The 144,179-nt window shown below is 47.0% G+C and overlaps 1 protein-coding gene across 1 annotated transcript; it reads left to right on the plus strand.

Annotated features, from left to right (window-relative positions):
- The first annotated feature begins 6,330 nt into the window (after positions 1-6,330).
- Positions 6,331-92,505, plus strand: SERTM2 (serine rich and transmembrane domain containing 2). The gene is made up of 2 exons (XM_063937322.1): positions 6,331-6,677; positions 87,926-92,505. The coding sequence occupies exon 2, from the start codon at positions 88,321-88,323 to the stop codon at positions 88,600-88,602; it is 282 nt and encodes a 93-aa protein (XP_063793392.1). The 5' UTR covers positions 6,331-6,677; positions 87,926-88,320; the 3' UTR covers positions 88,603-92,505.
- The last annotated feature ends 51,674 nt before the right edge of the window (positions 92,506-144,179 follow it).

Genomic DNA, 144,179 nt, shown 5'->3' on the forward strand with positions numbered 1-144,179 from the left:
TCCAGGGTCTGTGGTCAAGCCAGGAGGCTTGCCTACACATCAACGTACTGGAATTGAGGGCCATATACAACGGCCTACGTCAAGCAGAGAATTTTCTTCGCGACCTACCGGTTCTGATTCAGTCAGACAATGTCACGGCTGTGACTCATGTAAACCGCCAACGCGGAACAAGGAGCAGAGTGGCAATGGCGGAAGCCACCAGAATTTTTCGCTGGGCGGAAAATCATGTAGGCGCTCTGACAGCAGTCTTCATTCCGGGAGTGGACAACTGGAAAGCAGACTTCCTCAGCAGACACGATCTCCATCCAGGAGAGTGGGGACTTCATCAAGAAGTCTTTGCAGAGATTGCAAGTCAGTGGGGACTGCCTCAAATAGACATGATGGCGTCACGCCTCAACAAAAAGCTCCCGAGGTATTGTGCCAGGTCAAGGGACCCTCAGGCGGCAGAGGTGGACGCCCTGGTGACTCCGTGGGTGTTCCAGTCGGTCTATGTGTTCCCTCCTCTTCCTCTCATCTCAAAAATATTGAGAATCATAAGACGAAAAGGAGTACAGGCAATTCTCATTGTTCCAGATTGGCCTCGAAGGGCCTGATATCTGGAGCTGCAGGAAATGCTCACAGAAGATCCGTGGCCTCTTCCTCTCAGAGAGGACCTGTTGCAACAGGGGCCCTGTCTGTTCCAAGACTTACCGCGGCTGAGTTTGACAGCATGGCGGCTGAACGCCGGATCCTAGCTGAAAAAGGCATTCCGGATGAGGTCATTCCTACTCTGATAAGGGCTAGGAAGGAGGTGACAGCGAAACATTATCACCGTATCTAGAGGAAGTATGTGTCTTGGTGTGAGCCCAAGAATGCTCCTTCGGAAGAATTCAATCTCGGCCGTTTTCTCCACTTCCTACAGACTGGAGTGAATTTAGGCCTAAAATTAGGTTCCATTAAGGTACAGATTTCGGCCCTGTCTATTTTCTTTCAGAAGGAATTGGCTTCTCTACCAGAAGTCCAGACTTTTGTGAAGGGAGTGCTGCATATCAAGCCTCCTTTTGTGCCCCCAGTGGCACCATGGGTCCTTAACGTGGTGTTACGGTTCCTTAAGTTTAATTGGTTTGAGCCTCTTCAATCCGTGGAATTAAAATATCTCACTTGGAAAGTGGTTATGTTGTTGGCCTTGGCGTCTGCACGGCGAGTGTCTGAGTTGGCGGCTTTATCTCACAAAAGCCCCTATCTGATTTTCCATGTGGACAGAGCGGAGTTGCGAACTCGTCCTCAATTTTTGCCTAAGGTGGTTTCCTCTTTTCATATGAACCAACCTATTGTGGTGCCTGTGGCTACGGTAGATTTGGAGGATTCCAAATCTCTTGATGTAGTCAGGACCTTAAAAATTTACGTAGCCAGGACGGCTCGAATTAGGAAAACAGAAGCTCTGTTTGTCCTGTATGCAGCCAACAAGGTTGGCGCTCCTGCTTCTAAGCAGACTATTGCTCGCTGGATCTGTAACACGATTCAGCAGGCTCATTCTACGGCTGGATTGCCGTTCCCTACTTCGGTGAAGGCCCATTCCACTAGGAAGGTGGGATCTTCTTGGGCGGCTGATCGAGGCGTCTCGGCATTACAGCTTTGCCGAGCGGCGACTTGGTCGGGTTCAAACACTTTTGCTAAATTCTACAAGTTTGATACCCTGGCTGAGGAGGATCTCATGTTTGCTCAATCGGTGCTGCAGAGTCATCCGCACTCTCCCGCCTGTTTGGGAGCTTTGGTATAATCCCCATGGTCCTTACGGAGTCCCCAGCATCCCCTAGGACGTAAGAGAAAATAAGATTTTAAACCTACCGGTAAATCTTTTTCTCCTAGTCCGTAGAGGATGCTGTGCGCCCGTCCCAGTGCGGACAACATTCTGCAAGACTTGTATATAGTTATTTGCTTGCATAAGGGTTATGTTACAGTTTTGTTCAGTCTTTGACTGATGCTGTTCTGTTTCATACTGTTGACTGGTTCGTATATTCCAGGTTATACGGTGTGGATGGTGTGGGCTGGTGTGACTCTTGCCCTTGGATTAACAAAATCCTTTCCTCGTACTGTCTGTCTCCTCTGGGCACAGTTTCTCTAACTGAGGTCTGGAGGAGGGGCATAGAGGGAGGAGCCAGTGCACACCCATTCTAAAGTTTCTTTATTGTGCCCATGTCTCCTGCGGCGCCCGTCTATTCCCCATGGTCCTTACGGAGTCCTCAGCATCCTCTACGGACTAGGAGAAAAAGATTTACCAATAGGTTTAAAATCTTATTTTTAGCACAAATCCACAAAACTAGGGGTAGTGCTCACTAGTTACCAAACTACTGCCTGGCTACAGGGCACAAATGGGGTATCACTGTACATCAGTAAAGGGGTGGTCTTCAGTTTGCCGGCTGTCGGGATCCCGGCGCACAGTATACCGGCGCCGGAATCCCGACAACCAGCATACCGACCCCTTATCTCCCTCTTGGGGGTCCACGACCCCCCTAGAGGAAGAATAGATAGCGTGGCGCGCTACCGTGCCCGCAGTGTGGCGAATGCAACGAGCCCGCAAGGGGCTTATTTGCGCTCGCCCAGCTGTCGATAAGCAGGCGGTCGGGATTCCGGCGCCGGTATGCTGGCCACTGGGAGCCCGGCCGCCGGCATACCCTACTACACCCCAGTGATGTGCTGTGAGGTACAGTAAATGGCTCAGGAGGCACTGGCTAGTAGCAGAGCCAGATTTACACACAATATATGAGCTCAAGGGGTCATGTGGGCATTATACACAGGTGCAGCAGTATATACTTGTGGGCATTTTATACAGGTGCAGCAGTATATACATGTGGGCATTATACACAGGTTCAGCAGTTTATACATGTGGGCCTTATACACAGGTGCAGCAGTATATACATGTGGGCCTTATACACAGGTGCAGCAGTATATACTGCTGTAAATTTGGTGAGTTTTGATCAGTGATGTGAGGTAAAGGAAGGCAGAGGAGGCACTGCCTCATCTTCCATAGACTTTTAACTCTATGGTTATTATAATATATCATTTATATAGTCATATATATACTGAAGTATGACAGGAAAGGCTCTGCCTCACCTCACCACACGTCACTGCTGTACATGTGCTAGAAAGCTTAGAAGAGCTTGACCCCCCTGAAGGGGTGGATTGGAATTGCCAGGCCCTCTCCTAAATTTGGGTATGAGGCTTGACCATGGCAGGTACCACCCAGGTCCTCCTTTTCAGCCATTGCAAAAGCCTGCACCTTGGATTCTGATTCAGATCCGGGCGCAGTGGTGCAAAGTATGCAATTTACCGATGTTCATAACACTGCGCATGCGCCAGACCTGTACTGCGCACGTGCAGTACTGCACACATGCAGTACGGGTCCTGTGTTGTCTATTGTGGTAAGGCTGTAGACGTCAGTTGACATTCTGCAGCTGTTTGAGGACAGGGATGCGGGGGCGATGTCCTTCATTTTACAAAGCGTGTGGGAGTGGCACGGCCTCAGTGACAGAGCAGTAGTGGCCATTCTGAGCAATCTCGTGGGTTACTCAAGCGGCCGATAGTGTCGCAGGTGATCCTATGCTGCGTCCTCGGATGCAGCACTGGATCACACATGCATGCAGGAGGCGTCTACTTATACCAGACACCTCCTGCTGCATTACCATATCTTAGCTTCGCTGCTACTTCCAAGTAAGCTGCAGCGATGCACTTTCTGTCCACATCTGAATCACCCCCCACTTCTAAAGCCTGTGCACTTTAATGGGAAGTAGAAGCAGCAGAGTAGACCAGTAATTTTGCACTGTACCTTGCCAATAATTAAATACTAAGATTTCAAGTCAACATATATCAAGAAGGTTTTGCTATGAAATTAAATAAATCTGTCCAAAACAATGGGTGGAAAATGAGAAGAGTAGGCTCAATTTCACTACTTGTTGTCTTCCTTTTTTTTTTTTTTTTGTGGGGTGGGGGAATGGGGGAGGGAATTATGTATTCTTCTTCCCAGTCTGTTATAGTCTCCAAAAACAATGAAATCTATTTTTTTACTTTCTCAAGCAAATAAGCTTGCATTTCTACTTTATTGAGGGGGCTGGTTCATATAACACAGACTGGACCCATAAAGCAGTAAGTAGCCCTTATCGCTCCCTGTATATTCCATCAGCAGAATATCGCTCAGATGGTACGTTTACATTTTTTGTCACAAAATGTTTAAAAAAAAGAACTTCCTTATTGCTGCCAATTGATAAATGGAAATAGAATTTGATTGCAGAACCACTTGGCCCATCTAGTCTGCCCTAAGGACACAGAGGGGCCGGGGTTATTCAGAGATGAACGCAGGTGGTTACATACGCAGCCAGATCTGCATTCATCTCTGCACATGCTGGGGGCCACCCATGTTTGAGCCACCCCCCCCCCCCCCCCCCCCCATGTATCTGCAATTAGATTGCGGACGCATCAGATCTAAGGTTGACCCCTGGCAGCGCAGCCCGGCTGTGCTGTGAGGCGGTCAACTGGCATCTTTTTTGTTCGGAGCAGCTGCGTATGATGTCAGGTAGCCGCCCCGAAAATGGTCCCGGACCACTCCCGTTCACCTCACCTCGCCCCCCCAGCACCGCATCGCCACCCTGCCAACACCTGCCACTGTCAATCACATTTTGGCCATATCCTTCACGCATACATAGTTTGCTGCCATCTGCAAACTATGCTGCGTGCCGCAACAGTGGTCGGGTTTGCAGAGCTTGATCTGTGTGCTTTGTTAACTTGGGTTAACATATGCTGTCATAGATAGAGTACTGTGGATATCATTTAAATTTACAAATGCTGCGTGTTGCTTCTTCGGAGTGTTATTATTACAGTATGACAGGGCACAGTGTTCTCTACAAACTTCCATGTTACCGTGGTTGAGCTCAGGCTCACAAATCGCTGAGTTGTAAAACAGCCATGTGACATGCCCCTTAGGTTGTGTTCTAACAACCAATAGCATAGGCAGCACCCTACAGTGTATATGGATAAGGTAATATGATATTGCACATTACAAATGAGTTGCAGTGGGATGCTCTGTGCAGCGTGTTACACAATGTTGTACTGTCACGGAAAGGGTTAAGATTATAATGATCTATTTGAAAACAGATGGCTGAGAAATGATAAATAAATTGCCAGTGTCAAAAGACAGTGTGCAACTGCCACTGAATTACCCGATTATGTTTATTCATACAAGCAAGCTGAATGCCTGCAGAACTCATTGCTATGGATTTAGGGATTGCAGGTGGGGCACACAAAGATCTGAGGATGTGAGATAAGCAGGTAATCAAGGGAAAACTCACAAAATATTATCGCCTTTTGGTGTGGCATTTAGAAGCCCAGATTTCTCATTTCCTATCATTGATGTGTTTGAGTCCTTTAAGCTGCACCTGCTACAAGCTACAGGAGAGGGAGAGGGACACAATAACAGAGACTTACACAGACCACAGGAGGGAGGGTTATTGTTTGACAGCCCCTAAGCGACTGCTTTGATAAGGAACTGCAATGCATTCTTAGGATATGAGAGTTATTTTATTTATTGCGTGGCTTTATTTGTCTGCTGCTCGTATTAATGCAACAGATGTAACTCTAGCTAATTGAGAAATACGTATTAAATTATGTTGCAATGACATATGAAAATCTCCATGTTTTCTGGTGCTAATAAGCTTAATAATTGAAGTTTAATTTTTTTCTATGTACAGGGAGGTTGTTAGTATGTAAGGATATAGGGCCTTCCTTCCACATGCACTGTATTACTCCTGCAGGTTGCAGATTATTTTTTTATTATTATTATTATTATTATTATTTCACATATGCAGCAAGGATAGTAAAAACCTATTGATTAGTAAAATAAAAGCTTGATTGATTAACACAGGAACTGAGCAGTTTCCTTGCCCCAGAATAACCCCCAGCTCTCCTTACTTGGAAAGCAAAAGAGATTGCTAAAATGAGAACAATTGTAAAAGTGCAATAGTTTTGAGGGTAACTAACAAGAGCTGACATTCATTAACCTTAAAAAAATTGCAATGACCTTCAGCATCTGTAACCCTTTTCTGGCAGACACCGTGTGCAGATTGCTCTGATTTCAGGATGTTCTCACATACAATGAACACTGTCACTGATCCACAGATATCTGCTTAAAACAATAAAAGGTTAATATAAAAAAATAAAATAAAACTATTTGTGCTTGTAATTTGCAAGATCATCTGTTTTTCTGCCTCCTCCGCGCCTGCCTCCACCTCCTCCCCTCTGTTCTCCCAATGCTCCTCAGCATCCCTTTCTCCTAATGAGGTGGAGCTAATGCTGACAGATTTCTTTCCTGACTAGGAGCACAGAACAAGTGAACTTATGCAGAGCATTCACCACTTCAGCATCCAGTTCAGCAGACAGCAGCCTATACACATCTCCAGTCTACTGGAAGCAGATTCCTCAGGAATAATCACAGCAAGCCATCATGACAAGGGGACAACCTGGCAGGACTGGGAGGTGGCTTGTACAAGAAGACTGATATTGGATTCATCATTTCAGTATAAAAAGGATCCTGTTATCAAAGAGTAAAAGTTCTCTTCCGTCATGAGATTGGAGATAATTACTGCACAACTGGGAATCTACAACAATGCAATGCATAGGCGGCAGGTGAATAGCTCTAATGCTACAAGGTAAATAATACATATACTCCTGTTTACCATGTTTCCCTTTTACTGTGTTTTAACAAGTGAAATGGTATCTGAGACTATTAAAGATGGGATATACTGTACTGACCCAGCTTCAGTGGGAAGGAACAGTCACTTACAGTATGCAGCTACACCTGTGCGAGCATCAGGTGTCTGTTCTGTGGGCCATACTGCATAGCTTACCCAGACACTAAATACAGAGGTCGCTTTAAATGGGGTTTTTTCGAAGTAGTTTATATTACCCATGTACTTTGTCAATGCTTAAATATATTTCTGAATGGTAAAGCCATGCATAATTAATATGACTGTAATGCATGATGCCGTATGTTCAATATATGTGATAAAGAATCTGAATTTCCCTCCATGATGTTTAACCAAAGAGTACTACTGTAAATACGTAAACAGGATACAGGTATAGTCATTACAGATAATAATAATTATATATATATATATATATATATATATATATATATATACAGTATAGCACAGTGGTTCCCAAACTTTTTTGAATCACGGCACCCTAGAGTATCAGAATTTTTTCACGGCACCCTAAGCCAATCGTTTCCTATTGAAAAATTTAGAAAGATATTAAATTAAGTAAATTGTCTTTATATGTCATCCTTAGGGTAACTTATGTGGTGAGGGACAAGATTTGCTTCTGATTGTCAATATATTTTATAATTGGCAGCCATTAACACTGGTTTTGCTTTTACATTGACCATGCAGAATTTTAATTGGTTCTGGATCACCAACACAAGGCACCCCTGCAAGTGTCCCGAGGCACCCTAGGGTGCCACGGCACACAGTTTGGGAACCACTGGTATAGCATATAGACAATATTAGGGTATAATACTATTGGCCACATGCTGTAACACTCCTGCCATCTAGTCAGACTTTAATAATAAGGTGCATATATATATATATATATATATATATATATTTTACTGCAGTGCTTTACGTTACACATGCGTGCATGCTTTCACAGATGACTCTATTGTTAATACTGTCCCACTGTGAGATTCCAAATCGTTCAGTAATTCATTCATACTGTTGAATAAGGAAACTTGATAAAAAAAAGTTGAAAACTTTATTATTAATAGTAAAGCGATATCATTTATTCAGAATCCTAAAGTGTAAATATGTTCCTGCTATCTACAATATAGGCTGGATTGATATTTTATACGGCAGGCACTTGTGTAACTGAGCATTGTTTAATGCCATGGTAATATGCACTAGAAAGATCGCGGGTGCTCAATCATCATCTAAATCTGACAGCAAAAAATTCTAGAGGGCATGCAGAACAGAGAAACTCATAGCTCAGAAGTAGCTGGAACAAGCAACCTGATTTATGGGTAAAAGCTTTTGTAAGGCATGCAAACACTTCCTCTGAATATGCCAGCTTGTCAAATTCTTTATTAGGGTTTAGCAGTTTATTATATTTTGTTGGAATATTCAGCAGACAGCTGTGTTCAGCTGGGGCTTTGTATCCAAAGGCATAACATAACAAGACTAGCAGACTATAGTAATTGAGATGTAGACTGCAATATAATTCTACATATAGTTTTAAGAACACGAAGGTAGTAGGTCTTTTGAATACTGAGTGTGGGTATATTAAAGGACAGCAGAACTACAGCGCTCCACTTACTACCTCATCACTTATAAATGAAAATAGAGAAATGAATCAGTCATTTATACAGTATACAATCAATGTATACAATCAATCAGAGTAGTATGGGCTGAATGACCGTAGCATTGCACTTTATAGAAAATATTTCACAAGATGAGAGATTCAGACCTCATACCATTGGTTTATAATTAATGTATTACTAATTGTGTCAATGCTGCAATTTTTAATAGTCTGTATTGTGACTGTCTTTTTAATATTAAACAGAATTTCCCCTTCTATGTACTAAAGAAAACTTACAGGGACATTAGTAGCGATAAACGCTGTCCTTGCAAGTTAATAATAATAATAATCATTTTATTTATATAGCGCTCTTTCCCCAATAGGACTTAAAAGATAGAATGAACAACAATGAAGTACAGAAAAGCTTTTCCTAAAATACAGAGAGCATGGAGATACTAAAGTGACATTATGGGAATGCTTGAGTAAACAGAAAAGTCTTGAGTCTGTTTTGAAGGATTCTACAGTGGGGGCCTCTTGAATTGTGCAGGGAAGTGAGTTCCATAGAGTTAGAGCCACATGGCTAAAAGCTCAACCTCAAAATGAATTACGGGAGATTCTAAGACTCTAGTCCTTCATCTACAGATCGCAGTGATTGAGTGGGAAGTATGTAATCAGAAGCTGCTTCAGTTACCTTGTGCCCTGGTCATGTAGTGCTTTGAAACTCAGTAAGCCAATCTTGAACATGATTCGCCATCTTACAGGCTGCCAGTGAAGGGAGTAGAGGTTGGGTGTTATGTGGTTAGAACGGGGCTGGTTGGTTAATAGCCTGGCAGCTGTGTTATGTATCAACTGTAAGCGGTGCAATTCTTTTGCTGGGAGACCAAGGTAGAGGGCATTATAGTAGTCTAGTCAAGATGATACAAATGCATTTGTGAATTTTGGCAGGTCTTCAGAGGGAATTAAGTGTTTGATTCTGTCTACGTTACTCAGATGAAAGAATGAGCATATGATTGTGGCTGATATCTGTTGTTTAAGTGTCAAGCCACCATCCAGGACAATGCCAAGATTGTCTTTTGATGGTGAGGTCCTATCATAAGGACGTCTGTTTTATAAGGATTCTGTCTCAGCCAACTGGCACTCATCCACTCCTGAAGCGGAGCTAGACAGTCCCTTAGGGTTGTTATTGGGTTCTCTGTGCCCGGAGCAAAGGACATGTACAGTTGTGTATCATTTGCATAGCAGGCCGTGGCGTCGGATTGTTTCACCCAGTGGTAGCATGTATAGTGTAAAAAGCATGGAGGAAAGTATAGGACCTTGTTGGATACCACATGGCAATGGCACTGATGGTGACGAGTATACTTCAGACAAAACTCTCTGTGACCTGTCGATGAGAAATGAACCAGCTTAGGACTGTGCGATCCAGTCCACAGAAATTTTTCAGACACACAATCAGAAGCCCATGGTCCGCGGTAACAAATGCTGCAGAGAGATCCAGAAGGATTAAGATTGAACAGTCACCTCTTTTTTTTTGCCATCAGCAGATCATTTAACACACACCCCAGGGCTGTTTCAGTGCTATGTCTTCTCCTGAATCCTGAGTGGAATGGATCATAAATATCATGGGTTGTCAGGCGGATTTCCAGTGATTTGAACCACTTTCTCAATAACCTTTCCTAGAAAAGGAAGGTTTGATAGTGGCCTGTAGTTGGTCATGCAGTTGGGATCTAAATTACGTTTTCAAAGAATAGGTCTAACAATTGCATCCTTTAGGGGTTCAGGAAAAATGCCTGTCTGCAAAGAGCATTGAACAATTTTTGCAAAGACAGTTATACTCATACACAATATTAGAAGCTTGGTTGAGGCAGGCTCCAGATCACAGGTAGTGGGTTGCAAAATCCAGGCAATTTCTGCAATGTCCTTTACATCCAAAGCTGGTCCATGATGATAGGTGGCTTACATTGGCAGGCTTGGTAGTTTGGCACTCCTTTGATGGCACTGTGGAGATTTCCGCCCAGATGGCAGATATTTCATGTGCAAAGAAGTTTGCAAACTTGTTGCATTTTGAATGGGAGAATGTTTCATCAGGCTGCAGGTACTTTATGCTGGCTGGCAAATCATCTCCTCTGTGCAGAAAAGTTGAGCTGGCCTATTGTTAGATTGTGGCCACTTCAGATGAGTCTTTCACAGCTATGAAAAACTCCTCAAGGGGAATCTGACACTGAGTATGTAGACATTGTCCGTTTCCTAAGCCAGACTGAGGTGGCTTAGGAAAGCAAATTATGCCATCTGAAGATGGTGTGAACCAACAGGGCCAAACATTAGCGCCTGCAGCGCTAATGAGCCTTCTGTATTAGGCTGTTAGCACATAGCGCTGATACATGCAATTATGCAGAAACTGCTGTTTTACAAAATTTCATGAAAACAAAGCCTTGATAATTAGGCCTCTAAGTAATAATTTTCTACTAATATGTGAATAGCTAGGCATTTTAAATGAAAATAACAATTGTTTAAGAGTAATAGCTGTAATAATGCTATATTTAGGAAATCACTGGATGCTTCCAAATTACTGAGATACCTTTGTAAACCAGGAAATGTAGCCCTAATATTGGGGGTAATTCCAAGTTGATCGCAGCAGATTTTTTGATAGCAATTGGGCAAAACCATGTGCACTGCAGGGGAGGCAGATATAACATGTGCAGAAAGAGTTAGATTTGGGTGGGTTATTTTATTTTTGTGCAGGGTAAATACTGGCTGCTTTATTTTTACACTGCAAATTAGATTGCAGATTGAACACACCCCACCCAAATCTAACTCTCTCTGCACATGTTATATCTGCCTCCCCTGCAGTGCACATGGTTTTGCCCAATTGCTAACAAAAATCCTGCTGCGATCAACTTGGAATTACCCCCATAGTAAATAAGTGCCTTGATATCGTCAGCATTTTATTAGTAAATTAGGGGGCCTATGTCCTACTACGGAAGTACAGTAGCCGTGTTTCTGATAGCGGGGACAATTGTCCCCCACACCTAAGCAGTGCTGAATCGCTCCAGTAATTAATGGAGACCCTCAGAATAGTAGGGCCCCTCAAAACAACTAGGAAATTTATTAAATCTCACTTTTATTAATACAAAACTGTTTTACATTCTCACAACATTCACTTTGCACCAAATGCTTATGTCCCACAGTAAAACATAGAAGCACCAATTTACTATTGACCACTTGTGACTCTAATAAACTATGCATTTCAAAACCGCCATGTGTTCACCAGTTTCAGACGCTGGATTCAAAGAAACAATTTTAAATACAAAACCAGGAATATTATATTTTAAATGCTATTTATACCACAAATCCAGCTGCCTACACTGCCAAAGACAAAGTGGCTTTTTTTTTTTTTTTTTTAAATATATTTATTGGGTTTTTTCCACAAAAGACATAGAAAAACAATGCAGTACAGTACAATACAAAGTGCAGATGAAATATATGCCTGGTACAGGTAGGCAACAGAGGGTAAGACTAAGCATTGAGAACCACCACTGACGCCGTGGGTAAATTTAAACAGCGTGGGAAACCGTGTCAATGCAGCTTCACACCAACAGTAGTATATATTGTCAAAAGTCCAGACCCAAAGTGCAATATACAGTATAAAATCTGCACACTAATACATACTAACGAAATTAATAATACAGCAACAGAGAAAGAAAGAAAAAGAGCAGAACAACAGAGACATGGATATGAATTAATAGGGAGGAGGAGGGGGTTGCAGATGCTAAAACCTGTGAAGCACGGCACACACATAAGTAGCGAAGGGACCATCCCGCTCCGTGCCAATGGGAAGGGAACGAGTGTCACCTAGGGGCCAGAAGGGGATTATCACCAACAGAAATACATAATTTGCGATAAGAATCCCAACTAAGTGAGTCAAATATTTTTAGAACGTGCAGTTTTTGGGGAGATGGCAGAAATCAATATACGGTCCCCACTTCTTGTAGAAACGCAGAGCATTGGGGTCAAGGTCTGGGAGAGTAGATTGACGCTCAAAATATAACGTAGTAGTAAGAAGGGACTTGAGGTTAGCAAGAGAGGGAGAAGTTCTATATATCCAATGATTTAAAATCAATTTCTTTCCCAAAGTCAGCGAAACATACAGAAAAGGGACATAATGAGCTTGAGAGGAGGGTAAACACCAGGCTGTAGTGTTAAGGCCAAGGAGCGCTGCTGGGTCCAGAGGGAGCACAATCTGGAAAGTAGATCTTACATACCACAGTATCTTATTCCAGAACCTTTTAATCTTTGGACAGTGCCAGAAATTGTGCATAAAAAGGGCATTCGGTGCTTTACACTTGAGACAGTGTCCAGAGTCTGTAGAGACTAGAGATGAGCGCCTGAAATTTTTCGGGTTTTGTGTTTTGGTTTTGGGTTCGGTTCCGCGGCCGTGTTTTGGGTTCGAACGCGTTTTGGCAAAACCTCACCGAATTTTTTTTGTCGGATTCGGGTGTGTTTTGGATTCGGGTGTTTTTTTCAAAAAACCCTAAAAAACAGCTTAAATCATAGAATTTGGGGGTCATTTTGATCCCAAAGTATTATTAACCTCAAAAACCATAATTTACACTCATATTCAGTCTATTCTGAATACCTCACACCTCACAATATTATTTTTAGTCCTAAAATTTGCACCGAGGTCGCTGTGTGAGTAAGATAAGCGACCCTAGTGGCCGACACAAACACCGGGCCCATCTAGGAGTGGCACTGCAGTGTCACGCAGGATGTCCCTTCCAAAAAACCCTCCCCAAACAGCACATGACGCAAAGAAAAAAAGAGGCGCAATGAGGTAGCTGTGTGAGTAAGATTAGCGACCCTAGTGGCCGACACAAACACCGGGCCCATCTAGGAGTGGCACTGCAGTGTCACGCAGGATGTCCCTTCCAAAAAACCCTCCCCAAACAGCACATGACGCAAAGAAAAAAAGAGGCGCAATGAGGTAGCTGACTGTGTGAGTAAGATTAGCGACCCTAGTGGCCGACACAAACACCGGGCCCATCTAGGAGTGGCACTGCAGTGTCACGCAGGATGTCCCTTCCAAAAAACCCTCCCCAATCAGCACATGATGCAAAGAAAAAGAAAAGAAAAAAGAGGTGCAAGATGGAATTGTCCTTGGGCCCTCCCACCCACCCTTATGTTGTATAAACAAAACAGGACATGCACACTTTAACCAACCCATCATTTCAGTGACAGGGTCTGCCACACGACTGTGACTGATATGACGGGTTGGTTTGGACCCCCCCCAAAAAAGAAGCAATTAATCTCTCCTTGCACAAACTGGCTCTACAGAGGCAAGATGTCCACCTCATCTTCACCCTCCGATATATCACCGTGTACATCCCCCTCCTCACAGATTATCAATTCGTCCCCACTGGAATCCACCATCTCAGCTCCCTGTGTACTTTGTGGAGGCAATTGCTGCTGGTCAATGTCTCCGCGGAGGAATTGATTATAATTCATTTTAATGAACATCATCTTCTCCACATTTTCTGGATGTAACCTCGTACGCCGATTGCTGACAAGGTGAGCGGCGGCACTAAACACTCTTTCGGAGTACACACTTGTGGGAGGGCAACTTAGGTAGAATAAAGCCAGTTTGTGCAAGGGCCTCCAAATTGCCTCTTTTTCCTGCCAGTATAAGTACGGACTGTGTGACGTGCCTACTTGGATGCGGTCACTCATATAATCCTCCACCATTCTATCAATGTTGAGAGAATCATATGCAGTGACAGTAGACGACATGTCCGTAATCGTTGTCAGGTCCTTCAGTCCGGACCAGATGTCAGCATCAGCAGTCGCTCCAGACTGCCCTGCATCACCGCCAGCGGGTGGGCTCGGAATTCTGAGCCTTTTCCTCGCACCCCCAGTTGCGGGAGAATGTGAAGGAGGAGATGTTGACAGGTCGCGTTCCGCTTGACTTGACAATTTTGTCACCAGCAGGTCTTTCAACCCCAGCAGACCTGTGTCTGCCGGAAAGAGAGATCCAAGGTAGGCTTTAAATCTAGGATCGAGCACGGTGGCCAAAATGTAGTGCTCTGATTTCAACAGATTGACCACCCGTGAATCCTTGTTAAGCGAATTAAGGGCTGCATCCACAAGTCCCACATGCCTAGCGGAATCGCTCCCTTTAGCTCCTTCTTCAATGCCTCCAGCTTCTTCTGCAAAAGCCTGATGAGGGGAATGACCTGACTCAGGCTGGCAGTGTCTGAACTGACTTCACGTGTGGCAAGTTCAAAGGGCATCAGAACCTTGCACAACGTTGAAATCATTCTCCACTGCACTTGAGACAGGTGCATTCCACCTACTATATCGTGCTCAATTGTATAGGCTTGAATGGCCTTTTGCTGCTCCTCCAACCTCTGAAGCATATAGAGGGTTGAATTCCACCTCGTTACCACTTCTTGCTTCAGATGATGGCAGGGCAGGTTCAGTAGTTTTTGGTGGTGCTCCAGTCTTCTGTACGTGGTGCCTGTACGCCGAAAGTGTCCCGCAATTTTTCTGGCCACCGACAGCATCTCTTGCACGCCCCTGTCGTTTTTTAAAAAATTCTGCACCACCAAATTCAAGGTATGTGCAAAACATGGGACGTGCTGGAATTTGCCCATATTTAATGCACACACAATATTGCTGGCGTTGTCCGATGCCACAAATCCACAGGAGAGTCCAATTGGGGTAAGCCATTCCGCGATGATCTTCCTCAGTTGCCGTAAGAGGTTTTCAGCTGTGTGCGTATTCTGGAAAGCGGTGATACAAAGCGTAGCCTGCCTAGGAAAGAGTTGGCGTTTGCGAGATGCTGCTACTGGTGCCGCCGCTGCTGTTCTTGCGGCGGGAGTCCATACATCTATCCAGTGGGCTGTCACAGTCATATAGTCCTGACCCTGCCCTGCTCCACTTGTCCACATGTCCGTGGTTAAGTGGACATTGGGTACAACTGCATTTTTTAGGACACTGGTGAGTCTTTTTCTGACGTCCGTGTACATTCTCGGTATCGCCTGCCTAGAGAAGTGGAACCTAGATGGTATTTGGTAACGGGGGCACACTGCCTCAATAAATTGTCTAGTTCCCTGTGAACTAACGGCGGATACCGGACGCACGTCTAACACCAACATAGTTGTCAAGGACTCAGTTATCCGCTTTGCAGTAGGATGACTGCTGTGATATTTCATCTTCCTCGCAAAGGACTGTTGAACAGTCAATTGCTTACTGGAAGTAGTACAAGTGGGCTTACGACTTCCCCTCTGGGATGACCATCGACTCCCAGCGGCAACAACAGCAGCGCCAGCAGCAGTAGGCGTTACACGCAAGGATGCATCGGAGGAATCCCAGGCAGGAGAGGACTCGTCAGAATTGCCAGTGACATGGCCTGCAGGACTATTGGCATTCCTGGGGAAGGAGGAAATTGACACTGAGGGAGTTGGTGGGGTGGTTTGCGTGAGCTTGGTTACAAGAGGAAGGGATTTACTGGTCAGTGGACTGCTTCCGCTGTCACCCAAAGTTTTTGAACTTGTCACTGACTTATTATGAATGCGCTGCAGGTGACGTATAAGGGAGGATGTTCCGAGGTGGTTAACGTCCTTACCCCTACTTATTACAGCTTGACAAAGGGAACACACGGCTTGACACCTGTTGTCCGCATTTCTGGTGAAATACCTCCACACCGAAGAGCTGATTTTTTTGGTATTTTCACCTGGCATGTCAACGGCCATATTCCTCCCACGGACAACAGGTGTCTCCCCGGGTGCCTGACTTAAACAAACCACCTCACCATCAGAATCCTCCTGGTCAATTTCCTCCCCAGCGCCAGCAACACCCATATCCTCCTCATCCTGGTGTACTTCAACACTGACATCTTCAATCTGACTATCAGGAACTGGACTGCGGGTGCTCCTTCCAGCACTTGCAGGGGGCGTGCAAATGGTGGAAGGCGCATGCTCTTCACGTCCAGTGTTGGGAAGGTCAGGCATCGCAACCGACACAATTGGACTCTCCTTGTGGATTTGGGATTTCGAAGAATGCACAGTTCTTTGCTGTGCTGCTTTTGCCAGCTTGAGTCTTTTCATTTTTCTAGCGAGAGGCTGAGTGCTTCCATCCTCATGTGAAGCTGAACCACTAGCCATGAACATAGGCCAGGGCCTCAGCCGTTCCTTGCCACTCCGTGTGGTAAATGGCATATTGGCAAGTTTACGCTTCTCCTCCGACAATTTTATTTTAGGTTTTGGAGTCCTTTTTTTACTGATATTTGGTGTTTTGGATTTGACATGCTCTGTACTATGACATTGGGCATCGGCCTTGGCAGACGACGTTGCTGGCATTTCATCGTCTCGGCCATGACTAGTGGCAGCAGCTTCAGCACGAGGTGGAAGTGGATCTTGATCTTTCCCTAATTTTGGAACCTCAACATTTTTGTTCTCCATATTTTAATAGGCACAACTAAAAGGCACCTCAGGTAAACAATGGAGATGGATGGATTGGATACTAGTATACAATTATGGACGGGCTGCCGAGTGCCGACACAGAGGTAGCCACAGCCGTGAACTACCGCACTGTACTGTGTCTGCTGCTAATATATAGACTGGTTGATAAAGAGATAGTATACTCGTAACTAGTATGTATGTATAAAGAAAGAAAAAAAAACCACGGTTAGGTGGTATATACAATTATGGATGGGCTGCCGAGTGCCGACACAGAGGTAGCCACAGCCGTGAACTACCGCACTGTACTGTGTCTGCTGCTAATATATAGACTGGTTGATAAAGAGATAGTATACTCGTAACTAGTATGTATGTATAAAGAAAGAAAAAAAAACCACGGTTAGGTGGTATATACAATTATGGACGGGCTGCCGAGTGCCGACACAGAGGTAGCCACAGCCGTGAACTACCGCACTGTACTGTGTCTGCTGCTAATATAGACTGGTTGATAAAGAGATAGTATACTCGTAACTAGTATGTATGTATAAAGAAAGAAAAAAAAAACACGGTTAGGTGGTATATACAATTATGGACGGGCTGCCGAGTGCCGACACAGAGGTAGCCACAGCCGTGAACTACCGCACTGTACTGTGTCTGCTGCTAATATATAGACTGGTTGATAAAGAGATAGTATACTCGTAACTAGTATGTATGTATAAAGAAAGAAAAAAAAAACACGGTTAGGTGGTATATACAATTATGGACGGGCTGCCGAGTGCCGACACAGAGGTAGCCACAGCCGTGAACTACCGCACTGTACTGTGTCTGCTGCTAATATATAGACTGGTTGATAAAGAGATAGTATACTCGTAACTAGTATGTATGTATAAAGAATGAAAAAAAAACCACGGTTAGGTGGTATATACAATTATGGACGGGCTGCCGAGTGCCGACACAGAGGTAGCCACAGCCGTGAACTACCGCACTGTACTGTGTCTGCTGCTAATATATAGACTGGTTGATAAAGAGATAGTATACTCGTAACTAGTATGTATGTATAAAGAAAGAAAAAAAAACCACGGTTAGGTGGTATATACAATTATGGACGGGCTGCCGAGTGCCGACACAGAGGTAGCCACAGCCGTGAACTACCGCACTGTACTGTGTCTGCTGCTAATATAGACTGGTTGATAAAGAGATAGTATACTCGTAACTAGTATGTATGTATAAAGAAAGAAAAAAAAACCACGGTTAGGTGGTATATACAATTATGGACGGGCTGCCGAGTGCCGACACAGAGGTAGCCACAGCCGTGAACTACCGCACTGTACTGTGTCTGCTGCTAATATAGACTGGTTGATAAAGAGATAGTATACTACTAATATTATATATACTGGTGGTCAGGTCACTGGTCACTAGTCACACTGGCAGTGGCACTCCTGCAGCAAAAGTGTGCACTGTTTAATTTTAATATAATATTATGTACTCCTGGCTCCTGCTATAACCTATAACTGGCACTGCAGTAGTGCTCCCCAGTCTCCCCCACAATTATAAGCTGTGTGAGCTGAGCAGTCAGACAGATATATAATATATATAGATGATGCAGCACACTGGCCTGAGCCTGAGCAGTGCACACAGATATGGTATGTGACTGACTGAGTCACTGTGTGTATCGCTTTTTTCAGGCAGAGAACGGATATATTAAATAAACTGCACTGTGTGTCTGGTGGTCACTCACTATATAATATATTATGTACTCCTGGCTCCTGCTATAACCTATAACTGGCACTGCAGTAGTGCTCCCCAGTCTCCCCCACAATTATAAGCTGTGTGAGCTGAGCAGTCAGACAGATATATATAATATTATATATAGATAATAGATGATGCAGCACACTGGCCTGAGCCTGAGCAGTGCACACAGATATGGTATGTGACTGAGTCACTGTGTGCTGTGTATCGCTTTTTTCAGGCAGAGAACGGATTATAAATAAAACTGGTGGTCACTATCAGCAAAACTCTGCACTGTACTGAGTACTCCTAATGCTCCCCAAAATTAGTAAATCAAGTGTCTCTCTAATCTATTCTAAACGGAGAGGACGCCAGCCACGTCCTCTCCCTATCAATCTCAATGCACGTGTGAAAATGGCGGCGACGCGCGGCTCCTTATATAGAATCCGAGTCTCGCGATAGAATCCGAGCCTCGCGAGAATCCGACAGCGTCATGATGACGTTCGGGCGCGCTCGGGTTAACCGAGCAAGGCGGGAAGATCCGAGTCGCTCGGACCCGTGAAAAAAAACATGAAGTTCTGGCGGGTTCGGATTCAGAGAAACCGAACCCGCTCATCTCTAGTAGAGACCATATATTTATGCTGTCCTGGGGCAATATAAGCCCGATGTAAGAATTTAAAGTGGATTTCCTGAAGCTGAGCAGAATGCAGGGCTTTCAGGATAGAGGGGAGGGGGTGAAGGAAGCAGTTCACCTCCGGATCCCAGGACCACTCACTTGACCATTTAGATAACATAGGGGGCCAGAGAACATCAGGCTTGCTAGGTAACAAATCCTGGTACAACCAGCTGACTTTGTATGAAAGAGTCGGTAACGTGACCAATAAGGGGGACAGAGGGTCCATCCTCCGCTCGTGCACAGGAGGGATGGGGAGAGATTGTACAAAATGACGAACTTGGAGAAACATAAAGAAATCAGATGAGGGCACACCGTGTCTCTCGGCTAATTCCGCAAATGACAGCACAAGTCCACCCGGGTCAAATACGTCACGAATAAGGGCAATGCCCCTAGACTTCCACGCAAGGAATTTGGTATTGTCAAAAGGTGGAGTGAAAGAGGGGTTTCCGCAGAAAGGAATAAAAGGGGAATATTCTGGGTTTCGGTGTTTTAAATGTTTGATAGCAGCCTCCACCTCCCGAGCAGTAATTGGGGAGCAGAAGCCCTCAGCAACCAAAGGCGGGATTTGGGGTAGGGAGACAGAATGCCAGAAAGAAGTTTTAGTGGGGACATCAACAGGGGAATGGGCATAAATGTCCGTGTAAAATTCTGAGAGGAGTTGCGCCATGTCTACAGACTTAGTAGCCAACGAGCCATCACCGCGTTTAAGCGACTGGATCACCGAGGAAGGCACAGATCCCCGCAGAAGATTAGAAAAGAGAGGGCCTGTTTTATTGCCAAATCTGTAAAAACGGTGGTTTTTGTGATAGGTATGACGATCTCCCACTAGTGCTAATACAGTGTTAAATTGGGATTTACATTCTAAGTATGTTTTCTTTGAGGCAGGAGAGGGAGACTGTTTAAATTGTTGGTAAGCATCCGTTAAGCATCGTTGAGATGTTTTAAATTCAGAAAGAAACTGCTTCTTTCTCGAGGAAACATATTCCACAAGCCTACCCCGGAGAACTGCCTTGGAGGTCTGCCAAAACAGTAAAGGATCAGTCTCAAAAGTGCTTGCATTATCCAGTCTGAACTCCTCCCAAAATGCCTCCAACCTATTCCGAAACTGCAATGAGGAGGTAAAGGAAGTCGGGAAATGCCAACACTTAAAAGAGCCGCGATCTAGCGAAGTAGTTAAGCAAACCCAGACCAAGGCATGATCAGAAAGGGATATCGTTTCCATCTGAGCCTCACTACTTTGAGGGATCAGAGAATCTGACAGCAATAAAAAATCAATTCTGGACAAGGTGCCATGGGCAGCCGAGAGACACGAGTACTCCCTATCAGTAGGGTGAAGGAATCTCCAAGCATCAGTCAGATGTAATTGCTGAGCAAAGAAGGGGACACCTAGGGCAGGGGGAGGGCGTGCACGAGCGGAGGAATTCGAGTCCATATAAGCGGAGACCACAACATTGAAGTCTCCGCCCACAATCATTGGGAGAGACATAAATGGGCACAATTTAGTAATGAGACTCTTGAAAAATACCTTCGAATAAGAATTTGGGGCATAAACCGTACATAAAACATATTTGGTGTTATGAAGTAAAATCTCAAGAATAAGGAATCTACCAGCAGGATCACACAAAGAGGTGAGAACCTCTATATGCAGGTTGCGTTTAGCAAGGATAAGTACACCCCTCGCCTTAGAGGAGTAAGGAGCATCAGAAAGCACCTGCCAACCGATGACACCCAGCTTTTGGGCCTCCGGGGAAAGAAGGTGCGTTTCCTGCAAAAACATTAGATCCATATGCATTTTATTTAAATAAAGCAGTATTTCCTTCCGTTTGATGGGAGAGTGAATACCCCCCACGTTCCACGTACCCACTTTAATGGCATACATAAGACAAATGACTGGGGCAATCACAAATGAAAACATACTACAATCCCACAGGTAATGGAGAGGAGAGAGAGACACAAGAGGGAGGGAGGGAAGGGGTAGACAAAAAGGCAATATAGACATAGAAACGAGAAAAAGAAACAAGACCCACCGGGGGGTCCCGCAATAACAATGAGAATGTGACTTCACGGTAAGTCAACTGGGGTAGTAACCGTATACAGCGAGGAGGACATTGCTCCTAGCCAATACCACTATATCGAGCAGCATAGGGGAGGGGGGGGGGGAGGGGAGGAGAAGGGAGGGGGGAGATGGGGGCATGGAGGTGAGGGCCAAGATAATATCAAACAGGTGGAGGTTGAACACAAAACAGGTAGCATGGACATATAACTTCACAAGAACAAACATGTATACATGGGAACGCATAACAGAGAATGCACTTATGTTACTCCAGAGGTACATATACATCCCCTATAGGACCAGCGTGGATGTGGTGAACAAGTCCAAATAGACCAACAGAGGATTACATAGTCCACAAGTTTAGGGAAAGAAAAATATGCGGCAACAGAGCAACAAGGGGAGAGGAGAGTTCAAGATCAGACTCAGGAGAGCACATCTATTTCAGCGATGGGTCAGAGGTGGCGGCTTCTGAAAGATAAGCAGCAGCATCCTCCGGGGTATGAAAGTCCTTAAAGGATGTGCCGTCAAAGATCCTCAGGCGCGCAGGGTAGAGCAGTGCGAATTTTCGGCCCTCCTGGACTAATTTAGAGCATACAGGTGAGAATGCCTTGCGGAGTCTGGTGAGCTCCGGAGAAAAATCCTGGAAGAGTAACAATTTGGCATCTTCCCAAACAAGATCCCGTACACGACGAGAAGCCAACCAGAGAGCCTCTTTATGGAGAAAGTTGAGACACCGGAACAATACAGCACGCGGTCGTGTTGAAGTGGAGGAGGGGCGGGTGGGGCCCGTTCTATGTGCACGTTCCACCACTAGGTCCGAGCAGACATCTGGTATTCCAAGAAGATCAGGAAGAGTATGTCGGAGGAAATGATAAAGAGCCTGTCCCTTAACCGACTCTGGAAGCCCGATAAGCCGAAGGTTGTTGCGAATCGACCTATTTTCGAGGTCGTCGATCTTTGACCATACCAGGTTCTCAGATTTCTGCAGTTTAGCAGAGATATCAGAAAGTTCGGCGATTTGTTGGAAATTCTCACCAGCAGTATGTTCCACTTGCAAAACACGTTTAGACAGCTGTTTGTATTGGCTTTTGATATCCAGGACAGCCTGCTGTAATGCAGCAGCATGCAACTGTGTTTGTTCCTGGAATAAAGGCTGGACAGTTTCTTTTACCGCCCTGACAATGTCAGCATAGGATAACGGGTGCCCAGGTACATCTAAGGGCGATGGGGTCCCCGCAGCCGTGGAGCCCACCAGGGCAGGAGAGCTGGAGGGGGGAAGGGCTGCAGGAGCAGCGGGCGCAGCCGCTGAGCGGGCTCCGGCGTCTATGGAGGCCGCGGCGGCCATTTTAGAAGCTGAGCCGCGGACCTCAGGCCTGGCGCGGGAGTTCTTTCCCTGCATCACGGGGGCCACAAAACGGTCCATACAGGGTGGCCGGAGCTGCAGGGGGTGAGCGGGTATGGCAGGCCACTCAATGGACGCCCAGAACGGGCGGTATGAGGTTGTTAGTGGTGGCAGGCACCGGAGCTACACGAGCTGCGTGTCACTCCATGCAACGCCGGAACCGGAAAGACAAAGTGGCTTTAAAAAGTGCTGCAAAGTAAACGTACCTCATCATGCTCCCAAACATCGCATTTTTTCCAACGGTTGTCCTTGCTCTTCCCCTTTGAAATGTCCAACTTCTAATGGCTATTTTCTTAGAATCCTGCCAAGTGATTAAATAAATCCATTATTTAAAAAATATATTTTCATATTATTTTTAAAAAAATCTACAATCCCCGTCTAGTTCATGTGTTTGTGACATGCTTAAAATTGCACTCACACTGTGAATATATTTGTGGATGCCTTTATGCTTACAGTATGTATTGTACAATTATGATTTCAAATAAACATTGATTATACAAAAAAAAAACTAACAAATAACCTACGTTAAGGCCCAATAACCATTATAGGGATATAAATGACGCAATGCAAAATGTAAATTCTTATTCAAATATAGATTTAGTGTGTGGCTGCATATGTAGCTCAGCAAACAGTACTGGACTGCTCACCCTTATTTCAAACATAGTAAGAGGTGCTGTCATGCTGAGACTTCTAGTTTTTAGAATTTTGGCCAAAAATAATGCTAAACACCTCAAGGGTGCTGTTAGATTGCAGAGGTTATTATAATTATTCTGATTAGCAGTGCTTTATACTATAGAGTGCATATGGAATTTCTATTTCCTGTCTTTAAAAATGACAGGCACTGATTGGTTAGTACTTTGGGGGAGATGTACTAAGCGTTAATGGCCCCATACACTACAGCGACATATCGGAGGCTAAAGTCGGATGCAATTTCCCTTGAACCGCTTGGCAGCTTCCCGGGCGGCAGGATCGCATACGATACATCGTATGTGGTCTTTTTGCATACGATGTATTGTATGCGATCCCAGCCATGCCTGTGGGATCCGGCATATAACGAGTGCAGCACTAACGACCTAGGGGCTCTGATCCGATGCTCACGGGACCATGCATCGGATTGGATGTAAAACACATCCGATTTGCCACTTTTCATCCGATTTATCGGCCCGAAAAGCCGAAATCGGATGAAATCGGGCATTATCGCTCTAGTGTATGGCGGCCTTTAGAGAGTGATAGAGTGGAGAGAGATAAAGTACCAGCCAATCAGCTGAAGTTGGGGATAACTGTTATGGACAGGACACAGTTATTGATAGTTTCCATGTGGCTTTTTACGGTCTGTAATAATAATCCCACAACTGCAGTTTTCTTACGTAGACCAGCAGCTATTCATTGGTAGCTTTATTCTTAAATAGAAGTAGGTACCGTTTGGAACTACACATCTCAGAATTCCCTGCTACAGTTTGCTGTTTATGGTCATGATAAAACTGTAAGGGCATGCTGAGATATGTTGTCCCACAGCAGCTGGAATGTCACAGGTTGCCTATATCTGTTCTAGAACACAAAGCCACATTATCCATTAGGGAACCTAAGTTCCGTTTAGGGGCCTGTGAGCATAGGCAAATGCAGGGGGGTTTTCTGGTTGCCTGGAAACTCCCCTCCTCTTGGCAAATGGCTCAAATTATGACAACAATAGCAATGGTGTATAACACGATCACTAGAGCTGCCACTACATCATCATGCAGTTTAAGGGACAGAGCAGAGCTACTACACATGCCCAATGGTAGCAGCTTCTTCTACCAAGTTTGCTGTCTGACTGGATCTCAGGATCTGAGGGGGTAATTCAGATCTGATTATCTCAGACATGCGGGGACGATGTTTTTTTGTAAATGTGACCAACGCTCTACTTATATAAGTAATACTGTGGTGGCAGCAGTACGTGTGAGAGGTTAAACCCAGAAACCTCCAGTATTTAAAGTTCAAACAGGATTTACACAACTGCGCCTACTTGCAAAATAAATTGTCAGTATAAGTGAAAGAACCACGGAATAATATGTAGTATGAAAAATACTGACGTTTATTTGTATATAAATAATATAGGGTCAAAATTTGCTTTTACCCAAATGTATGAAAAAAATGATAGTGATAATCATGAAGTTGGGCAAAGAATGATGATAAAGAAAAAAAAAAAAATAATAATAAAAAAAAAAAAAATATATATATATATATAATATAAAAAAAGAAAATGAAAAATATAAAGTGGAAATGAAAAAATTAGAAAAAATATGTCTAAGTCCCAAAATGTCTGGTGTGAGCAGAGTGTGGCGTCCCACCTCTTTTCCACCTTATTGTCGTTTGCGGGGACGATGACCAGCACAGGGCTAGTCCGCCCCGCATGTCTGGCCCTCCCCCCGCAAAGGTGCAAAAGCATCGCACAGCAGCAATGCTTCTGCACCCTCTGAGTAGCTCCCTGCTGGCACAGCTCCTGCGCGCTGGCAGGCTGCTACTTGCCACGTCCTAGGTCACAGTGGCTGCCCCTGCATCAGTCCGGACACGCCTTCGTTGTCCGGACCGCACCCCGCCAACGGCATTCTAACACAGTTGGCACGCCCCCTCCTGCCCCTTTGCCTGTCAATCAGGCAGAGGCGATCGCAGCCCAGAGATGCTGTTAGCATCTCACTGGGCTTCCGGGGTGTGCAAGCGCAGCAATCCAGTCTGAATTAGGCCCTGAGTCCTCAATCAGTGCACTGGACCAGAGAGTAACTGCAAGGAAGAAGAGACAGGAGCCTTACTATGAGGTGGGAGAATGTGTGCTTAGAAAGTGCAGTACTGGTTCTAGTGTGTGTGTGTGTGTATGTGTGTGTGTGTGTGTGTGTGTGTGTGTGTGTGTGTGTGTGTGTGTGTTTATTTACTATGGCATGTTTAACCTTTTCCTGACCAATTATTTATAATATTTAAATGTTTGATACAGCCTATACTATTGCCCAACAATAGTGTTAGATATTAATACTGTATTCCATATACAATAGTATCCAGGGTATAAAAAAAAAACAATGTTTACATAAATGTCCAGGGTCTTTACTAGGTTCTTCTACTGCACCCCCAGATTCCTGCACTTGGTGCAATTTTCCACAGAGTGGGAGACTACGTATTACATTTGGAAACCCCTCTCTAGAATTCCTGTGTTTGCGACTGCAGTGGGTACAGAGGGGACAGATTATTCTAACACATTTATGTGTTGTTTTTTGGAAAATGAAGATGGGGGTTGGGTGGTTGGTGTCAGTATGTTGCCTGGGGCCCCATGGGGTCTCAATCAGGTTCTAAAAAGAGCTACTCCTGGGATGAGTCTGTATGCTGGGGATAATTACACTCTCGTCGCCAGAAGGTATGAATTTGTTTATAGGTTATAATTCCTATCATCATGCAGATGAGTATACTATATTACTATGTAAGAGTGTAAAGTCTTTGTTTTACTTCTGCATTCTGCAAACCTGATGGGTCTCACATTCACCTAGCAAAATCTATACAAATTGAAGATTTTTAATACCCCTTTCACACATGCTGCTGGGAATTTGCAGAGTCTAGCAAGCCAGGACATTCCCGTGTCTCAGCCCCGTACCAAGTAGTTTGCTTTCACACACAGCCAAATCCTGGGTTGTTGCGCATTAACATGCAATAACCCAGGATTCTGCGTTTAGTGTGAAAGGGATATAACACTGTACAAAATAGATGAGTGATATTGTTAAAAAATATATCAAACTTGTTAAAAATTAGATATCGTATATCAAAAGTATGGATAGTTTCTACTTTGCCATGATGTACACATTCTATCTACAGCACATCTGTCACAAGTATTCCTTCCAGTGAATATGCTAAAACATGATCAATATATCATCATATACATTACAAGCTACAACAAGTCGAGTCAGCCTCTACAGAGCCTGATCATCTCAGCCACTCCACCCCCTCCTTTCCAGTTACACTAGCTTCCTATTCCCAGTCCACTTGATCCATCACGCCTAATGTTCATGACGCGTGCAGTGGGAGCTGGGGCGTGTGATTAGGTCATCGAGCAAATGTGTAAGAATTGTTATCATGCTCCAAGTTTATGATAACAGATGTGGTGCAGCCTCCTGTTTAACAACACTTGCTCCGGCCTTTGCTTCTACAAAAGCAGACATCTGTAGGGCCCAATACAGAGGTGGAGCAGAAGCACCCATAGCTCCCACTACTGAAAGTCACCTGTCTGCACCTTGCAGCTGCAGCTACAAAATCCTTCCTTTGTGTATAGCCATGTGTCAGAATTTGCAAGGACTGAGATGCCCACTGTCCGCATCCATACACGCAGTAAATAAGATTTTACTTACCGGTAAATCTATTTCTCGTAGTCCGTAGTGGATGCTGGGGACTCCGTAAGGACCATGGGGAATAGACGGGCTCCGCAGGAGAAAGGGCACTTTAAGAAAGAATTTGGATACTGGTGTGCACTGGCTCCTCCCTCTATGCCCCTCCTCCAGACCTCAGTTAGAGAAACTGTGCCCGGAAGAGCTGACAGTACAAGGAAAGGATTTTGGAATCCAGGGCAAGACTCATACCAGCCACACCAATCACACCGTATAACTCGTGATAAACTTACCCAGTTAACAGTATGAACAACAACAGAGCATCAGATCAACCCTGATGCACCATAACATAACCCTTATGCAAGCAATAACTATATACAAGTATTGCAGAAGAAGTCCGCACTTGGGACGGGCGCCCAGCATCCACTACGGACTACGAGAAATAGATTTACCGGTAAGTAAAATCTTATTTTCTCTAACGTCCTAGTGGATGCTGGGGACTCCATAAGGACCATGGGGATTATACCAAAGCTCCCAAACGGGCGGGAGAGTGCGGATGACTCTACAGCACCGAATGAGCAAACACAAGGTCCTCCTCAGCCAGGGTATCAAACTTGTAGAACTTTGCAAAAGTGTTTGAACCTGACCAAGTAGCTGCTCGGCAAAGCTGTAATGCCGAGACCCCTCGGGCAGCCGCCCAAGAAGAGCCCACCTTCCTTGTGGAGTGGGCCTTTACTGATTTTGGCAGCGGCAATCCTGCCGCAGAATGAGCCCGCTGAATCGTGTTACAGATCCAGCGAGCAATAGTCTGCTTTGAAGCAGGAGCACCCAGCTTGTTGGATGCATACAGGATAAACAGCGACTCAGTTTTCCTGACTCTAGCCGTTCTGGCTATATAAACCTTCAAAGCCCTGACCACATCTAGTAACTCGGAATCCTCCAAGTCACGAGTAGCCACAGGCACCACAATAGGTTGGTTCATATGAAAAGATGACACCACCTTAGGCAGAAATTGTGGATGGGTCCTCAATTCTGCTCTGTCCATATGGAAAACCAGATAGGGGCTTTTATGTGATAAAGCCGCTAATTCTGACACACGCCTAGCCGAAGCCAAGGCATGACCACCTTCCACGTGAGATATTTTAACTCCACGGTTTTAAGTGGTTCAAACCAGTGTGACTTCAGGAAACTCAACACCACGTTCAGATCCCAAGGTGCCACTGGAGGCACAAAAGGGGGCTTAATATGCAGCACTCCCTTTACAAACGTCTGCACTTCAGGCAGATAAGCCAGTTCTTTTTGAAAGAAAATAGACAGGGCCGAAATCTGGACCTTACTGGAACCCAATTTTAGGCCCAAAGTCACTCCCGCCTGTAGGAAGTGAAGGAAACGGCCCAGCTGGAATTCCTCCGTGGGTGCATTCCTGGCCTCACACCAAGCAACATATTTTCGCCATATACGGTGATAATGTTTAGCCGTCACGTCCTTCCTAGCCTTTATCAGCGTAGGAATAACTTCATCCGGAATGCCTTTTTCTGCTAGGATCAGGCGTTCAACCGCCATGCCGTCAAACGCAGCCACGGTAAGTCTTGCAACAGACAGGGCCCCTGCTGCAACAAGTCCTGTCTTAGAGGCAGAGGCCATGGGTCCTCTGTGAGCATTTCTTGCAGATCTGGATACCAAGTCCTTCTTGGCCAATCCGGAACAATGAGTATTGTTCTCACTCCTCTTTTTCTTATGATTCTCAGCACCTTGGGTATGAGAGGAAGAGGAGGAAATACATAAACCGACTGGAACACCCACGGTGTCACTAGTGCGTCTACAGCTATCGCCTGAGGGTCTCTTGACCTGGCGCAATACCTCTGTAGCTTTTTGTTGAGGCGGGATGCCATCATGTCCACCTGTAGCAGTTCCCACCGACTTGCAATCTGCGTGAAGACTTCTTGATGAAGTCCCCACTCTCCCGGGTGGATGTCGTGCCTGTTGAGGAAGTCTGCTTCCCAGTTGTCCACTCCCGGAATGAACACTGCTGATAGTGCGCTTAAGTGATTCTCCGCCCAGCGAAGAATTCTGGTGGCTTCCGCCATCGCCACCCTGCTACTTGTGCCGCCTTGGCGGTTTACATGAGCCACTGCGGTGATGTTGTCTGACTGAATCAGAACTGATTGGTCGCGAAGCAGGGTCTCCGCTTAACGTAGGGCGTTGTATATGGCCCTTAGTTCCAGGATATTGATGTGAAGGCAAGTCTCCTGACTTGACCATAGACCTTGGAAATTTCTTCCCAGTGTGACTGCCCCCCACCCTCGGAGGCTTGCATCCGTGGTCACCAGGACCCAGTCCTGAATGCCAAATCTGCGGCCCTCGAGAAGGTGAGCACTCTGCAGCCACCACAGGAGAGACACCCTGGCCCTGGGGGATAGGGTGATCAGCCGGTGCATCTGAAGATGTGATCCGGACCACTTGTCCAACCGATCCCATTGAAAGGTCCTCGCATGGAACCTGCCGAAGGGAATGGCCTCGTATGATGCCACCATCTTTCCCAGGACTCGCGTGCAGTGATGCACCGACACCTGTTTTGGTTTTAATAGGTCTCTGACCAGTGTCATGAGCTCCTGAGCCTTCTCCATCGGGAGATAAACCCTCTTCTGGTCTGTGTCCAGAACCATGCCCAGGAAGTGCAGACGAGTCGTAGGAATCAACTGCGACTTCGGAATATTTAGAATCCAGCCGTGCTGTTGTAACACTTCCCGAGAGCGTGCTACGCTGATCAGCAACTGCTCTCTGGACCTCGCCTTTATGAGGAGATCGTCCAAGTATGGGATAATTGTGACCCCCTGCTTTCGCAGGAGCACCATCATTTCCGCCATTACCTTGGTAAATATTCTTGGTGCCGTGGAGAGACCAAACGGCAACGTCTGGAATTGGTAATGACAATCCTGTACCACAAATCTGAGGTACGCCTGATGAGGTGGATAAATGGGGACATGAAGGTATGCATCCTTTATGTCCAGAGACACCATAAAATCCCCCCCTTCCAGGCTTGCGATGACCGCTCTGAGCGATTCCATCTTGAACTTGAACCTTTTCAGGTATATGTTCAGGGATTTTAAATTCAATATGGGTCTGACCGAACCGTCCGGTTTCGGTACCACAAACATGGTCGAATAATAACCCTTTCCTTGTTGAAGGAGGGGAACCTTGACCACCACCTGCTGAAGATACAATTTGTGAATTGCAGCTAACACTATTTCCCTCTCTAAGGGGGAAGCTGGCAGGGCCGATTTGAGGTATCGGTGAGGGGGCATCTCCTCGAATTCCAGCTTGTATCCCTGAGACACAATCTCTATTGCCCAGGGATCCACCTGGGAGTGAACCCACTTGTGGCTGAAATTTCGGAGACGCGCCCCCACCGGGCCTAGCTCCGCCTGTGGAGCCCCAGCATCATGCGGTGGATTTAGTGGAAGCTGGGGAGGACTTCTGTTCCTGGGAACTAGCTGTGCTGTGCAGCTTCTTTCCTCTGCCCCTGCCTCTGGCAAGAAAGGACGCACCTCGGACTTTCTTGCCTTTTTGTGAACGAAAGGACTGCATTTGGTAATACAGTGCTTTCTTAGGTTGTGAGGGAACATATGGCAAAAAATTTGACTTTCCAGCAGTAGCTGTGGAGACCAGGTCCGAGAGACCCTCCCCAAACAATTCCTCACCCTTGTAAGGTAAAACCTCCATGTGCCTCTTTGAGTCGGCATCGCCTGTCCATTGCAGAGTCCACAGGACCCTTCTGGCAGAAATCGACATTGCATTTATTCTAGAGCCCAGTAGGCTAATGTCTCTTTGAGCATCTCTCATATACAGGACAGCGTCTTTTATATGCCCCAGGGTCATTAATATAGTATCCTTGTCTAAGGTATCCAGATCCTCAGACAAGGTATCCGTCCATGCTGCTACAGCACTACACACCCAGGCCGACGCAATTGCCAGCCTTAGTAAGGTACCTGAATGTGTATAAATGGACTTCAGGGTACCCTCTTGCTTTCTATCCGCAGCATCTTTTAGGGTGGCCGTATCCTGTGACGATAGGGCCACCTTCTTGGATAAGCGTGTTAGAGCTTTGTCCACCCTAGGGGAGGATTCCCAGCGTAGCCTGTTCGTTGGCGGGAAAGGATACGCCATAAGCATCCGTTTGGAAATCTGCAGTTTTTTATCTGGAGATTCCCAAGCTTTTTCACATAACTCATTTAGCTCATGTGAAGGGGGAAAGGTCACCACCTGCCTTTTTTCCCCATACATATGAACCCTCTTGTCAGGGACTGGGGTTTCCTCTGTGATGTGCAACACCTCCTTCATTGCTATAACCATATAGTGTATAGCTTTAGCCAATTTAGGCTGTAACTTTGCATCATCAAAGTCGACACTGGAGTCAGAATCCGTGTCGGTATCTGTGTCAACAATTTGGGATAGTGGGCGCTTCTGAGACCCTGATGGCCTCTGCGACATAGGATCAGGCATGGGCTGAGACCCCGACTGTCCTAAGGTTTCAGCTTTATCCAACCTTTTATGCAAGGAATTAACATTATCATTTAAAACCTTCCACATATCCATCCAATCAGGTGTTGGCGCCGTCGGCGGAGACACCTCATTAATTTGCTCCCGCTCTGCTTCCACATAGCCTTCCTCGTCAAACATGTCCACAGAAGCGTACCGACACACCACACACACAGGGGATGCTCTTTTTGAAGACAGTTCCCCCACAAGGCCCTTTGGAGAGACAGAGAGAGAGTATGCCAGCACACACCCCAGCGCTATATGTCCCAGGAATCACACAGTAACTTAGTATTAACCCAGTAGCTGCTGTATATAATGTTTTTGCGACTAATTTATGTGCCCCCCCTCTCTTTTTACCCTCTTCTACCGTGAATCTGCAGGGGAGAGCCTGGGGAGCTTCCTCTCAGCGGAGCTGTGGAGAGAAAATGGCGCTGGTGAGTGCTGAGGAAGAAGCCCCGCCCCCTCAGTGGCGGGCTTCTGTCCCGCGTTTCTGTGTAAAATTATGGCGGGGGCTCATGCATATATACAGTGCCCAACTTATATATGCCCAACGTTTGCCAAGAGGTCCTAATTGCTGCCCAGGGCGCCCCCCCCTGCGCTCTGCACCCTACAGTGACCGGAGTATGTGGGTTTAGTGTGGGAGCAATGGCGCACAGCTGCAGTGCTGTGCGCTACCTCAGTTTGAAGACTGGAGTCTTCTGCCGCCGATTTTGAAGTCTTCTTGCTTCTTACACCCGGCTTCTGTCTTCCGGCTCTGCGAGGGGGACGGCGGCACGGCTTCGGGATCGGACGAAAAAGGGTGAGATCCTGTGTACGATCCCTATGGAGCTAATGGTGTCCTGTAGCCTAAGAAGCAGGACCTATCTTCAGAGAGTAGGGCTGCTTCTCTCCCCTCAGTCCCACGCTGCAGGGAGTCTGTTGCCAGCAGATCTCCCTGAAAATAAAAAATCCTAACAAAAAACTTTCTTATAGCAAGCTCAGGAGAGCTCACTAAACAGCACCCAGCTCGTCCGGGCACAGATTCAAACTGAGGTCTGGAGGAGGGACATAGAGAGAGGAGCCAGAGCACACCAGTATCCAAGTTCTTTCTTAAAGTGCCCTGTCTCCTGCGGAGCCCGTCTATTCCCCATGGTCCTTACGGAGTCCCCAGCATCCACTAGGACGTTAGAGAAATACTGATTGGTCCACCCTTAGACTCCACTATCAGTCGCACTACTGATACTTGCGCCAGCTTTATGGCAGGTGCAGATTCTCCATCATTGCATGGCTTCAAGCGTCTAAGTACGCAACCACAGCAGCGTTGCAGGAATTACCTGTAAAGTGGCTAGTGGCCATTTTACCGGCGTTTCATGCATGCACAGTATGTAAATCAATGGGTAAATGGACAATGCACTATATTTTCTTGGAGACTTTTGCATGCGCACTAGACTCTGGGACAGAGCTAGGGTTTCCTAGTGACCCCAGTGCCTAGAGTCTGTTTCTCTGCCGGCTAGAAAGGAGGGGGCCCGGAAGAAGACTGCACACAGGCCTCCTACTCTCTTGATGTGCCCCTGGTGGGATGACCTCACCGTAGACTCCAGAATCTTTGTACTACTTTGATACTCTTACATACCTCCCAACATTGTCCATCCAGTTATGGGATGTCTCCCTGTTGTGTATGATGTGATAATGTCGATATTATCTTAAACCATAAAGCTATACCTTTAAACACACTTTTACCATGGAGCCGCTACGGCCGCTAGACTGAATATACACGCTACGCACTTTGTACGCTATTTGCGTACAGAGTCCCGTATGTTGTACGTACTTAGCGTACACACGCCGCGCTGGGTGTACAGAGTACGCACAGCGTGCGCACACACTTAATAAACTTTAAACCTTATTCGTAATGCAATGCAATGTTATTCTTACACTCTAAACCTTGTGCCGCAAAGCACTGTAATGATGATACACCTTAACCCTTACGCAGCGCTGAAGGTATAAAGTACCCGCTATGCGTACACACCTTATCAATACACTTTAAAACCTTATACAGTTAAATACACTTTAAACCCTAGCAGGGAAATGAGGACACAACACCAATTTGTAGTTAACCGCTGGGTTCTAAGGCCACAGTGGATTATTTGAAAGGGGATAACAATACAAATTATACACTACAAGGCTAATAAGATAAATCTACAACAGAATAATGGCTACAGTCAATGTACATACGTGAGAATGTTCGCTTGCGCAACCTGGACCAGTCCTCCGCATATCAGGTAGATAGCGTTTAGAGTCTTCTGACCAGCCAGGCAGCAACAGGCTTTTTATACACAACTTCCATATACAATACAATCATCACTGTAATTCCTTTGTCTATTGGACACAGAGATGCATCTTTACATTACAGGTGAGGTCATAGGTTGATTGAAAAGGTGGGCGATGTCTTTCTCAACTGCTCTTGTGGGTGGTATCCTCTGGATTCCCGCCGCATACATAATATACAGTAAATACAGTTTATATCTATATTCTACTTCTGCACATAACTATACGCAGGAACATGCAATCTTTCTCTAACCAACACCGGATTGTTACCCTTAAAATACCCTACATCTGGATACTAGACATCACCTTATAACCTTTCTCTGTCCCATTCCTATCATGCAAAGGTGAATCCCTTAGTCCTGGAATCATTTAAACTGTTAATACTTGCTGATGTGGTGTAGGGGAGCTATAGAAACATAGAAACATAGAATTTGACGGCAGATAAGAACCACTTGGCCCATCTAGTCTGCCCCTTTTTTATTTTATCCTTTAGGCAATCTCAACCCTTTTTTAACCTTAATTCTTTGTAAGGATATTCATATGCCTGTCCCAAGCATGTTTAAATTGCCCTACAGTCTTAGCCTCTTCCACCTCTGATGGGAGGCTATTCCACTTATCCACTACCCTTTCTGTGAAGTAATTTTTCCTTAAATTTCCCCTGAACCTCCCCCCCTCCAGTCTCAATGTATGCCCTCGAGTTCTAATACTTCTTTTCCTTTGAAGAATGTTTCCCTCCTGAACTTTGTTAAGACCCTTGATATATTTGAAAGTTTCTATCATGTCCCCCCTTTCCCTTCTCTCCTCCAAACTATACATGTTAAGATCTTTTAGCCTTTCCGGGTAAGTTTTGTGATGTAGGCCATGCACCATTTTAGTTGCCCTTCTTTGTACACTCTCTAATGTATTTATATCCTTCTGGAGATAGGGTCTCCAGAACTGGACACAGTATTCCAGATGGGGCCGTACCAATGACCTATACAGTGGCATTATCACTTCTTTTTTCCTGCTACTGATTCCTCTCCCTATGCAACCAAGCATCTGACTTGCCTTTCTCATTGCTTTGTTGCATTGCTTTCCTGCCTTCAAGTCACTTGAAATAGTGACTCCTAAATCTCTTTCCTCCTCAGTAGTTTCCATTATAGTACCCTTGATACTATACTTAGCCTTTGGGTTTTTGAGACCCAAGTGCATGATTTTGCATTTTTTAGCATTAAACTGTAGTTGCCACGTTCTTGACCATTTCTCAAGCCTACCTAGGTCATTAATCATTTGTTTGACCCCTCCCGGTGTGTCTACCCTGTTGCATATCTTTGTATCATCTGCAAAAAGGCATATCTTCCCTTCAATACCATCTGCAATGTCACCAACAAAGATATTAAAGAGAACTGGACCAAGTACAGATCCCTGGGGTACTCCACTGGTAACATTTCCCTCCATAGATTGCACTCCATTAACTATGACTGTCTGTTTCCTATCCTGCAACCAGGTTCTTATCCATTTAACTGATTTATAATCCACCCCCAGGCTTTCAAGTTTATTTAGCAGTCTGCGATGTGGGACAGTGTCAAATGCCTTACTAAAGTCTAGATATGCTACATCTACAGCTCCCCCTTGATCTATTATTTTCATCACAGCGTCAAAAAAGTCAATAAGATTTGTTTGGCATGATCTCCCACCAGTAAATCCATGCTGTTTTGGATCCTGTAAGTTGTTTGATTTAAGATATTCCACTACTCTTTCTTTTAATAGTTTTTCCATTACTTTCCCTACTACTGATGTAAGGCTTACTGGTCTGTAGTTACTTGCTTCTTCCTTGCTTCCACTTTTGTGCAGTGGAACTACATTTGCTCTTTTTCAGTCCTCTGGAATAGCACCTGTATTTAGTGACTGGTTAAGTAATTCTGTTAAAGGTGTAACCAGCACATCTTTTAGCTCTTTGAGTATCATTGGGTGTATCCCATCTGGTCCCATTGATTTATCCACTTTTAGTTTTGAAAGTTCTGTTAGGACCTTCTCCTCTGTAAATGTATTTTCATCTACCTTATTTTTCTGAATGTCCTTGCAACTTAACTGTGGCCCCATCCCTTCATCTGTAGTAAATACTGAGCAAAAATAATTATTTAGGTGATCTGCTATTGCCTTGTCTCCCTCCACCAAATGCCCACTCTCTGTCTTAAGTCTTATTATTCCTCCATTTGATTTTCTCCTTTCACTTATATACTTAAAAAAAGTTTTGCTCCCTTTATCTACTGACTGGGCCATTTTCTCCTCAGCTTCTGCCTTTGCACGTCTGATCACTTTCTTAGCATCCTTCCGTCTGTCCAGATACACCTCTTTGTTGTTATTATTGTTTGTATTTCCTAAAAGCCATCTTTTTTGCTTTCACACTAGTTGATACTTCTTTTGTGAACCACACTGGCTTCCTTTTCCTGGTGCTTTTCCTAACCATTTTGATACAAAGGTCTGTTGCACTTAGCATTGCACTTTTCAGTTTTTTCCACCTCTCCTGCACTCCTTCCAAGTTCCTCCAGTCTGCCAATGAATCACTTAAACATCTCCCCATTTTTGCAAAGTCAGCATTTCTAAAATCCAACACCTTTGTTTTTGTGTGACAGGAGTTGGATCCTGTCTTTATACTAAACCATACTGCTTGATGATCACTGGATCCCAGGTGCTCACCAACATATATATCAGATATCCTATCACCATTTGTAAGAATTAGATCTAATATTGAGTCTTTGCGAGTAGTGTGTACAAAGTGCACTATTTGGCTTAAATATGTAATGTTCTGATAACCCTCTATGCGCTCTCAAACCCCTCCGTAAATACCCATACCACGCGCATGATCGCAGGAGCGATCCTACGCAAATTGCGGATATGTGCACGCACGGCGGAATAAGTGCACGCGCAGCGGGCATGTGTGTGTGGTTAGTACATGATGTATGCGTTACAATATTTTTCAACTTTGACAGATGTCTTGTGGTCACGCCCCCATTTCTCATCACCCAGCCTCTCCCAGCAACTAAATGGAAGTTCTGAGATCCGAAGGTCCTTTGCCATTGATAACTGCCTTTTGGTAATGTTTTGGATTTTTTTTCACAAAGCAGAAGTAAGGAGCTTAGCAGAGGCGGATTGGCCATAGGGTTTACAGGGAAGATTCCCGGTGGGCCGACGCACCCATGGGGGCCTGTTTTGTTTGAGGACATGTGGTCCTTTTTATAGACATAATGAATAAGATGCAAAATAATTTGCATATATGAAAATGACTTTGCCACTTAGCCTGTGATTGCAGATGATCTAGTGTATGCTCTGTGTGCCTGCTTGGCTGACATATAAGATTGAGTGAACAGTGATTGGGATACGGTTGGTGTAATAAGCAAGAAAATATATATTTCTAAAGAATTATATAGTTTTCTAAATTCTGAAGAAGTATCATATAATGTGCTCATAATATTTAGTTTTATTTCTTTTTAACTCCGCCCTTGATGCTGGAAATGCCCACTATCTGGAAAGTCTTGGGGGGAGGGTGCTGCTGCCATGGCCCATGGCTAGACCTTACACCTCTGGTGCTGCCCATGTGGGGCCACTAGTACAAATTTTTCCAGGGCCGCTTTTTGTTCCCAATCCGCCCCTGGAGCTTAGTGCCTGTGCCACTAATCTCCGCCCCTGCCTGCCATGCTCCGCAACAGTGATATCCTTCAATGGGTGCTAACCATTTATAGATCACCATTGATGTTAATCACTGATAGCACCATCGATGGTTAACCCACTGATGGCCATCCCTAATGCAGGAGCGGACCTGCACAGCGCTTTGTAGCCATGTTCCCTACTCAGACACTATCTATCTGACCTGTTCACAGCTCTTCAACTGTATCTTAGTGGGATGGGGGGGGGGGGGGGGCGCTATGGAGTAGGGGCTGGAAGAGAGGGGTCTGGAGCATGTTCTTCCTTAATCTGGCTCTGCAGACTCCTACAGATCCTATGATGGACCTTACGTGGCAAGCATGTTGTGATTGCAGTTGTGTTTTCTAATAGATTCAGGAATAGATAAATTGAAGGAATACCGTTTCTTTTTATCATGGATCCTATTTGTAGATGTGTATCCTGCTAGGACCCTGCAGGATGGGACTCTACCTGCCACACAGTTCACGAGCATGAGTTTAAGATGTTTGCTCGCACTTGGGATTTCACACACATCACCAGCAGTCCACTGTATGCACAATCCCATGGGCTTGCAGAGAAAGCTGTCCGCTCAGCCAAACATCTATTAGAGAAATGCACATGAGACCAGACTGACATCTTTTTAGCGTTCTTAAACCTACGCAACACACCACGGGACGGAATACCATCCCCTGCCCAATGGTTATTATCACGTCACACCATAACCCAAATTCCAATTACTAAACATCAATTACAACCTCAATTGCAGACGCAAGTACAGATGGCACTTGCCTCTAAGCGCATGTCTAATAAAATAAATTATGGGGGTAATTCTGAGTTGATCGCAGCAGAAATTTTTTAGCAGTTGGGCAAAACCATGTGCACTGCAGGGGAGGAAGATATAACATGTGCAGAGAGAGTTAGATTTGGGCGGGTTATTTTGTTTCTGTGCAGGGTAAATACTGACTGCTTTATTTTACACTGCAAATTAGATTGCAGATTGAACACACCACACCCAAATCTAACTCTCTCTGCACATGTTATATCTGCCTCCCCTGCAGTGCACATGGTTTTGCCCAACTGCTAATAAAATTCCTGCTGCGATCAACTTGGAATTACCCCCTATAACTGTACAGTGTACGCCCTCCATCAGCTGCTTCCAGGACAAGCTGTTCAAATACAAACCACTCGAGGATATGACAAGCCTGCTACTGTCTTACAGGAAGCCAGCCGGCTTCCTTTAGGATGGTATTGTTGTTCAAGCGCACTCCCTAAAGGCAGAGCCGGCCATAGGCATAGGCAAACTAGGCAATTGCCTAGGGCATTTGATATGCCTAGGGGCATCAGCAGCTTCTGATGATTAAAATGATATGCGACATGCCTATACTCTGTGTGTAGCATTTCATATGCAGATACAGCCACAGTCTCACACAGTATATAGGCATGCTGCATATCATTTTAATCAGCAGAAGCTGCTTGTGCATCCTAGCCACATAGCAATGCAAATAAGATGCATTTTCGTAAAAAAAGGTGCCCGACGTTAGCATTGAGGCAAGATTTATGAGGACACATCTGTATCCAAGCAGAGGCAGAGGTCACAGTGTTAGTGGCAGTGTGAGTGCTGTGTGCATGTGAGTCGGTTGGTTGTGCAGTAGTGTTCGGAATATGTGTAAGGAGCATTATGTGTGTCATGTAAAAATGCATTAATAATGTGCAACATATGTGTAGGGGGCACTATGTGTGTCATTATGTGTATATTGGCATTAATAATGTGCGGCATATGTGTAACAGGGTACTACTGTATGTGTGTCATTATGTGTATAGGGGCACAAATAATGTTCAGCAAATGTGTAGGGGGCACTATGTGTGTCATTATGTGTATAAGGGCATTAATAATGTACGGCATATGTGTAAGGGACATTATGTGTAAAAGGGCATTAATAAAGGTTGTCATAATGTGTAAGGCGCATTATGTTTATAAAGACATTAATAATTTGTCTCATATGTGTAAGGTGCATTACTGTGTGGAATTATGCGTATAAATGCATTACTAATGTGTGGCATTATGTGTATAAGGTGCTCTACTATGTGGCATTGAGTATAGAAAGGGCACTACTGTGTCATCTAATGTGAATAAAGAGCAATATGGTGTGGTGTAATGTGAATAAGGAGCAATTCAGTGTGATATAATGTGAATAAGGGGCTCTACTGTGAGGAGTAATGTTTAAGGTAAAGTGATACTACTGTGGGATGTAATATGAATTATGGACACTATCACATGATCAAATGTGAATAAAGTTGCAGTATTGTGTGGCGTAATTGGAATTGGAGTTACTATTGTGTGGCAATGCCTCTTGCTAGCAAAAACACACCCCTTTTTGGTCCAAATGTGCGAACTGTTCCTATTTAAAATATAGGGGGTACAAATACCAAAATAAGGACTGCTATGGGCGAGGGGTGATGGTGCTGGGAAAGAGGTGCAAGGTCAGAGGCGGAACCAGCGGTGGTGCTATGGGGCACCAGCCAAAATCTTGCCTAGGGCATCATATTGGTTAGGGCCAGCTCTGCCTAAAGGGCTTCAGACTGCGATTGCTGCCGCTGCATTAGGTCCTATGTTACATAAATTCCCCTCACCCCTTCTCTTCCTCTCCGTTATTCTCTTTACACTTTGTTACCCTTTTACTATGTTCTTGAAGGGAGGGATGTAGATGTGTATCGTGCTAGGACCCTGCAGCATGGGACTCTACCTGGGGCTATGCATGATGGGAGGGACTTTCCTGTTTTATTTGTCAGTTCAGTTTCTGATGTCAAACCAAGTAAAGGTGTTATTCTGCACTCTGGAGTCCATGGGGGAGATTCAAATGTTTGAGAAGTCGGTTGGGTGTCTGTTTTTTCCTGTCTATTAGATAGGAAAAAACAGACACCCAACTGACTTTTCAAACATTTGAATCTCCCCCCATGAGTCTTACCTGATCTACTGTACACTATTGCAGAAAGAAAACATAACGATTATGGGGTATATGCAATTGCGGTCGAATTCGCGGCAATTATCGCCGTTTTTTAATTCGACCAAATTCGCCAGGTGAATCCCGGCAGGTGCCTGCCGGGATTCACCATATTCAATGAAAAACGGATTCGCCAGAATCGCGGGCGAAAATCGGCCGATTTGGCGGATTTTGCCGCGATTTTAAAAAACGGGAAAAAAACGTGAAAAACCCGAAAAAAAATGGCGTGGGGTCCCCCCTCCAAAGCATAACCAGCCTCGGGCTCTTTGAGCTGGTCCTGGTTCTAAAAATGCAGGGGAAAAATTGGCCAGGGATCCCCCGTATTTTTAAAACCAGCACCGGGCTCTGCGCCTGATGCTGGTGCCAAAAATACGGGGGACAAAAAGAGTAGGGGTCCCTTGTATTTTTAACACCAGCATCGGGCTCCACTAGCTGGACAGATAATGCCACAGCCGGGGGTCACTTTTATGCCGTGCCCTGCGGCCGTGGCATCAAATATCCAACTAGTCACCCCTGGCCGGGGTACCCTGGGGGAGTGGGGACCCCTTCAATCAAGGGGTCCCCCCCCCCAGCCACCCAAGGGCCAGGGGTGAAGCCCGAGGCTGTCCCCCCCCATCCAATGGGCTGCGGATGGGGGGGCTGATAGCCTTTGTGATAATAAAAAGATATTGTTTTTTCCATTAGTACTACAAGTCCCAGCAAGCCTCCCCCGCAAGCTGGTACTTGGAGAACCACAAGTACCAGCATGCGGGAGAAAAACGGGCCCGCTGGTGCCTGTAGTACTACTGGAAAAAAAATACCCAAATAAAAACAGGACACAGACACCGTGACTTGTACAACTTTATTACATACTGCCGACACACACATACTTACCTATGTTGACACGCCGACTGCCACGGTCGCCGACGATCCGAGGGTACCTGTGAAAAAATTATACTCACCTTCCAGCGTCCAGAGGTACATCCACGTCCAGAGGTAAATCCACGTTCTTGGCAAAAAAACAAACCGAACACCGATCCATACCGGACTAGAAAGGGGTCCAATGTTTTCACATCAGACCCCTTTCTCCGAATGCCGGGACATCACGTGACTCCTGTCACTGACGTCCCTTCAGCCAATCAGGAAGCGCTACTTCCGTGGCGCTCATCTGATTGGCTGTCCGCTGTCTGTACTGTGACAGCGCATCGCAAAGCCGCTCCATTACTTTCAATGGTGGGAACTTTGCGGGTAGCGGTGGGGTCACCCGCCGGTCAGCCGCTGACCGGCGGGTGACCTCACCGCTAGCCGCTAAGTTCCCACCATTGAATATAATGGAGGGAGCTGTGCGATGCGCTGTCACAGTGCAGACAGCGCTCAGCCAATCAGGTGAGCGCAACGAAGTTGCGCTTCCTGATTGGCTTAGAGACCTGTCAGTGACAGCTGTCACTGACAGGTCTCATTCGTGGAAAGGTGTCCCATGTGTCAGCATGGGACCCCTTTCAGTCCGTTTTTGGTGCGGGTATTTGCGTTTTCTTATTTTGCCAAGTCCGTGGATTTATCTCTGGACCATGGTTGAGGTGAGTATTTTGAACTTTTCTTTACAGGTATCCGTGGATTCTACATGGAGAAGAGGACCGATGTCGGCGTGTGAACATAGGTAAGTATGTGTGTGTCGACGTATGAAATAAAGTTTTACTGTCGACGGTGTGTGTGTCCTGTTTTTATTTGGGTATTTTTTTCCCAGTAGTACTACAGGTACCAGCGGGCCCGTTTTTCTCCCGCATGCTGGTACTTGTGGTTCTCCAAGTACCAGCTTGCGGGGGAGGCTTGCTGGGACTTGTAGTACTATTGGAAAAAACAATATCTTTTTATTATCACAAAGGCTATCAGCCCCCCCATCCGCAGCCCATTGGATGGGGGGGGACAGCCTCGGGCTTCACCCCTGGCCCTTGGGTGGCTGGGGGGGGGGGACCCCTTGATTGAAGGGGTCCCCACTCCCCCAGGGTACCCCGGCCAGGGGTGACTAGTTGGATATTTGATGCCACGGCCGCAGGGCACGGCATAAAAGTGACCCCCGGCTGTGGCATTATCTGTCCAGCTAGTGGAGCCCGATGCTGGTGTTAAAAATACGGGGGACCCCTACTCTTTTTGTCCCCCGTATTTTTGGCACCAGCACCAGGCGCAGAGCCCGGTGCTGGTTTTAAAAATACGGGGGATCCCCTGTCAATTTTTTCCCCGCATTTTTAGAACCAGGACCAGCTCAATGAGCCCGAGGCTGGTTATGCTTTGGAGGGGGGACCCCACGCCATTTTTTTTTATGATTTTACCCTTCCAGCATAAAAAAAATAAAAATAAAAAAAATAATATTTTAAAAAATATATAAATAATATTTGTGCCTCCCAAAAAAAAAAAAAAAGTACCTAATCCCTTCTAATATAAATAGATCTGCTATTCCCAAAAAAAAAAACACCAAAAAAAACATGTTTAAATTTTTTTTATTTGTTTTCACCCTCCAAAGTGTGGCGGATTGAAAATGACGAATTTGCTGTCTAAAAGCACTGCTGTCGAATTTCAAAACTTGAATTGAATATGCTTTGGTCGAATTGCAGCACTTGTATCATTGCAGAAAAGTCGAATTTGCAAAAATTCGAATTTCAAAAAGTCGAATTTTGAAAGTCCGTTTTTTGGTCGGAAAGCACTGGATTGCATAGGGGAATTTTTTTTTTTGGTCGAAAATGACCCGAAATTCGACAATTTCGGGAATTCGACCACAATTGCATATACCCCTATATCACTGAAGATCACATAAATATGGTCCATAAGATTACAGCAAGTCAGACAGCCTACCATTCACAAAAAGTGTGTCTTAGACTACAGTATGTACAACCTGTCACTACACCTTACATTCAGATTCAGTACCGTGGGCCCTTATTCAGAGATGTACGCAAACCTGGAGCAGAACGGCCCTGTGTCATTGCACACCAAACCCCATGCAGACTGAGCAGTGTTCTCAAAAATACGATTTTAATTACCTACCGGTAAATCCTTTTCTCGTAGTCCGTAGAGGATGCTGGGGTCCACATGAGTACCATGGGGTATAGATGGGTCCCTTGGGAGCCATGGGTACTTGGGTTTAATAGTGTGGGCTGGCTCCTCCCTCTATGCCCCTCCCAGTGGCAAACGCAGGATTTGCATGGGGGAATTTCCAGAACTGGGTGGAGCCAGGAACAGGGGTGGGGACTGAGGTGACCCAGTATATGCTGGGTCCGTAAAACTAGTGTGTGTGTGTGTGTGTGTGTGTGTGTGTGTGTGTGTGTGTGTGTATATATATATATATATACACACACATATATATACCGCATATACACCTATATATATATATATATATATATATATACACATACCATATTGAACATATATATATATATATATACATACAGTATATATATATATATATATATACATACAGTACACGTATATATACACATGTATATATATTGTGTGAGTGTGTTTATATGTATGTACAGTATATACATGTGTATATATTTATTATTATTATTATTGTTATTATCCTTTATTTATATGGCGCCACAAGGGATCCGCAGCGCCCATTACACAGTACATAATAAAATGAGCAAGCAAGAAAACCGCACTTACAGTACAGGACAAAATAGGACAGGTATAGAAAACCCGGGGTTAGGTACCATTAAAGGGAGTATGGAGTATAAGACAGTGTAAGTAAGAAAAGGAAAGGCACATGAGTAAAAAAAGTCCCTACTCTTGCGAGCTTACATGGATATATATGTACTATAGTTAAAATAAAGTAAACTTTTATTAAGCACTTACAAGTGCCACCAGGAAGACAGTAGGCTGCAGAGGATGCTAGACAGCCATTAATAATACTCGTCTCGTAAAATGCAGGGAAAAAAAAAATATTTTTTTTTTCGGTGGAGGGGGGTTTCTGGGTGCTCGGAACCCCCCCCCCCCCCCCCCCGGGTGCACCACTACCTCCTACCAGACTCGATATAGAAATTGTGCCCGAGGAGATGGACAACTTCGAGAGAAGGAATTTATACAGATAGCCATTCACCCCAGCTCACACATAAAAGGCAAACGAAGCTAACCAGCATGAAAACTCAGCAACAGCTGAAGAACATTACTTAACTAAGTAACACCACCGTACTTAGGGGGTCATTCCGAGTTGTTCGCTCGCAAGCTGCTTTTAGCAGCTTTGCACACGCTAAGCCGCCGCCTACTGGGAGTGAATCTTAGCTTATCAAAATTGCGAACGAAAGATTAGCAGAATTGTGAATAGACACTTCTTATCAGTTTCTGAGTAGCTCCAGACTTACTCGGCATCTGCGATCAGTTCAGTCAGTTTCGTTCCTGGTTTGACGTCACAAACACACCCAGCGTTCGCCCAGGCACTCCCCCGTTTCTCCAGCCACTCCCGCGTTTTTCCCAGAAACGGTAGCGTTTTTTCACACACACCCATAAAACGGCCAATTTCCGCCCAGAAACACCCACTTCCTGTCAATCACATTACGATCACCAGAACGAAGAAAAAACCTCGTAATGCCGTGAGTAAAATTCCTAACTGCATAGCAAATTTACTTGGCGCAGTCGCACTGCGGACATTGCGCATGCGCATTAGCGACTAATCGCTCCGTTGCGAGAAAAAAATAACGAGCGAACAACTCGGAATGACCCCCTTAACCAAGAACAAAGCAGTACTGAACCAATAAACCACTGCAGGATAACAAAGCGCTGGGCGGGTGCCCAACATCCTCTACGGACTACGAGAAAAGGATTTACCGGTAGGTAATTAAAATCCTGTTTTCTGTTACGTCCTAGAGGATGCTGGGGTCCACATTAGTACCATGGGGATGTACCAAAGCTCCCAGTACGGGAGGGAGAGCGCGGAGGCTCCTGCAGAATTAATTGACATAACTTTAGGTCCTCAGAGGCCAAAGTATCGAACTTGTAGAACTTAGCAAACGTGTTCGACCCCGACCAAGTAGATGCTTGGCAAAGCTGTAAAGCCGGGACACCCCGGGCAGCCGCCCAGGAAAAATCCACTTTATGAGTAGAGTGGGCCTTAACAGATTTTGGACACGGCAAACCTGCAGTAGAATACGCATGCTGGATAATAAACCTGATCCAGCGAGAAATCATCTGCTAAGAAGCAGGACACCCAATCGTTGGGATCATAAAGGACAGAGATTCCGACTTTCTGTGACGAGAAGTTCTCTTCACATAAATCTTTAAAGCCCTCACAACATCCAAGGACTTTGAGGTAATTGAGGAGTCAGTAGCCACTGGCACCACAATAGGTTGATTGACATGAAAAACCGACACAACCTTCGGAAGAAATAGCTGACGCATCCTGAGCTCAGCTCTATCTTCATGAAAAATCAAGTAGGGGACAATGCCCCCAATTTTGACACATCTAGCAGATGCCAATGCCAACAGTGTGACCGCCTTCCAAGTAAGAGATTTGACCTCAACCTCCTGTAAAGGTTCGAACCAATCCGATTGCAGGAACTGCAACACCACGTTAAGATCCCAAGGTGCCATAGGAGGCACAAAGGGAGGCTAGATGCGCAGGATCCCTTTCAAGAAAGTCTGAACCTCAGGGAGGTAAGCTAATTGTTTCTGGGGGGAAATGGACAAGGCCGAAATCTGGACCTTAATGGAGCCCAAACGCAGGCCCACATCCACACCTGCTTGCAGGAAGAGGAGAAACCGTCCAAGTTGAAACTCCACCGTAGGAAACTTCTTGGACTCACACCAAGACACTTATTTTTTCCAAATCCGATGGTAATGTTTAGACGTCACTCCTTTCCTAGCCTGTATCAGGGTAGGAATAACTTTGGTGGGAATGCCTTTCCGAGCTAAGATCTGACGCTCAACCTCCATGCCGTCAAACATAGCCATGGTAAGTCTTGATAAGTGAACAGCCCCTGTTGCAGAAGGTACTCTCGAAAAGGAAGAGGCCTCGAATCTTCCAGCAGTAACTCCAGAAGATCCGCGTACCAAGCCCTCCTCGGCCAGTCCGGAGCAATGAGGATCGCCTGAACTTTTGTTCTCTTTACGAGCTTTAGAATTCTTGGGACGAGTGGAAGTGGAGGGAACACGTACACTGACTTGAATACCCACGGAGTTACCAGGGCGTCCACCGCCACAGCCTGAGGGTCTCTTGACATGGAACAGTATGCCGAGTTTCTTGTTGAGGCGTGAGGCCATCATGTCTATTTGAGGTACACCCCAAAGACTTGTCAACTCTGAGAACACCTCCTGATGAAGGCCCCAGTCTCCTGGATGGAGATCGTGCCTGCTGAGGAAGTCCGCTTCCCAGTTGTCCACACCCGGAATGAAGATTGCTGACAGCGCCACCGCGTGCTTTTCTGCCCAGAGGAGGATTCTCGTCACCTCTGACATCGCATCTCTGCTCTTCATTCCGCCCTGTCGGTTTATGTAGGCCACCGTCGTTACATTTTCCGACTGCACTCGAATGGCCTGATCTTGCAGAAGGTGTGCTGCTTGTAGAAGACCTTTGTACACGGATCTTAGTTCCAGGACGTTTATCAAAAGAACAGATTCCAGACTTGACTACCTTCCTTGGAAGGTTTCCCCTTGGGTGACTGCGCTACAACCTCTGAGACTTGCATCCGTGGTTAGAAGGATCCAGTTCTGAACCCCGATCCTGCTGTCCTCTAGAAGGTGAGGCAGTTGTAGCCACCATAGGAGTGATATTCTGGCTTTCGGCAACAGGCATATGTGCTGGTGCATGTGAAGAGGTGATCCCGACCATTTGTCTAGGAGATCCAGTTGGAAGGACCTTGCATGGAATCATCCGTACTGAAGAGCCTCGTAGGAGGCTACCATCTTTCCCAGAAGGCGAATGCACTGAAGAACTGATACCCGGGCAGGCTTCAGGACATCCCGTACCATTGATTGGATCACCAACGCCCTCTGCACTTCCGTGTCGAGTATTATCCCTAGGAAGGGCAGTCTCCTTGTCGGTTCCAAATGTGACTTTGGAAGATTCAGGATCCATCCATGATCCCGGAGTAGATGAGTCATGAGAGCAATGCTCTGCAACAACTTCTCCCTGGATGACGCTTTTATCAGCAGATCGTCCAGATATGGAATTATATTTACTCCCTGCCTGCGGAAGAGAACCTTCATCTCTGCCATCACCTTGGTGAAAACCCTCAGTGCCTTGGAGAGGCAGAATGGTAGTGCCTGGAACTGATAGTGACAGTCCAACAGTGCAAATCTTAGATAAGCCTGATTGGAATGTGAAGGTACGCATCCTTGATATCCAGGGATACCAGGAATTCCCCTTCCTCCAGACCTTAGATCACCGCTCTCAGTGACTCCATTTTGAACTTGAATTCCCTCAAATAAGGGTTTAGCGACTTCAGGTTCAAAATTGGTCTGACCGAACCATCCGGTTTCGGTACCACAAATAGGTTTGAATAGTAACCCTTGTTTTACAGATGAGCTGGAACCGGAACAATGACATCGGTCCTTTCCAATTTTTTAATGGCTTCCTGTAGGATAGGCTTACCAGCTTTGCTGACAGACAGGGCTGATTTGAAGAATCTGTGAGGTGGGATTTCTTGAAACTCCTGCCTGTACCCCTGGGACACAATATCTTGTACCCAGGGATCCAGGCCGGAGAACACCCAGACGTGACTGAAATGTCTGAATCTCGTTCCCACCTGCTCGATATCCAGGCTGTGAGTCATGCTGAGGATTTTGAGGAGACAGAGGCAGGCTTCTGCTCCTGGTAACCTGCAGGTGCAGGTCTTTTGGATTTTGCTCGACCACCTCTGAAGAAAGTGGTAGGAGGCTTGGACTTTTTAGCTTTTGCGGACTGAAAGGACTGCATCGTGGATGTAGAAAAGGGTTTCTTTGTTGATTGAGTGGCTGAGGGAAGAAAGGTTGACTTACCAGTGATTGCTGTGGAAATCCACGCATCCAGGGGGTCATTCCGAGTTGTTCGCTCGGTATTTTTTTCTCGCAACGGAGTGATTAGTCGCTAATGCGCATGCGCAATGCCCGCAGTGCGACTGCGCCAAGTAAATTTGCTATGCAGTTAGGTATTTTACTCACGGCATTACAAGGTTTTTTCTTCGTTCTGGTGATCGTAATGTGATTGACAGGAAGTGGGTGTTTCTGGGCGGAAACAGGCCGTTTTATGGGTGTGTGCGAAAAAACGCTACCGTTTCTGGGAAAAACGCGGGAGTGGCTGGAGAAACGGAGGAGTGTCTGGGCGAACGCTGGGTGTGTTTGTGACGTCAAACCTGGAACGAAACTGACTGAACTGATCGCAGATGCCGAGTAAGTCTGGAGCTTCTCAGAATCTGCTAAGAAGTGTCTATTCGCAATTCTGCTAATCTTTCGTTCGCAATTTTGATAAGCTAAGATTCACTCCCAGTAGGCGGCGGCTTAGCGTGTGCAAAGCTGCTAAAAGCAGCTTGCGAGCGAACAACTCGGAATGACCCCCCCAATGCTTCCCCAAATAGAGCCTGACCTGTGAAGGGTAGGTTCTCCACACTTCTCCTGGATTCCGCGTCTGCCGACCATTGGCGCAGCCAGAGTCCCCTGCTTGCCGAGACAGCCATAGAAGACGTCCTTGCATTCAGATGACCAAGATCCACTATAGGTGGGTTTTCCCACTTTTTTTTTCTATCTTCCTGAGGGAAAGGAAAGGCAACAAGAGCCCTTTTTGGGATCTGGAATTTTTTCTCTGGGTTTCCCAGGATTTTTCAAATAATGCGTTTAATTCCTTAGATGCAGGGAAGGTCAGGGAGGCTTTCTTATTGTCAGTAAACCGACTGATTGGGAAAGAAAAGAGGAACCTGTACTTGTTCACACACAATTGGAGAGTATTTATTAATCTAAAAATTAACCTTTATTATTTAATGATTAAAATAATGTGAAAATAGCTCACAGATTATCCTAGACTACAGTGAAACATAGAGGTTAAAAAATATAGTGACAACTTTAGACATTTATGTGAGTGAAGAAAAATAAGGTTGTGAAATAAGGATTTAAAATGGTGTCCACGCGTTGTTGCTTGTTTTTTCTTAAAGGTTAATTTTTAAATTAATAAATACTCTCCAATTGTGCGTCAACAAGTACAGGTTCCTCTATTCTTTCCCAACCAGTCCGATTATCAAGTATACTGTAGTTGGCAGCACCCCCTGTATATAAAATGAATTTTCTTATTTATCATCCAAAAGGGGTTTCTTAGAACCAATGTATTATATGTGAACATTGACGTCTATAAGTAGAGAGTGCAGATACCCAACTCTTGTGTTATTGTCAGCAAAATAAGCCTCCTCAACCTGCGGTTTGTCAGTTATGTGTAACAAATCCCTAATGGCCACAATCATGAGCTGTACCCCTTTTGCAAGGGAAGCCCCCTCCCCCCCGCGCGCATATCCCCCTCACGGTCTGCCGTGTCAGTCGGTATCCGCGTCGACCTGCATAATCTGGGCAAGCGCACGTTTCTTTGGGAATATACAAGGGGAATTTGAGGTAGTGGGAACAGAACCAGATAAAACCTCCACAGATTGTTTTAAAACCTGTGCTTCAGTCTCATAATGCGCAATCCTAGTAGAAATTTGGGATATCATTCCCTTAATAGAAGCCACCCACTGGGGTTCGGATTCGGCAGGCTGAGACATAATATTACATTCCTGAGAATATGGAATGGATTCCTCTGGTGAAGATACATACTCTGCAGCACAAGATACAGAGTCCCTGGACATAGTAATGTGAGATATACACACACACACACACACACACACACCATACTTACCTACTCTCCCGGAAGCTGCGGGAGGCTCCCATATTTTGGGGTAGCCCCCCGCACCCCAGGAAGAGTGGGCAGGTCTCCCGCATCCTGCTCGCACCCTAGTGATGCGGGCAGGATGGAGAGATAATCTCCTGTGTTCGCGGGTCCGTTGGGTGGGGAAGGGGTTAAATGACGCAAATAGTGTCATTTTAGCCCCGCCCCCTTCCCGCCGACCCGCAAATCGCGGCATTTTCCGGTGAGGGGGCGGGGCTTGGTGATGTCACGTTTCTTTGGGAATATACAAGGGGAATTTGAGGTAGTGAGAACAGAACCAGATAAAACCTCCACAGATTGTTTTAAAACCTGTGCTACAGTCTCATAATGCGCAATCCTAGTAGAAATTTGGGATATCATTCCCTTAATAGAAGCCACCCACTGGGGTTCGGATTCGGCAGGCTGAGACATAATATTACATTCCTGAGTATATGGAATGGATTCTTCTGGTGAAGATACATACTCTGCAGCACAAGATGCAGAGTCCCTGGACATAGTAATGTGAGATTTACACACACACACACACACACACACACACACAACACACACACACACACACACACCATACTTACCTACTCTCCCGGAAGCTGCGGGATGCTCCCATTTTTTGGGGTAGCCCCCCGCACCCCAGGAAGAGTGGGCAGGTCTCCCGCATCCTGCTCGCACCCTAGTGATTCGGGCAGGATGGAGAGATAATCTCCTGTATTCGCGGGTCCGTTGGGTGGGGAAGGGGTTAAAATGATGCAAATCGCGTCATTTTAGCCCCGCCGACCCGCGAATCGCGGCATTTTCCGGTGAGGGGGTGGGGCTTGGTGATGTCACAGTCCGGCCCCGCCCCCTGAAGACTTCTGCAGCGTCTTCTCTGCAGGCTTCTCCCGGAGAGGAGAAATATCATGTAGGCAAGTATGACACACACACACACACACACACACACACACACACGAAAATGTCAGACACCGTTTCCCCCCAAGTACCTTCAGAGAGACACAGAGATAATGGAGCCAGCACACCCAGCGCCCCAGTAGACAGTTAGAAATAATTGTCTGGCACAGGCTGTGTACCCTTAATAGACTACACAGTTAAAATGCACCCCCTCCCTCTTCTATAAACCCCTGGTACATGCACAGGATGACTGGAGGTCTGTGGAGGGTCAGCGTTCACTGTCAGCATTGCTGTGTGATTTCTGCATAGAGAAAATGGCGCTGGAGAGCTGCTGGATCCACTCTGAGGAGATGCTCCGCCCCCGAAAATGGCGCGTCTTCCCGCACTTGAAATTCTTTATACTGGCCTGAGGTTAGTGTCTAGCAGCAGTTCAGAGACCCTGATAGAGGTAGTGACCAGTGTAAGGGTATTGCGCTGGCCCAGGGCACCCCTCACAGCGCCGCACCGCAGTACCGCTGAGCCTCCAGAGCGCAGCTTCAGTACTGTGCTCCCACCCTATTGCTGCCATTCACACTGGTTTCCCGCTTGCCGGTGACTAACTCACCACCGTAATCTTCTGGCTCTGTTAGGGGGTGGCGGCATGCTGCGGGAGTGAGCGGTCACCTCGATGGGCCCTACACACTGGCAGATAGAACAATATGAACGTTCTCTTTCATACATGAACAAGAACTCATTCATATCGTTCTGTGTGTAGACACGAACGATTAACGATGCACGGCCCCGCGCTCGTTAATCGTTGGTGCCCCATCGCTTATGCATGCAGGCCAATATCGACGAGATTGTCCATATTAGCGTGCAGTGCTATGGAGCCGAGTGACGGGAGGAGTGAAGAAACTTCACTCCCCCCGTTACCTCCCTCCCGCCGCCGGGTCGCCCGTCGGGATCAGTATGTGTGTAGGGCCCATAAGTCCCACGTAGCAGGGAGGCTGTTGCCAGCAGCCTCCCTGTGCCTAACTCTAATTAAAAAAATAATAAAACTAGAAAAACTCCTAGGAGCTCCCCTAGCTGTGACCGGCTCCACTGGGCACATTTTCTAAACTGAGTCTGGTAGGAGAGGCATAGAGGGAGGAGCCAGCCCACACTATTAAACTCCTAAAGTGCCCATGGCTCCCAAGGGACCCGTCTATACCCCATGGTACTAATGTGGACCCCAGCATCCTCTAGGACAGGCATGTCCAAACTGCTGCCCTTCAGCTGTTATGAAACTACATATCCCAGCATGCCCTGTCAGAGAATGTTAAAGCTGTGTCAGGGCATGCTGGGATGTGTAGTTTCTCAACAGCTGGATGGCCGCAGTTTGGACATGCCTGCTCTAGGACGTAAGAGAAAATGGGGGCATGTTGCTCCTCTTTTTTGGGAGTGCCAAGGTAGGGTCTGCATCTACCAGTGTAGACTTCCTGGCCTCTGCTACGGAGGAGTGAGGGTCAATCTGAGAAACCTCTGGTTTACGCAGATGGGCGAAAGTCTGCAGATGATCCAATGCTGCATCATAGGACACAGCACTCGGATCTGTGTTGCCAGCAGGAGGCATCTTTTTCCTGCAGACCCCTCTTGCAGCTGTAGCATACACATCACTACTGTATCCAGCACCGATGTGAACTGTGTCATCTAATAGTAACTATTGACATTTAAGATAGCAAACCTGGGTATGTACATATTTTTTTTTGATGGGTACAACCCATACTTGCCTGCTCTCCCGGAATGGCCGGGAGGCTCCCGAAAATCGGGTGACCTCCCGGCCCCCCGGAAGAGCAGGCAAGTCTCCCGATTTGCGGGGTCCCCCCTGCCCGTCCGCCCACTTAGTGTGTAAAGTTGGCGGTCCGGCCAGTCGATGACGCGATTCTTGCTGAATCGCGTCATCATAGCCACGCCCCCTGCAGTGTAATGCCGGTGATCGCGGCATTACAGAGCGGGGGCGTGGCTTAAAGGAGGCATCGCTGTGACCCCCTTGCTCCGCCCCCGACCCGCCCTTGCTACGCCCCGTCCCGCCTACGGCCACTCCCTCCTTTACGTCACAGCCTCACCTGCCCGCCCGCTGAGCCGACCTGGCTGCTCTCTCCCGCAGAGAGCAGCCAGAATGTCGGTAAGTATGGTACCTTTTTTTTTTTTTACAGATTTTTCCCTTGCAATCCAACCATCACTAACTAACAGGTGCAGCAACAATCTAGCACAGTAGATTGTGGCATATTTGCAATAGTTTACAACACACATTTTATATAATAAAATTGAGTGCAGATAAAAATGATGATATCATGTTGGCACATGTACATTGTGCCTCCTGCTGAGTCTCTTTAAAGAAAAAAGCTTTCACACTGCCCCACCCCCTCACTGCCACGAAAACAAAAACTTAATAAGGACACTAGTTTAAAAGCACAATCCAGGTATGTGCACGTGTGTATTTGGGTGGTCATTCCGAGTTGATCGCACGTAGCAACTTTTTGCTGCTCATGCGATCAACCTGACGCCACCTATGAGGAGTGTATTTTAACATAGCAGGGCTGCGATCGCTTGTGCAGCCCTGCTATGCTAAAAAAGTTTCATGCAAAACAAGACCAGCCCTGCAGCCAGTGGCGTAACTACTGCCCCCGCAGTCCTCGCGGTGGCTTGGGGGCGAGGGGCTGCGGGGGCGCCACTGATTACAGCAGACTGACATGCGGACGAGCGCCCGCATGTCAGTCTGCTGTCTCCTTCCCGCCGCCGCTTGTTGGAGGGACACGGACGGCACAGCGTGTGCCTCTCCTGCGTCCCTCCTGCATCATCTCCGGCGGCCGCGGGTCTAATAGGGGGAAGTGCCGTCCGTGAGCTCTAATTGGCTCACGGACGGCACTTCCCCCTATTAGACCCGCGGCCGCCGGAGATAATGCAGCAGGAGGGACACAGGAGACGCTGTGCCCTCCGTGTCCCTCCAATAAGCGGCGACGGCGGCACTGGGGGGAATATCTGGTACTGGGGGAGGGGGATGTCTGGCACTGGGGCATATATGGCACTGGGGGGGAGATGTCTGGCACTAGGGGGGATATCTGGCACTGGGGCATATATGGCACTGGGGGGGGGGGGATGTCTGGCACTGGGGGGGATATCTGGCACTGGGGGGGGGGATGTCTGGCACTAGGGGGGATATCTGGCACTGGGGCATATATGGCACTGGGGGGGGGGGGTGTCTGGCACTGGGGGGGATATCTGGCACTGGGGGGGGGATGTCTGGCACTGGGGCATATATGGCACTGGGGGGGAGATGTCTGGCACTAGGGGGGATATCTGGCACTGGGGCATATATGACACGGGGGGGGATATCTGGCACTGGGGGGGATGTCTGGCACTGGGGGGGATATCTGGCACTGGGGGGGGATGTCTGGCACTGGGGCATATATGGCACTGGGGGGGATGTCTGGCACTGGGGCATATATGGCACTGGGGGGGGATGTCTGGCACTGGGGGGATATGGCACTGGGGGGGGGGGATGTCTGGCACTGGGGCATATATGGCACTGGGGGGGGATGTCTGGCACTAGGGGGGATATCTGGCACTGGGGGAATATCTGGCACTGGGGGCATATGTGGCACTGGGGGGGAATATATGGCACTGGCGGCATATCTGGCACGGGGGGAATATCTGTCATTGGGGGCATATGTTGCACTGGGGGGGAATATCTGGCACTGGGGGCATATGTGGCACTGGGGGGGGGGTATATGTGTACCTGGCACATGGGGGGGGCTATATTTGGCACCGGGGGCATGTGAGTACCTGGCACCGTGGGGGAATATCTGGCACTGGGGTCATATGTGGCACTGGGAGCACAGCCCTAGCAACAAGGACTACCTCCTAGCAACGAGCATGACACCCAGTGCATGAAACACCTGACAACGAGCATGACACCCAGTGCATGAAACACCTGGCAACGAGCATGACACCCAGTGCATGAAACCCCTGACAACGAGAAGGTAATTGAAAAGTAATTAGAAGCCTTACTGTAGGACTTAATGTGTAATGGGCATTACGGTGTGTGGCATAATGTATCACGGACATTGCGGTGTGTGTCATAATGTGTCACAGGCATTACGGTGTATGGTATACTATATCGCGGGCATTGTGATATGTGGTATAATGTCTCAGGGTCATTGCAGTGTGTGGCATAATGTATCACGGACATTGCGGTGTGTGTCATAATGTGTCAGGCATTACTGTGTGTGGTATACTATATCACGGGCATTGTGGTATGTGGTATAATGTCTCAGGGTCATTGCAGTGTGGCATAATACATAACGGGCATTGCGGTGTGTGGCATAGGGTATAACGGGCAGGGCATTGCGGTATGTGTCACAGGCATTACGGTGTATGGTATACTATATCACGGGCATTGTGGTATAATGTCTCAAGGTCATTGCGGTGTGTGTCATAATGTGTCACAGGCATTGTATGTGCTATAATGTATCAGGGGCATTGCAGTGTATAGCATAATGTATAACGGGCATTGCGATTCCTGTCATAATGTGTCGGGGGCATTACGGTGTGTGGCATAATGTGTCACAGGCATTACGGTGTGTGGCATAATGTGTCACAGGCATTACGGTGTGTGGCATAATGTGTCGGGGGCATTATGGTGTGTGGCATAATGTGTCATGTGCATTATTGTGTGTGGAATAATGTCTAAGGGCCATTGCAGTATGTGGCATAATGTATACTGGGCATTACTATAAGGAGGAAAAATGACAAATAATGTAAGGGGCATGAATCAGGATTATTTTTCTTTCCTGTGGTGGCTAACGTCTGGGCGTGCAGGTTGCAAAACTGGGGTATAAGGTAGTCTTTTCCTGCAATACCACGCCCCTTTATGAGAAACCACGCCCATCCCAACAAAACCACGCCCCTTTTTTTGCAGCGCGCGCCTTCGGCGCGCGCATATTTATCCCTTTCTTGCTCCCAATTATGCGGCGGGTGGGGGGGGGGGGGGGGCGCCAAAGAATTTTTTGGCTTGGGGGAGAAAAATTTCTAGTTACGCCACTGCCTGCAGCTACTTACCCAGTGCGACAGATCCAGCGATGAAGGCATCAGACATCCGCCCTCCAAACGCCTGGACACTCCTGCGTTCGCCTTACCACGCCCGGAAAACGGTGAGTAGACACCCCTCCTTCTTGCTGTCAATCTTCTTGCGATCAGGCCTGCGATTGCTTTCTTCGGTCCTGGCGTCGTTGCCCGGCGACTGTTGTCGCTGGGCAACGACGCGCATGTGCAATGCGGGCGCCGCGCAGCCACATTTCCGACCTGTTCACACCGCAGCAAAGACCGCTTCGTGCGAACGGGTCGGAATGACCCCCTTGGTCCATTGTGTACATGTGCGCTGTGCAGTTACATGCACAGCACACACCACAGCGAGAAGAAATTAAGACGGGCCCGTGGAGGTACGGATCATAGTGCCTGATTCAGAGATAAGAGAAAAAATTGTACCAGCGCTTGCTGTTATGAAACAAATGAGTTGTAGATATCTGAGCGGTTTAGATAAAGGAAGTACACATTTATTAAAAACACATTTATCAAACAATTCATAATTAAAAAGTAAAGGCCATATAAACAACCTGCATGGGTATCATATTGCTTACATCTTACATGCTCCTGAGAAAGCTGGACTTGAGTTACCAGCGAAACGGGTTGAGCTTGACCTTAACTCACCTGCATTTGGGATCGTTGGACTGCTGGCACATTCTTGGTCACTCCTGTCTTTGGAACTAATTTCGGCACCCACTTGCGCTGTGGCTGATTTGGAACCAGACTAATTCCGGATTTCTATACAAGGTGGACTTTTGTCAACTCATCACTAAGAACACTCCTTTATTGCAAAACTATCGGATTCTGCTAGCCGCCGATTAAGGAGGTATTTTCCGGTGACATTTTCCATCAGAGTGAATCCTAGCCAGCTCCCACAAAAATTCATTGCAATATGATACCCATGCAGGTTGTTTATATGGCCTTTATTTTTTAATTATGAATTGTTTGATAAATGTGTTTTTAATAAATGTGTAATTCCTTTATCTAAACCACTCAGATATCTACAACTCATTTGTTTCATAACAGCAAGCGCTGGTACAATGTTTTCTCTTTTGTCTTACCACATTCAGGGGAACTTACCATCCCCGTACCAGCTGCTATTGATAGCGCACCTATATATATATTTTTTTTCTTCCTGACGATTAATGCACATCTCCTATGTTTTGGTCACTCTCTATGTGCAGAACGGATCCCACAAAACTGCATGCGTTTCCCCAAAGTCTCTGCCTGATTGACAAGAGGCATTTGGGGGCGGTGCGGTGGTGCAGGTCCCGTTCTGCACATGAGCAGCCAAAACATTGCTATGTTGGATCGTAGAGATGTGCGCCGGTCCAAATCTTGGGTTTTGGTTTTGGATCTGTATCTCCTTCGTGTATCGGATCTATAGTGGTTTTGCCCCAACCTCCCTTGCAAGTTATTGTTTTCGATCTGTATTTTTTTAGAAAAAAAATCATAAAAACAGCTAAAATAACAGAATTTTGGCCTGCTTTTTTTTTTCCTACAGTGGCCCAAATGTATAAAGCCTTAACAAGAGATAAAGCTGAGACGCATAAGTAGTGGTAAATGACAGGCCAATCAGCTTCCTAACTGCCATGTCACAAGCTGTGTTTAAAAAATGGGAGCTGGGTGGCTGGTCATTTATCACTCCTTATGCATCTCAGATTTATTTCCTGTTAAGGCTTAATATATTTGGGCCAGTATTATTAACCTTAATGACATTTATTTCCACTCATTTCCAGTCAATTTTGACCACCTCACGGCTCACAAAATAGTTTTCAACGGCTGCAGCAAGCTGGTTACTAACCGAAAGAGCAGCTGCACAAACATACGGCAGTTTATAACACATCTATAAAACATTGCCACACAGCAGAGCAGAAATGAAAATGGTGCATGATGGACTTGTCCTTGGGCCCTCCCTCTCATCCTTCTGTTGGAAATTAAAAAGGACATGCACAGTGTAACAAACTAAGCACTTCAGGGACTGACACTTTTGTGGCTGAAGTACTTGCTTTGTTTGGGCCCCCACAAAACAATCTTTTGGAAGGTATATCGCTGATCACTAAAAAGGAGGCTGATGATGAGGGTGTTAATGACATTATAATCTTGTAAAATAAATTTAATGAATTTGCCGCAAATTAGGTAACATGTTCACCTTCACAGCTTCACCCCACAGTGTCGCACAATACGTGTATGAGTACGAAATTATAATATACTGCGGTCTGACTGGCAGTGTCACAGTACTTCTGAAAACAAAATAAAAATTGTATAGTACACAGGGGTACTGCACAAACAAATATATATATATATTTTTTATAATTTAGGCTTTTTAGCTTTTATAATTGTAATTTCTCCTACGTCGTAGAGGATGCTGGGGACACTACAAGAACCATGGGGTATAGACGGGATCCACAGGAGACATGGACACTTTAAGACTTTAAAAGGGGTGTGAACTGGCTCCTCCCTCTATGCCCCTCCTCCAGACTCCAGTTAGATTCTCTGCCCAGTGAGACTGAATGCACTCTGAGGAGCTCTCCTGAGTTTCTCTGAAAAAGACTTTTGTTAGGTTTATTATTTTCAGGGAGAACTGCTGGCAACAGTCTCCCTGCTTCGTGGGACTTAGGGGAGAAAAGCAGACCTACTTCTGTGAGTTTCAAGGCACTGCTTCTTTGGCTACAGGACACCATTAGCTCCTGAGGGTCTGAACGCTAGGTACGCCTAGATGCTCGTTCCCAGAGCCCGCCGTCACCCTCCTTACAGAGCCAGAAGTTAGAAGACGGGTGAGTAGAAGAAGATCTGAAGACTTCAGTGACGGCTTTGAGGTACCACACAGCGGCCGTCCTGCACGCCATGCTCCCACACACAGACGGCACTACAGGGTGCAGGGCGCTGGGGGGGGGGGGGCGCCCTGGGCAGCATAAAAATCCTCAATATGGACTGGCAATGTGGTTTTTAAGTGCCTAGGCACTAAATCCAAACCCCCGCCAGTATAAATATTTAAAAAAATAGCGGGGCTGAAGCGCGCCATCAAGGGGGAGGGGCTTAGCCCTCACAGCTCTCATCAGCGCCATTTTCTCCTCACAGAGCTGCAGAGACGCTGGTCCTTCCTCTACACTGCTGTACAAGTAACAGGGTGCAAAACGGGGGGGGGGGGGGGGCACACAGTTATTTTGGTGCTGTATATGTAATTATAAAAACGCTAACGGGTCTGAGGCTTTATATAATGGATTTCAGAACCAGGATAAGCGCTGGGTTGTGAGCTGGCAAACTCCCTCTGTGTTTCTCTGACAGGCTTTACTGTGGGTCTGTCCCCTATATGCCCAGTGTGTTTGTGGGTGTCGGTACACGTGTGTCGGCATGTCTGAGGCTGAGTGCTCTTCCCAGGAGGAGACTGGATTAGGGGAAGAAACGGCTGTGGGAGTGACCCTGTCAGCACCGCCGACTCCTGATTGGGTAAAAGTTTTGAGTGCTTTGAATGCGAATGTGGCTTTGTTAAATAAGAGATTAGATAAAACTGAGTCTCAGAGCCAGGCATGGAAAAATCCGTAGAGGATGTGTTGTCACAAGTTCAGACCCCCTCAGCGTCACAAAAGCGTTCATTTACCCAGTTAGCAGATACGGATACCGACACAGACTCTGACTCCAGTGTCGACTATAGTGATGCCAGATTAAATCCAAAACTGGCTAAAAGCATTCAGTACATGATTGTGGCGATAAAAGAAGGTGTTACATATCACGGAGGACCCTGCTGTTCCTGATACAAGGGTCTGTATGTTTAAAGAAAAGAAACCTGAGGTAACGTTTCCTCCCTCTCATGAACTGAATGCTCTTTTTGAAAAGGTTTGGGAAAATCCTGACAAGAAGTTTCAAATTCCCAAGAGAATTCCAGTGGCATATCCGTTCCCCTCTGGGGATAGGGAAAAGTGGGAGTCACCCCCCACTGTGGACAAAGCCCTATCACGGCTGTCCAAAAAGGTAGCGCTTCCCTCCCCTGACACGGCAGCCTAAAAGAACCTGCGGATCGTAAGCAGGAAAATACATTGAAATCCATTTATGTCACTACGTGTACGTCGCTCAGACCTGCCGTTGCATCGGCGTGGGTGAGTAGCGCTATTGAAAAATGGGCAGATAACTTGTCATCTGAGATAGATACCCTGGACAGGGATAGCATTCTTTTGACGCTGGGTTATATCAGGGACGCTGCAGCCTACCTAAAGGAAGCTGCGAGGGATATTGGCCTTTTGGGATCAAGGGCCATGGCAGTCTCAGCTAGGAGAGCATTGTGGATTCATCAATGGAATGCTGATGCTGACTCTAAGAAGGCGATGGAGTCTCTGCCCTATAAAGGTGGTGTCTTGTTTGGTGACGGCCTCGCTGACCTGGTATCTACGGCTACCGCGGGTAAGTCATCCTTATTACCTTATGTTCCTGCACAACAAAAGAAACCGCACCACTATCAGATGCAGTCCTTTCGGCCCAATAAATGCAAAAAAGGGCGAGGGTCTTCCTTCCTTGCTTCTAGGAAGAGGAAAGGGAAGGGAAAGAGGTCACCGGCTGTGGCAAGTTCCCAAGAGCAGAAGTCCTCTCCGGCTTCTGCCAAATCCACCGCATGACGCTGGGGCTCCTCTGCGGGAGTCCGCACCGGTGGGGGCACGTCTCAAACTCTTCAGTCAGTTCTGGGCTCGTTCGGCCCTAGACCCATGAGTTTTGGAAATAGTGTCCCAGGGGTACAAGCTAGAGTTTCAAGACGTTCCCCCTCACCGATTTTTCAAATCGGCCTTACCAGTTTCTCCTCCGGACAGGGAGGTGGTATGTGAAGCAATATGGAAATTGTGTCAAAATCAAGTCATTGTCAGGGTTCCTTTGTTGCAACAGGGAGAAGGCTTCTATTCGAGCCTGTTCGAGGTCCCGAAGCCAGACGGCTCAGTCAGACCGATCCTGAACCTCAAATCCCTCAATTTCTACCTACGGAAATTCAAATTCAAGATGGAATCTCTCCGGGCAGTGATATCCAGTCTGGAGGAGAGGGATTTTATGGTGTCGGTAGACATAAAGGATGCTTATTTGCATGTTCCCATTTTTCCTCCACATCAGGCTTACCTGTGGTTTGCAGTGCAGGATTGCCATTATCAGTTTCAGACGTTGCCGTTTGGTCTGTCCACGGCTCCGAAAATTTTCACCAAAGTAATGGAGAAAATGATGAGTCTCCTGCGCAAGCCAGGAGTCACAATTATCCCGTACTTGGACGATCTCCTGATAAAAGCGAAGTCCAAGGAATAATTACTGCAGAACATTACGCTCTCCCTGACAAGTCTGCAACAACATGGTTGGCTCCTAAACTTGCCTTAATCGCAGTTGGTTCCGACGACACGTCTGTCGTTCTTGGGTATGATTCTGGACACGGAATTACAGAGAGTTTTTCTTCCAGTGGAAAAGGCTCTAGAAATTCAGAACCTAGTCAAACAAATTCTGAAACCAGCAAGAGTGTCAATTCATCATTGCACTCGGTTGCTGGGGAAGATGGTGGCGGCCTACGAGGCCATTCAGTTTGGCAGATTCCATGCCAGAGTGTTTCAGTGGGACCTGTTGGACAAGTGGTCCGGGTCCCATCTGCACGTGCACCGACAGATAATCCTGTCTTCCAAGACCAGAATCTCACTCCTGTGGTGGCTGCACAGCTCTCACCTTCTAGAGGGATGCAGGTTCGGGATCCAGGACTGGATCCTGGTGACCACGGATGCGAGTCTCCGAGGCTGGGGTGCAGTCACACAGGGGGAAAATTTCCAGGGAAAATGGTCAAGCCAGGAAGCTTGTCTACACATAAACATTCTGGAATTAAGGGCCATTTACAACAGACTTCTACAAGCGGAACGTCGTCTTCGCAATCTACCCGTCCTGATTCAGTCGGACAACATAACAGCAGTGGCGTACATAAACCGCCAGGGCGGAACGAAGAGCAGAGCGGCAATGGCAGAGGCCACAAAAGTTTTCCGCTGGGCGGAAAGACATGTAAGCGCTCTGTCAGTGGTCTTCATTCCAGGTGTGGACAACTGGGAAGCAGACTTCCTCAGCAGACACGATCTCCATCCAGGAGAGTGGGGTCTTCATCAAGAGGTCTTTGCAGAAGTGACAAGTCGTTGGGGAATTCCTCAAATAGACATGATGGCGTCTCGCCTCAACAAGAAACTTCCGAGATATTGTTCCAGGTCGAGGGACCCTCAAGCAATAGCGGTGGACGCCCTAGTGACACCGTGGATGTTTCAGTCGGTATATGTGTTACCTCCGATTCCACTCATTCCAAAAGTGATAAAGATCATAAGAAGAACAAGGGTTCATGCAATCCTCATTGTTCCAGACTGGCCTAGGAGGGCATGGTATCCAGATCTTCAGGAATTGCTCATAGGAGATCCCTGGCCTCTTCCTCTACGAGAGGATCTGTTACAGCAGGGGCCGTGCGTGTACCAAGACTTAACGCAGCTTCGTTTGTCGGCATGGAGGTTGAACGCCGGATCCTAGCCCGAAAGGGTATTCCCAGTGAAGTCATTCCCACACTTCTTCAGGCTAGAAAAGAAGTAACGGCAAAACATTATCACCGTATTTGGAGAAAATATGTGTCTTGGTGTGAATCCAAGAAGGCTCCTACAGAAGAATTTCAGCTGGGCCGTTTTCTCCATTTTCTGCAAGCAGGTGTGGATGCAGGCTTAAAATTAGGCTCAATTAAAGTACATATTTCGGCCTTGTCAATTATCTTTCAAAAAGAATTGGCCTCCCTTCCGGAAGTTCAGACTTTCGTGAAAGGCGTGCTGCACATCCAACCTCCCTTTGTGCCCCCGGTGGCACCATGGGATCTTAACGTGGTGTTGCAGTTCCTGCAATCTCATTGGTTTGAACCTTTACGTAAGGTAGAGTTGAAATTCGTCACTTGGAAAGTGATCATGCTGTTAGCCTTGGCCTCTGCAGGGCGGGTGTCTGAATTAGCGGATTTGTCTCACAAGAGCCCTTATTTGATCTACCATGAAGATAGAGCAGAGTTGAGAACTCGTCAGCAATTTCTGCCGAAAGTGGTGTCATCGTTTCACATGAACCAACCTATTGTGGTGCCAGTGGCTACTGACGCCTTAGCGGAATCAAAGTCTCTAGATGTGGTCAGAGCTTTGAAAATTTATGAGGCCAGAACGGCTCAGATTAGGAAAACGGAGGCTCTGTTTTTCCTGTATGATCCCAACAAGATTGGGGCTCCTGCTTCCAAGCAGACTTTTGCACGCTGGATCTGTAATACGATTCAGCAAGCTCATTCTACGGCTGGATTGCCGTTACCGAAATCGGTGAAGCCCATTCTACCAGAAAGGTGGGCTCATCCTGGGCGGCTGCCAGAGGGGGTCTCAGCATTACAGCTTTGCCGAGCAGCTACTTGGTCGGGTTCAAACACTTTTGCAAAGTTTTACAAGTTTGATACCCTGGCTAAGGAGGACCTCTTGTTTGGTCAATCGGTGCTGCAGAGTCATCTGCACTCTCCCGCCCGTTCTTGAGCTTTGGTTTAAACCCCATGGTTCTTGAAGTGTCCCCAGCATCCTTTAGGACGTAGGAGAAAATAGGATTTTAATACCTACCGGTAAATCCTTTTCTCTTAGTCCGTAGAGGATGCTGGGCACCCGTCCCAGTGAATACTGTATCTGCAGTCATTGGTTATGGTTACACACGTGTTGTGTTGCTTTTATAGTCAGCCTGTTGCTGTCGTTATTCATGCCGTTGCATGCGTTGGGTTAAATGCCATGTTGTACGGCATACTTGAGGTGTGAGCTGTATGTATCTCACCTTAGTTTTATTCAAAATAAATCCTTTTTCCTCGAAATGTCCGTCTCCCTGGGCACAGTTCCTATAACTGGAGTCTGGAGGAGGGGCATAGAGGGAGGAGCCACATCACACCCCTTTTAAAGTCTTAAAGTGCCCATGTCTCCTGTGGATCCCGTCTATACCCCATGGTTCTTGAAGTGTCCGCAGCATCCACTACGGACTAAGAGAAAAGTATTTACCGGTAGGTATTAAAATCCTATTTTTACACTGGGGCAGAGCCCCTGGATGATCGGACAGATCATCCCTAGGTGGAAAGAGCACCCCTGGTCAGATACAGCAGATGACAGAGCACCCCTGGAAAAAAACTGATAGGACACACCTGCTCACAGTATACTGGGTTTTTAATTAACACTGGGGCAGAGCCCATGGATGTATGGACAGATCACCCCTAGGTGGATAGATACACCAGACGACAGACAGACCACCTCTGGACTGATACAACAGCCCCCTACAGCAGCCACCAGCCCCACACCCATGCCCCACAACCCAGCACTGAGACGGACAAGTCCATTCAGTACACTCTCCACAGCCGGAGTAAAGATGGCACCAATCACTGGGACCTTTATAGAATCCAAAATCCTGCGAGAATCCGACAGCAGGATGATAACGTTTTGCCAAGTTTTGGGATCCGAGTCTGGCGGGAAACCACGTGCCGGACTCAGAGACGGACTCAGATCGGGAAGTTTGAGTGTGTCTGGTTCTCGGAGAACTGGATCCGCTCATCTCTAGTTGGATCCCAGCTTGTGATGTTGGTCGCAGTGCTGGGATCGCAGCCACATGTCTATTCTACTGTGACGTCTTCTGCATGCCCCTCCTGGAGATAGGATGAAGAGCCTAATTCAGACCTGATCTCAGCAGCAAAATCTTTCTCTAATGGGCAAAACCATGTGCACTGCAGGGGGGGCAGATGTAACATTTGCAGAGAGAGTTAGGTTTGGGTGGGTTACTGTAGTTTGTTTCTGTGCAGGGTAAATACTGGCTGCTTTATTTTTACACTGGAATTTAGATTTCAGTTTGAACACACCACACCCAAATCTAACTCTCTGCACATGTTATATCTGCCCCATCTGCACTGCACATGGCTTTGCCCATTCGAGAAAAATGTTGCTGATGCGATCAGGTCTGAATTAGGCCCGAAAATACAATGCCAGTTTTACAGCCGGAATCTTGAGTAGCGGTATTTTAACAGCTTCCCATTATGTAATGTAGATACCAGTACATGACAGCCTATATTATGTAAGCATAGTGATCATTAGATAATGTTATACCAGGACAGTCTGATTAGCATCACAATCTGATTCATTTCATTACTCCAGTGTGGCTGTGGGATTATGTCATACTTAAACTGGTGAGATGTAAATTTGCTTTATCCTTATTGAATAGGCATATATAATATGTGATAATTCTTATATACCTTCCCACAATTTACTCTTCCCGACACATCTCATTTATTCCACTCCAGCTGACATTTGCACTCATTGGCAGGCTGCATCTATGGTTAGATATATTATACTGTTCTATTTGCTTTGTTGCTCATCTTTGGAGTTCTAACTTTATAAGCAGTCAATAGCTGAGACACAAAGCTTCAAAGAGCTCTCAGCTTTTGATGAGATTCTCTCTGTATTCCCTGTAAACTGTGCCCTCTAATCACACACATACACACACTCACACACACATGCAGTCCTTGAATCCAGGCTGCAACGTGCTCAGAGTCATTGATTTACTCACAATACCCAAGTGACTCCTGAAGTTAGCCTGTGAAGAATATTAAATGAGAGCGTGGAACAAACACAGCTTCTCAGATCAACGAGGAAGCCAGCAGCAAAACAGACCCTAGGAACACAATGGGGGTCATTCCGAGTTGTTCGCTCGTTATTTTTTTCTCGCAACGGAGCGATTAGTCGCTAATGCGCATGCGCAATGTCCGCCAAGTAAATTTGCTATGCAGTTAGGAATTTTACTCACGGCATTACGAGGTTTTTTCTTTGTTCTGGTGATCGTAATGTGATTGACAGGAAGTGGGTGTTTCTGGGCGGAAACTGGCCGTTTTAAGGGTGTGTGCGAAAAAACGCTACCGTTTCTGGGAAAAACGCGGGAGTGGCTGGAGAAACGGAGGAGTGTCTGGCCGAACGCTGGGTGTGTTTGTGACGTCGAACCAGGAACGAAACTGAACTGATCGCAGATGCCGAGTAAGTCTGGAGCTACTCAGAAACTGCTAAGAAGTGTCTATTCGCAATTCTGCTAATCTTTCGTTCGCAATTTTGATAAGCTAAGATTCACTCCCAGTAGGCGGCGGCTTAGCGTGTGTGAGCGAACAACTCGGAATGACCCCCAATATGCGCTGTAAGGTAGAGAAGCTTATTGCAATGTGTGCTACAGAGAAAATTGTGGCATTCTCAATGTATTACCATGAGAAGTCAGATGAAATATGTTGTAAGTAATATAAATAAAATAATGCAGACCATAGATCACACAGCAACATTCTCCTTAATATCACTGGGAGTCGGTATTCTCAGATGGACAATTTTGTGTGTAATTGTACAGTAGAAACATTCATGACACCCCAGTCTGCCCATTTGATGTCTGTACAGAGGGCCTGATTCAGAGATGTATCGAATGTTTTACACAGCGGCAGTGCAATTATGTGCAAATGTCGCTGCTGCCTGTATTTGTACTGAGACGCCCACTGGCTGCTTTGCAAATCCCAGCACCTGCATACAGAGACGCAGCATCGGGCACAGATCAAATTGATTACGGAATTTTTTGACTAGCCTTGTGGTTGCGCAGCATGCCCGCAGGAAGTAAGACACTGGAGACATTGCAGCTGCATATGGGATTGCAGTTGCAGTCTCAGACACGCCCCCCCAAATTGTCGCTAACTGTGGTGGAACTAGGACCTCATACAGGAAGACATTACATCCTGGGAAATAGGGGCTGGCTGGAGAGACAGAAGGAGGGGCTTGTGGCGAGTCTACATGAGGGCTGGCTGAGGAAACAGAAGAGGGACTGGCTAAAGAGACAGATGTGGGAGTGGCTGGCTGGAGTGACAGAAGGGGGCTAACTAGAGAGACAAAAGGGTGATGGCTGGAGAAACAGAAGGTATGCTAAAACTGTGGCAGGGCATGCTGAGATGTGTAGTTTCCCAACAGTTGAAGAGCCACAGGTTGGCCAGGCCTGCTGTAGAGCTTTCAACACAGGGCTCTTTTCCTTAAGTACATTGGAGGGCAACACAGGGGTGGAGTGGTCACATTGCTTACACGAGTCCCCATCCTTCGGAGCTAATAGGCCCTTTAGGGGGCAAGGGTCTTCAGGCTTCTATTGGCAACAAGGCTCAGGGTCGCCTCCTTTTCCCTAGTGTTGGCTGAAGCTTCTGCCAGTGGAAGGGAATTTTTCGAAGACATGGGGTGAGGACGGTTCGTAAGGGTCTACACCCACATGAAAACATGTGATACACACACCACAAAAAGGTGTGGAGAAAGTGAAAAAAAAGTGTGAAAAGTGTAATGAATAAAATAAACATATAGGCCCCAGCCTTTTGGCCAGGGAAATAAAAAATAATCCTTGCCCCAGACAGAAGGAGAGGGGAAAAGAAAAATGGTGCACAGTGATTGCGCTGAGCCAAAAACATTTAAAAAAAATTGGGGTCCTACAGTACATATGTGTCATCTTACATCCTTGCTGCAGTCCACTAAACAGTCATTGACAGGCACCAAAATGTCTTGTTTTGCATTTTTTTCTGTGAAAATGTGCCTTAGACAGCGTCCGAAATGCCACGTTAGCATAGCATTTTGTATGAAAATACAGTCGCAGTCACACACAGAATATAGACATGTTGCATATCATTTTAATCAGAAGATGCTGCCTGTGCGTCCTATTACAAATTACTTTGTGTCTAAGGCGCATTTTCATGGGGAAAAATGCAAAAAAAGACACTTGGCGCTGCGGATTCACATGGCACTCACACGTTATGTGTAACGCAACCTGTAGCGCACGAAGCAAAGATGTAAGAAGACTCATTTGTATCTGACTTTTTCTGGGTCCCATGAGAATGAAGGTTCTGTTAATCTAACAACTTAAACCCCCCTCTACGGGAACAGTCAGCCAACTCCCCTCCCCCCTTCCCCCTACAGGTACAGTCAGCTGATCAGCCCCCCTGACACTTGTAGCAGCGCTGAGCAAAAGCTGCACCATTTCCTCAACATGGCATTTGGAGCAGGCCTAAGCACCCGCCATCCCCCTCCCCGGCCACAGAATACTGAGAATCCGAAGCCAAAACCCTCTCCCACCACTGGAACAGTCAGCCCCCCCTTTCCCCGCTGCATGAACACAGAGCACCTGATCCTCCCTCACCCCCCACCCCCCAAAATGCACAGCACCTGAAACCCTCCGCCGCAGGAACAGACAGCACCCGCCCTCCCCCCCTTCACTGCCGCTTGTAGCAGCTCAGAGCAGAAGCTGGTCCTATCTCCACACCACCAGACTCTCCAACATATCCCCGCCCCACTAGGTACAAAATGCTCTGTTTCTGGATTTCCCTCTTACTTTATGATTTCCATCACCTGTGTTGAACTAGTTAAATGATAAGAAAGCTGTTTCTTCACAGGTGATGGCAATAATAAATTAAGAGGGAAGTCCAGAAACAGAGCATTTTGTACCTAGTGGGGCGGGTCATGTTGGAGGGTATGCACCACTGCACTCGCAGCTGGCTGCTGGACATGGAGCACCCGTCCTCCCCAGCCGCAAACACTGGGCACATGGACCCCTCACCGCAGGAACAGTCAAGCCCCTGCTGCGGGAACACAGAGCACCCGAAACCCCCCACACACACACCCTATGCGGGAGTAGTAGTTGTCCCCTTCCATCTCATTACGGAAACTCTTGAGAAATCCAAGCTACCCCTGGCCACCGCTGCTGGAACACTCAGCACCAAGAATCCCCCCCCCCCCCCCCATCCCGCCCAGCCACGGTAATACCAAGTCCAGCCACAAAACCCTACACCCTCTCCCCTTGCCCTAACACCAGTGCATTTTCAGGCACCCCTGGCACTGACCGCACCAAGGCACATAGCACCTTGGCCTGAGGACAGGTGATAGCACCATGCCTATTGAGGGCATCTTTAATACCCACAGCATACACTTGGTCTTAGCCAAAAGGCAGGGAAGTGAGACTTTTCCTAGGTACAAGTTTACCCACTCACTGCAAGAACCTTACTACTAGGCTGATTTATTTGTGAATCATAACATATCATGTTGTATCACACACAATTAGGATTAGGTAGACTGTATCATTTTATTTATTTATTTTAATATAGTTTTTGGTTTATAATAATTGCTACAGTATGTTCTGGTCACCATTCATTTGGTCATGTGAGTCAGCTGGGCAGGCGGATGGTGCAAACATTGGACACATGAATACATGCAAATTACCTTACCACTAAAGCTGGGTATACACCTTCAGGGGTGTATTCAGCTTTAGCCTTTGTGATTGTGGATGTCATTAGGTTTACACAGGCAGGGCCAGATCTATCATTAGGCAGCTGCCTATGCTGCCAGGATCTGGGAGGAGGGGATCTCGCCAATGCGCACTGGGAACAGCCAGGAGGCATGACGTATCGCCATTGGACTTGCCAAGATCGCCGGAATAGGGGGTTTTCTCTCCCCGACTCAGTAGCCTTATTGCTTGATGCTGTGGCTCATTAAGAGGTTAAGCAGAAGCAACGTTAGTGACAAGATTTGAATCTCTCCAACACACTTCTCTGGGTATTTTTCACAAAAAATATACTGAGACTATGGGGGTCATTCCGGCCCGTTCGCACGCAGATATTTGTCGCTGCAGTGCGAACAGGTCTGGAATGCGCAGTGGCCGCAGTGCGGGTGCGCGGTGTTGCCCGGCGACAGGGGTCGCCGGGTTACGTCGCGTCCTACGAAGGAAGCGGTCGCAGAGCCGACCGCAAAGAACATTGACAGAAAGAAGGCGTACCTGGGCAAATCCGGACCGTTGAAGACCGGGGAGTGGATAAGAAAATGCAGGCGTGTCCAGCAGAACGGAGGGCGGATGTCTGACGTCAAAGCCGGCCCCTGCATCGCAGAGATCGTCGCACAGGATAAATAGGTCTGACCCTAGTCTACTTTTGCTTGAATTTTTTTTAGCTTAGCAGGGCTGCACAAGCGATCGCAGCCCTGCTAAGCTAAAATACACTCCCCCATAGGCGTGTACTAGTTGATCGCAGCAGCAGCAAAAAGTTGTGGGCTGCAATCAACTCGGAATGACCACCTATGTCTGAAAATGCGCCCTCCCTCCCCCTTCAAGGTGTGCAAACCCCTCCTTCTCCCCCACTATGGTAACTCCTCTGTGATCTGGTCAGCTGAATGCTGTGCTCCTGCTCTGTGACCCCAGTCATCTGATCCTGCTCTGTGACCCCGGTCATCTGATCTTGCTTTATGACCGCAGTCATCTGATCTGCAGATGGCGTTATTATTACAGGACTCCCTCTGGTATTATTTTACAATTTTATTTTAGTAAATTTGAACAGATCACATTTCCCATTACAAGTATGGGAAATGCGATCTGATTACTAAAATAATATTTTGATTAGTAAAATATAATTGATAAATACGCCCATATGTCTTAATATGATAGAACCAAGTGCAACTTTTGCAATTTACTTTATCTACAGTATATACTATTTTATACTCAGATACAGAATAAAAATCAACCTAGCATAATAATTTATTTGCATAGTGGGTGGTAGTATCAGTGCTGTACCAATGTGTTCGTATGTGTACGGGGTGTAGCTATTAAATAATGAAACTGATAATATAATTAAATGTAAATTATAGCTTAAGTACATTTTAACTCCATTCCCCTTCTATGTACTCCTCTTCTGCATCCATACTCTGCTGCATTTTATTTTCCATTGGCCAAAGCCGTGCTGTAGATCATAATCTGTCATCTATTTCAACAGCTCCGTGTTACTATTCTTTGGGATCCGGTCTCTAAGTCGACAGTAACTAGGTCGACAATGTCTAGGTCGACCACTATTGGTTGACAGTAACTAGGTCGACAGGGTGTCTAGGTCGACAGGGTCTTTAGGTCGACATGTTCTAGGTCGACAGCTCAAAAGGTCAACATGAGTTTTTCACAATTTTTTTCTTTTTTTTTTAACCTTTTCATACTTAACGATCCACGTGGACTACGATTGGAATGGTAATCTGTGCCGAGCGAAGCGAGGCACCTTGCCCGAAGCATGGCGAGCGAAGCGAACCATGCGAGGGGACACGGTGCACTAATTGGGGTTACCGGTCACTCTACGAAGAAAACAACACCCAAAAAAATAAAAAACTCATGTCAACCTTTTGACCTGTCGACCTAGAACATGTCGACCTAAAGACCCTGTCGACCTAGTTACTGTTGACCAATAGTGGTTGACCTAGACATTGTCGACCTAGTTACTGTCGACCTTCCATACCACACCCTCTTCTTTACCTCAGGAGCTGATGCAAACCGGGTACCCTTGACTTATGGAAAAGAAGGAAGTCACACGGTGCTAGGCCTGGCGAGTATGGAGAGTGTTCTAGCACTGCAATCTGTTTCTCGGCCAAAAACTGCTTCACAGAGAGCTGTGTGGGCTGGTGCATTGTCTTCCAAAATAACACCCTTGATATTAAAGAAAACTAATTACATGGCTTTGAATTTGGATTTGCTTTGATGTGTTTTCTTCATTCTTGGTGACGATGGTGTTTTCCAGTGCATGATAATAACTTTATCTAAAAAATGTGAATCCACTTAAATTTGTTCCAAAATGTCTGTACAAATTTGCTTTTATTTCTTTCTACTCTACAATACGGAGCTTTCCAATCATCTTACCACAAACTTTTGTCATGTTAAGATCTTGATGCAAAACGTGCCTAACAGTTTTTTGTCAAAGTTTATTATTTGGATCCAAAAATATACTGGTAGGTTAATTGGCTCCTAACAAAATTAACCCTAGCGTAAATGTGTGTGCGTGGTAGGGAATATAGATTGTAAGCTCCACTGGGGCAGGGACTGATGTGAATGGCCAAATATTCTCTGTAAAGTGCTGCGGAATATGTGTGTGCTATTTAAATAACTGGTAGTGATAATAATAATAATAATAATAATAATAATAATAATTTGGCTGCTGAGTCAAGGGTCAATTCAAACATTTTTCACTATTTTTTCCACATTTTAATTTTGGATGTGCAAGGCCTTCCAGGACATTCATCATATTCAATATCCTAATGACCCTCACTAAATATTTTTGTTCCACTCAAACACACGTGGCCGTGATATACAATCTGAACCGTATGCCTCAGTTAGCATACAGACAGATTCAGAGGGTGTTTTGTTCAATTTAATTTAACATTTTTTACTTAGCATGTTGCTGTACTTTTGAACTACAGGCATTTTCATGACGCACAGGTAAATAGAGATGACTTACCATGGTTAAATCTCTTTCTGCGAGGTACTGTACACTGAATTCCACAGGGAAAAACATTGGGGTGTAGAGTTGGCTCTTGATCCGAGGCACCAACAGGCTAGAAGCTTTGACTGTTCCCAGGATGCACCGCCTCCTCTATAACCCCGCCTCCGTGCACAGGAGCTCAGTTTTGTTAACCAGTCCAATGCAGTAGCAGGTAAAGAGACGGTAGATGTTAGTCACATAGAACCACGTTCTCACGACAGGAGAAGGGACCAGCGGCTAATGCCATACAAACCCAAATGAGCTAAGTGCGTCAGGGTTGGCGCCCTGTGGAATCTAGTGTACCTCGCTGAAAGAGATTTAACCATGGTAAGTCTTACCATAAATCTCCTTTTCTGCAGCGGGGTACACTGGGATTCCACAGGGAATAACATCGGGGATGTCCTAAAGCAGTTCCTCATGGGAGGGGATGCACTGTAGCGGAAGTATCAAAGGCATAGAACCTGATGAATGTGTTCACAGAGGACCACGTAGCAGCCTTGCACAATTGTTCAGAGGACGCGCCACGGCAGGCTGCCCAAGAAGGTCCAACAGACTGAGTAGAATGGGCCTTGATAGCAGCAGGAGCTGTGAGACCAGCCTGCGCATAAGCTTGTGCAATCACTATTCTAATCCATCTGGCCAAGGTTTGCTTGTTTGCAGGTCAGCCACGTTTGTGAAAAATAAACAGTATGAAGAGGGAATCTGACCTCCTGATAGAGGCAGTCCTCTCCATATATATACGGAGAGCCCGTACCACATCTAAAGACCACTCTTTAGAGGACAAGCCAGAAGAGATAAAGGCCAGAACCACAATCTCTTGGTTAAGGTGGAAAGATGACACCACCTTAGGCAAATAACCAGGGCGAACTCGAAGAACTGCCCGGTCACGGTGAAATATCAGAAAGGATGGTTGACAGGACAAGGCGCCTAGGTCCGACACACTCCTAGCAGAGGCAATAGCCAAGAGAAACAGGACCTAAAGAATAAGCCATTTCAAAACACCCTGAGTGAAGGTATGAAGTGTCAGGAATAGACGCAATCTTCCTCTGAAACCTCACCGACAAGGCAGAAATATGAACCTTGAGGGAGGCCAGACAAAGGCCTAAGTCCAGGCCTTGTTGCAGAAAAGCCAGAAGCCATGAATTTCTGAACTTATAGACATCGTAGTTCTTACAGCACACCAGGTGAAGTAAGAGTTCCAGACCCTGTAGTAAATCCGAGCCGAAGCTGGTTTACGGGCCTACAGCATAGTTTGGATGACCGCCTCAAAGAAGCCTTTGGCCCTGAGGACTGATGCTTCAAGAGCCATGCCATCAAAGGCTAGTCTGGCCAGGTCTAAGTAGACACAGGGGCCCTGAACGAGGTCTGGGCGTTGAAGAAGAAGTAGAGGACATTCCATTGATAGACCCTGCACTTCTGAGAACCAATGCCACCTGGGTCACGCCGGAGCGACCAGAAGCAGGACTCCTCCTTCTTGCTTGAACTTCCGCAGTACCCTGGGCAGGAGAGACACTGGAGGGAACACATACGGCAGCTGAAATTCCCATAGAATTGCTAGTGCATCCACGAATGCTGCTTGTGGATCCCTTGTCCTTGCTCCGAAGACCGGAACCTTGTGATTGTGTCGAGACGCCATCAGGTCTACATCTGGCAGGCCCCACTTGTCCACTAGGAGTTGAAAGACCTCCGGATGAAGGCTCCATTCTCCGGCATGTACGTCCTGATGACTGAGGAAATCTGCTTCCCAGTTGAGGACACCCGGAATGAACACTGCCGATATTGCTGGCAGAAGGCGTTCCTCACAACAAAGAATTCTTGACACTTCCACCATTGAAGTGCGGCTTCGAGTGCCGCCTTGATGATTTATATAAGCCACCGTGGTTGCATTGTCTGATTGTACTTGAACAGGCCTGTTCCTTATCAGAGGCAGGGCCAGCGTCAATGCATTGAACACTGCCCGCAGTTCCAGAATGTTGATGGGGAGGAGAGACTCCTCCTTGGTCCAGCAACCCTGAAGAGAATGTTGCTCGAACACCGTGCCCCAGCCCCTCAGACTGGCATCCGTAGTCAAGAGGACCCAGTGAGGAATCCAGAAGGGACGGCTCCTGCTCAACTGTTGATCCTAGAGCCATCAGGCTAGAGACAAGTGGACCTCCGGAGTCAAGAATATCATTTGAGACCTGATCCGCTGAGGTAGACCGCCCCACTTGGAGAGGATTAACCGTTGGAGAGGACGAGAATGGAATGGAGCATACTCCATCATGTCGAAAGATGACACCATCAGGCCTAGTACTTGCATCGCCGAGTGAAGGGACACTCTTGGATGAGAGAGGAAGTATCTGATCCTCTCCTGAAGCCTCAGGACCTTCTCCAGAGACAGAAACAGCCTCTGGCTGTGTGTATCCAGTAGAGCCCCCAGGTGCACGATGCGCCACGCAGGGACCAGGAAGGACTTTTTCCAATTGATCAGCCACCCGTGGGCTGTGAGGAATTGCACCATCAGCTGGAGATGACTCAGGAGGACATCTTGGGAGCTTGCCAGGATCAGCAGGTCATCCAGATACGGCATATCCTGATTCCCTGTTGACGGAGATGAGCTGTCATCACGGCCATGACCTTGGTGAAAATCCAAGGGGCCGTGGTTAGTCCAAACAGCAGAGCCCTGAATTCATAATGGAGGTTGCCAATAGCAAACCACAGATAATGATGTGAAATGGCAATAGGTATATGCAAGTAAGCATCCTGTATATCCAGGGGTACCATGTAGTCCCCAGGTTCCATGGCCAGTAAAATTGAGCGCAGTGTTTCCATACAGAACTTGGAAACTCTCACAAATTTGTTCATTGACTTGAGGTTGAGAATAGGCCAGAAAGACCCATTGGGTTTCGAAACTAGAAACAGGGTTGAGTAGTAGCCCCTTCCTTTTTGAGAGATAGGCACCGGCACCACCACTCCTGTCTCCAGGAGGGATTTTACAACCAAGTGTAGAGCTTGCACCTTCGATGGGTCAGATGGGATGACCGTTGTGCAGAACTGGCGAGGGGGACATCTCTTGAAGGAGACCGCGTACCCGTGAGTGACAACTTCCTGCACCCACGCATCTGAAGTGGTCCTTAACCAGACCTGGGTGAACTGCAGAAGTCGGCCTCCCACCCTGGGGTCCCCCAGGGGAAGGGCCGGCCCGTCATGCTGCAGGCTTGTCCCGTTTGGAAGCAAGCTGACAGGCAGCCCAGGATTGTTTAGATGTGGGCTTACTGGTCTTGGAAGCACGAGGCTGTCTCGAGTATACCTGACCATTCGATTTAGCTGAAGTCCGAAAGGAATGAAAGTAGTACTTTTGGCTTTCGGAGCAGAAGGAGTAGTATTAGGAAGGCACGCAGTCTTTGCAGAGGCTAAGTCAGTCACGATCTTGTTTAGATCTTCCCAAAAAGGGGAAAAAGGGAACACCTCCAGAGTCTTCTTGGAATCCAGGTCCACCTTCCAGGACTGCAACCAGAGAATACAGCAAGCCAAAACAGACATAGTGGCAACTTTGGACGCCATGATGTCCACCTCAGAGGACGCCTTCTGAATATAATGGGAGGCGGTGGTAATGTGAGACAGACACTGTGTGGCAATGTCAGAAATATCCGAAGGTAGCTCATCCTCCAATACCTGGACCCATGCTTCGATACCTTTTGCAGCCCTGGAGGCCGCAATAGTCAGTCTATGTATCCCATTTAGGAAAAAATACACTTCAGGCATCCCTTCATGCACTTATCTGACGGTTCCTTCAAGGAGGTGACAGTGGTGACAGGCAGAGAAGAGGACACCACAATCCGTGCGACATGAGAGTCTACCGGAGGTGGAGTTTCCCACTTGGCACTCAACTCCGTAGGGATAGGATAGCGAGCTAGCATCTTCTTAGAGAGGGAGAATTTATTTATTTATGTATTAACAGTTTCTTATATAGCCCAGCATATTCCGTTGCGCTTTACAAGAAAACTGGGTAAAAACAGACAGACATATATGTAGGAAGGCCCTGCTTGCAGGCTTACAATCTATAGGGAAATAGGCATTGATACACAAAGGATAGATGCTACCTATTGCATAATGGTCCACAAGATTGCTAGGTTCTTAATGGGTTGTATGATATGATCACCCAAGTGTCAGGAGGGTGTGAGAGTAAAGAAAGACAAGATATGTGATGTTATGTGTACTGTACAGAGAGGATGTAGTTAGATAGGGAAGCACTGAAGGTTATGTGGGTGGGACTGGAATTTCTTCCGTGGTGAAGCCCATGCCTCTTGACGTATGTCAATTAAACTGTCAGAGTGAGGGAAAACAACTTTAACCACCTTCTGATGTTTGAATTTATCAGGCTTCTTTGACACAGTAGTGGGATCTGCTTCATCATCAATCTGGAGAACCATTTTGATAGCTTCCACTAAGTCACGGACATCAACCTGAGTTACAGGCTCCCCGTCAGAGGCCGCTGAGTCAGAGTCAATCAGATCAGTATAAGCCCCATCCTCATCCAAAGTATCCGAAACATGAGTGGATTGGGAGGAGGAAACCACAAGCTTGGAGGACCCTTAGCCCCAGAGGGCTGAGGTGTAGGCGTCTGTTTAACCAAAGATTTATTCAAAATCTGTATCTGGGCAGACAGAGTGTCCGCCCAATACGGATTTGCTACAGGGACAATTTGTGGCTGTAATGGCACAGGTAGTCCCACTGGGGGCGTAAGACGTGTTACCAATGTATTTAACATACAGGAGAAGGCAGCCCAGGGTGGCTCTTGATTGGCCACAGGAGCTACAGGTGGATGAGGAGCAGTATGTGACCCAGCACCCACATCCCCAGCAGCAGTTCCCCCCCCTGGAAAATCCATGGGATCAGCACTGCCCGAGGCAGGAGCGTCCACGGAATTCCCGCCCTGTGTGGAAGACATTATATATACATATATATATATATATATATATATAACTAGGTGCTTCATCGCGCCCTACGGGCGCTCTTCACACCGTCGCAAGGGGCTACGCCCCCTTAACCCTTGCATGCCTTTCTGGGGTTCAATATTTGTATTATATGGAGTATTACCTGCATTCCTTTGTTAGTGGTTAAATATTGCACAATGAAAGAGCGTGCGATGGTGAAGGAGGCGCAGTCCCTTGCGACGGCGTGAACAGCCCCTGCAGGGCATGATGTACAGAATGTAGCGGGTGTGGGGGGGACTGGGGATGGGGGAGGGTGTCTGTAGATGCTGCTTGTGGAGGGGGGGGCGGAAGCGGGAGGGGACTGGATGGGGAAGGGTCGGGAGGTGCTGCAGATGGGGGAGGGGTCCGGAGACACTGCGGGTGGGGGAGGGGCAGGTGTGCCTCGGGTGCTAGAGGGGCAGGTGCGGGGTTGTTGCGGATGGGTGAAGGGTTCCAGAGGTGCTGTGGGATGGGAAGGGGCGGGGGTGGGGTAGGGGGTCCGGAGGCACCATGGGTGGGGGAGGAGCAGGTACAGGTGGTGCGGCGGATGGGGAAGGGGGTCTCGAGGCGCTGCAGGTGGTGGAGGGGCAGGTGTGGGGGAGGGGTGGGTAAGGGGGGTACCACGGATTGAGGAGGGTGTCTGCAGATGCTGCGGGTGGAGGGGGGCAGGTGTGGGGGGAGACATATATGGGGGGTGGATGGTGGAGGGGGCCTGGAGGTGCTGTGGGTGGTGGAGGGGCGGGGGAGTGGGAGCCGCGGGTGGTGTAGGGGGTCTGGAGGCACAGCGTGTGGGGGAGGGGTGGAGTGCCGCATGTGGTGGAGGGGAAGGTACGGAGGTGTGGTGCATTGGGGAGGGGTCTGGAGGCGCTGCGGGTACTGTACCTGCCAAAAAGGTAGTTGGAGGGTATGCAGTAACAGGGCCAGGACAGGGTCAGAACAGGGGTGACAGGGCCAGGACAGGGGTGACAGGTCCAGGACAGGGGTTACAGGGTCAGGACAGGGGTGACGGGGCCAGGACAGGGGTGACGGGGCAAGGACAGGGGCGACGGGGCCAGGACAGAAATGACAGGGACAGGATAGGGTTGACATGGCCAGGGTAGGGGCGGCAGGACCAGGACAGGGGTGACAGGGCCAGTATAGGGTTGACAGGGCAAGCACAGGGGTGACAGGGCCAGGATAGGGGTAACAGGGCCAGCATAAGGGTGACATGGCCAGCATAAGGGTGACATGGCCAGCATAAGGGTGAAAGGGCCAGGATAAGGGTGACAGGGCAAGGCCAGGGGTGACAGGGACATGACAGAACACAGGGCACGGGAGAGATTGGTATTAGGGACAGAACAGTGGTGACAGACAGATGTGTCTTACCGGAGTCACTGCTGCTGGCTGCTGCTGTTCCACTCCAACCTGTTGGGATCTGCTGCTGGCCTAGCTGACTCTCTCAGCAGGCTGGAGTCCTGCATCCTCTGTCCGTCCGCATCCCTCCCCCCCTCCTCAGTCACACACTGCAGACCTCGCGCAGCTGCCGGGCACTGTGGTAAGGGGAGACTGGGAGTGACTGGTTAGCCCCCAGGAGACGCTGCGGCTGGAGGGAGGAGGGGGTCATAGCATCATGCGGTGCTGACCTCGCGGCTGCCGGGCACTGTGGAAATGGGAGACTGGGAGTGACTGGTTAGCTCCCAGGAGACGCTGCGGCTGGAGGGAGGAGGGGGTCGGAGCCTGCAAGCAACGCGGACTTCTGCAGCGCTACCCGCTGGCTAAAGTGTGTGAAGGAGCTGGGCGCACCTCACTGCGGGTGGTAGCACTGCAGCTAGCGGTGGGGTTGCCGGGGCTAGAGATAACAGAGGCAGTACGGAACCTGCACAGCGGCAGGTGCCCCACAAAACTGCAGCTAAGAAGCGTGGAGGGTGCCAGAAAGTGACGCTCCTCCGCGCCAGAGAGACCCTACTGAGTTTGCGGATGTGGGGGGTCAAGCACACAGTGAGCCGGTGCCCGTCTGTCTGTACGGCATACCCCCTCACACACCCCCATACCTCCCAACTGTCCTGATTGTCGCGGGACAGTCCCATTTTTTTGGGTCTGTCCCGCTCTCACACCCGCGGGCCGCAGTGTCCCACGGTGGGTGGGGGGGGGGGGGCAGTTGGGAAGCTCCTGTATTCGTTGTTCTGTTTAGCATGCACACAGCATCTATTTAGTGGAGACAGGAGGAGAGGGGGTATCACGGGATACGGATTAAGGGGGGGTTCCGGCAGCAGAGCCGGATTAAGGGGGGGGGGCAGGGGGTATGTAACGTGTTTCCCACAGTTTTAGGGGCCCCCCCGGCTGGAGTAGCTCTGTCCCAGCTCCGAAGCTCCCCCGTCCTGCCAGCAGCAGCATTGTGCTACAGTCAGCACATTCTGCTGCGTGTTGGCAGGTCTGTGGTGTTGCAGGGAGGCAGCAGCCTCCCTGCTTTCTTCTGCCTGTGCGGGTGTGTAGGGGGGAGCGACCACCCCCTCTGGATTGACCCCTAGCTGAGGGGCCAAAATCCCATTAAAAAAAAAACAAACTCTGGTATTTGCATAAGGGGGCGTGGCCACGCGGGCCGCGATTAGGCCACGCCCGAAACCCACAGCAGGCACAGCAATGAGATCGGGCCCCCCTGTCTCAAGTGCCCTGGGCCCCCCCGACTCATAATCCGCCCCTGGGGGCATGCCAGCAGCTCACAGAGCGCTGGGCATGCCCCCTCACCGACCCTCCGCGAAGCCACACCCCTTTTCGTTGGCCACGCCCTCTTTTCGCCGCCTGTGTGTCCCTCCTTCTACCTGAAGAAAGCTGGGAGGTATGCACCCCTGCCTGTACCATGCCCATACCATCTGCTTCTGCTCCTAGTCTCCTATAGATTTGCCCAGATCTGTGACTCATTTGACTAACTCCGCCCAGTGTTGTGACTCCGCCCAGCGTTAGCAAATGAAGCACAAAGTCACAGATCTGGGCTATTATATAGGAGATGTGGACCCTGACGCACTTATCCTCTCAGGGCACAGAATATAGTAATAGCAAGGGTGTGATACACTAAATGAAAACACACAGCAGCTATAGGCACACACACAATGCAGGTATAAAGTGCACCATGATAATACTGTACTGGACAGGCAAATTACATATGACAATAGATATGTATATGCAGAGAGATATAACTATGCACAGTAATACTGGATGTATATCACAGAATAATTGTACCACCTATTCTGTTATAATTAGACTTGTTCTTAACTAACGCTGTCTAAACGACATGTATAATACTCAAGTGACTGTAAAAGCATGGCGCTGTGACAGGCGGCTTTACAGAGGAGACATCAGCCCAGCAATCCCGTTGAGAGCAGCCCTTGCTATAGAAATGGCGCCAGATCTCTGCAGGGAGTGAGGGAGAAAGTGAAAGCAGCTCCAGGGCGGGAACACTTGTGGAAGATAGTGCCCGGAGCTGGGGGGAGGGGCTACAGGTCAGTGCCTTATCCCCTCACGCTGGACTTCACCACCAGTACTTATAGAGCCTTTATCAAACAGATTTTCAAGAAAACCAACCTGCGCTCCGGCTGCCCTGGTGGATATAGTGGGGTCCCTGAGCGTACAATGTCCACACCAGCCGCGCGGTCCGTCTCCTGGAGACCACGCGGGATCGCGATTTAGCCCGGCGGGTTCCACCTGGGGGACCCACTTTCCTCCTCCCCGTGTCCTGCAGCCACGCGATCCTGGAGATGTGCAGCGGCGGTGTGCCAGAATACCGGTGCGTCTCCACTGTAAGTACCTGGGAACCAGGCCGCGGGAGTATACAGCACCGCAGTGGGGAGGTGATGGAGCCGCAGCACAGTATGTCCCCTGGACATAAAAAGTGCTGCGGCCCATGAAGTATCTTCAATAAAGCTTTATTCTTCTTTTCTTCAGGGCTGCCTAACGCAGTCTCCCCTGTTAGTGACCTGATATGAGGGCACCAACTTTAAAAAAGAGCTCCTGTGCACGGAGATGGGGTTATAGAGGAGGCGGCACTATGCATCCTGCGAACAGTCAAAGCTTTTAGCCTGTTGGTGCCTCGGAGCAAGATCCAACTCTACACCCCGATGTTATTCCCTGTAGAATCCCAGTGTACCCCGCTGCAGAAAAACAACTTTTTCTAACACTGTGTGACAGCAAACTATCTGTGCGAGAGGGGTAAAACTTGAAAAATTTTTGGGATAGTCCATGGTCAATGTTCCGCCATGCCCTTTTAACCCTATGTGGTTTACAATTCTTTATTGGTCACATCATGTGATGTAAGTAAATAACTATGAAAGGCACAGTGCTCTCAAGCTTATTCAGTTTAATTTCTTCAGGGAGAACCCTTTCAGAGAATAGCAGAAGGAGACTGTTATACTCCCACTTTATTGTATGGAGGACCATTGGGAGATTAGGGTACTCTCTTCCGCCTATACTTTTGTACTATAGTCCTTTATTAGTAAACATTGGGCATAATTCAGACCTGATCACAGTTGTACGAATTCGCAAGGCGGCTGATTATCGATCGACTGCACATGCACACGGATCGTAGTGTGCACACGCGAGGATAAACTGCGAAAGAATCCAGCATCTTTTTTGATCGCTAGGCGTACGCAAGTTGATGGACAGGAAGCTGGCTTTTAGGGGTGGTAACTGGCCATTTTCTGGGAGTGTCGGGAAAAAGACAGGCGTTGCTGCATGTTTTCAGGGAGGGCGTGTGACTGCACAGACTGGAAAAATCATTCAATGGTGAGTGAGTTGCGAACGGATTTGCAGCTGACCAGCGTTTGCAAAGGTTTTCGCACGGCGTAATCAGACTTGCACGGGGTGGGTATTCACTCTGTCTGGGCAGCGACTATCTGATCGCAAACCTCTGCAAATTCACAGAGGAGCAGTCAGGTCTGAATTAGGCCCAAAATCTCCACTTGGGAGGTGTGGTGCCACTGCTGTAATGTAATTGGTGTGTGGTCCAGCCTGCCTTAAGGGACCTGAGAATAAAGTCACTGTCTGTAGCAGCGTCTCGCACTGGTGAAGTAGATCCTACTGGTAAAAGCAGTGGTCTTTAGTTCACATGAGCTTGGCATTGATTGAAACAGCCTCTTGTAATGATAATAGGTTCTTGTAGGGTACTGTGTGGTTCTTGAAAACCTTTATCAAGAAAGTTTGATTGTGGGGTAGCTGGTCCATGGTATCACTTCTAGTGCCAGCTGCCCCAGCCACCATCAAATCGTTTTAACATAGACCATTGCCACTTACTACACACACTTTAGGTGTGGTACAAAATGACAACATTCAGAATGTCAACACCAGAATGTCGACTTGGGGCCGTATGTAATGGCTCGCGAGACGGCCGGAGCTCTGAGACTCCAGCTGAACTCAACCAGGTTTTGCCTTGTAAACGTCTGTTGCTTTAAAAAAAACGTACAAATTCGGCCGGAGTCTTGGAGCGCTGGCCATCTCGCAAGCCATTACAACCGGCCCCTGGTCTGAATGTCGATGTGGACGTTGACATATGACATGTTGACATACACAATGTCGAAATGGTCATAATGTCAACATGATCAACATGTTGACATTGGGTATGTTAATGGTTGGAATGTGGTTGAGCCCAACTCTACCCTAACGCCAGCCTAACCCTAAAGTTAGTCTTAACCGTAGCCCTATCCTAACCCTAACATGTACCGTTGACATTGTGACTGTCGACATTAAACCATGCTGTCACTTTTGTGTCTATATTTTGATATGTCTATGTAAGCACTACATACCCACACTTTCTAGAGTTATATTATTTTGCATAAAGACCCTCTATCCGACCTTGTATAATTGATGAATTAAGTTAAAATCTGAAACTACTCTTTTTTTTACCTATTCTTCTCTTTTGGTAGTAGTATACAAGGAGATAGAGGCGACGGAATGGGGGAATGGGGGGTGTCAGAGGGGCAGCATGCCCCACACAAACATGACAGAGGCGCAGGCGTTGGGGAGAGGGAACGCTTACCTCCAGATCCCTGTGGTGAGGACTCCTTTAAAAAGTGTGCTAGCCCCGTGCTCTGTTCTAGCCACCTCTTCACAGATGCATTACTGGGTGGAGGCGGGAATGTCCCAGCAGGCTCAGCATGGCCACGCCTCCTACCACATGTTGCCTCACAATTATCATGTTATCATACCAAATAGAAGTGTCATGCTGTTGTATGAGATTGGTTCCAATAATTGCCAATTTTTATGGTTTGTTAATATGGAGATTATAATGACTTGCCACTTTATTTACATACAGTATTATACAAAAAAAATAGACAACTAAGCAATTCCATATTCATAGAACATAATTCCTCGCTCAGTATAGTACTCACTGGCAACATATAGTGACTATCGATAAAACGTATCAATCACAATTTTTTATATGGCTTGAGTTATTGAGGTTGGTATTATTTAACATTCAAGAAATTATGGGGCTGATTTATTAAGCTCAGTGAAGTGATAAAGTGGAAGGTGATAAAGGACCAGCCAATCAGATCCTAACTATCATTTTTCAAGCTAATTTTATTATTGTGCTCCAATACACGGATGTTATTACTTTAGAAGAGGTACGAAGCACTGAAAATAACCAGGTGTGGGCTTTTCTGGGTGACCACCTGGGACAACCGAAAGGAGAGTGGCTATATGCTGTTTTACTCTGCACTCTGGTAATTGAGCCATTTCTACAATTTTCTGCACCATTGTTCGGGTGTTATTTCTGGGAGGAGGCACGAGGCACTAAATTGCGTATTTGCTGTTTCTTTTTGGTAATTACATATAATCTTCCATCAAGGATTCTTAAAAGGGTGTTGCTCATCTATACCACCTGACTATATATGAAATTTACTTAAAACGTACTACGTAGAAGATCCCTCCAAGACGAGTCCTTTGGAAGACTGTACATCGCCTTGACATATAAGAGCTAAGGAAAGTCTCCATTATTCATTCATAAAGTTAGCGGTTGTACACAAATTGCTTACCATACATACCAGTGGCGTGCGGTGAAGTCAGTGGCTGGTGAGGCACTTTAGCCATAATGTCCACCATGTCCCGCCAATGCCCGCTACTGCCCCCGTGTCGATGCCTGCGCTGAAGGTACATGTGCTCCCAGAAAAGTGAGTGTGGTCTCGCAATGAGGGTGGGGACTCACAACAAGGTGTGTGGTCGTATGACGAGGAGAGGGTGATACTTTGGAAAGACAGAGGGTGACAGGAGAGAGATGGTGATGGGGAGACCGTGATGCAGGTGAGATGCAGTGGGTGACAGGTAAAGGGTGATGGAGAAAGGCAGTGGGTGATAGGGAGAGGGTGACACCAGGGAGAGGATGACAGCAGTGGGTGACATCAGGGAGAGGGTGATAGCGAGAGGGTGATGCCAGTGAGTGGGTGATAGCAGAGTGTGATGCCAGGGAGCTGGTGACAGGAAGAGGCTGACAGGCAGAAGGTGACAGCATTGTGTGAAGCCAGGGTGAGGGTGATGCCAGGGAGCTGGAGACAGAAAGAGGGTGACAGGGAGCTGGTGACAGGAAGAGAGTGACAGGGAGAAGGTGACAGTACTGGGTGACGGCAGTGGGTGACAGTAGAGGGTGATGCCAGGGAGAGAGTGACAGCAGTGGGTGACAGTAGAGGGTGACAGGGAGAGGGTGATACTAGGGAGAGCCCATTCTGCCGGCGGGATCAGTACGAGATCCCGCCGGACGGGATCCCGGTGGTCGGAATACCGACACTGGGATCCCGACCGGCACAATACCGACAGGGGGCGAGTGCAACGCAGCTCCTTGCGGGCTCGCTATGTTCGGCACACTAATTTATTCTCCCTTTATGGGTGTTGTGGACACTCACAGAGGGAGAATATGTTGGGATAGTGCTGGTCGGGAACCCGGTGTCGGTACTCCGACCGCCGGGATTCCATCCGGTGGGATCTTGACTGCAACCTCTGCCGGCAGTACAGCATACAACATATGCAGTACAGCCCTGAGCCATGGGTCTCTTGAATACAGCATGAGTGAGCTCAGTCCATTACAAAGTGCCCCCCCCCCCCAAATCCCGGCCAGCAGCAGCAGCAACCCCCCCCCCCCCCCCCTTCCCCACGCCCCGAGCAGGCTGGGCAGCATTTGCACCCTGGCAGTTATCAGGAGGTACTGCTACTAGCCCCCTCACACACTAATGCACAAAGTCCCCAGCAGTAAGACATTGCCATAGGATTTATCACCGCCAAACCCCCCCTGTAAATCCCGGCCAGCCGCCGCCGCCGAACACCCCCCCCCCCCGCCGTAAATCCCGGCCAGCAGCCGCCGAACCCCCTCTCCGCGGTTTTTAGCTCAGCCCACCGTGTACATGGCTGAAATGCAGTGCACCGCAGCGTGTCAGGTCTCAGGAAGCCAGAGGAGCCGACAGAAGTGAGTGGATCACGGCCCCTCCTTCCCCGCTGACTGGACTGCTACTGGGGGACAGGCGGCGCAGGGGGTAGTGGGCGGAGGCATATAATGAATAAAAATAATGAAGAAAAAAATCCTACACGTCGGAGGGTGTCTCCCTCCCTCCTGTATCGGCCCAATCACATCACTGTTAGTGACAGGGGCGTGCTTTCATACGGGCTGAAAGTACGCCCCTGTCACAGAGACACTTCTGGTAAGTGCCGCTTTTGCTGGTTTTTTTAATGGGCTTTCACTGCCCAATTCTTGGCTCCGCCCCCCGCTTCCGGCCCTTTAACATAGACAGCAGGAGGCACCGAGAGCGGTGCCTCCTGCACACATTTAAAACAGTTTTTATAATGTAAAAATTACTAAAACGATTTAAAAAGACTAAAGCAGATACTTATAACACAGAACATGTGTCATAAGTATCTTCTTAGTATTATATTAATCATTAATGATAGGGGAGGCACTGCCTCCCCTGCCTCCACGTCCCTGATACATACATATCTACAATTCGGGAGTTTTGGAGAAATTCTCCTACTAGCAATTATTTACGGGCTGCCAACAATAGCGCACATTAGGACACACTCACACCATTTCACATTTTTCAAACCCAGCCTGTGACATGGCAGTTAGGAGCTGATTGGCTGGTCCGTTATCACCTTCCACTTTATCACTTCACCGAGGTTAATAAATCTGCCCCTATATTATTATGACATATAAATAAAACTCACAGCACAGATAAGTGAATATATAAGTAGAAACATTGGGGCAGATGTATTAACCTGGAGAAGGCATAAGGAAGTGATGAACCAGTGATATGTGCAAGGTGATAAAGGCACCAGCCAATCAAATCCTAACTGTTAATTTACATATTGGAGCTGATTGGCTGGTGCCTTTATCAACTTGCACTTATCACTGGTTTATCACTTCCTTATGCCGTCTCCAAGTTAATACATCTGCCCCAATAATATTCACTATAAATAAATATATAATAGTATGGATGACCAGGACTCTTTTTTTTTCTTGAATATCAAGTGACAGCAATGGGATTTAGGTACGCGAGGGTCCAATGGTGCATATAAAAAAAAAAAAAAAAACCTCACACGAAGGGAGAACGGAGAAAACATTTAGGTGCTGTAAGGGCGGAAGTTCTCTCCTGCTCTCTCGTTATGTCACTTCCAGGTCCTGATCATGAAGGTAACATAGACACAACCTATGTTCCCTTCGTGATCAGGACCAGGAAGTGACAGGGTTACTATTCCAAATAGTTGGTGACATTGACCCAGGGGCTTATGGGAAAGGTCTTCTCCACGAAGGGTAACTAGACGCTACCATTATGGGAAGCAGAGGAGCTGTGACCAGTTCTGTGTGGGTGTGGCCAGTGCCATGTACATCTTTATATTAGCAGCTCCAATGGGGAGATGTATCAAGTGTTGGTGAGAGATAAAGTGGAGTAGTTGTCCCAAGCATCCAATCAGCATCTAACTGTCATTTCAAAGAATGTGACAGTAAAAAACTAGTTGGTTGCTTTGAGCAATTTCTCCACTTCATCTCTCCAATGCTTGATACATCTCCCTCATAATATGTAAAAGTATAAAAATTCCATTATTTTGTGAGGAAAATAGAAATAAAATGTTAATAATCATGGTTTATGGCTGACCGTGTGGTCAGCTGTTAGCTGCTCATCATCCTGCTGTCACGATGATGGGCCTATTTTTATGTGGAGGCCTGGGGCTGTAGCTCCATCCACACCATTGATAATCTGACCAGGCTTCTACAGGTCAATTTGTTTCCCAAGTTCATAGATGTACAACTATACAATAAAAAGTGTTAATGATGCAACAACGGAAAAATCTTTGTAATACTTTTGCTCTCCTTTTTCATTACAGAAGTGCGATGCCTGTGAAACAGATGATGAAGAAAGAACACGTTTCATAAGTTCCTCAGTGACCAACGGGACATTTTGTGACCAAATCTATTTTGATAAAATGTGATGGATTATTTTTACTTTACAAACCCATTTCTGGATAAGAACCATGATGATAAAGCGGATTGACAGCAGAGAGCACTCTGGAAGTGACAGATAAAATTAGTAACTATGGCTGGTATTATTCTAAATCTCAGGAAAAAGGAGTGGCGTGGCTTTTAAAAAAGAGTAATAGAACAGATTGGAACGCCAGCAAACACTAATTAACTGAAGACTTTCTTATTAGTACATTTAATCTAATTTGCACAAGATTGCTACAGCAACATCAGTAGTAAGTATTCCGCAGTATCTCAAGCTATGACTGAAGCCTATTTCAAATTCCGTGGAAACCGAACTATCTACGTCCAGCAGTTCCCAACGGTAGCCACAGAAGCGACTGCCACTACCACAGATAAATATTCCAACCTGTACATGTATGTGGGATTGTTCCTCGGTCTTCTTGCGGTGCTGCTGGTTCTGTTGTTTACAATGCTGTTACGTCTCAAGCACGTAATCTCTCCTATCACCACGAATACAGAAAGCACCGATATGCCACAGTTTACCGATGTGGAAATGCAAGGAAGGTCTCCGAGTGCCTAATGGATTTTTATATGCATGGAATCAACACTGATGAACAATTCAACAAACAATCATGCACAACTGCAATATGAGAAATTGTCCTCTTGAACCCAAGATTGCTGCACAGCATGGCTGGAGCAATGCAGCCTTAGCAAGCAATTCCATGTTGAACAGAAATCTCACAATCTGTAGACTTTTCCTATATAAAATAATCATTTCAAGATGATCACATATATTTTGGTAGATTTTTTGTTTTCATGCAATATTACTGATGCAGCACAAACATCTGCAAAGCACTTGATTTATCAAACTATCTAAAGAAGACAATTGGAAGTGTTTCCCCTAGCAACCAGATTCTATCATCTTATAGTATATACTAGATAAATGATGGTTTCTATGCGTAGCACCTCTACTTGTCCTATTTAGGTTTGATAAATCTCCCTCTTAATTATATTATACTTGCCTAGTTTGTGGGCTACCTGTCCAGGAAAATCTGGAGGGGGGTCCAAGGAGCAAGTGTGGAGTGATGTGATTTGCATCCTCATGGCCTCACCCCCATGCTGCATGTTGAATTGTGTCATTTCGCAGTGGGAGGTAGGGCAATGATGAAGCATTGACGTGCAGTGGGATCAGGGTTATGACAGCACAAATCAATTCATCAAGTCTCTGTAGAATTCTCAAGCATGAGAAGCCAGATCCAAGAGGATGGTCTGCTCTCACAGAAGGACTCCCGCGTGAGGTGTTGGACTGGGGCATAAAGTGCCCACCGGGGGAATGCAGTAGTATGGGCCCATGCTTAAGGGGTATGGTCATCCACTAGAGGGGGTGTGGTCAGCCATTGCAGATGCTTGGCTAACAATTAGGCAAATCCTGGTGTCGTTTTTATAGAAGTGAACCAAGAACCCATGTTTATCAGCAATCCTGCTCCGCTACGTAACAATGTGCAATTTGATTCTGGAACATGAGGAGGTTTGCCCTCGGACAGTGCGGCCCACCGGGGCTTTACCACACACACATCCACACCCTGCCGCATGTACCAGGAGAGTAGCCAAGTGTTAGTTATCTTCTTGTACCAAATCTGTTGTCACTGAAACTTTTGCCATTAGAGTGATGAAAGTCAACTTGAAAACATGTTATCGAATTTCAATCATGTAATGAATTATTATATAAATACAATGGTTATTTATATATGCCTTAATTATTTGATTACATTTAGGTTTTTATTTTCAAGACAGTAGAGGTCACTTAATAGCCACAACATACATTTTTCTATTTAGCCACCTGTGGACCAATGTTGGAGTAGTATGCAAGCTCACTGCAATTATGGCACACTCCCATTGCATGCGCTGAGTGAAATGTGGATATTCCCCTGCATGTAGAATTGCATGCAGCAACCTATATGTGAGCCCTATCCATGTGCTTTGTTTCATAGTCATTATCACTATCAGCGCACACTTTCACCAAACCCCTCTCGGTGCAAGAGATCTGTCTGAAATTGGAAAGATATCTGCATATGCATAACTAAGCATAGTCTGCAGTACTACCTACAAGCCCTCACTACACTTCGCCTTCGTGAAAAAACTCTATTACCACCCTGACTTGAGTGGAGATACGACTGAGGTGCCGACAACTCAGATTTGCCAGTTGAGGCATAGGGAATACTTCTGCAAAACAGACTTTAGTGCAACACTACAGCCCTAACTGTGACATCAGTCAGATTTGGGAACTGTCCTGGTTAAACCATTCTATAGCGACTTTTGTAAGATTTGTGGCCCAGATAAGAATTTGCATGGTGGAAGTTGTAGAAAGGCCTGGTCCATTAAAGAAAAACGATTACTATTTTATCTTAATACTGTATAATGCTTTTCAAGCTTTATTTCTGCCTTACAATAGGCATAACTGTAAAGGACATCAGGAGTGTATTTATTTCAAGTTTCATTATTGTACATTTCAAGCACTGTTACCACAGTCTGAATCATACTGTACTTGTCTACATCTTGTTTCTCCTCTCTAGGACACACCTTGAGAGGAGATACAGAAGACCACTTCAGGGGGTGGGCCGTGCTTTCATAACAGTAACCCCCGCCCCATCACTGCCAAATGCCACAAATCACAGTGGAAGGGGTGGAGCTAAAATGATGCTCCATATGGAGCAGTGATTCCCCGTATTATGTCCCTATTATGTCCCTATCTTGCCCACTTTAATAGGAAGTAGACAGGATGCAGGAGATCCACCCATGCATCCAGGGGGGGGGCAGGGGAACTACCCGAAAAATTGGTGGAGTAGGTAAGTATTGTCTGAATCGCTGTTAAATAACTGGTCACAACTGTAAATCTTGTTTTTGCCTTTGAGTTTAATAGGAGGCACAGGAATTGCTTCATCAGTACAGTTTACACACACACACACACACACACACACACACACACACACACACACACACACACATTAATGGGTGCACAAAAACAGGTTCTGGACACCACAAGCAGTCATCTATACTGTGGGCCTGACACATTGCAGTTTTGTACAATAACTTTTACAGTGTCAGTAATGAACAGGAATGCTGTCTTCATACTTCCATGGACACTATATTGTTTTAATATGTTTGAATGACAGAATGCAGTTTTGCTACTAAACATCCCGCTGCAGCTTCTTTGCTAAGAAAATCATTCATTTACACCTAGGCTAAAAGTTTACATAGGAGATGTGGTTGGAGTGTGGCTTTCTCCTAGATACCAAATACGGAAAACAAATTGATCCAGTCAGACCTGTGCACATGATTGTTGAAAAGACCCTGTTAAATAAAACCTTGAGCTGTAGCCTCAGAGTATTTTTCTCAAAGCCTCCCTAAACCCTAGTGCACCAACGCTCGTGAACGCTGCAGGAAATGTTGAAATTGACGCAACACAACGCTAACGCTTGCCAGAAAGTATGTGTGCACAGGTAGACACGCTAATACTTTATTTGGTATATCAGTATTAAAGAACATTTAGCAGGCTTTAGGATATTGCACAAATGCCTGGGTTCATCCCCTATGTGTGCACTTCCCCCCCCCCCCAATACTCCCGCACCCCCCACCCCACCCCACAGCTGTGTATTCCTTTCCAGTTAATCACCAGGAGCCTTCCACATTTCTCAGAGTCAATAACTGGTAGTCTTTTGGGAAAACTATCACACAGGGGAGCTCTATGTTGGAGGCATGGTATCTATAGCAATAAGTGACTGTGCACATGAAATGTCTATATAATGTATCTTGCCTACGCTCTGTATTCATCATTGGCCCTCATTCCGAGTTGATCGGTCGCAAGGCGAATTTAGCAGAGTTACACACGCTAAGCCGCCGCCTACTGGGAGTGAATCTTAGCTTCTTAAAATTGCGACCGATGTATTCGCAATATTGCGATTACTAACTACTTAGCAGTTTCAGAGTAGCTTCAGACTTACTCTGCCTGTGCGATCATTTCAGTGCTTGTCGTTCCTGGTTGACGTCACAAACACACCCAGCGTTCGCCCAGGCACTCCCACCGTTTCCCCGGCCACTCCTGCGTTTTTTCCGGAAATGGTAGCGTTTTCAGCCACACGCCCCTGAAACGCCGTGTTTCCGCCCAGTAACACCCATTTCCTGTCAATCACATTACGATCGCCAGAGCGAAGAAAAAGCCGTGAGTAAAATTACTTTCTTCATAGTAAAGTTACTTGGCGCAGTCGCAGTGCGAACATTGCGCATGCGTACTAAGCGGATTTTCACTGCGATGCGATGAAAAATACCGAGCGAACAACTCGGAATGAGGGCCATTGTGTCTGCAGCCTTTTGAAGGGAAGCTAAGAAAAAATGGTTTTGTCATGTATCTATTAAATGTGTAGCTGTGTTGTGTAATTCTATATTATGGCAAATAAACATAATAGGTTTATTCTTTATATAAAAATGATGCTATGTGTAGTTTGATTACAGAGATACCTGACACAGTCGACTCTATGCATAGGTAGAATAAGCAATTGCCTATGGCATCTGGAAATTCCATGGGCATCTGGGCAGTCTAGACAGGTTTAGGGCATCTAGCAGTGGTGTAACTATAGAGGTTGCAGGGGAAGCAACTGCTATGGGGCCCGGCCACTTGGGCCGCACAATGGCCCAGAAAGCAACCCCACTAGACCATTTTTTTTAAATGTATTTATTTTTGTTAGTTGTGTGCCAGGTTCTGCACCCAGCAGTTTACTTCCAGGTTAGGAGGGGAGTACGGGGGGGGACTGTATAGAGCCGTCCTCAATGTGTGGTGCCCGGAGCTGACTGTCTGGAAGCACACAGTACTGTATCTGCAGCAGCGACGCGGCTGGCAGACGGATCGGGCTTGGAGTGCCATACAACCTCACTGACTGTGAGAGGATGTGCGGGAGGCTGGCAGTGTGTGCATGAAAAAAAAATTGTTTGACTGTTACAGCCAGTGAGCTACCTCTCCTGTCTCTGACCCCACTGTCGTGTCCCTGCTCCCTCTGTTCTGACGCTATCACCTCTCTTCTGTTCCTGTCAATCCTGTCTTCTCACCCCTCTGTCCTGGTCCTATTACCTCTGTCCTGTCCTCACTGTCCTGGAGTTATCACTCACCTCTCCTGTCCCCTCTGTCCTGTACATATCCTTCTCTGATTCTGTATGATCAGTGTAATTATACTGCAGATACATGTTCCTACTATCTATATGTGACACCTGCACAGTATCACTTCCCTCATTCTGTATGATCAGTGTAGTCTTATACAGCAGCACTGGACATATGGCAGCAGAGGACGCCACCACTGTGACTGGACTGATGCAGCACAACACTCCACCACTGGACTGATGCAGCACAACACAGCACCACTGGACTGGATTTATACAGCAGCACTGGACATATGGCAGCAGAGGACACAACCACTGTGACTGGACAGATGCGGCACAAGACACCACCACTGGACTGATGCAAGACAACACAGTAGTGACAGTACCACTGCAATGGACTGGACTTATACAGTAGCACTGGACCAGTGACGTGCGGTGAGGTCATTGGCTGGGGAGGCACTGCTATTTTTATATATATATATATATATATATATATATATATATATATATAGTGTTTGAAGTGGAAATTTTGAAGTGGGGGTATGCAACAGTTAAGGATGCAAGTATGTGCGCGCCGAAGGCGCGCACGCTCCAGAAAAGGGGGCGTGGTCACCCAATAGGTGGCGTGTCCAGTGTAGTAGAACCCCTTATACTATCTAGTACTGGTGCCCCTTTTACCTTGTAGCACACGGTAGGAGCCGAAATTCACATTATAGCACATGGTACGAGCCGAAATTCACATTGTAGCACACTGAATGAGCCGACATTCACATTGTAGCACACTGAATGAGCTGAAATTCACATTATAGCACACTGAATGAGCCGAAATTCACATTGTAGCACACTGAATGAGCCGAAATTCACATTGTAGCACACTGAATGAGCCGAAAGTCACATTGTAGCACACTGAATGAGCCGAAAGTCACATTGTAGCACACTGAATGAGCCGAAATTCACATTGTAGCACACTAAATGAGCCAAAATTCACATTGTAGCACACTGAATGAGCCAAAATTCACATTGTAGCACACTGAATGAGCCGAAATTCACATTGTAGCACACTGAATGAGCCCAAATTCACACTGTAGCACACTGAATGAGCCGACATTCACATTATAGCACACTGAATGAGCCGAAATTCACATTGTAACACACTGAATGAGCCGACATTCACACTGTAGCACACTGAATGAGCCCAAATTCACACTGTAGCACACTGAATGAGCCGACATTCACATTATAGCACACTGAATGAGCCGAAATTCACATTGTAACACACTGAATGAGCCGACATTCACACTGTAGCACACTGAATGAGCCGAAAGTCACATTGTAGCACACTGAATGAGCCGAAAGTCACATTGTAGCACACTGAATGAGCCGACATTCACACTGTAGCACACTGAATGAGCCGAAATTCACATTGTAGCACACTGAATGAGCCGACATTCACATTGTAGCACACTGAATGAGCCGACATTCACATTGTAGCACACTGAATGAGCCGAAATTCACATTGTAGCACACTGAATGAGCCGAAAGTCACATTGTAGCACACTGAATGAGCCGAAAGTCACATTGTAGCACACTGAATGAGCCGAAATTCACATTGTAGCACACTGAATGAGCCAAAATTCACATTGTAGCACACTGAATGAGCCGAAATTCACATTGTAGCACACTGAATGAGCCCAAATTCACACTGTAGCACACTGAATGAGCCGACATTCACATTATAGCACACTGAATGAGCCGAAATTCACATTGTAGCACACTGAATGAGCCGAAAGTCACATTGTAGCACACTGAATGAGCCGAAAGTCACATTGTAGCACACTGAATGAGCCGAAATTCACATTGTAGCACACTGAATGTGCCAAAATTCACATTGTAGCACACTGAATGAGCCAAAATTCACATTGTAGCACATTGAATGAGCTGAAATTGTGATAGCAGGGAAAGCCAGAGTGACGACAGGGAGAGAGAGTGACGACAGTGACAGCAGGTAGAGAGAGTGACAGCAGGGAGAGAGAGTGACGATAGTGACAGCAGGGAGAGAGAGTGACAGCAGGGAGAGAGAGAGTGACGATAGTGACAGCAGGGAGAGAGACGACAGTGACAGCAGGGAGAGAGAGAGAGTGACAATAGTGACAGCAGGGAGAGAGATTGACGACAGGGAGAGAAAGTGTGACAGTAGGGACAGGGACAGAAACGACAGGGAAAGAGGGTGACAGCAGGTGAACATTACCTGACTCATTTGTTGCGGCTGGTGGCGGTGAGTGGCTGGCGGCGGTGGGCGGCTAGCGGCGGTGAACGGCTGTGCGCTCTACACAGCCGCCGGCCGTCAAGCAGGGGCTTCTGTCTGAGAGAGGGCGGAGGAGGAGAGCACCGGGCGCCGCTCAATTCACGCTGGGTCTGTGGCTTCCCGCCGCTGTCGCCGTGCACATTAGCCAGCGTTTGGGCCAGCGGTGGACATGGAACACTCTTTAGCTAGTAGGGGGAGGGGGGTACATGGCACACACACATTAGCTAGTAGGGGGGGACATGGAACACACACATTAGCTAGTAGGGGGAGGGGGGACATGGCACACACACATTAGCTAGTAGGGGGAGGGGGGACATGGCACACACACATTAGCTAGTAGGGGGAGGGGGGGGGGACATGCCACACACACATTAGCTAGTAGGGGGAGGGGGGGGACATGCCACACACACATTAGCTAGTAGGGGGAGGGGGGGACATGGAACACACACATTAGCTAGTAGGAGGAGGGGAGACATGGCACACACACATTAGCTAGTAGGGGGAGGGGGGGACATGGAACACACACATTAGCTAGTAGGGGGAGGGGGGACATGGCACACACACATTAGCTAGTAGGGGGAGGGGGGACATGGCACACACACATTAGCTAGTAGGGGGAGGGGGGACATGGCACACACACATTAGCTAGTAGGGGGAGGGGGGGGGGACATGCCACACACACATTAGCTAGTAGGGGGAGGGGGGGACATGGAACACACACATTAGCTAGTAGGGGGAGAGGGGACATGGCACACACACATTAGCTAGTAGGGGGAGGGGGGGACATGGAACACACACATTAGCTAGTAGGGGGAGAGGGGACATGGCACACACACATTAGCTAGTAGGGGGAGGGGGGGGACATGGAACACACACATTAGCTTGTAGGGGGAGGGGGGGACACGGAAAACACTTTACCTAGATTACAGTAGGAAGATCTTCCGTTCCGCTCTCCCCCTCCTCCCTGTACCGCTGCTGCTGCACTCACTGCCTTCAGGCTCTGCCTGTGTGTGACAGGCGCCGGACCAGCAGCGGCAGCAACAGCAAGGACACTGTGAGTAAGGAGGCAGGGAGGGGGAGCTGCTCTTAATGAAGTCAGCCCCGCATGGACTCCTGAGCATCCCGGCGCCGCCGCAGCTGGAGCAGTATGAATGGTCCCGGCGCCGCTTCTCCCGGCCGCGTCTATGTGATTGGACCAGCGGATCCAGCACTGGATCCGCTGTCCAATCACAGGTGCCTCGCTAGCAGGGGCGTGCTTTCCCTGCCAGCGAGGCACTTGTATAAGTGCCGCATTCTAGACTTTTTGTAATGGGCTTTTCCAGCCCAGCGCATGGCCCCGCCCCCCCCGCCTTGTCCCGTTATCACTAGCTACCGGAGGCACTAGCTGTCAGTGCCTCCCAAACGTATTAGATGGGCTAAAATGATTAAATTAATATAAAGAGGGTACAATACATATGACACAGAATATGTGTCTTATGTATCTTCTTTCTATTATTTTAATCATAATGACAGGGGAGGCACTGCCTCCCCTGCCTCCCCTGACTGCACGTCCCTGCACTGGACATATGGCAGCAGAGGACACAACCACTGTGTCTGGACTGATGCAGCACAAGACACTACCACTGAACTGATGCAGGACACTGAGGATGGAGACACGTCCTCTCTCTACACTCTCCAATGCCGGAATGAAAATGGCGGCAACACGCGGCTCCTTATATGGAATCCAAACCCCGCAAGAATCCGACAGCGGGATTAAGACGTTTTGCCTCGTTCTGGTTTCCAAGTCAGGAGGGAAAACCCGAGCTGGACTCTGATATGGGCTCGGGTAGTGAAGTTCGGTAGGGTTCGGTTCTCAGGGAACCAAACTCGCTCATCTTTAGTCCTGACATCTCTGTTCTAGCCCTGTCCATGTCACCTCTATCCTGGCCCTGTCACCTTTGTCCTGCCTTGCCTTTTGTTAGGGCCATCACTGTCCTGTCCCTGTCACCTCTTTCCTGCCCCGTCACCTCTGTCCTCGCCTTGTCCTCTCTGTCACTTCTTTCTCCAGTCCCCTCTATTCTGCCCAGTCCCTGCACACACTATCCTAACCCTCTCCCTGTCACTCATTGTCTTCCTGTCACCCTCTGCCTCCCCAGTCACCCACTAACTCCCTGTGAGTGTGAGTGTGTGTGTGGGGAGGAGGGGGGGGGGGGGGGTAGGGACCAGACAGAATCTTTCCTGCTGTATCAAATTGGCTATGGAAGTAGAAACATTTACAGAGCCAAAATGACCTCATTTATTGCCTTGGTTGGTTGAAAATATTTTATAAATTTAATCTCATTTAGTTTCTTTTGGGGATATTGGATGAATAGCATGCTGCCCTGTTTAGTTATGTTGTCTGACTTAGGTATATTCCACCCAAACTGCTTGTTGACGAAGAAGCCCCTGCAGGTATCTGGCACCCGCTAAGCTTGAAGATAACTTCACCCCATTACCTTCCAAATAGAGAACAAGGGTTAAAATGTACAGGAAGGCAATAATGCAACAGTGTTAAATTTTTACTTTCTGCTGCATCTACTGTGTATATATATATATATATATATATATATATATAGATAGATATAGATAGATATAGATAGATATAGATATATAGAAAAAGGGGAAGTAGCCAAAAGGTAGAGGCACTGACCTCTACACACAGTACGAGCATACAAACTTTGTGTACCCTAGAAGCACATGCAGGCAGAGCCGTCTTTTCGTATGGGCTCAATGGGCACTTTCCCAAGGGCCCCGAGAGTATAAGGGCCCTAGGATGATAGCTGAAGGTCTCCTTTTTCCAGTGGTACCAGATTTTTTTAAATCCACCCTGGGGAAACACGAGATATACGACTTCAAGCAGTGGTCCCCATCCGAGCCTGTCATTTGGTCTTCCCAGCCAGATATCTCAGGTTCTGTCTAATTTAAGTTCTACTGAGGGTATACACCAAAAGTGGGGACTCTCCCCTTTCAGTGGACACTGGCAGGTTGTCTCTTTTATGCCCAAAACTAGAGATATCAGCCTTCCAGTAGCTGGTCCCTGCTCCAGCTCCACACGCCTAGTATGCAGTTTTATATTTTCGTTGGTGGATTGCTCTGGCTCCTGAACTCTGATCCCAAAGTCCCCAGTACCTCCTGAAAGATGGGACTCTAGTATTTTTATCCAATTGAAAGCTAAGAAATCTATTTCTAGGAACTGGATATATCTGCAGTCAAGCAAACTGCCCTCCCACTGGAAAATTATGAATATTAAGCACACTCCACTATCAACCCCTCCCCTGCATATTAAACATCCCCTACCACCCTGAAAGTCATGTGCCGGGAGCCCCTTCATTCAGCCCAATGCCCCCTTCTGACTGCACCATTACCTTGGCCTACCGATATCAATTTCACCTCATGACTTTGCTTAGTCTGACATCCAGTGATGCTACTTTTCCCAATGATTGAATGTATCTATGAGTCCTTGCCAGCCTTATTGCGGAGACCTTTGGCAACCAAGCTACACCAGCACAGAGAATTGGGGTTTATATATTAATACTCATGAATTTCTGATTATACATGTGTGTAATTTTAATACATTGTTATTTATATTTTTAATATTACAAGTCATTCTATTTTTCTATAAACAGCCAGCGCTGGTATACACACTTTCCTTTTAGCTTTGCCCAGGGGCCTACACTGCTCTTAAGATGACCCTGCATGCAGGGGGGTTCTGCGCCAATTCACTCCGATCAGACAGAGACCAAGGGGTAGATGTACTAAGCATTGAAATGAGTGAAGAAGTGAGCAAGTGGAGATGTTGCCATGGCAACCAATCAGCTGCTCTATATAATTTTATAGTATGCAAATTATAAATATTACTTCAATGCTGATTGGTTTCCATGGGCAACTTCTCCACTGGCGCACTTCTCCACTCTTTTCACTGCTTAGCACATCTTCCCCTTGAGAGTTATGAGGTATGGATGCAGAGTTGCTGTAGAACACAAGTGCAGGACGCAGCTGCATATCATATTAAAGGAGCCCCGATACACTGGAAGTGCCCAGCACCGCCGTCCCATCCCCCCCTTCCCCTGGGTTTTGAGCTGCTCACAACAGTGGACAGTCGGGAGACAGGTTGAAGAAACTGCCCGCCACTCTGAGTGTGCAGTGCGAGTGGCCAGGCTACTACTTTGTCTACACAATGTCTCCTGCTCATAGTGGGGAATATTTAATAAAACATAATTATCTCATAAAAGCTGGAAATTTTGATATTTATGTTCTCCGGAGATTGAGATGAAAATCTCCTCTCCAGTGGCAGTTGCGGTGCAGTCCACAATTCAAATAGGGGAGCCACACCAACTGCCACCCCAAACACTACCAAACATTGCTGTCTGGGACTCACTGGCAGTTGGTGTGGCTCTCCTATTTGAATTTTGGACTGCTCTACAACTGCCACTGGAGAGGTAATATTTATCTCCATCTCTAGAAAACATAAATATCACATTTTCCAGCTTTTATGAGATAATTATGTTTTGTTAAATATCCCCCAGTGTGAGGATGTTCACCAGGGAACACTCCGTCCACCCTCTCCTATATGCACTGTGGATTTGGCCAATGCAGCCATGGCTTCCAGTGACCTACAGTATGTGAGCCCTGTAGGAAGTTGAACAACTGTCTGGCTTGTACAGATACAGTACCATGCCATGATACCACAGTTTGCTGCTGGCCACTGATCTCATATCAGCTTCTCCTCTAACATGTACGTTTCTTCCTGTACCTTATTTTTTTATTTTTTAACATTATCTCTTTGGTTACTGCCCAATTTTCCTTTCCTCTGTTCCAGCCTCTCTTCCTTCCTTTCTCTGTACCTGTCTCTCTGCCCATCTTCTTTCAGTGCCAGCCTTACTGCCCATCCTGTCTGTGCCAGCCTCTCTTACCTTCCGCTGTTCCAGACTTTATGACCTTCCTCTGTCTGCGCCATTCTTTCTGACAATCCTCTGAATGCCAGCCTTTCTGCCCATCCGCTACTGTGACGGTCTTTCTGACCTTCATCTGTCTGCGCCAGCGTTTCTACCCATCTTCTGTCTACACCAGCCTCTATACCATTCTTCTGCTCCAGTGTTGCTGCCTATCCTGTCTGCAACAGCCTTTCTGCCCATCCGCTGTTTGCAGTAGCCTCTCTTCCTTTCTTCTGAGCTAGGCTCTATACCCATTATGTCTCAAGCAGTCTCTCTTTCCTTCCTATGTGTTAGCCCCTCTGCCCATCCTGTGTCTGCATAAGCCTTTCTTCTCTTCTTCTACACCAGCCTCTCTGCTAATTCTTTGTCTGTGAAAGCCCTTCTGTGACAGGTTTTCTGCTCATTCACTGTTTGCACCAGCCTCTCTTCCATTCCCATCTTTTCTGCACCAGCCTTTCTGCTTGTTATCTCTCTGTGCCAGCCTTTCTTCCTTTCCTTGGTGCCAGCCTCTATGCGCATCCTCTATCTGCACCAGCCTTTTCTGGCCAATCTCTGTAGTGACACTGACAGCCTATGCTAATCCTTATCTGCTTCTCTCAAACCAGTTCCAGCTATTTTGCTCTTTTCCAGTCTGCACTATCTTCTCTGGCTGTCCCCCTACTGTGGCAGCCTGTCTGTCCTTCCCCTGTCTACACCAACCAGTGCACTTGTCCTGTCTGTACCAGCCTCTCTGCCCCTGCCCTGTCTGGACCAGCCACTCTGCCCTTGCCTGTCTGCACCAGCCTCTTTTTCCTTCTATTTTTGCCATCCATGTTGCCCTCCAACTATGCCATTCCTCTATACATCCCGTGTCAGTGTTTCCCCCTTTCCTCCCTTTGTGCCATTTGTCTTTCCATTTTTCTTTCTTTGCCTCCCAGTCATTGTGTCTGTGTCTGTGTCCAGTATCTCTGTATTGTGCCTGCTATTGTTTTACCTCCTTTGTACTGTATGTCTGTCTGTCTTCATTTACCTTTCTTCCTTTCTCTCTCTCTCTCTCTACCCCCCCCCCCCCCTGTCTCACTGTCTCTCTTTACATACAGTATCTATATTTATATATATATATATATATATATATATATACATACTCACATAAAAAAAAAGGCTTGGAAACACCCCCCCCCCCCAACCCCCCTTTAAAATCCTGCATTTGCCTCTGTACCCACTCCAAGTTGAGGAATGATCTACCACCAGAATACAGGCTTGTGGATTAGTGATGGCGCATGCACAGAAGCTAGGAAAAGGCAGGCGTGTTCAGACCATTATCTGGGTGTGCCATAGTCACCCACTGTGAATCTGTACACAGCTGGAGAGGCCCAGGCATTTTAGGCGAGGCACTGAATCTGAGACAGTATAGGGTTGCTCAGAGGTTCTATGGTGTAACCGATATTCCTGCTTTTGCACAGAAGTGGCAGATGTGACACAGTGAGCGTCTCTATGCACAAGACGGCGTCTCAGTAATTAGCATATTTTTGCAATGCTGCTCATGAAATTGCTGCTGCATGCAACTGCGTGCACCTCTAAGTGCTCTCTGAAATGCAGATGTTAGGCTGATTTCCTGTCTTTTTGTGTCCCTTGAAAGCTAACCTAGGCCCAGATTTTTTCAAGCACAGCTTGTAGTATGGCAATTAGAAGCTGACTGCAGAGGCGTCACCGGGTGTGGTGACACCCGGTGTGCACCCTTGATATTGCTCATGGCAAAAAAGGGGCGAGGCTGCAAATAAAGGGGCGTGGCCTCATGGGATCTTCACTCCGGGGGTGTGCCCAGCATCTCCGGAGATGCTGGGCCGTACTGGGCTGCCCCCGGAGACTGTTTGCAGCGCTGTCAACTCCTCTTCTATGCCAGGATCCGGGTGCTGTAGGAGACTTTCACACTGCAGCGTCTGGTTTTTGTCACTGCGGAGGAGCCCACAGTGTGGTGTCACCCCTTCCAGGCGTCACACCCAGGGTGGGCCGCACCCCCCTGCACACGCCTTGCGACGCCACTTGCTGATTAGCTGGTACTTTATCACCGTGCAATTTATCACTCTCCAAGGCTTGATAAACCTAGGCCCAAGTCTTCTTACTTTTGCCATATACGAAAGCCCTTTATCTGAGAAGAAATCATTTATTAAGAGTTATGGGTATATTTTAAATTAAAATTGGGCCCCAACATGACAAACCACATCTATCCTATGGCTATAATGCACAAACAAGGAAAATAAATATATGTGCATCAGACAAATGTTCCTCATTCTCAGACAGTTTTCTCCCAGCTGTAATTGCTAGGTCAGAGATATTTATCACTACAGTAGGAGGAAGGTACAGTATGTGAACACTTCTTAGTTTTGCTACAATGAATGCAGTAAATGGAGAGATGGAAGTCACCAGAAAGCTGACACTGCATTGTACCTATAGACAATAATAAAGCCAGACACTGGTTTATGTATTTTTAGAATGGATGAGAGCAGTCTGAGACAGAACATCCCATAGCGATGAGAGCTGTAGTTAAATATTCAGTGGGCTGAGGTGACATGACAAATAATACAGTTACAGTTACACAGGCGTCCCCTAGAAAGGTGTGTTGCTAATATATAGGAATATATATACTGTATTTTACTGCACAATGTTGATGACATACATGCTTTTCTAGGGAATTGTAATATAGAAACTATGTGATAGCAGATAATTAAAAGGTGTCCTCAAATACAGTAACAGTGTTAGGCGCCGAGGTCCGCTTGATGGTCTGCGCGGCCCGGCGCCTAGCAACTAGAGATGCCGTGCACGTACAGCCGCCGGCTCCCTAGCAACGCTAGACGCCGGGCGCGCTGAGCCGCACGGACCCTAGCAACGGGGACGCCACTGGCGGACCGCGTTCCCCGTTGCTAGGCTTTAGGAAATTAAGATATTCACCTGCTCTCTGGCCGTGCAGCAAGGCAGCTGCACGGCATTTATTCTAATCAGCCTTTAGCAGCTGATTGGAGGACTCCTTGTTAAATACACTCCCAGGGCTTCTCACAGACGCCGGTAATAGCTTCCTGCATGCTGCCTTTGTTTGCTGAGAGTCTGTTTCCAGTCCTGCTGTATCCGGTCATTCCAGTCCTCAGAAGTCCGGTATTCGGGAGTTGTCATCTCATCCCAAGAGGTCGTTTGGTTCCCTGGAGTCCTGACTGATCACCGTTTTATATCCAGTGGTGTTCGTGAGTTGCGGCTCAGCCGCTTTACCTTTTATATTTTGTGTTTGGAGCATTTGCGGAGGGTTCCGCTTCCACAAGTCCTCTCTGGTACTCGGCGGTGCCGGGTAGGAGAATTAGACAAGTGGATATTTTGGTTGTCCTTTTCCCTGGCGGTTTCTCCGCACATATTATAGTTTTGAGTTTGCTTAGCCCCTGGCCTGGTTGTTTAGTTAGAGGGCCTCTTGTTATCACCCTGTCTCGGGTTTCCCTTTGTCTCTCATTAAGACCGGGGGGCATCGAAGTTGGGCAGACATAATCCGCCCTTCAAACGCGGCTGCCAAGGGCTCAAGAAACCATAGTCTCGCAGGGGATTTCTGACAACACGGGTGAGACAACAGAGTTAGGGCGCCAGGGGCTATTTTCCTGTCCTACTCCCTTCCCCAGCATTCCGTTCCAGTGCTCCGGTCCTTGCCATAAGATCTCCTCTGACCAGAGTGCTGGAATCATAACATTATTACCGGCCATACCAAAACTTAAAATTAAACGGGGTTTAATTTTTTCTCATTCAGTTTTGTGAGAGTTTATCGGCCTCATGAATCCAACAGGTTTAGGGCCAAATCCTGGTCAGCTCTTAGTCAGCCAGATTCAAGAACTTACTCAGATGGTTCAGGATCTTTCTCTTCGGGTGAAGTCGCAGGAAGATCTTTTGCGAGCTTCCCCAAGGGTAGTCCCTGAACCAAAGATGCATTTGCCTGACCGTTTTTCTGGTGATAGAAAAGAGTTTTTTAATTTTAAAGAATCCTGTAAACTTTATTTTCGTTTAAGACCGACTTCCTCGGGTACTGAATCTCAGCGGGTCGGGTTTATTATTTCTTTGCTCCAGGGGGATCCTCAGACCTGGGCATTTGGTTTAAGAGCAGAGGATCCGGCATTGTTGTCAGTTGACGCTTTTTTTGAGTTTTTAGGGCTCTTGTATGATGACCCTGATAGAGAGGCGTCCGCTGAAAGTCAGTTGCGCGCTCTCAGACAGGGTAGAAATCCTGCGGAGGTTTATTGTACGGAGTTTCGCCGTTGGTCGAACGACTGTGGCTGGAATGACCCAGCCCTGCGCAGTCAGTTTCGCCTCGGCTTATCAGAGTCTATAAAAGACAGTCTCCTTCAGTACCCCGCTCCTGAGACTCTCGATAAACTCATGGAGCTTTCTATTAAGATTGATCGTCGTCTCAGAGAGCGGAGGGCTGAAAAAGGAGCACCTGTAAGGTCAAGTCCGTGTGTATATTCCATTCCTGAAGACGTAGAGGAGGTCATGCAGATGGGTCTCTCCCTGCTGTCTCCTGAAGAAAGAGCCAGAAGGCAAAATTCTGGTCTTTGTCTGTACTGTGGGGGTAAGGGACATTTTGCTCGTAATTGTCCGAACAAGTCGGGAAACGCTTTGACCAGGTGAATTGTGAGGGGGTTCACCTAGGTCTGCAGCTTATCTCCTCGAATAACTCCCTTTTAGTCCCAGTTAAAGTTTCCTTTGGCAGCCTCAGTTCTTCGGTGTCGGCTTTTGTTGACAGTGGAGCTGCGGGAAACTTTATGGATTTAACTTGGGCTAAGGCCTTAGGCATTCCTCAGTTACCTTTGGGTAGGTGTGTCACCATGCATGGCTTAGATGGGAGTCCGCTGTCTAATGGGATTATTTCTCTCCGTACACCCCCTGTACTACTTACAGTAGGAGCTCTACATTCCGAGAAAATCGAGTTCTTTCTTACACATTGCCCAGCAGTTCCAGTTGTTCTGGGTCACCCTTGGCTGGCCTTTCATAATCCCACCATTGATTGGCGGTCGGGGGAGATTTCACATTGGGGTACTTTTTGTGATAAGGAATGTATCACGTTTCCAGTCAGAGTAGCAGCTATCATTCCAGAACTCTTTCCGGTGGAATACCAGGAGTTTGCTGATGTTTTCTCCAAAGGCAATGCGGACATTCTGCCTCCCCATCGGCCTTATGATTGTGCTATTGAGTTAATTCCTGGTGCCGCATTGCCAAAGGGAAGATTATATGCATTATCCGGGCCAGAAACTGCGGCTATGAATGATTATGTAAAGGAGAGCCTTGAGAAAGGATTTATTACACCATCAAAATCTCCTTTAAGTGCAGGCTTCTTCTTTGTGGAGAAAAAGGATGGCTCGCTTAGACCTTGCATTGATTTTAGAGCCCTGAATAAGATCTCAGTTAAAAACACCTATCCTTTGCCGTTGATTTCTGTACTCTTTGATCAGTTACGTTCTGCTGTGATTTTTTCTAAAATTGACCTTAGAGGAGCGTACAACCTCATCCGAATTAAATCTGGAGATGAGTGGAAAACGGCCTTCAGTACTCAGTCGGGTCACTACGAATACCTGGTGATGCCGTTCGGCCTGTCCAATGCTCCGGCAGATTTTCAAGACCTCATTAACGATGTGCTCTGTGACTTCCTAGGGAAATTCGTGGTCGTTTACTTAGACGACATCCTGATTTTTTCTGAATCAATGGAACAACATGTTACCCAGGTGCGTCTGGTTCTTCAAAAGTTACGTGAGAATCATTTATATGCCAAGCTGGAGAAGTGTGAGTTTCATGTCACGGAAGTATCTTTTTTAGGGTACATAATTTCCCCTCAGGGATTTTCCATGGAACCAAAGAAACTCCAGGCCATCCTTAGTTGGGCGCAACCCACCAATTTAAAAGCAATTCAGCGCTTTTTAGGGTTTGCGAATTATTATAGGAGGTTCATTCATTCTTTTTCTGACATGGTTGCTCCCATTGTAGCTCTGACAAAGAAAGTAAAGATCCTACCAACTGGTCGCGTGAAGCTGAGTTGTCCTTCCGGGCCTTGAAACAAGCCTTTGTCTCGGCTCCAGTCCTCAGACATCCTAATCCGGAATTGCCCTTTGTGGTGGAGGTTGATGCCTCGGAGGTTGGAGTGGGGGCTATCCTTTCTCAAAAGGATCCGGAGTCTCTGGAATTACATCCTTGTGCCTTTATGTCCAGGAAATTCTCCTCCGCTGAATCCAACTATGACGTTGGTAATCGGGAGTTACTGGCGGTAAAGTGGGCTTTCGAGGAGTGGAGGCATTGGCTGGAGGGAGCAAAACATACTATTTCGGTATTGACTGACCATAAGAACCTGCAATACATTGAATCGGCTAAGCGGCTTAATGCCCGGCAGGCACGTTGGGCATTATTTTTTACGCGTTTCAAATTTATAATCACTTTCAGGCCTGGTTCCAAGAATACTAAGGCTGATGCCCTGTCACGTAGCTTTCTTACGGTTCACAATAACAATCCTGTTACCCCCATACTTCCATCTTCGGTCATCTGGGCGGACCTCACACAAGATTTATTTACCCAGTTAAAACAGCTTCAACACCAAGCTCCTAGAATTACTCCTGCTGGTCGTCTTTACGTCCCTGAGTTTTTGAGAGCTACTGTTTTAACGGAATTCCATGATAACAAAGTTTCAGGGCATCCAGGAGTCTCTAAGACATTGGAGTTAGTCTCTCGCTCAGTATGGTGGCCTGGTCTTTCTAAAGACGTCAAGGAATTTGTTTATTCATGTCAGGTTTGTGCACAGCATAAGGTTCCCCGTTCCTTGCCCATCGGGCAACTTATGCCCTTAAATGTTCCTCTCAGGCCGTGGTCTCATATTTCCATGGATTTTGTGGTTGACCTTCCCCTTTCAGCCGGATTCCGAGTCATATGGGTGGTAGTGGACCGTTTTAGTAAAATGGCTCATTTTATTGCTCTTCCCCGATTGCCTTCTGCCCAAGGGTTGGCAGTTTTGTTTCTCTGCCATGTATTCAGGCTGCATGGGTTGCCTACTGATATTGTTTCTGATCGGGGTCCACAATTCATCGCACAATTCTGGAAATGTTTTTGTGCCTCATTGAAGATGAAATTGTCGTTAACATCCGGTTACCACCCACAATCCAACGGGCAAACCGAACGAGTTAACCAATCATTGAAACAATATTTGCGCTTGTATTCAGCCAAACTCCAGAATGATTGGTCCGAGTTTCTTCCGTTGGCTGAATTTGCTTACAATAATTCTTGTCATTCCTCCACTAAAGAGTCTCCATTCTTTTCAGTTTTTGGTTTTCACCCCAGAGCTAATTCTTTTTTTCATCATTCCTCAGTCTCCTCGCTTACCTTAACCTCCCATCTCAGAGCCATTTGGAAAAAGGTGCACCTTGCTCTCAGAAAAGCGGCCTTTCGAGAGAAGAAATTTTCTGACAGGCTCCGACGTCCTTGCACTTTTAAGGTGGGAGATAGGGTGTGGTTGTCGACTCGCAACATCAGGCTTCGACAATCCTCGGCTAGACTGGGACCCAAATTTATTGGGCCATTTCTTATTATTAAAAGAGTCAACCCAGTTGCCTTTCGGTTACGTTTACCAAGATCTCTCAGGATTGGAAATATGTTTCATTGTTCCCTGTTGAAACAATACGTTTCTTCCAGTAGATTTCCTCGGAAGATCTCTCAGGGTAGATCTCCAGTGGATGTACAGGGACAACAGGAGTTCTTGGTAGAGAAGGTTCTCGATTCCAAATTGTCCCAGGATCGGCTGTATTTTCTGGTTCACTGGAAAGGCTATGGTCCGGAGGAAAGGTCTTGGGTCCTGGATAAGGATCTTCATGCCCCGAGGCTCAAGAGGGCATTTTTTCGGGAATTTCCTCAGAAACCTGGCTTTAGGGGTTCCTTGACCCCTCCTCAAGGGGGGGTACTGTTAGGCGCCGGGGTCCGCTTGATGGTCTGCGCGGCCCGGCGCTTAGCAACTAGAGACGCCGTGCACGTACAGCCGCCGGCTCCCTAGCAACGCTAGACGCCAGGCGCGCTGAGCCGCACGGACCCTAGCAACGGGGACGCCACTGGCGGACCGCGTTCCCCGTTGCTAGGCTTTAGGAAATTAAGATATTCACCTGCTCTCTGGCCGTGCAGCAAGGCAGCTGCACGGCATTTATTCTAATCAGCCTTTAGCAGCTGATTGGAGGACTCCTTGTTAAATACACTCCCAGGGCTTCTCACAGACGCCGGTAATAGCTTCCTGCATGCTGCCTTTGTTTGCTGAGAGTCTGTTTCCAGTCCTGCTGTATCCGGTCATTCCAGTCCTCAGAAGTCCGGTATTCGGGAGTTGTCATCTCATCCCAAGAGGTCGTTTGGTTCCCTGGAGTCCTGACTGATCACCGTTTTATATCCAGTGGTGTTCGTGAGTTGCGGCTCTGCCGTGTGTTGCGGCTCAGCCGCTTTACCTTTTATATTTTGTGTTTGGAGCATTTGCGGAGGGTTCCGCTTCCACAAGTCCTCTCTGGTACTCGGCGGTGCCGGGTAGGAGAATTGGACAAGTGGATATTTTGGTTGTCCTTTTCCCTGGCGGTTTCTCCGCACATATTATAGTTTTGAGTTTGCTTAGCCCCTGGCCTGGTTGTTTAGTTAGAGGGCCTCTTGTTATCACCCTGTCTCGGGTTTCCTTTGTCTCTCATTAAGACCGGGGGGCATCGAAGTTGGGCAGACATAATCCGCCCTTCAAACGCGGCTGCCAAGGGCTCAAGAAACCATAGTCTCGCAGGGGATTTCTGACAACACGGGTGAGACAACAGAGTTAGGGCGCCAGGGGCTATTTTCCTGTCCTGCTCCCTTCCCCAGCATTCCGTTCCAGTGCTCCGGTCCTTGCCATAAGATCTCCTCTGACCAGAGTGCTGGAATCATAACAAACAGTAAATATTAGTGATGTGCACCTGAAATTTTTCGGGTTTTGTGTTTTGGTTTTGGGTTCGGTTCCGTGGCCGTGTTTTGGGTTCGAACGCGTTTTGGCAAAACCTCACCGAATTTTTTTTGTCGGATTCGGGTGTGTTTTGGATTCGGGTGTTTTTTTCAAAAAACCCTAAAAAACAGCTTAAATCATAGAATTTGGGGGTCATTTTGATCCCATAGTATTATTAACCTCAATAACCATAATTTCCACTCATTTTCAGTCTATTCTGAACACCTCACACCTCACAATATTATTTTTAGTCCTAAAATTTGCACCGAGGTCGCTGGATGGCTAAGCTAAGCCGACACAAACACCTGGCCCATCTAGGAGTGGCACTGCAGTGTCAGGCAGGATGGCACTTCAAAAAAATAGTCCCCAAACAGCACATGATGCAAAGAAAAAAAGAGGCGCACCAAGGTCGCTGTGTGACTAAGCTAAGCGACACAAGTGGCCGACACAAACACCTGGCCCATCTAGGAGTGGCACTGCAGTGTCAGACAGGATGGCACTTAAAAAAATAGTCCCCAAACAGCACATGATGCAAAGAAAAAAAGAGCTGCACCAAAGTCGTTGTGTGACTAAGCTAAGCGACCCAAGTGGCCGACACAAACACCTGGCCCATCTAGGAGTGGCACTGCAGTGTCACGCAGGATGGCCCTTCAAAAAAATACTCCCCAAACAGCACATGACGCAAAGAAAAAAAGAGGTGCAATGAGGTAGCTGTGTGACGACTACGCTAAGCGACCCTAGTGGCCGACACAAACACCTGGCCCATCTAGGAGTGGCACTGCAGTGTCAGACAGGATGGCACTTAAAAAAATACTCCCCAAACAGCACATGACGCAAAGAAAAAATAAGATTTTACTTACCGATAAATCTATTTCTCGTAGTCCGTAGTGGATGCTGGGGACTCCGTCAGGACCATGGGGAATAGCGGCTCCGCAGGAGACAGGGCACAAAAGTAAAAGCTTTAGGATCAGGTGGTGTGCACTGGCTCCTCCCCCTATGACCCTCCTCCAAGCCTCAGTTAGGATACTGTGCCCGGACGAGCGTACACAATAAGGAAGGATTTTGAATCCCGGATAAGACTCATACCAGCCACACCAATCACACTGTACAACCTGTGATCTGAACCCAGTTAACAGCATGATAACAGCGGAGCCTCTGAAAAGATGGCTCACAACAATAATAACCCGATTTTTGTAACAATAACTATGTACAAGTATTGCAGACAATCCGCACTTGGGATGGGCGCCCAGCATCCACTACGGACTACGAGAAATAGATTTATCGGTAAGTAAAATCTTATTTTCTCTGACGTCCTAGTGGATGCTGGGGACTCCGTCAGGACCATGGGGATTATACCAAAGCTCCCAAACGGGCAGGAGAGTGCGGATGACTCTGCAGTACCGAATGAGAGAACTCCAGGTCCTCTTTAGCCAGGGTATCAAATTTGTAGAATTTTACAAACGTGTTCTCCCCCGACCACGTAGCTGCTCGGCAGAGTTGTAATGCCGAGACCCCTCGGCAGCCGCCCAGGATGAGCCCACTTTCCTTGTGGAATGGGCCTTGACAGATTTAGGCTGTGGCAGGCCTGCCACAGAATGTGCAAGTTGAAATGTGCTACAAATCCAACGAGCAATCGTCTGCTTAGAAGCAAGAGCACCCAGTTTGTTGGGTGCATACAGGATAACAGCGAGTCAGTTTTCCTGACTCCAGCCGTCCTGGAAACCTATATTTTCAGGGCCCTGACAACATCTAGCAACTTGGAGTCCTCCAAGTCCCTAGTAGCCGCAGGTACCACAATAAGCTGGTTCAAGTGAAACGCTGACACCACCTTAGGAAGAAACTGGGGACGAGTCCGCAGCTCTGCCCTGTCCGAATGGACAATCAGATATGGCTTTTGTGAGACAAAGCCGCCAATTCTGACACTCGCCTGGCCGAGGCCAGGGCCAACAGCATGGTCACTTTTCATGTGAGATATTTCAAATCCACAGATTTGAGCGGTTTAAAATGTGATTTGAGGAATCCCAGAACTACGTTAAGATCCCACAGTGCCACTGGAGGCACAAAAAAAAAAAGGGGTTGTATATGCAATACTCCCTTGACAAACTTCTGGACTTCAGGAACTGAAGCCAATTCTTTCTGGAAGAAAATTGACAGGGCCGAAATTTGAACCTTAATGGACCCCAATTTGAGGCCCATAGACACTCCTGTTTGCAGGAAATGCAGGAATCGACCGAGTTGAAATTTCTTCGTGGGGCCTTCCTGGCCTCACACCAAGCAACATATTTTCGCCACATGTGATGATAATGTTTTGCGGTCACCTCCTTCCTGGCTTTGACCAGGGTAGGAATGACCTCTTCCGGAATGCCTTTTTCCCTTAGGATCTGGCGGTCCACCGCCATGCCGTCAAACGCAGCCGCGGTAAGTCTTGGAACAGACCTGGTACTTGCTGAAGCAAGTCCCTTCTTAGCGGCAGAGGCCATGAGTCCTCTGTGAGCATTTCTGGAAGTTCCGGGTGCCACGTCCTTCTTGGCCAATCCGGAGCCACGAGAATAGTTCTTACTCCTCTACGTCTTATAATTCTCAGTACCTTGGTTATGAGAAGCAGAGGAGGGAACACATACACCGACTGGTACACCCACGGTGTTACCAGAACGTCCACAGATATTGCTTGAGGGTCTCTTGACCTGGCGCAATACCTGTCCAGTTTTTTGTTCAGGCGGGACGCCATCATGTCCACCTTTGGTCTTTCCCAATGGTTCACAATCATGTGGAATACTTCCCGATGAAGTCCCCACTCTCCCGGGTGGAGGTCGTGCCTGCTGAGGAAGTCTGCTTCCCAGTTGTCCACTCCCGGAATGAACACTGCTGACAGTGCTATCACATGATTTTTCGCCCAGCGAAGAATCCTTGTAGTTTCTGCCATTGCCCTCCTGCTTCTTGTGCCGCCCTGTCTGTTTACGTGGGCGACTGCCGTGATGTTGTCCCACTGGATCAATACCGGCTGACCTTGAAGCAGAGGTCTTGCTAAGCTTAGAACATTGTAAATTGCCCTTAGCTCCAGTATATTTATGTGGAGAGAAGTCTCCAGACTTGATCACACTCCCTGGAAATTTTTTCCCTGTGTGACTGCTCCCCAGCCTCTCAGGCTGGCATCCGTGGTCACCAGGACCCACTCCTGAATGCTGAATCTGCGGCCCTTTAGTAGATGAGCACTCTGCAGCCACCGCAGAAGAAACACCCTTGTCCTTGGAGACAAGGTTATCCGCTGATGCATCTGAAGATGCGATCCGGACCATTTTTCCAGCAGATCCCACTGAAAAGTTCTTGCGTGAAATCTACCGAATGGAATCGCTTCGTAAGAAGCCACCATTTTTCCCAGGACCCTTGTGCAATGATGCACTGACACTTTTCCTGGTTTTAGGAGATTCCTGACTAGCTCGGATAACTCCCTGGCTTTCTTCTCCGGGAGAAACACCTTTTTCTGGACTGTGTCCAGAATCATCCCTAGGAACAGCAGACGTGTCGTCGGAAACAGCTGCGGTTTTGGAATATTTAGAATCCACCCGTGCTGTCGTAGAACTACTTGAGATAGTGCTACTCCGACCTCCAACTGTTCTCTGGACCTTGCCCCTATCAGGAGATCGTCCATTTTCTTTGAAGAAGAATCATCATTTCGGCCATTACCTTGGTAAGGACCCGGGGTGCCGTGGACAATCCAACCGGCAGCGTCTGAAACTGATAGTGACAGTTCTGTACCACGAACCTGAGGTACCCTTGGTGAGAAGGGCAAATTGTGACATGGAGGTAAGCCTCCCTGATGTCCCGGGACACCATATAGTCCCCTTCTTCCTGGTTCGCTATCACTGCTCTGAGTGACTCCATCTTGATTTGAACCTTTGTATGTAAGTGTTCAACTATTTCAGATTTAGAATAGGTCTCACCGAGCCGTCTGGCTTCAGTACCACAATATAGTGTGGAATAATACCCCTTTCCTTGTTGTAGGAGGGGTACTTTGATTATCACCTGCTGGGAATACAGCTTGTGAATTGTTTCCACTACTGCCTCCCTGTCGGAGGGAGACGTTGGTAAAGCTGACTTCAGGAACCTGCGAGGGGGAGACGTCTCGAATTTCCAATCTGTACCCCTGGGATACTACATGTAGGATCCAGGGGTCCACTTGCGAGTGAGCCCACTGCGTGCTGAAACTCTTGAGACGACCCCCCCCACCGCACCTGAGTCCGCTTGTACGGCCCCAGCGTCATGCTGAGGACTTGGCAGAAGCGGTGGAGGGCTTCTGTTTCTGGGAATGGGCTGCCTGCTGCAGTCTTCTTCCCTTTCCTCTATCCCATGGCAGATATGACTGGCCTTTTGCCCGCTTGCCCTTATGGGGACGAAAGGACTGAGGCTGAAAAGACGTTGTCTTTTTCTCCTTTATACGGCAATACTTCCATGTGCCGTTTGGAATCTGCATCACCTGACCACTGTCGTGTCCATAAACAACTTCTGGCAGATATGGACATCGCACTTACTCTTGATGCCAGAGTGCAAATATCCCTCTGTGCATCTCGCATATATAGAAATGCATCCTTTAAATGCTCTATAGTCAATAAAATACTGTCCCTGTCAAGGGTATCAATATTTTCAGTCAGGGAATCCGACCAAGCCACCCCAGCGCTGCACATCCAGGCTGAGGCGATCGCTGGTCGCAGTATAACACCAGTATGTGTGTATATACTTTTTAGGATATTTTCCAGCCTCCTATCAGCTGGCTCCTTGAGGGCGGCCCTATCTGGAGACGGTACCGCCACTTGTTTTGATAAGCGTGTGAGCGCCTTATCCACCCTAAGGGGTGTTTCCCAATGCGCCCTAACTTCTGGCGGGAAAGGGTATACCGCCAATAATTTTCTATCGGGGGAAACCCACGCATCATCACACACTTCATTTAATTTATCTGATTCAGGAAAAACTACAGGTAGTTTTTTCACACTCCACATAATACCCTTTTTTGTGGTACTTGTAGTATCAGAAATATGTAACACCTCCTTCATTGCCCTTAACAAGTAACGTGTGGCCCTAAAGGAAAATACGTTTGTTTCTTCACCGTCGACACTGGAGTCAGTGTCCGTGTCTGTGTCTGTGTCGACCGACTGAGGTAAAAGGACGTTTTAACGCCCCTGACGGTGTTTGAGACGCCTGGACAGGTACTAATTGGTTTGCCGGCCGTCTCATGTCGTCAACCGACCTTGCAGCGTGTTGACATTATCACGTAATTCCTTAAATAAGCCATCCATTCCGGTGTCGACTCCCTAGAGAGTGACATCACCATTACAGGCAATTGCTCCGCCTCCTCACCAACATCGTCCTCATACATGTCGACACACACGTACCGACACACAGCACACACACAGGGAATGCTCTGATAGAGGACAGGACCCCACTAGCCCTTTGGGGAGACAGAGGGAGAGTTTGCCAGCACACACCAAAAACGCTATAATTATACAGGGACAACCTTTATATAAGTGTTTTTCCCTTATAGCATTTTAATATATATATACATATCGCCAAATAAGTGCCCCCCCTCTCTGTTTTAACCCTGTTTCTGTAGTGCAGTGCAGGGGAGAGCCTGGGAGCCTTCCCACCAGCATTTCTGTGAGGGAAAATGGCGCTGTGTGCTGAGGAGAATAGGCCCCGCCCCCTTTTCGGCGGGCTTCTTCTCCCGTTTTTCTGAGACCTGGCAGGGGTTAAATACATCCATATAGCCCCCAGGGGCTATATGTGATGTATTTTTAGCCAGAATAAGGTACTATCATTGCTGCCCAGGGCGCCCCCCCCAGCGCCCTGCACCCTCAGTGACCGCTGCTATGAAGTGTGCTGACAACAATGGCGCACAGCTGCAGTGCTGTGCGCTACCTTATGAAGACTGAAAAGTCTTCTGCCGCCGGTTTCTGGACCTCTTCACTTTTCGGCATCTGCAAGGGAGTCGGCGGCGCGGCTCCGGGACGAACCCCAGGGTGAGACCTGTGTTCCGACTCCCTCTGGAGCTAATGGTGTCCAGTAGCCTAAGAAGCCAAACCATCCTGCACGCAGGTGAGTTCACTTCTCTCCCCTAAGTCCCTCGATGCAGTGAGCCTGTTGCCAGGACTCACTGAAAATAAAAAACCTAACAAAACTTTTACTCTAAGCAGCTCTTTAGGAGAGCCACCTAGATTGCACCCTTCTCGGCCGGGCACAAAAATCTAACTGAGGCTTGGAGGAGGGTCATAGGGGGAGGAGCCAGTGCACACCACCTGATCCTAAAGCTTTTACTTTTGTGCCCTGTCTCCTGCGGAGCCGCTATTCCCCATGGTCCTGACGGAGTCCCCAGCATCCACTAGGACGTCAGAGAAATGAAAGAAAAAAGAGGTGCAAGATGGAATTGTCCTTGGGCCCTCCCACCCACCCTTATGTTGTAAAAACAGGACATGCACACTTTAACGAACCCATCATTTCAGCGACAGGGTCTGCCACACGACTGTGACTGAAATGACTGGTTGGTTTGGGCCCCCACCAAAAAAGAAGCAATCAATCTCTCCTTGCACAAACTGGCTCTACAGAGGCAAGATGTCCACCTCATCATCATCGTCCGATTCATCACCCCTTTCACTGTGTACATCCCCCTCCTCACAGATTATTAATTCGTCCCCACTGGAATCCACCATCTCAGGTCCCCGTGTACTTTCTGGAGGCAATTGCTGCTGGTGAATGTCTCCATGGAGGAATTGATTATAATTCATTTTAATGAACATCATCTTCTCCACATTTTCTGGAAGTAACCTCGTACGCCGATTGCTGACAAGGTGAGCGGCGGCACTAAACACTCTTTCGGAGTACACACTGGAGGGAGGGCAACTTAGGTAGAATAAAGCCAGTTTGTGCAAGGGCCTCCAAATTGCCTCTTTTTCCTGCCAGTATACGTACGGACTGTCTGACGTGCCTACTTGGATGCGGTCACTCATATAATCCTCCACCATTCTTTCAATGGTGAGAGAATCATATGCAGTGACAGTAGACGACATGTCAGTAATCGTTGGCAGGTCCTTCAGTCCGGACCAGATGTCAGCATCAGCAGTCGCTCCAGACTGCCCTGCATCACCGCCAGCGGGTGGGCTCGGAATTCGTAGCCTTTTCCTCGCACCCCCAGTTGCGGGAGAATGTGAAGGAGGAGATGTTGACGGGTCGCGTTCCGCTTGACTTGACAATTTTCTCACCAGCAGTTCTTTGAACCTCTGCAGACTTGTGTCTGCCGGAAAGAGAGATCCAACGTAGGTTTTAAATCTAGGATCGAGCACGGTGGCCAAAATGTAGTGCTCTGATTTCAACAGATTGACCACCCGTGAATCCTGGTTAAGCGAATGAAGGGCTCCATCCACAAGTCCCACATGCCTAGCGGAATCGCTCTGTTTTAGCTCCTCCTTCAATGCCTCCAGCTTCTTCTGCAAAAGCCTGATGAGGGGAATGACCTGACTCAGGCTGGCAGTGTCTGAACTGACTTCACGTGTGGCAAGTTCAAAAGGTTGCAGAACCTTGCACAACGTTGAAATCATTCTCCACTGCGCTTGAGACAGGTGCATTCCACCTCCTTTGCCTATATCGTGGCCAGATGTATAGGCTTGAATGGCCTTTTGCTGCTCCTCCATCCTCTGAAGCATATAGAGGGTTGAATTCCACCTCGTTACCACCTCTTGCTTCAGATGATGGCAGGGCAGGTTCAGGTGTTTTTGGTGGTGCTCCAGACTTCTGTACGCGGAGCCTGTACGCCGAAAGTGGCCCGCAATTCTTCTGGCCACCGACAGCATCTCTTGCACGCCCCTGTCGTTTTTTTAAATAATTCTGCACCACCAAATTCAAGGTATGTGCAAAACATGGGACGTGCTGGAATTTGCCCAGATGTAATGCACGCACAATATTGCTGGCGTTGTCCGATGCCACAAATCCCCAGGAGAGTCCAATTGGGGTAAGCCATTCTGCGATGATCTTCCTCAGTTGCCGTAAGAGGTTTTCAGCTGTGTGCGTATTCTGGAAAGCGGTGATACAAAGCGTAGCCTGCCTAGGAACGAGTTGGCGTTTGCGAGATGCTGCTACTGGTGCCGCCGCTGCTGTTCTTGCAGCGGGAGGCAATACATCTACCCAGTGGGCTGTCACAGTCATGTAGTCCTGAGTCTGCCCTGCTCCACTTGTCCACATGTCCGTGGTTAAGTGGACATTGGGTACAACTGCATTTTTTAGGACACTGGTGAGTCTTTTTCTGACGTCCGTGTACATTCTCGGTATCGCCTGCCTAGAGAAGTGGAACCTAGATGGTATTTGGTAACGGGGGCACACTACCTCAAGCAATTGTCTAGTTCCCTGTGAACTAACGGCGGATACTGGACGCACGTCTAATACCAACATAGTTGTCAAGGCCTCAGTTATCCACTTTGCAACAGGATGACTGCTGTGATATTTCATCTTCCTCGCAAAGGACTGTTGGACAGTCAATTGCTTACTGGAAGTAGTACAAGTGGTCTTCTGACTTCCCCTCTGGGATGACGATCGACTCCCAGCAGCAACAACAGCAGCGCCAGCAGCAGTAGGCGTTACACTCAAGGATAAATCGGAGGAATCCCAGGCAGGAGAGGACTCGTCAGACTTGCCAGTGACATGGCCTGCAGGACTATTGGCTTTCCTGGGTAAGGAGGAAATTGACACTGAGGGAGTTGGTGGTGTGGTTTGCGCGAGCTTGGTCACAAGAGGAAGGGATTTACTGGTCAGTGGACTGCTTCCGCTGTCGCCCAAAGTTTTTGAACTTGTCACTGACTTATTATGAATGCGCTGCAGGTGACGTACAAGGGAGGATGTTCCGAGGTGGTTAACGTCCTTACCCCTACTTATTACAGCTTGACAAAGGCAACACACGGCTTGACACCAGTTGTCCGCATTTCTGTTGAAATAATTCCACACCGAAGAGCTGATTTTTTTTGTATTTTGACCAGGCATGTCAATGGCCATATTCCTCCCACGGACAACAGGTGTCTCCCCGGGTGCCTGACTTAAACAAACCACCTCACCATCAGAATCCTCCTTGTCAATTTCCTCCCCAGCGCTAGCAACACCCATATCCTCATCCTGGTGTACTTCAACAGTGACATCTTCAATTTGACTATCAGGAACTGGACTGCGGGTGCTCCTTCCAGCACTTGCAGGGGGCGTGCAAATGGTGGAAGGCGCAAGCTCTTCCCGTCCAGTGTTGGGAAGGTCAGGCATCGCAACCGACACAATTGGACTCTCCTTTGGGATTTGTGATTTCGAAGAACGCACAGTTCTTTGCTGTGCTTTTGCCGCAAGTCTTTTATTTTTTCTAGCGAGAGGATGAGTGCTTCCATCCTCATGTGAAGCTGAACCACTAGCCATGAACATAGGCCAGGGCCTCAGCCGTTCCTTGCCACTCCGTGTCGTAAATCGCATATTGGCAAGTTTACGCTTCTCCTCAGACGCTTTTCATTTTGATTTTTGGGTAATTTTTTTACTGATCTTTTGTGTTTTGGATTTTACATGCTCTGTACTATGACATTGGGCATCGGCCTTGGCAGACGACGTTGATGGCATTTCATCGTCTCGGCCATGACTAGTGGCAGCAGCTTCAGCACGAGGTGGAAGTGGATCTTGATCTTTCCCTATTTTTTTAACCTCCACATTTTTGTCCTCCATATTTTAATGCGCACAACTAAAAGCCACCACAGGTATACAATGTAGATGGATGGATAGTATAGTATTATATTACTTATGGAGGACGAGTGACTGACGACACAGAGGTAGGTACAGCCGTGGCCTACCGTACTGCTATATATATAATATACTGTATAATAATAACGGACCTGGTGGACACTGTCAGCAGACTGCTAAACTAGTATGAAGAAAAAAAAACCACCACAGGTAGGTATACAATGTAGATGGATGGATAGTATAGTATTATATTACTTATGGACGACGAGTGCACTGACGACACAGAGGTAGGTACAGCCGTGGCCTACCGTACTGCTTATATATATAATATACTGTATATAACGGACCTGGTGGACACTGTCAGCAGACTGCTAAACTAGTATGAAGAAAAAAAAAACCACCACAGGTAGGTATACAATACAATGTGGATGGATGGATAGTAAGTATAGTATTATATTACTTATGGACGACGAGTGCACTGACGACACAGAGGTAGGTACAGCCGTGGCCTACCGTACTGCTTATATATATATAATATACTGTATATAACGGACCTGGTGGACACTGTCAGCAGACTGCTAAACTAGTATGAAGAAGAAAAAAAAACACCACAGGAGTGTTTTTCAGGCAGACAAACGTATACTGGACTGGTGGTCACTGTCAGCAAAACTGTGCACTGTACTCCTGCTATAACTGCTCCCCAGTCCCCACAATTAGGCAGTGTGAGCAGTGCACTCAGCACAGATATATCATGCAGCAGTGCAGCACACTGAGCACAGATATGGTGGAGCGTTTTTTTTTAAGGCAGAGAAACAAAGGATTAAACTAACTCACTGGTGGTAAACCCTGCACTGTACTCCCTAACAGCTGCACCCCGTCCCCAATCCTCCCCACATAACTAAGTCACTCAGTTTACTCTGTTTTTTTCTAATATAACGGAGAGGACGCCAGCCACGTCCTCTCCCTATCAATCTCAATGCACGTGTGAAAATGGCGGCAACGCGCGGCTCCTTATATAGAATCCGAATCTCGCGAGAATCCGACAGCGGGATGTTGAAGTTCGGACGCGCTCGGGTTAACCGAGCAAGGCGGGAGGATCCGAGTCGCTCGGACCCGTGTAAAAAAAAGGTGAAGTTCAGGCGGGTCGGATCCCGAGGATCCGAACCCGCTCATCACTAGTAAATATATTATATTCTTATATGCCATATTTACTTAAAATAAATCAGTGTACACATAATGTTTCATATGCTAGTTTGCTTACTTAAAAATTAAGCCATTTAGGTAAACAATAAGAACTAATTTAGAATACAATGGATCTGCTGAAGATATGATGATGATGATGATGATGAATATTTTTTCTCAGCTCTGTACCGTTTGTAAGGCAAGAATGAGTATTGTCAGAGAGGCAAGCAAGGCCCGCACGCATGCTTTATTAAATAGGAGTTTTATTAATTAAATTAAATGCCACAGACTGCATATTGGACCAGACAGATTGTAATATAAAAAAGTGTTTGTTTGAGCTATGTGACTGTCCGGCAGCATATCTCCCAATATTTTGTATTCTGAAATCGGGACACTGCGAGTGCGCTAAGCGGTGCGACCGAATTAACCCTGGTGCTGCAGCCAGTGCGCACACGCAGTGGAACGTTGTGGAGGCGGCATGTCGAAAACAGGGGCGGGTTGGCTGCGTTTTCGGGGAAGTTGTGTGACATCACACACAGCCGCTCCAATCTAAAAAATGACGGCGGACCTCATGCATACGTAGTCGCAGTTGCTGGGCAGACCATTCTGCATGCTGGACGGCCTTGCCCTGCAATGGGCGGCCCACAGCATGCAAAAGAAAAGGATTGCAGATTCTGCTTTTTAGAATCTGCAGTCTGTACTGAATAACTCCCATAATGCACACGGTAGAACCCAATATACACATAATGCCCACAGTAGCACGGCATATACAAATAATGCTAACAGTAGTGCCGCTTGCACACATAATTAAGTGCAATTCAGGGTGTTTTAACTTATGGAATTATAGTTTGGTATAGTAACTGTACCGCCTGTGAGTGAGAAGAGATAGAGCACTTGGTTCGCTCAACTGGTAAACTTATCGGGGTGCAGCTGCAGACTGTCAAAGATCTTTTTGCAGCAATATTAATAAATAGTGCTAGGAGCATACTGTCTGATTCTAGCCACCCGTCTGCAGGGCCGTCTCCAGGCCTACTAGCACCCTGAGCGAGAAAATGTCAAAGCCCCCCTCCCAGAAAAGTGGGTGTGGCCTCCTGGAGAAGTGGGCGTGGCTTCACAACTTCATATTCTCAAACTATAATAAAATATATTTTCACATCCCCTCTACGCACACAATTAGCAGCCTTACACATAACAGCCACAGTAGTGTTCCTAACACAATGTCTACAGTAGTGCAGTGCCAGCTACACATGACATGCCCCCCAGCAGTGCCAGCTACACATGACATGCCCCCCAGCAGTGCCAGCTACACATGACATGCCCCCCAGCATGCCAGCTACACCTGACATGCCCCCCAGCAGTGCCAGCTACACATGATAGTGTTCACTCTAGGATTTTTTTTTCGGCAGCATGTTGATCACGGGGAGGGCACATTTTTAAGTTAGGTCAAAATTATGTACATACCGTAATGCTTGGTGCTCCCCTTCCCACATGCCAAATCATGGACAGTGCGCGCCGAAGGCGCACAGCAAAAATTTAGAGGCATTGCTTTGTGGGGAAGGGGAGTGGCCACATAATAGTGGCAATTCGCATTACACCACACAGTAGTGCAGCTAATACACATTGCACCAGGTTGAACCTCCTATACACACTGTGACAGGTAGAGCACATTATACACTTTGCGCCAGGCAGAGCACTGAGACACGGGAACACTACATGATATGCCCCCCAGCAGTGCCAGCTACACATGCAGGGCCGTCTTAACAGCAGTGCAGGCCCCTGGGCACAGCAATGCACTGGGTCCCCTACCCATCCTCCAGCGGTAGCAGTGGGGGATGTAATCAGTGGCTGCTTTGATGTCCCGTGGGCAGTAGGGGGTGTTCTATCTTCCGCTCAGCATGTAGGACCTGGAGCAGTAATTTCTGTTAATTACTCCTTTACTGCACAGACGGGGCTAAACTGTAGAAGGGGGCATTAATCTGAATGAAGAAGCCCTGGTACATGACTTCCAGGGTGTTAGGGGGTGTTTAATACATAGGGAAGGGGTGGATAGTGGAGTGGGCTTAATATTTATCATGTTCTGGTGGGAGGGCAGCTTGCTTGACTGCAGATATCTCAAGTTTCTGAAAATATATTTCTTAGCTTGGAATGGGATAAAAACCTAGAGAGTCTCACCTTTCAAGAGGTTCTGGGGACTTGGGGATCAGAGCTCAGGAGCCAAAGCAATTCACCAACGAAAATCTAAAACTGCATATTAGGCATGTGGAGCTGGAGCAGGGACCAGCTGCTTGAAGGCTGATATCTCTGGATCTGGGCATAGTAGTGACAAGCTGCCAGTGTCCACCAAAAGTGGAGAGTCCTAGTTTTTGGAGTATACCCTCAGAAAAACTCTAAGTCAGACAGAACCCCAGATAGCTGGCTGGGAAGAGCAATTAACAGGCTTGGACGGGGACCACTGCTTTCAAGTCGGATATCTCTGGTTCCCCAGGGCCGATTTTCAAAAATCTGGTACCCCTGGAAAGAGGGGACCCTCAGCTATCAGCCTAAGGCCCTTATACTCCTGGGGCCCTTGGGCAAGAGCCCATTGAGCCCATACGAAAAGACGGCCCTGTACACATGATATGCCCCCCAGCAGTGCCAGCTACACATAACATGCCCCCCAGCCGTACCAGCTACACATGACAAGCTCCTCAGCCGTGCCAGCTACACATGACATGCCCCCCAGCCGTGCCAGCTACACATGATATGCCCCCCAGCAGTGCCAGCTACACATGATATGCCCCCCAGCAGTGCCAGATACATAAATGCCCCCACAGTGCCAGATACATACAGTAAATGCCCCCCACAGTGCCAGATACATAAATGCCCTCACAGTGCCAGATACATAAATGCCCCTCACAGTGCCAGATACATAAATGCCCCTCATAGTGCCAGATACATTAATGCCCCCCACAGTGCCAGATACATTAATGCTCCCACAGTGCCAGATACATTAATGCCCCCCACAGTTCCAGATGCATAAATGCCCCACAGTGCCAGATATGCCCCCACAGTGCCAGATACATTAATGCCCCCCACAGTGCCAGATACATTAATGTCCCCCACAGTGCCAGATATTCCTCCACAGTGCCAGATACATAAATGCCCCACAGTGCCAGATATGCCCCCACAGTGTCAGATATGCTCCCACAGTGCCAGATACATTAATGCCCCCCACAGTTCCAGATGCATAAATGCCCCCCACAGTGCCAGATATGGCCCCACAGTGCCAAATACATTAATGTCCCCCACAGTGCCAGATATTCCCCCACAGTGCCAGATACATAAATGCCCCACAGTACCAGATATGCCCCCACAGTGCCAGATACATTAATGGCACCCACAGTGCCAGATACATTAATGCCCTCCACAGTTCCAGATGCATAAATGCCCCACAGTGCCAGATGCATTAATGCCCCCCACAGTGGCAGATACATTACTGGCCCCACAGTGCCAGATACATTAATGCCCACACAGTTCCAGATGCATAAATGCCCCCCACAGTGCCAGATATGCCCCCACAGTGCCAGATACATTAATGCCCCCCCACAGTTCCAGATGCATAAATGCCCCACAGTGCCAGATATGCCCCCACAGTGCCAGATACATTAATGCCCCCCACAGTGCCAGATGCATAAATGCCCCCCACAGTGCCATATATGCCCCCACAGTGCCAGATACATTAATGCCCCCCACAGTGCCAGATACATTAATATCCCCCACAGTGCCAGATACATAAATGCCCCTCATAGTGCCAGATACATTAATGCCCCCCACAGTGCCAGATACATTAATGCTCCCACAGTGCCAGATACATTAATGCCCCCCACAGTTCCAGATGCATAAATGCCCCACAGTGACAGATATGCCCCCACAGTGCCAGATACATTAATGCCCCCCCCACAGTGCCAGATACATTAATGTCCCCCACAGTGCCAGATATTCCTCCACAGTGCCAGATACATAAATGCCCCACAGTGCCAGATATGCCCCCACAGTGTCAGATATGCTCCCACAGTGCCAGATACATTAATGCCCCCCACAGTTCCAGATGCATAAATGCCCCCCACAGTGCCAGATATGGCCCCACAGTGCCAAATACATTAATGTCCCCCACAGTGCCAGATATTCCCCCACAGTGCCAGATACATAAATGCCCCACAGTGCCAGATATGCCCCCACAGTGCCAGATACATTAATGGCACCCACAGTGCCAGATACATTAATGCCCTCCACAGTTCCAGATGCATAAATGCCCCACAGTGCCAGATGCATTAATGCCCCCCACAGTGCCAGATATGCCCCCACAGTGGCAGATACATTAATGGCCCCACAGTGCCAGATACATTAATGCCCCCACAGTTCCAGATGCATAAATGCCCCCCAGTGCCAAATATGCCCCCACAGTGCCAGATACATTAATGCCCCCCCACAGTTCCAGATGCATAAATGCCCCACAGTGCCAGATATGCCCCCACAGTGCCAGATACATTAATGCCCCCCACAGTGCCAGATGCATAAATGCCCCCCACAGTGCCATATATGCCCCCACAGTGCCAGATACATTAATGCCCCCCACAGTGCCAGATACATTAATATCCCCCACAGTGCCAGATACATTAATGCCCCACAGTTCCAGATATGCCCCCACAGTGCCAGATACATTAATGGCCCCCACAGTGCCAGATATGCCCCCACAGTGCCAGATACATTAATGGCCCCCACAGTTCCAGATGCATAAATGCCCCACAGTGCCAGATATGCCCCCACAGTGCCAGATACATTAATGCCCCCACAGTGCCAGATGCATAAATGCCCCCCACAGTGCCAGATATGCCCCCACAGTGCCAGATACATTAATGCCCCCCACAGTGCCAGATACATTAATGTCCCCCACAGTGCCAGATATTCCCCCACAGTGCCAGATACATTAATGCCCCACAGTGCCAGATATGCCCCCACAGTGCCAGATATGCCCCCACAGTGCCAGATATGACCCCACAGTGCCAGATACATTAATGCCCCCCACAGTGCCAGATGCATAAATGCCCCACAGTGCCAGATATGCCCACACAGTGCCAGATACATTAATGCCCCCACAGTGCCAGCTACATTAATGCCCCCACAGTGCCAGATATGCCCCCACAGTACCTGCTGTGAGGAGGGAGTGGGGACTCGGGAGTGCTATGCCCCCACAGTACCTGCTGTGAGGAGGGAGTGGGGAGTGCTATGCCCCCACAGTACCTGCTGTGAGGAGGGAGAGTGTTGAGGCCGGGCCACGGGCGGACTCTTCTTAAACTATGCAGTGAGCGCTATGCGCGCTGTACGGTGCCAGCGTCTGACGTCAGACGCAGGCGCCGCATTGCGCGCACAAAGTAGTTTAGCCCACAGCACTCCCCCTCCCTCGTCGGCACAGGCACACCACAGCCGCCCACTGCTGCTAGGAGGCGGGACGGGATGGACGCTGATCGCGCTTATGTGTTGCTGCAGGTCCTTGCTCCAGCCAGGTTCCAATATGGCGGCGCAAGCATGCGGCGCCCATTAAGGGTGGTGTCCTGCGCGGCTGCTCTATTGGAACATGCCTGGAGCCGGCCCTGCCCATCTGCATATCTTTTTACGAAGTTGCCCTCTAGAAAGCTTTTTAGATCAGTGTAGGCACTCACAAATCATTTACGGAATAGCTTCTTCCCAACTGTCATGCGCATGTTAAACACTTATTGGGAATAATGTGTCATCTCTCATATGTGTGCTACTATGTGCTCTATTTTTATACCTATGTCCTAATATTTTTACCATTGTCTTGGTGTGTTGTACAATTTGAATTTTGTTGTCAAAATTGTTTGATAATGACAATAAATGTATTGTATTGTATCATATCGTAATGCCCATAGTAATAATGCCACACACACACACACACACACACACACACACACACACACACACACACACACACACACACACACACACACACACACACACACACACACACCTCTTGCACTCACTCACTCACTCACTCACCCACTCTCTTTCCCTCCACTTACGTAACAGCAGCTCATCCTGTGGCGTACAGTACAGCAGCCCTGGCCTGGTCCCATATAGCTCCGCCCCATTAGCTCTGTGTAGCTCTGCCCCCTTTTCAGACTCTAATTGAGAGGGTGCTTCAAGCTGCTGCTGCTGCCTGTCATACAGGGTGTCAGGTGCAGCGGCAGCAACAACAGACAGCAGAGGGTTGCGTAGCAGGGAAAGCACCTCTCCAGCCTGACGACTCCCTGCTCTGCATCACTTTGCAGGTTATGCCAGCACTCTGTGTATAAAATTTCATCAAAAGATCATGTTCCACCAACATCCAATCTAAGTACAATATTGATGCAATACATCTTTCCTTCTCTTGTTTGTGCTGCTGCTCTGTCTCATCATTTAGCCAGCCAGCCTTTGGCCAATATTAGTATAAACAATATTGTGAGTTGTGAGGTGGTCAAAATTGACTGGAAATGACTTTAAAAAAAGAATAAATACAAAAAAAAAAAAAACAGGCAATTTTGGCAAAAACAAAATCCGTCCACGAATTAGAACCAAAATCCAAAACCAGACAAAATGGTCCGGCGCACATATGTATGTGTATATATATATATATATATAGTGTATGTTATATATCTATCTATATATATATCTATATATATATATATATATATATTGTATATGTATATATATATGCACTATATATATAACATATATATATAGTGTATGTTATATATCTATATATATATATATATATATATATTGTATGTTTGCAGCATTCAGGAATGCTGCAAACATACAATATATATATATATATATTGTATGTTTGCAGCATTCAGGAATGCTGCAAACATACACTCAGCTGGTGTGTTGAACCAATATTATATCCAAGTGTTAATCACTGGACTGTTATTATATACCATTGGTCCTGTATGCAAATCAGTTTACCAAGCCGTGTCAGGAAGAGGTTTCAGACTTCCTCTATTTTTCGGTTTTAACCTTTGATCCTGGTCGCTGCCAGCCACTATGGATCTTCTGTTTCTTTAAACAGAGGTGAACCGTCCCTATTACTTCTCAGGGCTTTAATAAGTCATTTATACCAATTTAATGGGATTTACATCCATTTTTCGGGAGGCGAATTGTCCCTATCACTTCTCAGGGTTTTAATAAGCCATAATTTATACCAATTTAATGTGATTTACATCCATTTTTCCGGATTCAATTTCATTTGCGATACACTGAATTCCAGTAAATTACGTGAATACCACAAGTATTTCTAGTGGAATTTATTACACCATACATTTAGACATATTTTACCCCTGAAGAAGTCCGATTGGACGAAACGCGTAGGGTTTATAAATTGTTGTACACTATCCCTTTGCTTCGATCATTCCTCCAAGAGCTCACACCGTTAAGGGTTTCTCTATAAGGCCCTAATCAGGAGCACCCTACAGGGGAAAAGAACTCAAGAGAAGTCCCTCCCTTGAATCTGGAAGTGATTAATTTTCAACCAGTTGTATTGTTATAGGGCATTCTGTATTTATTTATTTATTGTCTGTTTCTATTTCTAAGATCCTACTGACAGGGGATCTTACAGTAGTGCTGCTTAAATCTCAGCGCAGGAAGGGTATTTTTTTCCTGTATGTATATATATATATATATATATATATATACATATATATATATATATATATATACAATAAAGAATAGCATATATATATATATATATATATATATATATATACACAGGTTGAGTATCCCATATCCAAATATTCCGAAATACGGAATGTTCCGAAATACGGACTTTTTTGAGTGAGAGTGAGATAGTGAAACCTTAATTTTTTGATGGCTCGATGTACACAAACTTTGTTTAATACACAAAGTTATTAAAAATATTGTATTAAATGACCAGCAGGCTGTGTGTAGAAGGTGTATATGAAACATAAATGAATTGTGTGAATTCAGACACACTTTGTTTAATGCACAAAGTTATAAAAATTATTGGCTAAAATTACCTTCAGGCTGTGTGTGTATAAGGTGTATATGTAACATAAATGAATTCTGTGCTTAGACTTAGGTCCCATCACCATGGTATCTCATTATGGTATGCAATTATTCCAAAATACAGAAAAATCCGTTATCCAAAATACCTCTGGTCCCAAGCATTTTGGATAAGGGACACTCAACCTGTATATATATATATATATATATACAATAAAGAATAGCATATATATATATATATATATATGCAATAGAGCACAGGTTCTCAAACTCGGTCCTCAGGACCCCACACGGTGCATGTTTTGCAGTTCTCCCCATAGAATCGCAAGTGAAATAATTAGCTCCACCTGTGGACCTTTTAAAATGTGTCAGTGAGTAATTAATTCACCTGTGAACCTGCTGGGTTACCTGCAAAACATGCACTGTGTGGGGTCCTGAGGACCGAGTTTGAGAACCTGTGCAATAGAGAATAGCGCACAGGTTAATCATCAATTCACTGTAGCAAGTGTGTAACATATATTAAGATTTCTCATTTGAAAAAAAATCTTACAAATAACACTCCTCCTCAAGATCAATGAGTGGCAGCTCCTGCTCAGTATACTGCATGAACAGAATAAAACAGAAAACCAAGGCAGTGTAGTGAGCACCTACTAGTGTTAAAATTCTAAAAGTGGTGAGTCAATTCACCCTGTGGTAAGTTCAATATTTTTAAACCAATAACTTATCTCGCTCAGGCAATCTTCAGTTAAATGACCCACAGGTATAGGTATATGCAATAACCATAGTGTGTACCATAAAAACCATGGGCTAGATGTAATAGGGTGTGATTTTTTAGGTGTCTAAAAAATCGCACCAAATCGCACATTTGTAACTTGCAATTGTTTTTTTAGTAAAAATCGCAAATGTAATAGGGTGCAAATTTTAAGGTTAAAATGGAATTCCCATGCGATTTTTAGTAAACGAAACATGCGATTTTTAGTAATAAAAACATGCGGTTTTTGGTCATGTTTTTATTACTTAGAAGCATGCACAGATCAGTGAGATCCATGCATGCTTCTGTCTGTGAAAGCAAAGAAAGTGTTAAAAATGTTTTAAAAAAACAACGTGAAGGTCCCTGTCAAAAGCATAAACAGCCCCGGGCTCTTTGAGTCGGTCCTGGTTGCAAAAATACAGGGAAAAAATTTACTGGGGTTCCCCGTATTTAAGCAACCAGCACCGGGCTCTTGGACCGGTCCTGGTTCCAAAAATACGGGGGACAAAAGAAGTAGGGGTCCCCCGTATTTATTAAATCAGCACCAGGCTCCACTAGCCAGGGAGGTGATGCCGCAGCCGGGAGACTCTTTTATATAGGTCCCTGCAGCCAAAGCATCACAAACCCCCAAACTAGTCACCCCTGTGGGGCGGGGTTCCCCGGGGGAATGGGGACCCCTTAAATAAAGGAGTCCCCCCCCTCCAGACACCCAAGGGCCAGGGATGAATCCCAGGGCTGTCCCCTCCATCCGTGGGCTGTGGATGGAGGGCTGATAGCCGTGAAAGTGTTAAAAAGAATATTGTCTTTTTCTGTGGAACTACAAGTCTCAGCAAGCCTCCCGCGCATGCTGGTACTTGGAGAAACACAAGTACCAGCATGCGGGAAATTGAAGGGCCCACTGGTACTTGTATTTCCACAACAAAAGAAATACCCCAAAATAGACAAGACATATACACCTTGAAAGTAAAAGTTTATTTGCACACTTACACACTCACACATACTTACCTACAGCCCACACCGCCATTCACGTCCCCTTGTCCAAGTAGAATCCATAAGGGTACCTGTTTTAACAAATAATATACTCACTAAAATCCTGTGTAGATCTGTCCTCTTCAATCCATGTAGGCATCCCAGGGGTTAAAATAAAAAAAAATGCATTCACCCGAACCAACGAACATGTAGAAGTGTATGTGTAAACATACACGTCTACTACGCGAATGAGGACCGTCTACTGATAGTAATAGCCAGTAATAGTAATAAGAATAGTAATAATCAGCCAATCAAGAGCTGCTGCCGTTGACAATTGACCTTGTGGTTTGTGGGAAAACCACAAGGTCAATTGATGCTGACCCTTGCGGTTACATCAATTAAGTGTCACACAGCCTAGTAATGAATGGAGCATATAATTACACTTGGGAAGCCGCTATTGGCTGTAGCCTAGCAACATAGAGCAAATCAGGAAGCTGCTGCTCAGTAGAGGGTCCTCATCCGCATAGTAGAAGTGTATGTTTACACATACACTTCTACATGTTCGTTGGTTCGGGTGAGTGCGTTTTTTTTAATTTTAACTCCTGTGATGCCTACATGGATCGAAGAGGACAGATCTACACAGGATTTTTGGTGAGTATATTTTTTTGTTAAAACAGGTACCCTAATGGATTCTACTTGGACAAGGGGGCATGAATGGGGGCGTGGGATGTAGGTAAGTATGTGTGAGTGTGTAAGTGTGTAAATAAACTTTTACTTTGATGGTGTGTGTGTCTTGTCTTTTTTTCCGAAGTGTTCAGCAGGGTCTCCCTCTCACAAATCAGATACACATACAGTAGGTACAGTATGCTTCAATGTACAGCAATGTGTATATACAGGTTAATAATAAGAATAATATTCATGGATACCTCAGCACACCGGTGCTTATAGTTCTACAAGGGGCTACCGGAACCTGTAGTGCCACATAAGAAATTCTAACTAAACAGGTACATGTATCCCCACAGAATCACAAGTGAACAAATTAGAATTAGAATCACCTGTGGATCTTTAAAAATGTGCCAGTCATTCCCCTTTTAGACATCAAACCCAAGGAAAGTTGCCAGCTCTGAGTTCCATGACCCTGATCGGGAGAATGGTTGCTGACCTGCTCAGGGGACAGACACACGCAGGGACAAACAGACACAGATGGTTCTCACCGTTGCCAATCTTGTACTCTGATCTTCTTCACTTACAGGTCCCTGTAAGGAGGCAAAAAAAGAAACAACAGCCGTGTATGGCCAAAAGCTAACCTAGTGTGTGTCCGTTACACTAGCTTCATTAACAGAGCCCTCAAACTAGCTCAGGTGTATATGGTGCAACACAAACTTTATGCACAAACTTTAAACAACACAGTACAAGAATAAACAACGTCCTGTCTGACTGCGTCTTTGCCTTCAAGCTGTCACAATCCCTAACTATCCAGAGCTGGCCAGCCCTTCCACACAGGGGAAATACTTACTTTACATTACTGGAGAGTGGGCGCTGTACAGCCTGCCCACCTACCCAGGCACTTAATTGGGCCTACTGCCCAGAATGTTTTCAGGCTCACGCTATTGCTTGCCCAAATGCAGGGCACGGAAGTGATCTGGGGCTGAAAGCCAGATCACCTTATTTAAATATATATTGCTCAGGCCCTTTATGGCCTGCCTAATTGGGGCCAGTAAGAGTGACCTGGGCCTAGTGCCCAGAGTCACCTTATTTATCTGAGGGGCACTATATTTATACTGGGCCTAGTGCACCCAGGGGCCAGAAGCCCGACAGTTAGCCACAAGCCTAGTGGCCGCCTATCCTGGGGCAGTTTGGGTGACCTGGGCCTAATGCCAAGAGTCATTCTATACACCAAATGGGCCGCACTTGAACTAGGGCCTAATGCCCTCTAATATGGGCACAGGCCTAATGCCTGAAATTACCCCATGGTCCTAGTACCCGCCTACTGCGCCACAGGCCTGTGGCCTGACTGTGCCCCCAGGCCTAATGCCCGGTCCCTGATGGTCTAGGGAGGGGGTAGGTGACAGGTGCCCTCACCGAAGGCCTACCTGTCCGTTGAAAGAGGCTGTAGTGGGGTGCTTCGTTGAGTCCTTTTCATCCCACCACTACAGCCTTATCCGGTCCTCAGCTTCTGTCTTCTGCCGCTGGCCCTTCCTGGCCAGTGGTGCTGCTTCTTCTTTTCTTCATGAAGACGCCGGCACCTATCTTCTTTCTTGCTCCTGATGTCTTCTGGCCTGTTCCGCGGCCTCTGGAGCTCTTCATGCAGCGTCAATCTTCTTCCGGTGCCGCCTGTCGACTCCCTTCTCCTCTCCTCAGTGGCATCTGACGTCACATGCTGGGGTTGCTCGGCGAGCCATGATTGGCTCCCAGAGAGCGCTGAATTCAAAATCCTGCTGCCAGCGCTTCCAATTGGGTGTGAGTGTGCAATCATTAGAACATGCTGTGAGTGTGTCTCTGCATATATGAGAGCCAGTGAGTATGGTAAGAGTGGTGTATTTAAAGCCCGATTAAGGGGGAGGCAGGTAAAGTGGATGAATGTGTCTCCATGTTGTGCAGCAATTAAATGTCTCTGGAGGGCGAGGACATGTGTACTATAATGTAGTCACACCCCATGTCATGATGTAGGCGTGCCCCATGTGGCACCTATTTTTACCCTTTGCTCCTCTTCAACTTCAAAATCTGGCTGCACCACTGGGTAAAGACAGTCCTTTGTAAGATACCAATGGTAATAGTCATTGGCGTTTCTACTGTATAATGGGTGCAATGTGTGTGGTGCAAACGGGCCCCTGGGTCCAGGTGAGGCCGCACCGCACACACTGCACCCATTGTAATACTTACAGTTCCGGAGTTCAGCGTTGCGCGCTGCGATCGTGGCGGAAATGTGCAGCGGCCAAATTGGTCTCTGGATCATGGCAGACGCCATGTTTCCGGAGACCTGCGCATGCGCAGTAGACTCCGGCACAATGTCGGAGTCTACAGCACCGTACAGAGGAGGGGCCCACCCGCAGGTGCACACTGTCCCCCTCCTCTGTTGAAACGCCCCTGTTATTAGTAGTAAATATTATATCCTACTATTTTAATTCCCTACCAGTATCATACTGTTAATAATTACAGATATTAAACTATTTTGTCATTTTTGTCTTTCGTTCAATGGAATACTGCAAAATAAAATGTGCTGCATTATTAGTTCACCAACTGTGACAAGTACATCATAAATTCACTAACTAATGTGAATTATTTGTCTCATAATTCATTTTAGGTGCTGTCATTCCCCTGACTTTAGTAAATTATGTTATAAAGTTCTCTTGGATTGCCAATCATTCTAATGTGATTAATTAATAGCAGGAGCTCCCTTCTATCCTGCTGTCACTGTGTGATTATTTTCCTTTCTCAACATCATCATTATAACAGTGGTGAAGCTTGATCTGTGCTCATGCAGGACATGGCCTTATTTTACTACTGTACAATGATTTAATTAGCTCAATCATCTGCTATTTGGGGAAAACCAGAGAAAAGGCAAATACAAATCTAAGCACAAATAAAGTCTGCTAAATGGCCCTTAATGGACCTGAATTAATGTTCAGTTTTGCCCGCTGAATCACAGGGTCAAATAAGTATGTGAACAAAGCCATGACATCTAGTGTATATTTACTAAAGATTTGTTGTTTTTTTAATACCACTTTTACACAGAAAACTCCCTAAATCCGGGGTGTTACCTGGCATTTGAGTGCCGGGTCGTTTTGACGGTCTCAGCCAGACCCCCTTTCACGCAGAAAAGCAATTTACGGGGTGAAGCAGTTCTACCTGGTAATTTGCCGATCAGCTTGGGTAATTCTCCTTTGAGAACACAGGTCAAAATTGCCGGTCTACGAAAACGATCTGAGTTGACCTGGCAAATTGCTGGGTAAAAACCTCTGTGTGAAAGGGCTATTAGTGGCCTCAAGAGCTGGATTTAAAAAGGCAATTTTATATGCAGGCAAAACAAGCATGATTTTGCTTGTATTATTGTGGCCTTTATAAATCCAGCCTCCAAATGTAGCTTTAAAAAAACGATATTTAATAAATAGCAGCACACTAAACAGCATTCCCAGCATCACTGTAAACACCATGGGGGTCATTCCGAGTTGTTCGCTCGGTAAAAATCTTCGCATCGCAGCGATTTTCCGCTTAATGCGCATGCGCAATGTCCGCACTGCGACTGCGCCAAGTAAATTTGCTATGCAGTTAGGATTTTTACTCACGGCTTTTTCTTCGTTCTGGCGATCGTAATGTGATTGACAGGAAATGGGTGTTACTGGGCGGAAACAGGCCGTTTTATGGGCGTGTGGGAAAAAACGCTACCGTTTCCGGAAAAAACGCAGGAGTGGCCGGAGAAACGGGGGAGTGTCTGGGCGAACGCTGGGTGTGTTTGTGACGTCAAACCAGGAACGACAAGCACTGAAATGATCGCAGATGCCGAGTAAGTCTGGAGCTACTCAGAAACTGCTACGAGGTGTGTAATCGCAATATTGCGAATACATCGTTCGCAATTTTAAGATGCTAAGATTCACTCCCAGTAGGCGGCGGCTTAGCATGAGCAAATCTGCTAAAATCCGCTTGCGAGCGAACAACTCGGAATGACCCCCCATATACGCTAAGGTTGGGTACACACTAGGCAATATGCTCTATGAGTGACGTCACCTAGTGCTTCCCCTGGGCCGCGCACTCGGTGGCAGTTAGTACACAATGAGCGATATGCAAACCATATCGCTCAGTGATGTCATGTCGCGGTCGGGTCGTGCATGCAGTTTTTGAAAAACAGTCCAAATTGAGCTGCATGCACAGCCGACAGCGAGGGTCGTTAACAATCCGCGGGGCCGCCCATCGCTCGGCAGCAGCTGCATACACACTTAGAGACAACGTCACTCAGGAAGGGTCAAAGAGGGTAATTCAGACCTGATCGTAGCAGCAAATTTGTTAGCAGTTGGGCAAAACCATGTGCACTGCAGGGGGGCAGATATAACGTGCAGAGAGAGGTAGATTTGGGTGGGGTGTGTTTAAACTGAAATCTAAACTGCAGTGTAACAATAAAGCAGACAGTATTTACCCTGCACAGAAACAAAATAACCCACCCAAATCTCACTCTCTCTGCAAATGTTATATCTGCCCCACCTGTTATGCACATGGAGGGGTCATTCCGAGTTGTTCGCTCGTTGCTGATTTTCGCAACGGAGCGATTAAGGCGAAAATGCGCATGCGCATGTTACGCAGGGCGCATGCGCTAAGTATTTTAGCTCAAAACTTAGTAGATTTACTCACGTCCGAACAAAGAATTTTCATCATTGTAGTGATCGGAGTGTGATTGACAGGAAGTGGGTGTTTCTGGGAGGAAACTGACCGTTTTCTGGGAGTGTGCGGAAAAACGCAGGCGTGCCAGGATAAAACGCGGGAGTGTCTGGAGAAACGGGGGAGTGGCTGGCCGAACGCAGGGCGTGTTTGTGACGTCAAACCAGGAACGAAACTGCCTGAGCTGATCGCAGTGTAGGAGTAAGTCTCAAGCTACTCAGAAACTGCTAAGAATTTTCTATTCGCAATTCTGCTAATCTTTCGTTCGCTATTCTGCCAAGCTAAGATACACTCCCAGAGGGCGGCGGCCTAGCGTGTGCAATGCTGCTAAAATCTGCTAGCGAGCGAACAACTCGGAATGACCCCCATGGTTTTGAACAACTGCTAACAAATTTGCAGCTACGATCAGGGTTGAATTACAGAACCTCCAAAATAAGCAACGTTGTTTAATTTATCGCAAACTGTGTACCCACCTTAAGAAAAGGGGCTTGTAGGCATTTCATAAAAAAGATACATTACTTCCTTAAACATTTACTTTTTGTTGCATAAAAAAACTAGACCACACAATGTCAAATGGTAGAGTCCAAGGAGCATATTTACTAAATATGCCCCTTGGACTCTACCATCTGCCATTCTACTTATCATTTATCTAGACAGTGGTTCCTAAATGTGATCTTCAAGGCATGTCAAGGCAACAGTCCAGATTTTAAGAATATCTATGCTTAGGCACAGGTGATTTAATTAGTACCTTAGATCCTCACTTAGCATGGATTACAATTGCGACTGAACGCACACTGATTGCGATTGCAATCGGAAATGTGCAAAGACCTCTAGCCGAACCCACAGTTGCATCTGCGATTATACAACCCCATTGCAAATATAGTCCACTCCTATTGCATGCATAGGTGAAAATGCTAAATTCCGTACATTCATTTAAATTACAAGAATAAACGCAACTCTTATACATCTATGTCAGCACAAAACTGGAATGGTTTGTTTCTTATTCAATTCTGTTACATGTAAAATGTTAAAGTAACATGTGTTGCTTACAATAGTAATAAGTTATGCACAACACTGCTAAAATAAGCATACACAATCACATGACAACAAACATACTTAAAGAAAAGTATTTTGTGGATTTATGAAGACTAATCTGTTTAATTAGGCATTCAGCACACTAAACAGCATTCCCAGCATCACTGTAACCATGCTTGCCTACCTGACCCTCTCCATGAGGGAGAAAATGCTCTGTTCCTGGACTTTCCTGGTAATGTATGATTGCCATCACCTGTGGTGAGCTAGGTAATTGATAAGAAAGGTGTTTCACCACAGGTGATGGCAATCATACATTACCAGGAAAGTCCAGGAACAGAGCATTTTCTCCCTCATGGAGAGGGTCATGTAGGCAAGTATGCTGTAAACACCATCAGCTACCTGTCATTTAGCAATTGTTAGCTTGACCATGGGAACTTTTGCTCCTGCCATCAGTACTTCCAGAATCTGCATAGCTCTCATGCTTCTCAGTCTGTGCGATTGAAGCGTTTGCAATTTCTTCAATCTGTTTCTCACACTATGGGGGTAATTCCAAGTTGATCGCAGCAAGATTTTTTTTTAGCAGTTGGGCAAAACCATGTGCACTGCAGGGGAGGCAGATATAACATTTGCAGAGAGAGTTAGATTTGGGTGGGTTATTTTATTTCTGTGCAGGGTAAATACTGGCTGCTTTATTTTTACACTGCAAATTAGATTGAAGATTGAACTCACCACACCCAAATCTAACTCTCTCTGCACATGTTAAATCTGCCTCCCCTGCAGTGCACATGGTTTTGCCCAACTGCTAAAAAAAATCCTGCTGCGATCAACTTGGAATTACCCCCTATGGGCGGGATGTATTAAGATACATTGCCGCCACTCGCCGTGCATCGCAGCGATGTTGATCGAATATGTACTAACATATGCGATCAATATCACAATGCGGTGACGGAGGCCCCCCGCAATAACTGTGAGGTGGGGTGCGGGGGTCTCTATCACCTCCCTGGCATCTTCACCTGCTCCCCTGCCGGCAAGCAGGCAGCAGGCTGTCCCCGGCGCCTCCTCCTCCCCCTGCAGCCGGAAGGGCCTCCGGCTGCGTTGCTAGGAGGAGGAGATTACCTTCCGGCTCCAGGCTTCCTGGAGGAAGGTATGCGGGGGGGAGGCGTCTGCGGCAAGGGGAGGCGTCTGTGGCGGGTTGCGGCGGGCGGCGAAAACAATCCCATAGGATTCTATAGGGTATCGCCATCCAGAGATGGCGATACCCTCATCGTGAAAACGCGCCAGTCGGGTGATAGTACATTTGAAAATGCGGTAAAAACCGAGTAAACGGGGGTTTTACCGCATTTTTTCTAAAGTACATCCCGCCCATATTGTGATGGAAACGCCCACGACACACCCCGCATTGCAGAAATTGCAGACCCATCCCGCTGACACTCCTCCACCACTCCTTTTTTTCGTTGCTAAATGCGATCGCTACTGTGTACACAGATAGCTAGTTGGGAACACGAAAAACCAGACATGGCGAGTGTGCACTGTCTTCTGTTTGGTTGTGTATGCATGCGCACTGTGTGCCGATAATTGCTCACTGCGTGATTACATGCATTTGCAACTGATGCTGAATGAGGGCTTTGGTCAGTTTGATTATACCATCACTGCAGTTACAGGGATATTTATATCTTAATTATGAGTCTGGTATAAACACTCTCACTCCTAGGACAGTGGCATTTCCGCTGACAAAGCCGTGGCTGATTACACGGAGAAATGCGTAAGGGGTTTGCTGACAAAGTTTCTGACAACGCACTACTCCTTAACCAATTATTGCCGGCTTGTAATCACTTACAAATTGACCAACATGAAAGGGTGAGATAATACTACTGTACATACTGCACAGCATTCAGGTCGCCTATTACATCCTCTCCCCACCTTCCATGAGAGTACAAACAGGATGAGCATACTGCAACCTGAGTAGTCTCCCCAGTATGTCACCTGCACGCACTCTCTGCTCCTCGTACCGGATTGTCAGCAGGCTTTCTGCTGCCCGCGGGCCCTGCCGCTTGAATTACTCCATCGGAGCTGTGGCCAGTCCCTGTGTTGTGGAGGGGTGAGTGACTCTTAATTGCCTATTGCACCATCACCACAGTGATCAAAATCTATACCCCTCTCCCCACACTACCACAATCACGGGTTGAGCATGCTGAATAACCAGGTTCAGTCTCCCAGTATATTTAACCAGCTACATGTGGCTTTATACTGATTGCAAAATATTCAATATAATTGTGACATTGTTACCATTGGGAGATATGTTTTATATCCTACTTTGGATTACTATTCATTAAGCACATTTTGGCAACACTCATCTATTGTTTTGTACCATCTATAGTGAAGGTATCCCTAAATTATCTGCTGCTCAACGTTAACTCCTGAATCCTGACATCACTGACTCTGAGGTTGCGGCTGTGATAACCACCAAAGGGCAGTAGTGGAAATGATGGGAGTTGCATAGCCTAGACCCTTGGCAAGAGTTGTTGGAAGCAAGATTTTCAGGAGCCGGAGCTTATGTTGGTACTGTCAGCCCAAAAAGTACCAGTAACTGCTAAATATTTCCACTGTACTGTACCAAAAAGACTGTGAAGAAAAAAAGGTTTCCGACAATGCTCCATTTTACCACCCCAAACGGTCACTTCCTGCCAATCTCTTTGCAATGGTATTATCATTGCATGCGGGTTTGCAGCGCCACTTTAATGCATACGCAATTAGACCGCAGTACATGCGCAGTCCACCGATAATCACTCCGCTGTGTGGAACATCAGCTTTGAATCAGGCCCTTACACAATACCTTAAAATGAGACATGAGAGATGTAGCATTAGAAACATCTTACTTATTTCTGTGATAAGTGACCACTCCAGAAATCTGGGCCCCCTTGTATAACTATTAGACAAGAAGAACAAGAAAAGTACTGTATCCTGGGCACACTAGAGAATAAATGGTTAAAACTTAGCTTTTAATATCCTCATGGATAATATAGTGTGATAATCACAATGAAGTCAAGTATGGCAGTGAAAATTAGAAGTAAAAAACTGACTCACAAAAACAAACAAATGTGCACTGATGAAATGAAAGTTTGTATGACATCAGATTAGTGCTGATGCTACGGGTAATTGTGGCCCTGTTGCGCATACGCAAGTTGTCAATGGAACATGCATTTTCAGATTGCGTAGAATCACATGCGCAAGCTTATAAGACCACGTATGGGCATTACAAAATGTTACTTCATAAGAGCCTCTGGGGATGGTGGCACTTAAAGTGGGCATACAGACATGCCCTCATACACCAAGCCTCTATACGTCATATTGCGCAAGACACCCAGTGCAACTGAGCCAATCTGAGAGGTGTAGTACAGTATACTGTCCTTTTCTGCACATTTTGCGTCTTGTTCACATTGCAGAGGCAGCAAAACACCACTTACAGTGTACTAGGGACCCTATTCAGGCTCAGTTGCAGATTCCACCCAGCATGCTAATAGCCTCCGTGCGATGTGATCGCAGTCCTGGAAATGAAGGTTGACCCCTGCATACGTAGCTAGGCGTATGCAGTCGGTCCGTCGTAATTTTTGGGGTTGCAGTTGCTGCGTGTTATGTGGCCGCCCCAAACACGCTCTGAACCCGTCCCAGTTTTTGCCGTCACGCTCCCGAAACGCCGCGCCTCCACCACTGTCAATCATTTTGCGGTCACATCCTTCCGCATGTGCAGTTTACAGAAAATCGCTTAGTCACATCGCAGTGGCAGCAAAACACCACTTACAGTGTACTAAAGACGCCGAGCACCAACTTTAACTGCACAGGAATTTGTTTTAGAAAGTTAGAAATATACAAAGTTGCAGTTTAAGCACAAGGAAACTTGTGAGAAAAAGCCACAGCTGCCGCAGTGCAGTATTTCCTATACAGATTCATTCTTACACAGATGTGCAAATGTCACACATCAAATTGCTCTAGTAATGTAGTTTTGTCGCTTCCAGTTTTATTTCTGCACACAAATGCTCGGCGCAGATGAGTTGGCCGAATCCTGAGACGCTGTTTGGCGCAGCTGAAGCCACAGTGTATAAGAACATATCTGTAATTCCATCCTCAGATGGCATTTTGTTTTATTTGACAAGCGACAAAAAGCTATGCTGTTCTTCCCTGATAGGCTGAGAGATCAGTTATGGCATCAGCTCTTATTCCTCCAGGGAATGCCTTTCCATACATATGGAGGAGCAGTAACGACCCCTTTTTTCAGCGAAAATCCCCAAAATAGCCCTTGCAAATAGAAAAGTTATCTAGAGTAGTCAAGTTTGTATCACTGTTCCAGTGCTTAGAATAAGATTTTAGGATATACAACTGAAAAATCCATCTGACAGTAACATCTCTAACAAGAGTCAGTTCTGCCTGCAGAGGGACATGTCAAAGCTATGTCGGAATTCTTGCATTTCAGGGTAACAGAACCAGACAGGCCCTCACTAGGTTATTTAAATATAGCCAAGCCACAGGGTCAAAGGGAAATTCTCCATTAATTATCTAGAGTTTGTTGCTGTATTAACTCTGAAGTAGAACTTTGATTAAACCACCATAATGGAAACTGTACTAATGATATGTACAATTAAACACGATCAGACTTGTTTATTGACAATGCATGTAGGTGCACAATTAGCACTGAAACATTACTTTCACTATGTAACTCTCACTACACTGATAACAGCTAATTGCTGATTGGCTGTTGGGTTCAGCGCAGTGGTGCATCTAAATGCAATATCTGTCAAAAGAGCCATGTACTTTCCAAACTACACATGACATATGGCCAACAAGACCCCTTCTTGTATGTCCAGGATTGTCTTCAATTATGATGGATTGCATCCAGTATCTTTCGTGAAAATGTGAAGCTGTTTGTGTAAATGACAAATATTGCTTATGGCTATCTACAGATAGAATGTCCATGTCCAAAACACAGCATCACTATGTCATACAGTAAACGCTTACCGCCGCGGGTCCTGGGATATGTCCTTTTCCGGTGCGGGGTTGTCTGCGGTGCTCGGTGGCCGCATGGGGATGCAGCGCAGTCGGCAGCTGGAGTGACGGCTTCCTGGAGCCTGAGGGGAGGACCTAGTGGCCGCAGCTTCCTGGTGTGTCTTCAGTGCAGGGAGCGGCCATGTTGGAGACCTAGGGCAGCACCAATGAGCGTGATGGGTGAGTACAGACAATCCTATTTTCCTGCTCCCTATAAATAGGCTGGGATTGTTGCATTCTATGCCAGAGCTTTGTTGCAGTTTCTCAGTACCCTAGCTCTATGCTCCCACAGATTAGTCTGTGCATCTCTTGGTAATTGGTCCCACCTTGCTCTCCGAGTTCTCAGCCGGCTCTCGCTGTACTACGCTCACCAGCTCCCCAGTGCGTGGTCACAGTCAACTGCTCCCCCTCCGGTGCCTACGATTTCTGCACGGTTCCCGTGGTGGTTCGCCAGCTTCAGCCCATGTCTATCATTCACGTCTTTGCATATCCAGCAACCAGTCTTCACAGTTCTTCATTCACGCCTTCGCATCATCCAGCAAAGTCTTCACAGTTCTTCATTCACGTCTTTGCATCATCCAGCAACCAGTCTTCACAGATCTTTCATTCACGTCCTCGCATCACTCGGCAAACAGTCTTCACAGTTCTTCAGCCACGTCTTTGTATCATCTAAAGCATGTTCTTCACAGTACTTCAGTTTCGGCCTCATATCACTCAGTGGACAGTCTTTACAGTTCTCTTTCACGTTATCATCCCATCCAGAAACCAATCCATCACAGTTCTTCTCACACCTTCACGTCATCCTGCAGACCTCGTCTCAGTTCCTCAGTCACACCTCTACACCAAACCGCCTCTCGGCAGGCACCCTCTACTGTCTTCAGGAATTCAGTGACTCATTCTCTACAGTTTTCCAACCCAGAACTAGTCAGTCCCAGTATTCCTACAGTCATATTCTGATCTGTTACCGTTAATAAATATATGAAAAGGAATTATCTTCATCCTTCTTGTTTCCAGCATTCAGGAGCATCTGCTCCTTCGGTTGGTCTGAGTCCAATGGATTCACAGAAACAGCTTGTCGTGACAGTAAGCACTGGCCACATGCATCCGTCAGGATGCTACGGCCAACATTCTCTCACGCCTGGATAATCAAGTCCATTCAGTCACAAATTGTTCAATTTATGCAAACCATGTCTGACCGGTTGGATGCTCTTCATGTGGCCATCCCCACAGTCCCCGGCTCCGGTAGTCTCCTCCCCTGCAGTGGTTCCTCCGGCGACAGTCCCTACATCATGACTGCAGCTACCTCCACCTAGCAAGTTCAATAGCTCTCTGAAACTTTGTAGCAGATTCCTCAACCAGTGCGAAATCCAGTTTGAGCTTCAGTCGGCCAGTTTCCCATTGACTCACACAAAGATCGCATATATTATTTCTCTCCTCACTGGTCAAGCATTGGAGTGGGCATCTCCGCTTTGGGAGAGAGGGGACCCAATCCTCTCCAATTATGCTAAATTTGTTTCATCATTAAGGAAGATCTTCAACGAGCCGGGCCGAACCACCTCAGTGTCCCTTGAGATCCTTTGTCTTCAGCAGGGCTCACGCCCTGTCAGTCAGCATGTGATCCAGTTCCGTACTTTGTCTTCTGAATTGAATTGGAATGAGGAGGCCTTCATTGCTGGCTTTTGGAATGGCCTTTCTGACAGGATTAAAGATGACCTGACTGTTTGGGATGTGCCCACGAAATTGGATGAACTGATGTCTATTTGTAACAAACTGGACTTGCGGTATAGAGAATGCTGATTGGAGAAATCTAAGTTTGAACGTCCAAATCTTCGTTTTCGGTCAAGACTTCAGCAAGATCCCTCCTCATCTCCACTTGCTCCAGCAACTGAAGAGCTGATGCAAATCGGTCGTTCTCGGATTTCGGACGAAAAGCGTTCTCCTCGCCATCAGGGGAACCTCTGTATGTATTGCTGCTCTTCAGAACATTTTGTGAAGTCTTGTAAACTCCGGCTGGAAAACTCCCACTCCTAGCTTACTCCAGAGAGGTTAAGCTAGGAGTTACTTTAGAATCACGTACTAGAAAGGAGCCAACTTTGCCCATTTGTCTGGAAGTTCCATCTTCTGTCCTCTCTGTTTCAGCTTTATTAGATTCCGGAGCAGCTGGAAACTTCATTTCTTCTGCTATCGTTCAGCAATTTAAGATTCGGACTGTGCCCCTGGAAAAGGCAATTTTCGTTACGGCGGTGGATGGAAGTCAAATTCCTGAAGGCATAATCACCTTTCAAACTACTTTTCTTAGAATGAAAGTGGGCCTATTACACTCCGAATATATCTCCTTTCTCGTGATTCCCAAAGCCTCTCATGATGTAATTCTCGGACTACCTTGGTGTTACGTTCCTGGTGCTCAGAACAGGAGAGATGTTGCGTAGTGAGTCCAGAGCACCAGGACGTGACGCTGAAATAAGGTGTGGTATGGAAATAGCCCCTAGCACCCTACCTCCATTGTTTCACCCGTGTGGTCAGTTCACGCCTGCGTGACTATGGTTTCTTGGGCCCACGGCAGCCGCGTTTGAAGGGCGGATTAGGTCTGCCCAACTCCGATGCCCCCAGGTCTTAGAGTGAGACAAGGCGTGAA

The sequence above is a fragment of the Pseudophryne corroboree genome, chromosome 8, assembly GCF_028390025.1.
Source record: "Pseudophryne corroboree isolate aPseCor3 chromosome 8, aPseCor3.hap2, whole genome shotgun sequence".
Classification (NCBI taxonomy): domain Eukaryota; kingdom Metazoa; phylum Chordata; class Amphibia; order Anura; family Myobatrachidae; genus Pseudophryne; species Pseudophryne corroboree.

Coding starts and splice junctions, on each gene's coding strand:
- SERTM2 (XM_063937322.1), top strand. CDS start 88,321: ATGACTGAAGCCTATTTCAAATTCCGTGGAAACCGAACTATCTACGTC.